Here is a 144179-nt window from a genome sequence, read left to right as displayed (position 1 = left end):
ACCCAATTAATCCTGAGCTTCACTCCGAGAGGGAAGCCTGGAACTGAGGACAGCAAATTTTTTTCACACACTCCTGCTTCAGCTTCCAGGTCTGACAATCAGATGTGCATCCTGGAGAACTCTACTAACCAGCAATCTTTTATCATTTCAGTAGCACACCTGACATTTTTTGCAGGTAACTCTTTCAGGTCTGTAACCCAGCTGCTTCACTAGTTTTTCTCTGAGAGGTGAATCCTGTCTCAGATGGTGGTGGCTCTAGTCAGTCACTGCTTTCTGCAGAAGGCAGGCAATTTGACTTTGAAGACTGCTCCAAACACACAAAAAATGTTGAACTGGAAATTTTAAAATTTCTGTTGGTGGTACACTGGATGGAGGCAGATAGTAATGTAAGTTTTGTTACTGATTAAGGCAGGTATTTGCATGAGAGTCTGATCTGTTATCACCAGGTTGTCCCCATGATGAACTTGCACACATTTGTTATTAAACTGGAACATGCTCCTGCCCCTTTTTAACTGCAAAGATAGTTTCCAGAACAGCTCTCTTACTGCCTGTGAGGGATTGTGTTGCCATGATATTTTCTGAAAAATCCCTTTGCCAGGACTTTTCTCCTGAGAAGCTGAGAAGCCTCAGAGGAAAAGAAAAACAATAATCATCTGCTGCTGTGGAATGCAACATGTGCATCTTTGATTGGTCCATGTGGTTGTTTTTAATTAATGGCCAATTACAGTCCAGCTGTCTTGGACTCTCTGGTCAGTCACAAGATTTTATTATCATTCCATTCTTTCCCTTTCAAGCCTTCTCATGAAATCCTTTCTTCTGTTCTTTTAGTATAGTTTTAATATATAATTTTCTTTTAATATAAAATATATCATAAAATAATAAATCAGCCTTCTGAAACATGGAGTCAAGATTCTTGTCTCTTCCCTAGTCCTGGGACCCCTACAAACACCATCACAGGATTGCTTTCTCTTTTTAGCAGGATCAGCTGGGCCTGAAGAAAGAGGCTGGGGAAGAGCAGAATGCCTGAGGATATGGGCTCCCAGAGTAACCTCTCCATGGTGAGGCTGGGGTGAGTAGTTCCTTCTTCTCCCTCTCAATCTTAGAGATCCCCACCATCCCCTCAGCAGTGTCACCACAGGTCCCAGTGGACCAGATGGACCAGGCAAATGATCAGCATTAAAATGGAACCTTTTCCTAGTGAGACCATTTCTGCCACACCAGCTCACAGTGTCCTACCTGAGAGCATGAGCAAGGCTGCCTTTACAGTCAGTGCACCTTCACAGATGCCTGCCCTGCTGTTCCCCCCAGTTGTGCCACCCTCCTCTGGCCCAGCCCTGCACCCTCACCCCTTCTCTCCCTTCTCTGGCAGCAGGGGAGCCACAGTGGGCTCTGGGCTGAGCCAGCCCTGCTGCCACCAATGGAAAGGAGCAGGCAAGGCCCATCCCCGACTTTCCATTCTTACAAAGAGGGATGGGAAGCCCTGAAGAGACCAAGAGTTAAATGAAGGTTATGCTGATGTTTGGTTTAGACCCCTCAAGTGAGCCAAATATTGCAGTTTTATGGCAGTTTAAGGTAAAAGGTGGGAGGGAAAAGATTTTCTTTTCCCCTTGCTCACTGCCAGTCCTGTGCTGCAGGTACCCACAGATCTGACAGGGGGAAATGGCTGTTTGGAGGTGGGAATTATGCAGAATATGTGTGACTGTGCAATAAATTACAGTTTTCTATCATAGATCAGTTCTGGATAACACACACAGCACAGTGAACTGTTTCTCAGATTTCTACTTTGCTGATTGTAGGAAATCAGAGATAACATATCAGGGCTCAATATATTCACTTGATCTTGTGTGGGTGAGGTCAAGCTACCACTGCTGATCAGGAGCAATTACTGTTGCAAAGGGAAAACCCTTTTCCACCTACAGAGCTGTGTGTTGTTGTAAGATTTGAGACCAAGATTTGAACTTAAATTGAACTACCAGTGAGAAATGTGTTAATATAAATCAGTCCTCATAAGCCAAATACAAATTGTAACAGCAATCATTAAAGCAACACAGAGTACAAAAATATTACAGCTATGAAACTGCATATTGTAATTACTGGTGTTATCTCAGTGCTTTATATTCAAAGTTCTCTGTTCTGAATACTATTAATGAATATTGATTTGGAGAACAGAAGAAGAACTTCTCAATATTGAAAATGGTTTAGCTGTATTTAAACTGAGACAGTTCCTTTTTTTTTTTTTCCTGCCTTGGCTGTATCTTTCAACCCCCATCTAACAGCAGCTGTGATTTATTTTTAGCTTCTTTTTTTGCATATTTAAAAGGGTGTTTCCGTATGGTGTGAAGCATAAGCTAGTGCAGCAATTAGCTGGCAAAGAGACTGAGCTTTACAATTGCAAGTAAGTCAGAAAATAATTTTTTGCTGTGAATCAAAGACATCTACACAAAGTGAACAGTATGCCTCGACTGTACACATATACTTCAGATCTCTTCATTCTATGGGCCCAGTGGAGTATACAAACTGAATTCAAAGGAGGACATCTAGCAGCAAGTTTAAATGCCTACAACACAAAAATATTGGCTGTGTTGCAGAGCTGCCTTTTAATTCATAATATGTAAATAAAATATTGCAGAAATCAGCAATATCCTCTCAGAAGTACTACCCTGTACATCTAATGGAACTTGATCCAAAGGCTCCATTTGCATCTAAACACAATGATCCATGCAGAAAATATCTGGCTTTTATTTATAAATTGCAATGAACATTTCTTTTTCAACTCAGAATGGTTCTCTTTAAAGAAAAGGAAGCTCTGTCTTCCAAGAGATGATGAACAACTGATTTCTTATTGTTTGGATAAGGTACAGTGATCCTGTCAGTCAAGACAAGTTACACATGAGGGGTTGTAAGTCTGTGACCATATAAATGGCTTTGCCCTGCCATCTTCAACTAGGGAAGCAGCCTCCAGAAAATAAATTATGTGGGTACAGAGCAAACTCTTTTTACACTGCATCTTAATTAAGAATTAATTAACAAGTCCTCATAAAGAAATAATTAATTTCTGGATCTTATTTGCTTTTTTGTTGTATAATTCTAAACAAAAGTCTAGAGTTTCAGCCCTAAAAGACAAAAAAAGCCTTTACAACCAGAGAGCATTTTGATCTCTTATTGGTGTGTGTTAGAATTTTAACAATCTAAATCAGTGTTTGGGTTGGTTTTTTTTTTCCATAGATATAAAACCCCCCAGACTTCTCTGTCTGGTATTTCTCTTTCAGGCAGTTAGTTTCTGACTTCAGTGGCCTCATCAGCAGGGATGGGGAGGAAGGGCTTTGCTTCCCTATTCTGTTTTGCTTATTTATGGTGGTTTATTGGTTTAACCCGGCAGGCAGCCAAACACCTCCCAGCTGCTCCCTCACTCCCCACCAGTGAGATGGGGGAGAGAAAAGGAAATAAAGGTAAAAGTCATGAGTTGAGATAAACAGTTTAATAGGACAGAAAAGCAAGGGAAAATAGTAACAATGATAAATGAATATAGAAAAGAAATTATGCATAATGCAATTGCTCACCACCCACTGAAACAATGCCCAGTGAGTCCCCAAGCAGGCCACCTCCAGCTGACTCCCTCCGGTTTTATCACTCAGCAAGATGCCATATGGTGTGGAATGTCCTTCTGGCCAGCTGGGGTCATGTGTCCCAGCTTCTTGTGCCCCCAGTCTCCTTCCTGTCAGGGCAGAATGAGAAGCTGTAAAGACCTTGACTTTAGGGTAAGCACTGCTCAGCAGCAGCCCAAACATCACTGTGCTATCAACATTATTCTCATCCTAAATTCGAAACACAGCACTCTACCAGCTACTAAGAAGAAAATTAACTCTATCCCAGCCTAAACCAGGATAACCAGCACTTCAAAGTAGTTGAGCTTCTTCTCAAGGCAGACCGAGATTATTCTAGATCGCCTTCAGCAGGACACCCTTTTACACAGTCAATTAATAAAACAGCAGTGGAGCCTGCAGAGACTCAGCCAGACCCAGAAAGCTGCCTTCCACTCAAGCTCCCTGAGCCCTCAGCTATCACTTCTGCTTGGCCCCTCTCCAGGCTGGATTAGATGCACCCAGCAGGGACACACACCCTGCCAGAGCCCCTCCACTGCTGTGTGGCTCAGACAGGGACAAAACAGCCAGCTGTCTTCAGTGTGTAAAAATGAGGAACATTTTGGGGAAACTCCTCAGAAAATACTGGGTGTTAAGCAATGAATTTCCTAGCATCATAGTAAATCTCTGGCATGTGGGATAGACTCAAACTCCTTCACTGTTTGCAGCCACTCCTCTTTTGCTGTTCTGAGTATGTCTGCATTGCAGTCACTGTTCACAGAAACATTGCCAGACTGGGTTAAGCTCACTCAACTCCTGCTAACTGCTGCTGCAGCAGCAAAAACCTCTGTTACAAATTCTGCTTCAGCAGATTTCTGCATGGCTTTGTGTGTTAAAGTATCCACAGTGCAATTAGTCAGAACTTTTAAAAGTGAAGGTCCATAACCCATCAGCTGGGCTGAGAACCCAGGAATTCAGATAATCAGTACTGAGATGCAGGTATTTTATTTGGGCATCTAATTAAAAGACCCAACCGAACACAAAAACTAAAACAACACCAGTACAATTTCATGGATTTCTGTCTTTGAAAAGGTAGCAATTATCTTTGGTAATTTCATTCCCATGGTACATGCTGCCTTTCTGCTTATCTCTGCTGAAACACATTTTTCTAAGCAAAACAAAGCTATTTTATACCTCATACTCAATATACTCAATAGTTTTCAGTCTTGATCTTCAAGGCTAAAGGTGAATTTGTACACAGTGCTCTCCAAGTCTCTATCTCTGTCATTACAACTCTGTTTATCCTGGGCTATTCTGGGACCTGTTCCCTATTTTACTCCCTGTGGTGCTTCTCTGACAGTGGCAGGAATGAGAGAAACTCAGGAGAAAGAACTGGGATTTTATACCCCAAATCCAGGACAAGTTTTGATTAAGTTTAGACAATCCAGGACCAAAGTTTCTGTCCTTCAGCTGCAACACTGACGGCCTCCCTTACTGCAGCGGGAGGACCCCTACACACTTGCCAGATTTCTTCAGAGGATCAGGTTCCTACACACTGCTTTGCATCTCTAGCAGATTTATTGCAGGCTGAAATTCCTCCCCCAGCACAGCACTGTGCTGCAGGTGTGCCACAGGACAGGCAGCACAACCTCCATCTCTGGCACATCAGTGTCCTGCCTTGTATGCATTAAACTTTAATGCATTTGCTGCCTTCCTGACATCAGCCCAAGGCACAAATGTGTTGATCCTGCAAGTGTGAACCTTCAAGGTTCCAGAAGTAGAGACCTGCTCTGCATTCAAATTCCAGTTTGAATATTTCACCCTGTCTTTCTCACACTGCATAGTCTTGAGAGAAGTCTTTTTATGGAGCAGGCACTGCACATAACAGTCAAAAAAAGGACCACTGCGTTCTTCATCTTTTTGTGAACACATGCAACATTCAGGGCCAGGTGAGGACACAGAGGAGGACACTGCTGCTACATTGCATGGGACAGGGGCTGGCAGGGGACACACCACCTTGTGAGTGGAGCCAAGTCAAGGGCACGTGCCTCTTCATATCAAGTGCATCCCAGTGGTACATCCGCCTCGGCACACCAGCTGATTCAGCCATTCATGTCATCAAAAACCAACGGCCTGGTGGATTGAACACTTGTCATCATGCATGTCTGGTAGCAGCTTGTGTTGCATGATGTAGCTCACCACTTTTGCTCCTTGATTCAGACAGCTGAGCAGAGGAACCTATAGCTGTTTTGAGGAAAAGGGGATCCATATTGTGCTCTGCTCCCAACCAACATCTCCCACATGATATCTGTGGCACTGGTACTGACCTACTGTTGTTATGTGCTGATGGGCTTGCTAAGGAAATGAATGCACTGTTGAGAAAGTTTTCCTCATTCATTCCTAGGTGATTCATTGTTTACATGGTCATTAAATTGCCCTCTGAGTGTGTGACAGGAAAATAAGTCCTGATGATAAAGTACACTGTCAAAACTGTCCTCATGTAATTTTAATTACTTTGGGTGTTACAGCAGACAATTATTCCATGTAGATTTTACTATGGATCAAGATGTACATATAAAATTAATTGATTCAAAATGGAATACGCTGCTTTTGTGAAGGAGTGTGCTTTTATCATTAAAGGAGGGAATAGAGCTGAAGTAATTTACTGATGACAGCTGGAATATAGTATTTAATAGCAATGTGTGGAGCATGCTAGATACTGAAAATTAGAAAAATATTTTGATCATCTCTTTGCATCTAGGTGGTGGCTCTGTCAGGAGATATTCTTTCATCATTGCAGTCACTTAATATGCAAAAACTGAATTAATGTCCTGTTATACAATTTCATCTGTGGGAGCGCCATGCCTACGCTAATATAATAAGAAAAGCATACACTTCATCATTTCTATCCATGACTTAGTCTGGGAAGGTAAAAATGGCACTAGTTCTCTGTGTACTATGCCACCCACAAAAAAGAATTCCTAGCACAGAGATCCCAAAAACTCCCACCCTTGTCAGAATAGACATAACATCTTACCAGCCACTAGGGCACAGCTTCTCCTCACTGGGCTGGACCCAAGCCACTTCTGTCTTTTTTGGGTTTTTTAATCTTTCAACCTCAAAAAGAAGGCTGAAATACTTTGAAGGTAGTGTCTCCCAAACCAACTTTGAAGGCAGTGCATCCCAAACATCTCTCTAGACTCAAGACATAAATTTCTGATGTCATTATATAATCATATCATAAACTATGTAAAAATACAACTTTACATGATATGGACACAGGATCTCCAGCCCCAGCTGCTTTGATGTACAAACCATTCTTACTGCCTGATATCACAGCCTGTAGCACATGGATAAGTAAGCAGCAAAACACTGAAATCTGCTGTGCTTGCATGTCTGAGAAGAGAAACAAATTTATAAGAAAGAACCCTTATCTTCAGAGTGAGAAAAACCACAAGCACCATGATCCATCCTCACCCCCATCTGCTACCAAGCCTGCTGAAACCTCCAGCACAGGCTGCTTCTGCTCCCTCACTGAAGGCGTTTGCTGATGGTTCTACCCCTCTGTGCCTCTGCTGTGAGAACCACACCAAAAGCATCAAAGGAAGGAAGACAGAAGTGACACTGCTTGAGTAGGGATTCTAGAAACAGGCCAGAAAATAGTGCTACAGTTAAATTTCACTGAAGGTATCTCAGGATGAGGTAACCTACAAGGACTAGCCCAGAAAACACAATGCTAAATGCATTTTGTTGTTATTATTAGATTTCTAAAGTCCATACCTCTTGGGTGTATTCTCATGGCTGCAGATCTTCACAGACTCCTTCTTCTGCACGCTGTTCTCTCTCGGGTCAGGGCTCCTCCAAGGCTCTCCCTGACTGGCTTACCCACCCCCTTTTATCCAAGTCATCTTCATTGGTTACAGCTGCAGCCCAATTAAGGACATCACAGCTGCAGCCCATCAAGGGCAACCGAGACCTCTGGGGCAAAGCCTCTATACAGAAATTCAAATACATTTCCTCTATTATATTTCCCCCTTTTCTTTTACTTAACAGTTATACAGATGTTCAATTACAATACATACATTTCCCCATGACTCACAGGCCATGTTCAACACACACATTTCTCCATGACTCACAGGCCATGTATAACCCACATAGCTCCTTGCTCAAAGGCCATACTCTTTCACAGCTCCCTGACCCAAAGGCTATGTTCCGTCACAGCTCTCGGCAGCCCTATCTTCTGCTAGCAACCACCACAGCTCTTGGCTGTTCTGTCACAGCTCTTGGCCGCCACAGCTCTCGGCTGTCTTATGTTGTCGCAGCTCTTAGCCACCACAGCTCTCAGCTGTCTTATCTTCTGCTAACTATCACGTCGGGATCACCACTTGTTCTTGTTATTAGATTTCTAAAGTCCATACCTCTTGGGTGTATTCTCATGGCTGCAGATCTTCACAGACTCCTTCTTCTGCACGCTGCTCTCTCTCAGGTCAGGGCTCCTTCAAGGCTCTCCCTGACTGGCTATCCCACCCCCTTTTATCCAAGTCATCTTCATTGGTTACAGCTGCAGCCCAATTAAGGACATCGCAGCTGCAGCCCATCAAGGGCAACCGGGACCTCTGGGGCAAAGCCTCTATACACATATTCAAATACATTTCCTCTACTATACATTTAGCTGTCAATCACTTACATGATGAAATTATTGGTATATTCCTCCTCATTGACCTGTTTTTTGATTATTATCATTTTGAATTCTTTTGTGCCTAAATTTGTAAGAGCAACTCAGAACACTAGGCCTTTCTTTAGGGATACAGTTAGGATATGATCTGCCTATAACCAGAGACATTCAGTTCCCTTGCTGTCTAGCCTCAGTTTTAAATGTTTGCAAAACTGCAGCCAGCTTAACTGCATTTTGAATTACACAGCTGTGTAATTCAACTACACAACACGTTAGCAAAAGGCACCTCTAAAATAGCTGAGTACATTTTAAAAATGTGTGCGTCTTCCCTCAAGATTTTCCTATTCCTCTCAAAAGTCCAACATGCCAGAGCCTCAGGAGAAAGAAGGCTTAATGGATTAAGTAGAACCATCTTGATTTCTACTAACTGGGTAGCCAAACTGGCAGCAGTGATGCTGAAACAGTGTCAACAGTGATGCTGCTCCCAGACAACTGCACGGGTTTCCTAAAAGTGTTGTGGGTGTCCCACCCCTGGAAGTGTTCAAGACTTGGCTGGACAAAGCTCTGAGCAACCTGGTCTATTGAAAGGTGTCCTTGTCCAAATCAGGGGAGTTTGAACTAGATGATCTTAAATCCTTTCCAGCCCAAACCATTTTACCATTCTATGCTGTGCATTTTACTATCTGCTGCCAGAAGACAATTGTGGTGTTTGGTGTGGCAGTACAGCTTCCCTATCCTGAATGCAAGGTTGCAACAGTTCCTTAGAGTAAATGCAGGGTAGATGAGGTTTAGCAAAGATGATTTACCGGTGATGCTGTGTAGGGCTTTACATTTGTAGACAGTGATCTGATGAAACTCAAAAAACAGGAAGATCTGATGAGCAGCCAGCTGTTATGGTGTAAAAGACTTTTTAAAACACACAGACAAGGTAAAGATCACCTCAATCCCCTTCCTGGCAACAAAGTCAAACTCTAGGTGTTGATGGTCACCCCAGTGTTTGCTAATTAGGAAGAATTGTGGAGAAAATCTGTGTGAAATATGTTTTGTCACTGAATTGCTGATCTCTGCTAATACACAGGGTTTCCTGCTTGATAACTGGAGTTAGAGGGATGAAAAAACAACAATGATAATATTCACACACATTTATCCACATGTTCAGGGCTTCATAAGACTCCTGTATTATAACCTAAAGCCACTGATGCTTCGTAACTGGTTGGATGCTTCTCCCGGGTGCTGCATCCACCAGCTGATGTTGTCCCTATTCATGTAAAATCCCTCCCATAACACAAAAAAACCCCATTGTCTGATGCTATTCATTCTGGTAACCATTCCCAGTCAATCAGACAGGTGTCAATCAAACTAATGCCTCTCAACATAAAGCCAATCTGTCTAGGGTTGCAGGGTTTGAGCCAATTTAATTTAATTTATTAGAGTTGAAAGGAACCTTTGCCTCTGTGACAATGGGTAAGACAGTTTGTAATCATTCTCATTTAATTGATGAATGTAAATTTGGCACTTGACAATTAACCAGACACATTAAGACACTAGAGATGAAATCCCAAGAGGATTTCACAAGCATCTACATGTTCTAAGGTTTACTTTCCTATAGCAAATTCATCTGCAGCCTTTCTCTGTTGGCAAAGCTGGAGCCATTCAGCTGTGTCTCACAGAAACCGACAGCCTCCACTCAAAGAAAAAATCCTGCTGTGAAGGAGAAGGACCCAAGTCTCAGCTCTGCTTTCAGTGTGTGACTGCTGAAAACATACAGCCTGATGGCAATTCTGTAACCCCATACAGGCCTGCACTCCATGGCTTTTTGCAATTGATGTACCTATGCACAAGTGAGGAACTTCTAAGTATGCATTAGCCACAAAAAGCCCACAATAAATTAATTATCTTACAGAGGGCTGGTTTGAAGGAGCAATATTTTTCACTGGAAACACTTTTCTTTCCCACATATTTTCTAATGCTGAAACTTTGCTTGTTTTTATAGTTTGTCCTTTATGGTTGCCTGATTTACCAACCCACTTTGATTAGTTTTCAGTGTGAATTAATACACATTTGCAACCCTTCTAATCACATATTGCTCAAGGGTGGGTATTCTAAAGTCACAGATTTTAAGTCCAGGGTGCATCATTGCAGGCTTCAGCATAACTTTCTAGAATTTTACCCTTTGCCATGGGAGCAGAGTGCTGAACAATTCTCTGCTGACTGAATGTGAGATTTTTTTTTAAGGAAGGAAATCTAATCCTGATTTAAAGATTTAATGCGAGAGAGAAGCTAACCACATCCTGTCAGGTGTTTCACTGGTCAAGATCTACATTTCATTTTTAGCTTGAACTTACACAGCTCCAGCTTCCACCCATAAAGGCATTGCTAGAACTTTGTTTTCTGAACAGTGTTATTTATAGCTTGTGACAGATCACTTCAGCTATCTCCTCATTTACAAGCTAATTCGATTTTTTATCGATATTTCTAGCTCCCTCACCCAAAGAAAAGCCCTGGAGGACAGCTTGGTCTTCTCACTCATGCCTCTACCTCTCGGCAGTGTCATCTGATCTGCACAGAAGCTGCTGCTCCCCAGTGCAGTCCCCTCTTGATGGGGACAAAACCTTTCAGGGCCATCAGACTGTCACAGGCTCAGCACAGCCCACTCTGCTGATCATCCCAGCAGCACCAGCAAGGGCTCTCTGGCCTTTTCCCACCACCCTCCTGATGTGCAGCCTTGGAAGTCTGGATGTTATTTGAGCAGAGGGTTGGTTACTGCTGCGTTTCTCCTGTCATCCCCTGCTCCTTGCAGCCTGCTGTTAGTCCTCTGAAGCCACACATCTCACCAGGAGCTTGTGTTTACCCACCACCTAAGAGGCCACCCAAATCCTCTGTATAATCCCTCATCTCCCCATCAGTCCCCATCTGAGGCAACCTATAGTTACTTGAATATTTCTATTTTATTTTAAGTTATTGACACATAATTTGCCTTTTTTCATCACGTTAGTCCTAGGGTTTTTAGCTCAATGGGAACTGTTCTGGATGGGACTCCATGCAGTATATGTGAGTTTAGTGTGCTTACCCCTCTCTGTTCTCTGGTGTCAGTTCAATCTAAAAAGGCTTTAACATTGTATTTAAAGTGTTTACATGTTCCATTATGTAATGTTTGCACTCATTCTGACATACTTCAGATCTGCTCTCCCTCCTTCCCTCCTTTTCCCTTCCCATTTCTCTGCCTGCATCCTACGCTTTCTGTCTGCCAGCTATAAAGAGATTTCAGAATTTTAAAAATAGCTATTTAAAAGCAACAAACCAAGGCTGAAATGAAATACAGCAGGCAAGAACTGCTCAAGGGAAACTCACTAAGTTAGAATACACCAGGGCTTTCCTGCAGGGTTTTAATGGTGACTTTGTGTAGCTGCTTAGACCTAAATCTACACCTTTAGCTGAACCATCATCATGAGAGGTTTGTCCTTTATCTAAATATAGCTAATTGCAAGTTTACTTTGGGAAGAGGAATTCCAAATATAAATTAATTTAAACCATGTTTTATTCTTCTTATTTATTACACGTTCTTCTTACCATGAAATTTTATTTTCCCCACATAAGAGTTTATGGGATAATCTGGATTTAGATTCCTCTGTTTGAACGAACAAGCTCAAGAGATTTGGCCCCATGGTATTTAATGAAAAAGAAAATGTCACGAGGCCCTCCCCTTTGGAAATAACCAGTTGAGTAAAGATTAATGAAGATATATTCATGTCCACACTGTCCCCTGCAGAGAGGTTAGGAGGGAAATTCATCATATACATCAGGATTAACTCAGTTTCTGCTGTGGCATTGCAATTCTCTTGAAACTGTATAGCTACTGACCTACTTTTCAGGTGGTTTGGTGGAAGTCACTACAAATCCTTCTGGCATTTCAGCACCAGCAGACTATAATGTTTTGCAGGGATAGAGCATCTTATGAAATGGCAACAAATACAAAACTGAGTCACAAAATAGAAATTGAACTCTCAATGCTGGGAAAAATAAGGATAATTTTCATAACAAGCACACACAAGTAATGAGCTGACATGGAAATGCCCTACAGGAATTTTTCTCAAAGGGCAGTCTCTGCAACCCCAGAAATGTTATAATCTTTGACGACCTTCTGGTGCTCTTCCTCTTTTTGCAACAAAGTTACTGGAAGATTCCTTTCCTTCCTTTCCTTTCCTTCCTTCCTTCCTTTCCTTTCCTTTCCTTCCTTCCTTTCCTTTCCTTCCTTCCTTCCTTCCTTCCTTCCTTCCTTCCTTCCTTCCTTCCTTCCTTCCTTCCTTCCTTCCTTCCTTCCTTCCTTCCTTCCTTCCTTCCTTCCTTCCTTCCTTCCTTCCTTCCTTCCTTCCTTCCTTCCTTCCTTCCTTCCTTCCTTCCTTCCTTCCTTCCTTCCTTCCTTCCTTCCTTCCTTCCTTCCTTCCTTCCTTCCTTCCTTCCTTCCTTCCTTCCTTCCTTCCTTCCTTCCTTCCTTCCTTCCTTCCTTCCTTCCTTCCTTCCTTCCTTCCTTCCTTCCTTCCTTCCTTCCTTCCTTCCTTCCTTCCTTCCTTCCTTCCTTCCTTCCTTCCTTCCTTCCTTCCTTCCTTCCTTCCTTCCTTCCTTCCTTCCTTCCTTCCTTCCTTCCTTCCTTCCTTCCTTCCTTCCTTCCTTCCTTCCTTCCTTCCTTCCTTCCTTCCTTCCTTCCTTCCTTCCTAGCAGCTCTACTAAACCCAGGCTTATGTGTATATAAAATTACACCAGCTAAATGTTGGACACCACAGTCTGTCTCAGTTGAATATACTAATTCTTGAGGTTGAAATAACACCAGCTTTCTCCATAGCCCTTGCTCCCAGCTAAGGCAGCTTCTCAGGAAGTCAGTGTTGGAATATTTACCAGCCCAAGAGGGAGGTGGGTGATAAAAGCCCAGGACAGACCCCTGTTTGGCACCTTCCAGCACTGTCTGCCCCTCAAGCTGTGCCCATGGTTGATGGATGCTGTCAAACAAGGTGGTGCAGGGCAGCAGGCCTGGAGACACTGCTTCTCACTCTGAAACAAAGATAAAGCAATGCCTGACTCTGATCCAGCAGACAGAGACATGTGAATTTATACAAAGCAAATCCTTAATCACTCACCTAAACACAAGAAAGACTTCTCATAAATTGAACCCAACCACATTATCATCTTAAGCTCTTTAAGGATTTGCTTCTGATTTCATAAAATCAGCCTCAAGAGGAAAGTGGAGCAACATTTTCTGTAGCTGCATTGGGAAGTCCTGAAGGATGTTATTTTACAGCAGAATCTTGAGCAGACATTGTAACTGCTCTATCACTACCACTGTAATGGCAAAATGATCTCCTGCATTGCTTTAGTCCTTTGAGGACTTGGTGGTTAGAGAGCTGTTTCTGCTCCCCTGCACTGGCTGTACAAGGGCTGCCCCAGAAAAGAGGGCATGAACAAAACACCCAGGCAGCTCAAAGCCCACATTGATTTGTCTTGGCCAGTAATTACATTAACATCTCTGTGGTATGGTTATACAGTGCAGCCAGTGGGGAAGGGAGGAAAAGGATCTAATGAAGAAGACAAGACACAACTCAGCAATTCAGCTGTAACACTGCAGTTTGACAGATACATAAAGAATTTGTTTCTTCATGAATGTTTCTTCATCATCTCTTAAGATCTGGTCACCAGTTTGAGGAATTGAGGACAATAAAATAATCCCAATTTTAAAAATTATTATTTGGGCTCATTGATATAAATGCTATGCTAATTCAAAAAGTGGTGGCACCAGCACAGCACCAAATAAGGGAGCAGAGTTGTTTCAGCACTGCTGAGGCTTGCTGCAACTAGAGGGAAAGCCTCTGTTGCTGTGTCCCCATTGCTGTGGATAAGACCACTGGCTAGGTGGAAGAAGGAAAATTTTGTCTCCCTCTGCCCCTCTTCCATTGTTTCCAGGCCATGTCCACACTATTGCTGCATGGAAATTGATCTGCTGGTGTAGGAGAGGTGTTAAGCAGAAAAGACAGAGGGGAACAACCACTGTATATGGCAACTGGATTACAGGGTTATAGGAGTTTCTCTATGTTTTTCTTGTTACTCTACCTTGTAGTTAGAGATGGGGAAACCAGATTTTACTGTAGTTGAAACACCCAGACAACAGCCCCCAAAAAGTATCCCAGAGGGTACCCCACGGAGCAGTAGGGGTGGCAAAGGCAGGAGCAGGCTAAGCAGTCTGAAAGAAAACAGTGCCTGAAGATGTCAAAAAAAGGGGTTGCACACCAGGATTGTTCCAGCCAACACAGGACAACTGATCCCCCTCTAACAGGTCCCTTGGAAGTGAGATAATATTAACCAAGAAAATAACTTGGCTTACTGTTTTTTATTTACCTTGTTACAAAAAGAAGAAAAAAAAAACACCACCAAAAAGAGGGTAGCAGACATTTTTAAGAGTGAATGTTGCATACTGGTATAGGGTAATATCTGACAGTAAAGACACTTCAGAAAATTGAGATTAAATATCTTTCCTAATATTAACACTGTACTAAATCAAAAGCTTTACTCCTCCTCCTGTTTAGCTTTAGCTATATTACTGACCAGATAGCCTTCAAGACAGAAAGACCCTTTTATCAAAAAGGAAATAAATCCAGAGTTTGCCTGAGGCATATGTCCTTCCACAAGATTTAGAAAGGTGGGAAAAGAAAGTAGAAAAATAATTTATCTAACTTATTTTAACATAAGATATATATTGCATTTTTGTATTTCAAATAAGGACTCATTTCAATTTTATTCTGTCTATGTAATGGATTTTGTTTGCTTGTCATTTTAAATACATCCCTGTCTTGGAGTACCTGAGGTATGCATTTAGTCCAAAATTAATTTCTGCAGTTTTAATTAATTATGGTTCTTGTATTAAAAATTAACTTCAAGGTTATTTTTTAAAATATATTTTTCTTATTTGTAGGACATCAACAGAGACAGGAGATATACATACCATAAAAATCATTCTTGATGTTCAAAAAATTTATTAATTTTTTTCAGGTCTTCCAGGCTTTACTTCTGATTGCTTGACAATTCAATGCCATTTGAGAAGTCCGAAAGAAAAAAAAAAAAACCCAAACTGTTTCAGACTTCAAAGGTAGAAAGACAGCATGGAGCTGGACTCCGTGGTATCACAGTCGTGGAGCAAGCCTGGCTCAGCCCAGTTCCCTGTGGCTGCAGCTGCTCTCCATGAGCTGCTGGCCCTGTGGCCACTGCCCCTCCTGCAGCCCTTTGGATGGTGCTCCCTGTCAGGTACAAGCCATGGGACCCACCCCAGCCCTGCTGTTTAGCTGCCATGGAACTCAGAACCTCTAATCTGACCTCCAGCTTCCTGGAAAGAGAGGTGGGAGAGGTCAACTGCTTCGGGCTGCAATCCCTCAAACCTCTTCCTAAATGCAGTCAGCCGTGAAAAGAAGTCACGGTGGTGAAGCATTTGTCATTCAAAGGGAGCATTTGCCTGAGCTCCTTTCACTAACGCCTCTTCCCCCGCCAGGACCTGAGCCCTTACTTGCCCAGACCTTGAACCACTTAGACAGACCCTGCCCTTTCCTATTTGGGGTGGGAAGGGATTGCATTTCTCCTCATTTCTGGTCTCAGAGCAGGGCAGTATTCTCCATGAGAAATGTAAATCTCTTCATGCACCACCACAGCTCTTGCTCTGGACTGAGACCTCAGCACTCCTTCCTGCTCTCCATAATTTTCTGGTGTCTTTGTGAGTAATAATTAATCATTCTTAGCCTAAAGACAAGGAATCTGTTCTGGCCTTTGCAAGAATCAACTTTTTACCTCAGTATGTGAGAGTAGCACTGGCATTGATTTGTCTTTCAACAATGTTTCAAGCTTGGTTTTGGGTTTTTTTTTTTGACAAAAGGCTAATTAGAGCATTAATGATCACAATATGTTCAGGTTTGTTACACTTAGCAGGTGGGCTATTAATTGAAATGAGTATTAGTGAGTTTGAAAAATCTTTTTTTCTACTCAGTTTTGATTTGCTTCCAAATACCTGCCCTGTGGTCAGACCACATATTTGTAATAGGCTCCTCTGTGGTAGTGAATTGCTTGACAGGGTTTTTTGTATGTTTTTAAAGATCACTTCAGCCTCTATACAGCAGCATCTTTGTTCATATTTAGCAATGGGAAATCAGTCCTTAATTTCCCAAGGCCAGCAGAATGTCCTGAACTTTGCTGCAGCAAACTAAAATTTATAGGTACATATACAAAGAGTGGGAGCTCAGACAAACTAAATAATTTGTAGATTCAAGCATGATGCTTGTGACTGTCATTAGAAACCAGTCTGCCATCCTAGTAATTACATTCAGATGGCTTTGGGTCAAACCCACTTACTGTATTGTTTCTTCTAGAAAATGAGCTCTATGAGCCTACACATTTCTGCCTAGCAGTTTAAAAATATTGATGGAGGATTATATTACAGCAGCCTTAAAGATTTTATTTAAGGTATGAAAAAAATGAAATAGTTTGTAACTGTGAATATAGATTGCAATTATTTTTAACACTAGCAACCAATTTTCTGACTGAATAATTTTTATGTATATTTCTAATACTTGTAGGGAAAAAAACCCCATGATTTTGATGTAATTTTCTGAACCAAAATATTTTCTCAACGTGGTACAGTCAGTAGTTTTAATTTCTTATTTTCATTCTCTTTCCCAGCTATCATCTACAATCAATACTACAGATGAATCAAACCACTTCTCCAGTTTCCTAGTGGAAGTCTGATAGATCAAAGTCCATTCAAGGGTGCAAATGTTTCCCTTTGTCTCATCCAGGCCATTCCTGAAGCTAAGAAGAGGTAAAATATTAAGAACAGGCATATTTTTCAGCAACAAATCAAGATACAAAGAACAACTAAATACTCCTGAATAGCAATTCTGCTGCAGTGTCAGCTAAAATGCTGCCATGGACACCTGCTCATTCCCTCTAAAAATACATTTCTGGATTGTGTCACTAGAATTAATGAGCCTAAAACATCTAATGTCTCATGACAATAGGATTCCTGAGTGGGAAGCTGTGTGTGGAAAAGTCCTGGGCAGATGTACTGCAGCCCTTGCTCTGCTGCCCTGCAGCTGTGCTGCTGAGCAGTAGCCACAGCCAAGGCAAGGCACTCCAAGGCTGGCAAGGTGATGGAAGCCACAGCTGGCTCCCAGGCTGGGAGCAGCATGATTTGCTAAGGTTGAACGTGGGTCCAGGTGCTGCTCAGCAGACACAGCAACTTCTCTCCTTCCTCCTTGCTGGAAAGCAGGGAAGTGAGCTACCCCCAGGGGTGGCATCACCAGCAATGGCTTTGTTCATTTGTCACTGTCATATTTTGTGAAAAATCCCTTTGCCGGGATTTCATCTCCTGGGAAGCTGAGAAGCCTCAGAGAAAAAATGAAAACAATAATTACCTGATTTGCTTCTCCTGTGTTTTGCTGCTTTGGAATGTGGTTTGGACATTGTTCACCAACTGGTCATTGTTTGATTGGTTTCATGTGAATTGTTTTGACTTAATGACCAATCACAGTCCAGCTGTGTCAGGACTCTGGAAGGAGTCATGAGTTTTTCATTATTATCTTGTAGCCTTCTGTAAGTATCCTTTCTCTATTCTTTAGTGTAGTTTAGTATAGCATTCTTTAATATAATATAGTAACATAAAATAATAAATTAGCCTTCTAAGTACATGGAGTCAGATTCATCTTTCATCCCTGAAAATACCACATCCATTTGATACATTTCTCTCCTTTGGAGGAAGCCTTGGTCCAACACTTCAGCCAGAACAGTTTCCTTGCCCTCAAGGCCTCAGCACTAACCAGGCAGCAGCACTAACAACGCCTGTCTCACTCAGTCAAATCGGCCACGCCAGGAGCCACTGCTTTGACAGAACTATTTTACACACCTCAACCATAATGTGACTTGTCATTGCTTTCAGAGATGTGGTGTGCAGCCATCCAGGCTTTCACGGAATGTTTTGGCCTGTAAGAAAGTTCTATTTGATTATTTACTCTCTCCCCTTGACTGTGGCAGCTTCTCCCTGATGTACTCCTTGAATGGAAGCAATGCTTTCCCACAAGCCCCCATGCCTTCCTTCACATCCCCTTCTTGTCCCTAATGGCTTGATTTCCAGAGGTGATGCTGTCCTTAGGCCCTTCTGCTCCTTGAAGAAGTAGGGCTGCCCAGGCCTCTTGAAAACCAGGCCAACAATACAGAGAGGAGTAATTGCAATCTTTGTGGGTAGCTCCAGGCCATGTCATAATACACTCTGTTAGGTGAGGACAAAGCCCATGCTGGAGGGATGAGCAGTTAGAAGTGATGCAGGCCTGGCATGAGGAAAGAAACACATCAGTCTATTTGAACTTTTTTACCAGTGTGTGGTGAGAGGGAGCTTAGCAAGGATGAACATCTTCCCTGTCTTAAGGCAGGTAGGGCACGCTTCATCCCAGCAACTGGCAGGGGTGAGGGACATTGAAAATGCTGATTTAAACCCATGGTACTGCTCTGCATTAGGAACTCACATGAAATTTACACTTGTGTGGTTTGAAGCTGCATTCTCTTTATAATGAGTTTTGCTTATACTATGTACAAATAATACTTAGGGGACATACCTCAATACATCTTCAAAAGGTACTTGTTTCCTCAAAGTACAGAAGCCTGCAGGCTGAGAACCAATTTTTCTCCAATTGTATTTACTAAAACTTCTTTATTGAGTATTTCTACATGAATAAGAGATGTGGAACTAGGATCATGTTTACGTAAAATAGGAGTGAATTGAGGGATTGCAGCAAACTGCAGCACTTCCAGTTCCTACAGTTTGTGTATTTCTGGTTTAACACGTGTAAATTGACCTCTCAACTGCATCTGTGAGCACCTAAGCATATCCAGTGGCTTGGTCTTGCCATAAGGGGGAAGTCTTGTTCCTTCTTTTCCTTCTCTAACTCAAACTTCTTCCCAGCCAAAGAGCCTGCCCCCTCATCTGTGGTGGCACTGGAGTTTATTTGATTTGCCTGTGAGTTGATACAACTCAATGACACAGCAGAAAACCAGGCAGCTGTTTCTTTCAGGGTCACTTTGTGCTTGGTTAGTGACCAACACTGGTGACTGAAGGGCTTCATTCATTCACAGGTAGCAGGGCTGACAAAAGAGAGATGATGGGATTGCATGTCTGGGAACAGGGTCTCCTCACTCTGGTGGAGGTGAACTGCTGGCTTAGTGATTGCCATCCTAGGAAAATGAAACCTAAGGTGTCCAGCTTGAATACCAAAATCCATTTTAGGCATCTGAAAATGCGGTTTAGTAAAACAACCTGCTTTGCACAAGCACAGCTAAGGCCAGTCCTGTGCCTCTGGAGCAGAACATCTCCAGCAGCTTCTCCAAACCCTGCTGCCCCCCTGCCTGCCCCTGACACTCTTCCCATGCTGGCTGGCAGAAATTTCTACGCCTTCTCTGGGAACTGGTCCAGCTGAAAAGTAACTTCTGTAGCCAGCTCAGTTGCAAAGAGCTGTGACAGTGCAATGCAGGGCAGAACAAGGAACAGAGATGGGCTGTTCCAGGCTGAGCCAGAGCAGAGCTTGTACGTGTCCAGCTACTCCTGACTGCTGCTCTCCCAGAATGCTGCAAGTCAAAGGCTGTGACCCCTAGCAGCACATGCTGTGCTTCAGCTGTGCCTGTGTTAGCCTTCCACCCTAACTACCAACAACAACAGGCCCTTGGACAAGAGGCTAAATGGGGTGCTTGGGATTTCCTCATTCTTGACTGGGAGAAAAAAAGACAGTGGAAAGGCCTGAGATGGAGGGTGGGTTGCTGCTATGTGTGTACATTACTTGTATGTTATTTACTTCTGATATAACTGTGACATTACATAATGTAAATGCAATGTAGGCTTCCAAGGCTCCAGTTGTCCTTCCTCTCCTGGTCTTGTACAATATTTTGTTGCACTCCTTTGCTGCATTTTGGGTCATGCTAAACTATAAGCTCCTTGTGGCAGAGTGTGTCATTGGTGTGAGGCACAATGCCTCAGATAATGGAGCTCTAGCAGCAGTGGGGGCCTTGGGGAGTGCCTGTCACAGAAATGACAGGAAGGAAGAGTTTCACTCTTGTTGAGTGCAGAATTAGTCATGTCTGAGATTGCTTGATTTTTGCCAGCCTTTTTGAAGGACTTCATCTTTGCCTGTTGCCTATGCAGCTCCTATCCCTCTATCTCCACCAGCTACCCATCACCTTTAGACCCCCCTCCTACTCCTCTGTTTTGATTCCATGCCTGATCCTTCCCTTTTGTCAAGAGATCACAAGCTCCTGTCCCTCATTCTCTGCATCTCTCCTTTCTGACCTCCCTGACCAGCCTGTCTGCTGAGTAGGGCTGCAAATAAAGGTTAGGTAATGAGCAAACTCCACTTCCCCAGATTTAAAAGAGAAACATCCAATATTGTCTTCTTCTAAATGCAGAGGCAGATAAATTAAACCAAAAAGTATTTGGAACTGGAGTGCAAAGGGGAGATGAGAGGTGGGAGAAAAGAAAGGAAGAGGTCAGCAAAAGCTACCCCTCTCCTTTGGAACTGTCTTTGGCTTTGTTTCCATTTTAGCAGGAGTAGAGGTTAAGGTGAGAGTCCAGATTGCTTTGGCAATACACTTTTATACCACATGTAGTGACTCTTGCTCAAAAGCAAGTATATGGACTTGATTAAGCTTATGATTTTTGAAAGGTTTTTTCCAACTAATTAAATCCAAATAAACTAACTCTCTGGAGGAGTCAGGAATGTCTACAGCAGGGTTAAAGAGATGGAGAGTTCCTCTGGGTTTCAGTGTACTGGCATGCTTTGTGCACCCCTTGTACAAGACTCAATGAAAACTGTATTTTGCTGATGACATCAAACTGTGCCAAAAGATACAGCTGAAGGGGAGTAGCTGCTAGAACATTTGTTTCCAGTCTTTTTGGACCTACAGCCTACTGTTAGCCTCCAAAATTTCCTACAAATCACAATTTCACAACTCATACTTTAAACTGAAAACACTACAGAGGCACCAAATGGCCATGACGGCCTACCACTCTTTATAGGACATCAACAAGGCTTGAGTAGAGCAGGAGAACCACTGGTCAAGAATGAAGGAATGCAAAGGTAGAACAAAAGTACTGATTTGAAACTCCACATGTGCACATCTTCACTGACTACAAAACCAGTTGGAGGTGCAAGAGTTAGTTATTCTCTGGGGTAGCTGGGTTCATTGCAGACTCACCATGTGGGATGTGGAAACAGGGTTTCACAAAGTCTTCTTGATTCTAACTAAATGATTTGATGGGAACCTTCTGCAAGAACTGCAGGTGAAAGAAACCAGGGAAAACAAAGTCTGAGAAAAACATCATTAGGTCAGCTACAGTGCCAGTATAGTGGCATGTCAGGAACGGAGAAGAAAGGCAACACCAGACTGGTAAAATGGCAACCATCAGCTGGATATTACAGGAACTGACAGGTTAGATGCTACAATAATATGCATTTTGTGGCAGGGGCCACGTGGACAAACTGGGATGGGATGGGCTGGACTCTGCTAATCATGTCACCCAGTGCAGACAGAAGTTGTTGGATAAAGAGCTCAAAGAAGGTTAAAAAAAAAATTAAAAAAAAAAAGGTTAACAAATCAACAGAGGAACCCAACAGCTGGCAATCATGAAAGGTGGGATGAGGAAAGGATCAGCTCTGAGGATTCATTGGGTAGATACACATGGAGATAATACATTGAGCTGTAATCTTGCCAAAGATTAGGTGAAAATGAAAATGCTGGCGGTACTGCTGTATTTGGATTTCAAAAAAACCCCCAAGCAACAAACCAGCACTTTCCTGGAAAGGCAAATCCTTGCTTGGAAAACACCAAGAGCAGATCTAGACTCAAACCTTGAACGCATCTGACAGCATTGCTACTGCAGAATGGCATATGGGGCTTAAACTTATTCTCAGGAAGAAAGAGCTCACCGGGTGTTAAGTCACTCCTTACATATGGGTGGAAACTCGTAGTAATTGTGCAATTTCCCTAAAAAAATCCCCAGAGATCTCAGTTCGGTATTTTGCTTTTGCAGCCTTTCCTGCCTTTGCTGTTACAGCGCTTTTCACTTGCAGTCCTTGCGCTTCCCTACATCATGTAAAAATACGATTATTTCTTTTGCTTAAAGACCTTGGTACAACATTAAAAACCCACCAGTAACTATACCGAGGTTCCTTTTGCCAAAATACCTGTCCTCTTTAGTCACGCTCGCTTAACGAGGAAAAAAAAAAAAAAAAAAAACAACCCCAAGACCAGGATGCTTCAATTCCTCCTTTTTTCCTCCTTTCCAGGCCGGCCACCGGAGCATCCTCCAGCCGCGCAGCCCCCGTGCAGCAATAGGGGCGGCGGCCGCAGCATCCTCCGCCGCAGCGCCGGCCCGGCCGCAGCTGCTCCCCGCTGCTCGGGGGCGGCCAAGGCCCCCGGGGCCGCGGCAGTGCCGCAAGGTGGGCAGCGGAGCGAGGCGCTGCGGCGGCAGCCGTGCCCCGCAGCCTCCGCAGGGCCGTGCCGTGCGGTGCCCCGCAGCCTCCGCAGGGCCGTGCTGTGCCGTGCCCCGCAGCCTCCGCAGGGCCGTGCCGCGCTGTGCCGTGCCCCGCAGCCTCCGCAGGGCCGTGCCGCGCTGTGCCGTGCCGCGCTCGCTGCCGGCCCGCGGCGCCGCCGCCGCCGCCTCCCTGGCTCCGCCGCCGGGCGCGGGGACATGCGCAGTGCCCGCGCCGCGCTCCGCGGCCGCGCTCCGGCCCCTCCGCCGCCTCCCCCGACCCTCCCGCCGGGCGGAGGAGGGGGAGGGAGAGAGGGGGAGGAGGAGGCGGGTAGGGAGAGAAAAGGAGAGGAGAGAAGAAGAGACGAGAGACGCGCCGCAACTTGCTGCCTCTCCTCCCTCGGCTCCCTGGCCGCGCCGCTGCGGGCTGCGCTCCGCGGGAGGCGGCAGCCAGGGACGCTCCGCTCCGCAGGGCCGGCGCCTCCCGGTGAGTTGGGGGCGGTGCGCGAAGTTGCGGTGTCCGTGTCCGTGTTTTGGGGGGTGCTGGTGCAGTCGCTGCGGGGCCGCTGCGGGGCTACCCCTGCTTGCCGCGCTCCGCGCTGCGGGCGCTGAGGACGCTGCGCACGGGCGGAGCTGCGCGCGGCAGGAGCGGACACAGGTGCGGGGCACGGCCCCGGCCCCGGCCGGGTCAGCTGCGCGGATCTCCGCGGCGCGGGGTTACCGCGCCTCCCCGCTGCTGCCAGCCAGCCCCGTTACCCTATTTCCATTGAAATCCTATTAGGCAGTGACAGGCTCCAGTTTGTGTCACTGTGGCATCTGCTCTTGGCTTGGAAAGTCTCGTGGAGGACGGGGTCGCTGGGGCGAGCGGGGTCTGCTCGTCCAGCGGAGCTGCGAGCGCAGATTGTCCCCAACGCCGAGTGCCGGGCGTGCTGCGCGGGGCTTTCGGCTCTCAGTGCTCCGGAGAGGGAAAAGAGAAACTGACCCACGGTCACAGCAGAAAGTTGTGCAGCTTGAAATGCTACGGACGCTAATGGAGCAATTAGCTAAATAAACAAACGTAGTGATTTATAGGTGTCTGAACTATAGCACTTTGAAGATAGAGCTCTTTAACCTTTCTTTCTAATCTATCCTTCAGAGATTTGGTTATAAGGAGAGTAACATATCGTGTGTGGTGCTGAATACACGAATTAAATGCATTTGTGAAAGGAACGGCCTTTGAAATAATACTAAGCCATTAAGCAATAAATGCAGAAAAGGAGTGAGACAGAGAAAGAGCAAAGAAAAAATCTTGGCAGAAAATATTTCCCCCCTTTCTAGCAGCCTAGGAAGCCTAGCAGCTGTGCTTGATTAACTTTTATCCAGGGTTCTTATTTAATGAAATTAAACTTCAAAAAAACAAGTGTGCTGTGTGAAACCAGAGGCAAATCCTCCTTAGTCCTCTCAAAGTCTGTCTGTGTTGCAGATAAATGATGATTGGAGCAGCATCTGTTAAGAGAATTTGTAGAAGCAAACACTGCTAAAGATACCAGTAGGTAAATGGAAGTACATTGTTATTGTATTTGTTTCTCTTAGGTGATGCAGAACAAGACATTTCAAATTCCAGGGAGTTTTATTTTACATCTTTAAAAATTTTTCAGGTGCATAGCTTCGTTATTGCAAAAGTGCCTCCCCTGATTGGAAAAGTGATTAATTCAGGTCTTAGTTTATTTAACAAAGGCCAAATTCTGCAGCCTGTGGGGCATCTCCTGTAAGGGGTGAGTGTCTTTTGCACTCATTGAAAAAGAAAATAGTACAGCATGTGTAACACCATGCAGGCCTGAAGTACTAGAGCAGTTTTATATTTAACCAGCATTTCAACACAGATTTTTATTAACATAAAATCAATATTCAGGATTGGGATCTGCAACTTCCAAATGAGAACCTGATCTGGAGGCAATGCATTGCTCAAATGAGTAAAAGTTGTGGGATATGACAGTCATCAAACTCACCCATCTTTTGTTTGGTTTCTTTTATGAGATGTCATTTAATGAGGAAAAGAAACAGGTAATCCATTGTGTTTTAAGACACAGTGCTCCTCATAGGCCTCATTGCCAGGCATTTGAAAGTGAATGTGGCTTTAGATCATGTATTGTGTACAAATGACTACTACAAGATAACTTAAGTTCTGAATTTATTCTACTATTACAGTTCTATTGATCAGAAAGTGGCAACTGGATTCCAAGTCCTAAACAAGGATGATCTGAGAGTTAATTTATATTTTAGGAAGCACTGAGGAGTGCACAAGAAAAGCCATCAAGTTTTTCTTGTTGGATGTGCAGTGGCATTTAGTTTAAGGAGCCTTCTTTCTTGGGGCACTGGGAACTTCATTGACACACAAAGGTGTTAAATGAGTTTATCAGCTCATTGATGCCCATGGTGAAGTGCTGCAGAGTTCAGTGGCTGGAACAGGACAGTTATTTTATTTCCAGTAAGGATGGGGATAGAGAACTGAAGGGCTTTTTCAAAGTAGTTCCAAACCCATATAGTTTAAAACTGTAAAATAAAACGCAAGAATAAGATTAATAGACCAAGAGGACTCAAAACCATGTGACAATTAAAACAAGAAATCATTCAATAACACTACCCATGCCCCTACAGCAATGCCTCTGCTTCAAGGTCTTGAGACGGGGGCAGGATTCAGGCAGAGGATGGGAGGGTGGCTCAGCCCTGGAGCAGCCGTGGGGAGGAGCAGCTGACCTGGGGTGTGGTGGTTGTGCTGGGGCTGGGAGGGAGCCCAGGCAGGGTGAAGGGGAGCAGAGGGCTGCCCCTCACCCTTATCCCCAGTTGCTAAGCTGAGATGGGGAGTGGCCCCCTCCCATGATTTAGGGTTTGCTGATTGTATGGTGACTGCTGGCCCTGGCCCTGCATGGAGCCAGCAGGGAGAGGTGCTGGATGAGGCTCAGGTTGCACAGCCTGTGGCTTGCAGGCAGGCTGCCCTGGCTGCTTACTGCCCATCCCAGCATCCCAAGGATGCCATCAGTACTGCTACTGCCTTATACTGTGTATAATAATGCCAAAAAGTTCTGGTGAGGGGAGAAGCTCAAGTTTCTTCCATGGGACCATGGGAAAATGGTCCATTTGTAAATGTTCATATGATAGGATACTGCTTGCATAGAGTGAAACGTGGAAAGGCAAGCAGTTTACACTCATTTGTGCAATACTACAAGAAGTAAACTCTAAATTTTGAAATCACTATGCAGTAATGTGGGCTCATGGAGGACCTGTGAAAGCTGCAACACAGATGAGGAAGCTGAATCCTGATTTGGCTGCCAATTTACTACAGGTAGTTGAGATGTCCTTGGTTGCGATTCCCCCATCTCCATCCTGGTACCCTTCATGCTCTGAATTGCTGTGCTGTGCCAGAGATTCTCCATCAGTCACTCCTTCCCCTGGTCCCTCACCTCCCAAAATCCCCATGTGCCATGCCAGCAGTGGTGCCCTGCTTGTGAACTGGCGTGAATGGCAGCCTGCAGGTGTTCAGTGACTCCTTCAAGGCCCCAAACTGCAAACCTCTCTGCAGTTTCATTCTGCTTCTCTTCTGTGGTGAAGCAGTTTTTTTGGCAACACTGTTCCCTCAGTTACCTGGGCAGGCTGCAGATGGTGGGACCTCCAAAGCTTGCTCTGAGAAGGTGCACCAAGCACAGCTGTGAGGTGCATGACGAGTGACAGGAGGTGTGCCTGTGCTTCATGGATGTGATATAACCCAGTTTTAATTAAAGCAGGCACAGCAGATTATTAGGGTAGATAAATACTGCCTTGTTACAGCCCTCTTGGGTCGTATGTAAGCAGTATTCGTTTAGAAAGGATGAATGAATAGTCAGTGTGAAGGATAAAGATCAGCATTGTTAATCACTCTGGAAGTCTTCCGTGGGAAAGTGTAAACTCATGAGGAAAGACAGTGCCCATAAATGTCATTTAAATATTTAAATAAATTGAGGATAAAATTTTGATAATAAAGGCATGCAAGTACCAAGTTATGTTTGGGTTCCTGTCCAAGATAACTGAGACTTGTACAGTTGGCTTCCATCATTGATAGGCTGTGCTTCTGCTTCATACTTTGCTAGCAGTAATGAAGAGCTCATCTTCAATGCCACCTGGGGGGGAAAAAAACCCTAATTTTTCTTGTCATAGTGCAGAGAAAAACTTCAGAAACTTGGGGGGGGCTATGTTTGCTTAAGATCTTGAGCTTCAGGAGGGGTTAATGCTTCCCTTGTGGTGTTTGTGCCAGGTGCCTTTATGGGGGCTTGAGTCAGGGGCACTGAGCATCCAGCTGCAGCTTGTTGCTGTTGATATATCTGCAGGGTGGGAAGAATGACTCTAGGTGGGAAAGAGTGGGTTTCCACCTCCATTAATAAGCAGAAATTGCGCATCTACGGTTCCTTGATTTTGTAATTCTCACTAAAGTTTCTTTTGCCCTTTCATACCTCTCAGAATGCCTTACAACTGTTGGGAAAAAAAAATCTGTGTGCTTTCATGTAAATGCAATGAGGAAGAGCCTTTGAAAATATATCTAGCTGATGTTGATGAATAAACAAACGTGGCCAGGGTAAATCTTTTCATCTAACTTCAAGAGTCACGCTGTAATGAAGTAAATATAGATGTACTTAATGGGCTTCTTTCATCCAAATATATAGCAAGCCCTTTAAATTAATGCAAACAAATCTAAAATGGATTTCTAAGTGGCTTTTTATTTTTTGTTTTCTCAATATTGGAGCAGTTTAGTCTACCCAGGCTAGGCCAGGAGGGGACCTTGCTCCTGGGGCTGTGCAGATGCTGAGGTGAATGCTGGCCCAAAGGGGACAGGGCAGTAGGAATGTGAGAGACCCAGCTCTTCTGCTGGGGTGTTGTGCAGTAAAGGCAGGAAGTGCTCATTCCATGTGGAGTTTCAAATGTCTTATGTGATGAGTCTCCCCAGATATTTCCCTCTGGAAGGCAGCTTGCAGACCTGGCTCCAAGAGGCAGGGACCCTGCAGGGCTGCTGTCTGCTCCCCCTTGGCTGTGCTCATGGCAGGCAGCACCAAGAGCTCCCCAAGCTCAGGAGGTCTGCCTGCTTCCCCTGGGGCCACCTGGGCATGGCAGGCCTCTGCTTGGCCAGGCACAAACCTGGCTGTGGGGTTGCTCTGCAGGACACATCCTGGAGTCCCCAGGTGGGGTCCTGGCTCAGAGCACCTGAGCTGGGTGTGAAAGGTGGCCTTGGGGCCATCAGGACACTGCCACAGACGGTCATTGAAGTGTGAATGCAGTGGTGGTGGTGACTTTGGCAGCATCCTGTTGTTGGAAGCTGTGGGAAGCTGGAGCTCAAAGCTTAGTTCTGCAGATCTGGGCATTCACTGCCTGCCAGTGGATTGGGTTTCATTTCAAGTCTTGCAGGATGACTGTTTCCAATGACAGCATTTGTAAACAGATTACTGACCTTTTGTGCAAAGCATTTCTTGCACATACAACTGTTTGGTTTCACTGCCCTTGCTTGTAAAGAGTGTGTAATGTTTGCCTTTCCCATATCATGGGACGAGATTTCAGATCTTCTCTATAAAAAGCACAATTCTAAAACAATTTTACTTTAGAAGGAAGTCTTTGTTTTAAAAAAGATTAAACCCTGCTCTGGAGAAGAAGACCTTTACTTGGTCTTACCTTTTCTTAATAAGAAAACTTCAGATCCATTTAGTCCCATTGTTGAGTAAAATCCCATTCACAGCTGGGCAATGTTAGAATTTGAGTATTAGACTATTTAGACGACTGCATCAGCATAATTACAGAAATTCTTCAGGATGAGATTTTTCTTTGCTGAGATCTTGATGAATGGGAAATACTATAAAGAATAATTTCTATGAGTCTTAGAGGACTTTTGTGAAAGATATTTACATCTAGAAGACCACTGTACTTTGAAAAACATAATGGTGATTTACTAATGTCCCGACTGAACTCGCTGTTTGACACCTCAAATAATCAGACCAGTCCAGTTTAGCTCGCATCTCATTGTGTTGGGCAGTGTGTACAGAAGTGAAATGTATTAAAAAGTGCTCAGCTTCGGATGTGTTCATCTGGGGATTTGCTCATAAATAATTGATAACCCTCTGAAACAAAATCTCTTCATTACCCCGTGGATTGCTCACCTCTTCCCTCCCGCGCTCATTGTTCTCGCAGGCGGGGGAAGGAGGAGGCGCTGCTTTAATGAAGGTGCACGTCAGCCTCTGCTGCTCCTTCCAAAGGTCATCCAGCTGAACAGGGGCAGTGAAATGCCTGACAAAGATAAACATTTTATGGAGATATGTGGCATTCCAGTGTTTTAGAGGAGCCACCAAGCTGCTGTATTTAAGAATTCTTTGCATCCTAGCATAGTAGCAGCGCGTACGTTGAATTACTGAGGCAATGAAATGTTTGCATCTCATGTGCTGCAGGACAGGACATCAAAGTAAGAACATCAATTATAGCTGTAATATTTGGGCTTGATCTTTCATGATTTTACTGCTAAGGATACCATCAAGTATCCTTGCTCAGACTGTTTGCTGCAAATGGGACAAGTCTTGGTGAGCAGTGCTTTCTCATTGGAGCCAGAGGGAGTTCCTATTTATCAGACATTGATGCATAGTGATGAATTTCCTTTTCTGCAAAAAGAGAGCCATTCTGTGTCCACTGACCTAAAGCCTGAGTTGATCTAACAAAATCTTGTTTTAATGGAAAAAGTGTCTTTAATGTAAGTTCAGTTCATCTTTTTGATGACTTGATTGCTTCAGAGGTATTAGCCAGATTCTGTAAGTCCTTAAAGGTGCTAATACTTGCTTGCATTTAATAGCCCTAACTATTGCTAATGTACAGGAAATGATCAAATCACATCATTAAGAGAGAGCCCTGACAAATCTTAAAGCCATTTTAATGTGAGGTTTCAGATGTTACTCTTTTTAATTGAAAGGTGAATGCTGTAAAGGCTTTGTCAGACTGCTGTTTCTAGATGACAGCACTTTCTATGGACTAACTGGAAGTCCTAGGGTGCTGATCCCAGCTTTCAGCTTCAGGATTCATAGCTTAAACTCTTCCTTTTTTACTTGGTAGAAGCATGCATCTGTGGTGGTGTCTGGATTTATGTCTTCCAAGGAAATATTGGATCAATCAAAGAAAATTAAAATGATTTTCTGAAATGGTAATCACATTCTGGCTGGTACTGGAAAGAACAGAGCCTTTGCTCCTTGTCTAAACCACAAGATTAGCTTGCCTATAAAGGATTAACAGAGCTCTCTTCTGTTAATTCGTAGTGGTGTAGTCGAAGTGCTCGATTCTACATCAGTGGAAAATCCATTATCAATCAATGGGAGTTTTGCAGCTGAAGCCAAAGGGATTAGAGGCTCATGGTTCTGAAGTGACTGAGGGAGAGAAAGCCCTGGATATGCTTGTTGCCACACAGCTGTGAGCCACTGCTGGGGTGTGCCCACGAAAAATGGCAAAGCAAGCGTTCAGCTGCCTCAGGTGGGCTCTTTCCAGGTGTGAAGGGGCTCCTGCCACGGGGCAGGGCTGCAGAGGGACCTTACCTGGGCTGCTGCTGACAGTGGGCTGTTCCTCATGTCCAAGCAAGGGGGTTTCCAACTGGAAAAGGCAGAGAAGGGTGGCCTGAAGCCTTCTTCTAGGGCTCATGCTGTGGTTGGGGGAGAGTTAATGAGGATGTCAGTGAGAGCAGGAGTTAAGAGCCATGGTAGAGGGGTTCAGGTTTGGGCATAAGGGGTGCAGAGGAGCACTGGTGCCTGCCTCATGCTCTGACACCTGCACTGCTCAGGGTGCCCCCCAGGCATGCTGCTTTAGGAGACTGCAGTGTGAGGGAGAGACAGGAACACATAGCTGAAGAGGTTGTAAAGAATTTCCACTGGTGGTGTTGTGGGTGATTTCCTAACAAACTGCACTGTCTCCAGAAGTTTGTTCCTTCAATGAATAACAGCTATTTTTCCTTCCAGCAGAGTGCATAGGCCAGCATTCAGACTGTCAGAGCCTGCAAACTAGAATGCCTGTGGTTGCAGACTTACTTTAGTTTGGAATATTCACCAAGCACATTCCAAAATATAGTTTTACTTTCTTTTGAAATGCTGTCAGAGAGCTTAGCCTAAAGATAGCTCTGATCCCAAGCCTAGCTGTGTGGAATAGCACAGTCTCCATGGCCTCTACTGCAACTTTTGGTAGTTACTTTTCCACAAATGGAAGCTAATGCTTAAAAAAAAAAGCTATTCAGAATAAAAATTACAGAGTAAAAAATTAGTTTTTACAACAACTTTGTAAATTTACATATATTGTATTGATCTGTTATAATGGGCAAGGTTGTGTCATTTAGTTTGGCAATTACAGAGATTAAATTAGTTTTCCTTTACTCTTGTTAAATGCAAAATAATTGAACACACGCCATGGAAGGTTGGGGCTCTCATGTTTGTAGCTTCATCATTTATTAATCTAAGACATTAAATGAGAGGCTTTATAGATTTGCTTGCCTAAGGAAAAAGAAGAAGAAAATACAGAAAGGCCAAAGTGGATGTGTATGTGTTCTGTCCCACACTTTGATGTGCTGTCAAATATTGCCTGATTTTTAGTACACTTTGTAAGCAAGGACACTGCTTTGCCTCCAGAAAGGTAAATTGTGACCTCATGTTTAAATAGTCTGAGTAAGCTCATATTGGTGTAGGCAAAGTCACTTGTGCAGTTCCCTTCACACTCTACATATAGGAATGTAATGTTGTAATCAGAGCAGCAAAATAAACTACAAATGAGAACCCTGTAAAAAGGTGTATTTTGGAACTATCTTGGCCATCTTAATTGACTCCTCTGTAGTTATAGGAGGGGCTGTCCCTTCCCCTAGCTCAGCCTTTTCAGGGGATGGTGTTGGCAGCAGTGCAATAACAGCTCTGTGGGGGCAGATGTGCTCTTCTTTCTTACCTTCATGTAGCTGGAGGGGATTTGAAAATTGGTTATTTCCCTCTGTCTCTGCAGCTCCAAGCCCTGACACTGCCAGCTGTGGATTAGTGAAATAAATCCCTCATGTTTGTACTGAAGTGGAAAGCATAAAGAACATTTCCTGCCTTTTTCCCCCCTTTTTAATGTGTCATTTGCTGGCTGGCACAGTGACCTCCATTTCGTGCCTTGTGAAGGGACTGGTCACAGAGATTTCTCTGTGGGTGAATTAATCACTCAAGGGAGCAGCAGCATGTGGCATCATGCATGGGGACCTGAGGTAAACAGTTACCTGTGGACTACCTACACTGAATGTGTATTCAAATATTATCTGCTAATGCACTTTGACTTTTCTAATATGATTTTCTTTCCCTTCTGTTTTATCTGTTTTCTTAACTATGTCCTTGGTAATCAAAAGGGATGCAAATGTCTAGTCACCTTTTGGTGTTTCTAAGTATGACTGAATTTGGAAGAAAATATTCCTGGCAATTTAGTACATGAAATTTGCCAGTTCATTGGGGAATGGTTTTATGCTAGTAATGTAGAGGTACAACAGTTTGGTTTTCCAGGGTATCTTGGACAGTTTGTCAAGTCTTTTGAATTATTCCAGTCAATGATATTGACTGAAGTGCAAGAAATAATTAATTTCTTTTTTTTCAATTCTTGATGATTAAATCTCATATTCTTGATTTACATTTTGGTATCAATTGTATATTTTAATTTGTGTGAGTGAACCCTGAAGCTCTTACTCACTTGTGATTCCATCTTTAATTTTGCTTGACAAGTCCATCTCGTTCCTAGAAATCTAATACACAGGAATTGATTAGCATTAACAGTCAGGTGAATGACAGGGGAGGAGGTGATATCTGGGTCTGGTGTGGGGCCTGACCAGTTATGCTGATTAATGGATGCTGGTTTCCAGGTGATCCTGTTATCATTCTCCTCAGCAGGTTTGGCTAAAACAACCCCTGAAGAAGAGCTGGGGAAAGCAAACTAGAAGCAGAGGATTGGTTTCCCACCAAAACAGGAAGCCATTATTATGAGGCATAATTAGCTATATAATTTACTTGGCAAAGCAGGCAGGCATCAAATAACTCAGCATTTCTGTGTTTCATGTTTACTCAGCACTCAGGCACAGCATGTACCAGTAACATGGTGCTGCTGGTTCTCAACAGGCACATCAACATCTGGTCTGGGAAGAGAAGCCCAGGCTGTGAAATGGGTGATGGAACTTCCAAACTCCTGCAGGGATGGCCCCAGGAGCTGCATGTAGCTACCCTGGCACATCAAAACCCTGGAGGTTGGGACCTCAGGTTGGCAATCTGGGAACCTGAAAACCCTTGGTTGATTTTTGTCACCTTTTGCTTCTCCCAGCTGTGGGAATTACTGAAATATTAGTTCTTGGATAGTGGTGAAATGAGCACAAGTTGTTAGTTTTAATCAGTAGTAAATGTTTTATTCAAGAAACACAGTAAACAAGAAAACTTGTTTTCCTTTGGTTTTCTGAGCTAGGCAGAACTTATACATCACAGTGGTGTGATTCCCTGAGAAAGAAGAATTTCAAAGTCTTGGCAGTTTCCATGTTCCAGCCAGCATGATATGTGCCTTGCTCCACAGAGCATTTTATTTTCTATATGAAGTGTTAGCTTGTATAATTAATTACACTGGTGCTTAAAAACAATCAACCACTTTAAACACCAAAGGCTTTCTTTCATTAGATTCTAGAGAAATGAGAGAAAAACCCCAACCAATCAAAAAAAAGAAAAAAAAAATCCAAACCCCCAAAACCAACCAAAAAAAACCCCTTGGGAATTTCTGGGCTTTAACTATCTGTCCATAGGCAATAGGAAATTGATTTTATGAAGTATAATGCTAATGTTTTAGGGATCATCATTTAATAAAAATGATGCTCCCTGCAGTTCATCAGCAGCTGGCACTTAAAAAGACTGAATTCAGAAAAAATAAGTGTGAAGATTGCTGTGGGTAAATGCTCAGGACAAGAGCTGTGAGATTGATACTTTTTCAACACCTGGCTACCTGGTTTTATTAACACTCCAGTACCTGTGGTGTGTGTCTGCACCAGGCTGATTGTGTGCAGAGAGGAGCAAGCACTTGCAAATAAATGAGTCAGTTGTATGGTAAAGAGAGGTTTTGGTGTCAGGGAGAAGAGCAGTGCTGCTTTCTCTTCCTTCCTGTATCTGATGTTTCAGTTTAGCAGAAGAGGAGTGCTGGGGTTGAGATTTAAACTTGCGTTTTCTCACCCTCCTGCTTGATCTTCTCCAAAGGATTGTTGTCCCTCAGCTCTGGGAGTGGTGGTGTTTGGTACAGGAAAGGGTTAACTTCCAAAAGCACGGCCTGGCAATTCGGTGCCTCTGGAGCTTTAAATGAGGAAACGCTGACATAGTGCGGGCTGTAGAGCGGGCCCTGCTGGGGCATACCCGGAGCAAGGCTCCCAGGCCATGAGCAGAGTTCTGAGCAGGGCCTGCCTTCCTGCCGTGCCTGGCCCCAGCTGAGCAGTGCTGCCTCCAGGGCATGGCACCTTCTGCTCTGCTGCACAGAGAGAGCTTGGAGTTATCCCACATGCACAGCTGAACAACTGAGTGGTGGGTGCTGGGAGCAGGGGAAGTGCTGAGTCCTTCCCATGGCAGGAACACCCCCAGGCACCAATATGTGCAGGGGGTGACTGTTGGGAAGGCAGAAAAGGTGCAGGGCTTCTGGTGGGCACCAAGTAGAACATGAGCCAGCAAATGAGCCCTTGTGGCAAAGAAGATAAAGTGTGTCCTGGGCTGCATTAGACAAAATCTTGGCAGCTAGTGGAGGGAGTTAATCCTGCCCCTCTCCTAGGCACTCGTGAGGCCACACCAGTTCTGAGATCCCCAGTAGTGGAGAGAAATGTACATATTGGGGGGAGTGCCACAAAGGGCCATGAAGATGATTAAGTGACTGGAGATCTCTCATAAGAGGAGAGGCTGGGACTGTTCAGCCTGGAGAAGAGAAGGATCAGGGGAGAATATTGTCAATTTGTAGAAATACCTGAAGGATGGGCACTAACAGGACAGAGCCAGGCTGTTTTCAGTGGTGCTCAGTGACAAGACAGGGGCAATGGGCAAAACCAGAAATACAGGAGGTTCCTTCTGAACACCCAGAAACACTTTTTCTGACTGTGGGGGTGGCTGAGTACTGGCACAGGTTTTCCTGGGAGGCTGTGGAGTCTCCATCCTTGGAGATATTCAAAATCCACCTGGACATAGTCCTGGGCAACCAGCTCTGGGAGGCCCTGGTTGAGCAGGGATGTTGGACCAAGTGACCTCCAAAGGTCCCTTCCCATCTCACACTGATTCTGTGACAGCACAAACTGCACTCTTTAGCAGTTGGGCTGGATGAGTAGTAGGGACTTCCTCCTATACCTCATTCTTTGCAGACACAGGTTTTTTTAAGAGAGCCTGTTCTAAAGTAATAGTTCTCTTGTTTCTTTTTTAAAAATTTGAAAAAGGTTCTCCATTCTCACTGAAAAAAAGAATAGTGATACACTTCTCAGTTTGCTCCTAATTCTTCACCTTTCATTTTTAAAGTGTAAAATCTTTCATATGTTCCCTGGATTGTAAAGCAGAGGAGCAGTATCTGCTGTCTCCTGTTCCTGTTGCAGGATGTGTGCAAAAGAGCAGTTACTTATCACTGGCTTGAATATGCAGGTGAAAAATAAGAGAAAATCTCATTCTTTGCAGAGACTTGAGCCTGTAAATGTTGGACAAATAATGCTTATTGTGCAAACCCCTTGTCTTGCTTTTTTGAAGCATATCCTTTCCTTTAAAGCCTGTAGCTTACTAACTGTTTTCAAGCAATTTGTAGCTGGCATTATGTTCTGTGTGCCTCCACAGCACAGCAGCTGAGATGCTGAGGTTAGCTGTCATTAATAGGCCCTTTAGCAGTGTCATACCCAGGACTCAAGGCAGGAGACTTTTATCAACACAAGCCTTTTGTAAACCACAGTGGTTAGGTGTGCCACTGCTTGTTCCCTCCTCGTGGTGAGTTAACACCCCTGGAAAGGAACCCCACCAAATGTGCTGCTTTTGATGCACATGGGAGGAGTGGAGCTCTTATCAGTGACCTCAGCCTCCTCTCCTTGCCTTGCAAGCTGATTTTGTATCAATTACAGGCATAGCTTTAATCTTCATCAACAGGATAGCAACTGCAGTGTTACCCTCGGACTGGTGATGTTCAAATTGTCTTTATCTCCTGATTCTCTGTTTGAAAAACTGGGACTGAAGTATTTTGCATATAAATTTACTTTGTATCCATGGTTTTTAAAATTTGCCCAGAGGCTGATCTTAGACATACATGTGCTGCCTTCTCAGTGTAAATATTATTGCCCTAATGCAATCCTTGGAGACCGTGGTGGCCTTTCCAGCTCAGGAATAGTTTTTTGAGGCAAAAGAGGAGCAGTCTTATGATAAGCCATGTGGTTCTCCCAAAGGAGAAGGAGCCTTAGTATCTTAGGATAGTATGAAATCCCAGCCTTTACATAGGTCTTCCTCAATTAAAGGCATTCTCAAGAGCTTATGTACTATTTAGGGTTTGAATACACTTGCAATAGCAAAGACTTCAAAAGAGAAACAGCTGCATGAGTGACAGAGTGGCTGAGATCTCAGTGAGCTGCAAATGTGTGACAACTTCTTCTTTTTACATCTGAACCTAGGAAGTGGATGTAGACTTAGGTAGGAACAAGTTTAGCCAAGAGAAATATCCCTTCCTCCAGAAAGGAGATTTTGTTCTTTGGCTTTGGTACCTAAAGTGTGTCATATGGGGAGAAAAGTGCTTGGGAGCATTGGAGTTCATACCAGGTATTTCAGTTGATTTAAAAATACTTAGGAATGTTCAGAAACAGACTTTTTTGTTAACCACAAGGTTGCAAATGTTGACAGGCATAGGTGTATATGAGCAGTAACTACTGAGTAGATTTCCATGATAACTGAAAATGTAGATTTCATGTTACTTTTTAATTTGCATTTTATGCCCTGTGGTGGCTTTGGGGGGAATATATATATATATATATATATGAACCTGTGGTGCAGAGAGATAGCTGCATGGATGAAGTGACACTTGGTGCTACATTTGCTCTTTATTATACAAGAGGTACATTTGTTTTTAGTTTTGGTCATGTAAAAATGTTGCAGTCCTAAAGCTGAGAAGAAATATTTTGGTATTTGTGTCTTTTTATTGCAACCAATTGATACAAGTAAGACCTGCTAATATATGTAGCTAGTAAGAAAATAAATTGGGGTTTTTTCCTCTGTTGTATATTTTATTTGCCTTATGTGGCTGCACATGTGACTCAAGCAGTGAACCCAAGAATAACACTGCTGTTGCATTTAGGCAAACCTGTAATACAAAGAAAATGCACTTCAAGACTTTGAAGAGTTTCAGAAAAATTCTGAATTAGTGTGTAAAAATGTATCTTTTAACCTCAAGAGCTTTTTATACACTGAAGTACTTGTCCCACACACAAGTAACAGCAGATCAGTTGAAAACAGGAGAAAGTCAGAAGAGAGAAAATTAGTATCCTCAGGCTCAGCATGGGAAGCTGCTTAAACACATTGTAAAAGTCACTTAAGGCATGTGTATGTAAGCAAGCAGAAGCAGTGGTCTGCTGAAAGCACAAATGTTAGGAGTTACTTGGACTGCAGAAATATCCTCGAGCAGATGGGTATCTGCCCCTAATGATTCCAACAAAAAAAACCCAGCCAGACTGTGCTGAATTGGATGCAAGCTGAGCATGAAGATCTGAAAAAGGCTTTGAAGAGTAAAGAGTTAGCAACATAAAAGAAAATGATGAACTCTGTATAAATCTATGAAAAGGTTGATATCTGTAAGAGCACTGGAAGGCAAGCAGGGTCACCAGGCAGGACATCAGAAAAAATAACTCAGTTGAATTGGTCATTGCAGGAGAATTTGGGCAGGTGTTGTGTTGGGTAACAAAGATTAGAAGGTGTCAAACTGCTGAGGTGTCACAACAGAAATGCTGAAGAAAGCTGGAGAATTGAAAATTGAATACAGAGGTGTGACCATGTGTTGTTCAGAGCAAGGCCAATCCTCTGAAGAGGCATCACTGCTGGCAGAAAACACACCACACATGTGGATGCTGCAGCTGTGATTTGTGAATATGAGCAATGGATTTCATTTTTAAAACCCTGAAATATTTGATTAGGTTGTGATTTTGAACAGGCTGGCAGTCGCAGTCCTGGGAGGCTGTGGGTAACCAGGTGGACAATTCCTTTCCTCAGCCCACTCCAGCTCCCTCCTTTTGACTTCTGATGCTTCCCTTCCGGGCAGGTGAGCACAGCAGCCCTGCTGCCTTCTGTTGTTGTCCTGCCTGCAAGCCCCTGACTAACTCCACACTCTAAGTCCATCCTCCCCCAAACCTAGCTCATTCTTGATAAGATATTCATCTTCAGTTTCTCTGTGATTTGTGGAAGTGCAGAAAAATAATATGAAAAATAGGTGCTTGGCCTTCTGGATATTTCATGAGAAGGCTGTATTATTTGTAAATAATTTATGACTTTGAAGCCACACACTTTCTCCCCAGGTTATATGTCTTGTATAACTGAACTGTGTGATTTACCTTAAATTGCCTATCTGCCATGCATTCTGAATCTCTGTACAGTGCTGTTTCTCCTCTCCTGTACAGCCTTCACCCATGGATGAGAGATTTGCATAAAGTGATTTCTTCATGTAAATGTGATCAGGCTGCAGCTCCAGCATCTTCCTGTAATGGATGTACCAATCCCCTTGAACTGGGCCAGTGTCTATCTTGGTAATTGAATGTATTTGTTTGTTGTTGTAGTTTTGGGAATGCACGTACTGACACACTTTTGCTGCAGCCTTCGTAGCCTTTCCTGATCATGAGGCTTCTTTGCAAAAAACAAGAAGCAAGCATTGGGATGGGGGTTGGTGATGCTGCAGCTCAGGCAGGGGCTGGGACAAGAGCTGGGGGGCTCCCTGGGGACACCCTGTTATCTGTGCTGGTCCTGAGCCAGGAAGCTGCCCCCCCCTGCCCTGCCCTGTGGGGACAGCCTGCCCAGGGCTGGGACAAGCAGTGTGATTGGAATGGTGCATAAGCCAGGGAGATAAGGAGCTCTGCTGCTTTGGTTGGTGTCATTCAGGCTGTGACATGGGCTTGCTGCAGCCTCTGAGGTGCCAGACTGTGTGAAGCCTCTGCCTGAGAATAAAGCAACCAAAGCATCTCACAGATTTTTCCTGCAGTCCTCTGCTCCCTGTGCGGACTGTCCCCCATTTGTTTGGTGTTTTCTACCCCTAATCACTGGTTTGGCTGACTCTCTTCATTCATGGTCTCATGGTCTTGTTTCCCTTGCCTCACTTTCCTTGCTTTGATTCCTTTCTGTTCTTCCAGCTCCTTCTGTACCAATCTTGTCCCAGCTGATGTATTCTTCCTGGCACCCCCTCTTTCCCCTCTACCTGAAGCATGAATAACTGAGATAATGAGACACAGCACTTCCCCAATTACTTTGTATATGTATGCATATGTATGGCCTCACCCACTGCCTTGTCTCTCATCCTTCTGCCCTTTTCTACAGCAGTCTCTCGAGGATGGGATTATCTTTGAGTGTGTATTTAGCATATTTTCACTGCCACAGTGTGAATAGCATGGAGTAATGGTATAGATGGTTTGGAAACCTAGAGCTGTGCTGTAGTGTTCATAATGCCTGACAAGTGACCAGGTAGCCTACCTTGCCATCACCTTCAGTAAGGTGTTTTGCATTCAGGTTGTCATTGCATAGTTTTATATTTTTGAAATTGGAAGGGAGGGTAAATTAATAGTCTGTATGGCCTCTAATAATTTTTTTCATGCTTTTTAATATTAATGTGTTCTGAATAATTGTTTAAGGGAAGTATCTGTTAATTTAGGTAATGGGGATGGTATTTTGATCAGGTGTGTGGTAAATGCAGAAGTTGGAGGGTATTTTTTGAAGGCTTCTCCATCTTTCTGTAATTACCAGATAGATAATAGGAACTTGCCAGATTCAACGTGCTAATGATTGCCTTCCAGCTTTGAGAGAGACAGAAATTATATGCTAGCAGTATCTGAACGAGATTCTGCTGTGGCAGTGTAATAAAACATAGAATACTGTGCTCTCCTGCCATTGTGAAAACATCCATGAATATGTCCTCGGTCTTTCAATACAGAAAGTAATGAAGATGAAGCTAAATTTACTTTGGGAGTACTCAAATGGCTATTGATGGCTTAGGAATGCTGGGTTATCAATAGTAGATGAACTGCTTTGTTGTTGTCTGTCACTTTGCAGGGCAGCCTCATGAATCATGTTTAGATAAAAGGTAAATGCTCTTACTGTCCCATTTTGCTGTTTTAAATTGCTACCTTTGCAGCCTTGTCCACAGATCCCCTGAAGCCAGGGAGAGCTTGCTGCATCTCTGGGCCTGAGATGCAGGGTATTTTCTTACTGGTGCCTTTTTTCCACTGGCTCTGGACTGTGCTGCCTGATTAAAGGCAAGTCTCCTAAGATCCCAGCATGTGACAGTGATCTGCTGTGCTGTCTGTTCCACAGGCAGCTTAGCACTGCTCTGTGCTGGGCCTTTAGGAGCACAGGAAAGAAAACTGTGTGTGGGCACTATTCTTAAATATATCACATACCCTTGGTGCCTTGCAGCTGGGTCTAGAGTGATGGGGAAGGGAGCACTTTGGGTGTTTTGCCACCAGCTGCTCTATTAGTTGCCTCTTGCTGTATCTCACTTTCAAAGGAATGATTTGCAGCACACGAATCACTCTGGGATAAAGAGAGTTCTGTCCAGTATTTTCTTCTAAAATTCAGTCAGCATGGTGGATTATTACAGAAGAACATGGAGACCTTTAGTCTTTCATATTTTTTATATTGCATTGGGAGTGTGTAAGCAAAGGAGCAGTCTGAGGTAGCAGATAACCTTTGGGCAAAGGAAAAAATAACAGTAAATGGTATAAGAGGCAGCAACAGTATTTCTAAATCTGCAGGAAATAATCTAATCCTCAGTTAATATAAAACATGTCTAAATCACTGGCTCTTTTGAAGTTGGTGTCTTTGTTTCAGAAGTAAGCTGTGCAGCCCCAGGTGGTGTGAATTTACTGGGATGTTGCTACAGAAAGGTTTCTGGAGATACAGGACAGGAACCTTGCCTATTTGCTCAGGGGCTGTGAACCAGATCACATGATGGTGTGTGGAGCTGATGTGTACTCTGCAGGAAAAGGGGAGAAATTCTGGGAGAAAGCTTTTGTAAGCTTATCCTGATTTATTCTGAATAACCCATCAGTTAGATACTGCTGATAATGGTGTGTTATACTGGCCAGTGCTAGGAGTAAGAGGCAAGGCTCTTTCAATAAAGAAATAAATGTCACCATCATTTTTTCCAGAGCTCTACACATCAGTTCTGTGTATTAAAAAGGACAAAGACTACAGCACAAGGGGGTGGTTGTGTGCCTACCAGTTGTAATAATTAAGGGCACACTTAGACTACTGGGCCAGTAGCAGATCAGTGAAACTGAGGAAATGTCCAGCACTCCTTGTCTCTCCATCCATTGCATCATGGTTTCTGCAGGAATAGTGCCTGGGTGAGGGTTTCCAAGGGAGCCCCCCTACACCTCTGATCTGTAGTGACAACAGCACCTCAGTATTTCTGGCAAGTTTTGGGCATTTGTTTACTTAGGTGGGTGTCTTTTTCCTTCCATCACAAGCACTAAAAAGATCCTGGACTCATCTCATGCAGTTTGCCAGCTGTGTCCCTGTCCTGTCTAGCAGGAGCTAAGGGCCTTTTTTTTTCCAACCCTGTGGTAGTACTTGGAAAGCATTAGCTATGCTGGAGGCACTTCAGAGGATGGGAGGTGTCAGTGCCCTGCTGAGCTGTAGCTGGCTCCTCACAGCCTCCTGCTGACCCTGGGTATGGGACATCACAGGGCAGGCCAGTCTGGTTTTCCAAGGACAGTCAGGGCCCTGTGGCAGACCCTTGAGCCATTGGCATGTTTGAAGAAGTCAGTTTGAACCAAATCCATAACTCATGTAGAATGGTGTCACATCTTTAACAGGGACAGAGTGTTACCATTTCACATTTTAAAGAACTATCCTGTAATGTCAGTTTCTTTTATTGCTCTACTGCTTTGTGCCATTGGTACCAGCAGAGATGAGAAATTAGGTAAAGAAAAAAATTGTTCTAGCCTGGTTGTCCCTAAAATGAATGTGTTACTGTGGCTGGATTGCTGCACTCAGTCATGGTCCTGGCTCTGGAGAGGAATCTGCTTTTGTGTTACAGACTCTTTTGTCTAGCTCTGCCTAAAGATGTTCTCCTCTGACCTCCTGCTTTTGACTTAGACCTGTTTGCTTTCTACTTCTGTGTTGCTTTTGTGTTTGCTTTCTACTTCTGTGTTGCTTCTGTGTCTTTTATTGTCTTTTATTCTTATTCTCGAATGTTTTCCTCACACTTACAGCTCTCCTAAGTGTATTTCTCCTTGCAGCCACTGTTCCCATCTTAACAATCTGTTGTAAATTTTTCTTTTTGTCCCAAAGGACTTCAGTTACTTTCCTGCCATTCACTTGATGCCCCATTGCTGCCAGTCTCCCATCCAGGCTCCCAGGTCTGTGCTGCTGCCTCCCTACCCCTGTGTCCTGTCTCTGCCCAGCCAGTGCCAGCCTCCCCTTGCACCAGCTGCGTGTTGGACGGGTCTCAGCTCACCCTGTTCTCCTCCAAGTAACTCCTGATTTCACTCTCCTTTTTCACCCATTTTTTCCTCCTTGGATTTTGCCTAGATTGACTGACTCTCACCATCTTTCTTCCTTACTCCCGTGCCTTCTTTCTTCCTGCTTTTCTCCCAGACTCCCCAGCCAAACTTCCTTGCCTGTTCTTATCCATCATCTTGCCAACACATCTCTCAATCCCAGTTTTTCCCCTTTTTCCTTACTTTTCTCCAATTTCCTCACTCTTGTTCCTGTTCTCACAGGAGTGCATCTATCTCAGAAGGCAGTAAAAAACATCTCTCTGACATAAAGCTTTTTCCTGGGTCTTCTCAAGTCCTTTCTTCAGAGTAGAGATACTTGACCTTCTCAAACAAAAAGACCTTTTAACTTGTGCAGGAAAAAGTGCTGTTCTTTGGCTTTTTTTTTTCAGAAACATAGGCATTGTTTTAGTGGAGATACCCAAAACTTCATTTAGCATGAAGCCACGTTTTTTAACAATTGAAAATTATCAAGAAAGGGGAAAGTGGCCAACAGCTGTAACAGGCAGCACCACTGCTAGCCTCACCTCCTATAGTTATCATCACAAAATGCCAGTTGGAGTTTGAATGTCTTCAAAGTCCTTTTCACAATATATTGGCAAATACAGAGTCTTGGAAAGAGTTAATATGATGCTGCAAATTTTCCAAGGCTCCCAGTAGAGTGAGTTGCCCAAGGAGGAGGCAGCACATGAGCAGTAACTGCTGCCTGCCTTGCAGGTTTGGAAGTGTGAGAGTGAGTGCCCCTCTTAGGAGTTGGGCATGGTCTGTGAGTCCCTTGATGCTAGAATTGCATGTCTGTGTGTATCTCCTAATCATCCTTCCAATTACAGCAGCCTGTATCAGCACAGTCTCACTGGTTTATAGAAGGGCTAGACTGGGATGCTGATATCTGGAAGAGGATTAGTGATATGACAGAAAATACACAGCTGTTGAAACAGATATTTGAATTTTTAATAGATAAACTTGTAGAGCAGCTCTACCAGCCTTATATTGTTCAAGGTCTGTCTCTGTCTATCATGTGCTTTTTCACAGGAGAGTGAAGACATGATCCCCAGGGAGTTAATAATAATTCTTTCATCCCAGGGAAAAAAAGTGAAAGAAAAAATGCGCTACATAAGATTTGCCTGTGACATTTAAAGTCCAAATTGGAGTTTGTCTGAGTAATTTATCTTTGGGTATTTGTAGGAGGGAGTGTAGGAGAATATGAATGAGGAAATCTTAGTTATGTCTGAGCTTTCTGATCGTTGAAGAGAATTTTTGGGTACTCTGTGTGGCTGGAAGGTCTGTCTGTGTGATCTCTTCTCCAGCAGATGGAAGATAACATTAGGAGGAGTACTTTAATTATCAAAGCATGGGAATTACTCCAGTTCAGTATCACCCTGAGACACCCTTTTCTTTCAGAGTGACAGGTGATGTGTTTCTGGAATGTTAGAGCTCATTTCCTGCTGCTGCACTGAACATGTGTACACCACATTTTCTCTGGCAGTATTAAACCTGTATCTATTGCTGGTGAGGAAAGAAATAAAAATACAGCATATCCTTGTAGAGAACATAACAAGTACAAAGACACTGAAGGAAGAGGGTGTGTTTTTCACTTTGACTTCTTTCACAATCTGCTTAGATTCCTTGAGTTCCTATGAATTACATGTAAAATATGATTAGACTGACACAAATTGAAATCTTCCTGCACAGAGAGATTCTTTCTCAAAGCATGTAGCAATTTCTATTTCCCACTGCTGTTAGATTTCTGCTTGCACAGGTGTTTGTGCAACTTCATGTTTCTGTCAAGACTTCTCTTCGCAATGTGTTGTATGTGAACCTGCCAACAGTCCTGCATCCAGACCTCCCTTTAACTTCTAGGAATAGCATTCAACATATTCTGGTGGGTATCAGCTGTTAACTAACAGAGGCACAGACAGACTTCTGTGAATTGCCTCCAACTTGGGCAAGACTGGAGCGCTGTGTTTATTCTTGAGCCTCTGCTTGGTTCTCAGCTGCTTTTCCCCACAGTTGCATATCACAGAGTCACTTGAAATACAGCTTTCAATGTCCAGTGAGGAGCAGCTAAGGACTTTGGGTTTGTCTAGTTTGGGAGAAAAGGAGGCTTTGGGGCAACCTCACTGCTCCCTACAACTTCCTGAGCAGGGGAAGTGGAAAAGGAGTTGTGGTTCCTTCTACCTGGTATTCAGTTATGGGGTGCATGGGAAATGGCTCAAAGCTGTGTCAAGGGAGGATCAGAGTAGAAAATAGGAAGCATTTCTTTACCAGGAGGGTGGTCAAAGACTGGAACAGGCTTCCTAGAGAGGTGGTTGAGATTCTGAATGTCAAACCTCAAGATCCTGTTACAAAGAATTTAAGACAACAGATGGGTTATTCTGCAGGATATTATTAAATGAACATGCTTATTACTTCCAAGGTGTTTTTGCTGTTTTATTTTAATATTTATGAAGCTTTTCCTGAATTAAGTAACTTTTCTATTAATACCTGAATGTGGCTGTGTGTAATTGGCATTGATTAATACATCTAATAGAGTTTCAGTCTTGAATGTGACTCCTTTTGACATGCTTTCTGACTTTTTTCTGTTTGCTATTCATGTTGGCCACCTGAGACACTTGTTGGGTTTGGGTGGGGGTTTTTTTGGCATAACATTAATTTTTGTTTCATAGTTGATAGCATTATTATTTTATCAAATAAGCTGATAAATTGGTACAGCAAGACTGCAGCAGCAGCAGTCAAAGCACTGATGCTCTCTAATGGTGCACTTTACCTCTGCTCTATTATTGCTGCCCATTTCATTATTTGTGAGTTGATTACAGCTGCATTTCTCAGGGGCTATGAAATATTCAGCAGCCTGGACTAGCCATGGGAGAATTGCAGTCCTTGCAGCTGAACAGCTGCCCTCAAAGGCAAAGAAAAACCAAAAAGTTCTTGTGTTTACAAGTGATGGGGAAAATCCTTCTTTTCTTTAGCTTTCCCACAGCACCGACTCTAGGTACAGGCTAATTAAAAATTGCCACTTTACTTATCCTTGTTTTTGGATGGGGGGGAAGAATAAGAATAAATATACAATATAGATCTACTGCATTTCTGCCATATTTGCCTGGGCACAGCAGAGAAGGAAAACAAATGTTGGTGTAATTGGTTGCCTGTGTGTCAGTGTGAGGTAGTTGATGTTCAGGGTGGGGTTGGGGAGAGAAAAAAACCCCTCTCTCTTAGGGGCTAACATGAACACTACCAGTTTTGTTTTCACACTGTGTCTTTCTGGGGGACTTGCCAGCAATGACTGACTGAAATGTGCAATATTTTACCAAGTAGGAAACAGATAAGATTTTTTATAAACAGGATACTTCATCATTAAAGTAAAGAAACAATTGCTTTGACCTTGTCACTGAATGGGTAAGGCCAGCATTGTGATAATTGAGAATGTAGCTAAGCAACAGTTCTCCAGGAGCATGCACTGCTTTATTTTTAGTTGAGCACACTAGTGCAGTGGGGGGATGTGGGACACACACACATGGGTATGAATGAGCAAAACAACCGGGTAATTATTACTAAAAAGAAAAAAAAAATCTTTTTGCACAAAATTTGAGTTGTAATATGTTCTTATACCGATTTTAATTTGGATTTACATCAAAAGAAAGTAATTGAATCAATATATCCTTCTGTGGTCTGAACAAGCAGATAGCCTGACAGTATCTCTGGTTTCTTAAGCTGCTTTAGTAACTTGAGTCTCCTCTGAAAATTAACGGTGTAGAAGAAATGGCATATTTCTTCAGAGATAGTCTATTTTGTATCTATTTCCCTTTACTTTGGTGTTAATTATATTTCCTAATCTTACAGGTTACTATTTCAGAGCTTAATTTATTTATTGCTCTAATTTTGGTTTAAACCTGTCTTAAATACTCTAGTGAGCTAACCTGCTACAAAGTAAACAGTATAAGATCCTTTAAATCTGAAATTAATGTCCAGGGAGGACATTTAACATTCCTCTAGCTAAGTCAATTTACAAACCAAGTTAGTTAATTTTTCATGTAAGCAATGGGGAAAAAACAAAGTGCAAAGTTAGTCATTTTTGTTATGTAGGCATTGCAGGACAAATTGCCACCATATGGCCCCTCTGTTATCCCATAAACAAAAGTATGTGCTCCAAGGCTGGTGCCAAAGGCAAATTTGCAGCCTCTTTACCTTTTTCTGCTTCTGGTAAATCTCTCATCACTGACCTGGATGCTTTTTCTTTAGCTACTAAAGCAGTACAATTGCTAAATAACAGTGAGTTTCTACATATCAAACCCAAGCAGTTACAGAAATCTCTCTGAAGATATTGTCACTGCACAAGTACAAACCACCCTAGCTTTACATATGGGAGCCTTTAATTCTGATTTGTTCTATGAAATTTGTGTTATTGGCAACATTGCATAGGTGGAAGAATAAAAATGTCCTAATTCTCAGCCTAATTTTATCAGATCTTTAAAAGCCAAAAGATAGTTTACAGATAAAAATAAGAAAAAGGAATTTAAAGATTGTATTAGTTACTCTTGGGTACTTTTAGAATAGTAAGAAAACCTTTTCATAAAGTGCTTTTCTCTGGATGTGATTTTAAACTCGATGAACCAGAGAATGTAATGTATATTTTCATATTCTTAAAGTGTGTCATAATTGAATTTGGATGTGTGAATTTTTATATTTTTTTTCTGCCTAGGAGGAATCATTTTTCAATACTGTATCTCACTTGAACATCAAGCCCTACAGAGCCTACAAGGTAATTGTTTATACAACTGCTTTCTGTTTCCTGTGGTGGTCAGCTTGGCTTTAACTCATTTTCTGAAGACTCCTGTAATTTATGATGGTGCCAGTGCTAAGTCACTAAAATGTTTAGCAGCAATGTTACAAGTAGCTTTTACAGAAACTGTTGCTTACAGCTTCACCGTCCGTGGTGAGCTGGGTGGGATTTCCAGTGTGTGTGTATAAAACAAAGATGTGATGCATTTTCAAAATGCCCTTCTAGTATTTGTGTCTTAAGAAGGAGCAGTGCTGAAAGGTAAAATCTGCTGAATGTGGATTTGTGTGTGGTCATTCAGAAAGTTGTTCCTCACCCCTCAGCATCCCAGCCTTTCAGCTGGTTTTTCTCCTGGAGCTGCGTGAGAGGCAGCTGAGAGGCAGCATGTCCTGGCACAGGCTTTCCTGCCCAGGAAGGTGGCTTTGGTCAGTGTAAATGGTTTGGTCAAGCAAAGCCATGACCATCTCATGGAAATCACAGTCCTGGCTCACTTTGCCAAGCTGATAAAAGCTGTTTCTGCTGTTGCAGTTGTGGTAGATGCTGCAGATCTGCACATCAACCTGCCTTTGGGAGCATAGCTCGTGAGGTCACCATGGGTGTGGACAGCAGCTGAAGCAAACAGACTGCTGGGGGTTCATATTTCATGGTCAAGTCACAAAGCTCCCCCCCTGTGCTGGGTGCAGAAGAGGATATTGTGGTTAGGGAGTTGGTGTGGGTGTGCAGTCTGCAGAGCAGAGCTGGAACCTCCACATGGAGCCCAACAACATCCAGCCTTCAGCTGGTGCTGCTTGCCTCATTTACTGGAGGAATGATGAGATTTGAGCCATACCAAATTTATGTTGGGCTGCCTCTTCAATAATGTCTCCCAGCACCTGGCAAAAGGTAAATTTCAAGGACTGAAGTTAATTTTAATTCCAAGTGTCCCAGCCTTTGCTGGGGGGCTGTTACTAGTAAGTGATATGGTACCAGACTGGACTGGACTTGGTTGCGTGTAATGCACACAATTTGTGGCTGAGTTGAGAAATACTGGGAAGATTTGAAGTCTCTTTCTTAATGCAGTAAGAACCTTGAAACTTTCTGAGGAATCAGTCCTTTGCTACTGTACACCAGGCAGGTGGTCTTCACTTGATAGTATTGCAAACAAAATCTTTCAGGGTAACCCCACAGTGCTAACTGACCTGCTGTGCATGTTCCTAGCTTTCCCTAAAGGAAAGGTGGATTGTTCAGACAAACTTAACTTTTTTAACAATAGACAGGTTTAACTTTTCCTTTGCAAAATGGAGTGCACTTCTCTGGTAACATGTTTGGTTACCACAACTTGTCTGACCAGGTGCCTTCTAAGCTACAGTGACTGGTTGTATGAGTTTGTGTGAATACTCTGAGTCCTCTCTGTCTCCTTTTGTTATCTCTATGTAGGACAGAGATGCTTTTGAGCTCCTGAGAGGGGCATAAATAAATACAACATAAATATGGTTTATAAAATTATTGCTTCTTGGGAATAGTTGTCTTTAAAATGAATATAGAAATCCATGAGCTTGTACAGATACCTTAGAGATAAAATTAATGTAAAATCAATTTATTACCACTCATGCTTCTAGTGTCTTACCTTGTGGAAGCTAGAGGTCTATGACAGTTGCCTTTAAATCTGTCAAAGATTAAGCATTTTACTTCTGAACTCTCATTTTCTAATGGAAGAGAGAAATTTTCTGTGAAAGATACTCAGATCAGGAAATGAAACACATCTGAAAGCTGAGGGGTTTCTCTCTCTTCTCTGTGTGTTATTGCAAATTCTGTTTGCAATAAAAATGTGTTGATGACTGAAGCATGTCTGATGGACCTGCATAATCTGAACTCTTGCAGAGGAAATCAGAACTTGTGAACAGATATTATCAGGACATGTAATCCTCCATCAGCATTAGACAGCAACACAGTGCCATCTGAGGGCAACTGTAGGTCCAGAGCACTGTCATTTCAGTTAAAAGCTGAGAACCTTAGAGCTGAGGAAAAAAAAAAAAAAGTTTTCTTTGGGTTCTAGGGTCTTTCAGAAATCTGGGTGTGCTGCTCTGATGCACAGTACAGCCCAGAAACAGCTGTTTGGCTGGAAGGTGAGACAGGATCCTCTCTCAACCAGCTGTGGGGTGGTGAAACAGTGTCAGTCTTTAGCCTGGCAGATTTTGGGCTGTGTAAAAAAACCAGGTGACCCCTCCATGGGTCACTTGATGGGTGTGATCTGGAGTACCTTCAGATGGAGGTGGAGAGGGCAAGTGTGACAGGTGATAAAGGAGGTGGCTGAGCCGAGGAGTTCGTTCAGCCAGTCAGGAACCACATCTGCAGGCACTGCAAGCACAGACAGCTCTGGTGTTTCACTGAGAGGTTCCTCCCTGAGGTTCCTGTGGCCTTCAAAGGCAACATTGAGAGGTTACAGCCAGTGTCAGTTTGAGGAAGCTTAATTATTTATTTAAATTGCATCAGAAGGGTAAGAATGTGCGAGTTGAGTGGTCATGAGTCAAGTGTCCAAGCCCAGCTGGTCCTGTCTCCTGGGGGCTGGCAGAAATACCTGTTGTACAGTCATTTTTCTAGAAGCACAGCAGTGGCTTTTAACACACATACACTGTGGTGGGGGGTGAGGGACGTGTGAGGGGTGAAGAGCAGGGTGGGGTCTCTTGGGTAGGTCTCTACAGCAGGACAGCAGAGCTGTTGGCAGTCATCCCCTGTGACTTAGGTCCTGCAGAGAACGTGCAGGACTGGTTTGTTCCATGTTTGTGGTGGGCATCACACTGCTCTGCCCATGTTCAGTCTCTGCTCTGGGCTGTCTGGCCTGGTGTTGGCCTGGCAGAGGTGCCAGGTCAGTGGCTGAAGGACAATGTGTGAGCCAGGTGCCAGCTGGAGAGGGCTTGCTGACATGGGAGCGCTGCCAGGGACCTGGAAATGGCCCTGGACAGAAAGGCAGTGAGAAGGGAAGAAAGGGCTGCTTCCATCAGAGTGATTTTGCACAGGATACGTGGTTTGCTGCTTACAGCTGACAGCTTGCCTGTGGTGGAAGTTACTATTCTGCTTTCAGTTTCCTTTCTGGCTGTTTTGCACCAAGCACATGGGGATTGGGGTTTGTAGGTATTTGGAATCAACAGAAATCCATACAAGCATCAGCCTCAGGCTTCTCCTTTTTGCCTGTGTGACTTTTGAGGAGTGGGTGTGGGACTTTTTTGTTTGTTACTGAGGTTTTTTTAGGTTGAATTTGTTGGGGGGCTTTTATTTGCTCCCTTCTGGTCTGATTGTTCTTAGAAGTTCCCTCTTGTCTTTATCATTTCACTTTCTTCGAGTTGGCAAAAGCATTTTCTATCAGTGTTGCTGTTATTGGGCTCCACCATGTTGGCTGGTGTGAGCCTCAGGATACCTTGGTACCCCTGCCACTATCACTGGTAGCTTCTGCATGTCTGCAGCTTTCTTTGGCTGACATGTCAGGTTTTGCCTCTGCTTCCTTTAGGTTGCCCTTCCAGATGGCTGGCTCTCCTGCAGGAGTGAGCACCCCCAGGCAAGGGCACTCAGCTGCAGCTCCTCAGCCTGAAAGGGTCATAAATACATGAAATTTGTGCTTTTCATTATACTGAGCATAGCAGGAGGAGCCGCCTTGTCAGCAAGCTCCCATGGGGAGGATCTGCACTAAAAGGTTTGCATAACAGCAGGGGGGTGAAAAAACCCCCTTGGAGAGCAATGTCCATGAGCTGAATGTTGGTGACTTGGAGTCAGGGATCTCAGAGGTCATCCATGGTCTGCCTGCAGCTTGCTAGCTTGTCTTTACCTCTCTGGTTCTGCTGTTTGTCTGGCCATGCTGCTGAACCTGGGGTGCCTGTGGCTCTCATGAGGGCTCCTAGGAGCACTGGCAGCTTGTCCCAAAATCACCTATCCATCTCCTCATTTTCCAGCATGAGATCTATGTTTTCAAGGAACATGGTAGGAAGGTAACATTTTTGAGGAGGTGAGGCTGGGTGAGCCTCAGCCCCCCTGGCCATCAGTGAGCTGGGAGGGGAGAGATGTGCTGTCCCCTCAGCAGGGGCTGTGTGCTGCTGCCTGGCACTGCCCAAGCTTTCCTGGTGAGGAGGGGCACATGGAAGGAAGGAAGGAGTGTAGGAGTCAAGCTTGGCCACCTTCACTAAGGGTTCTGTCTCTGTGGGAGAGCAGTGGGCAGCGGTTCCTACAGTGCTGCTTCCTGCATGGTACAATTAACATACCCAGCCCTTCTCGGGCATAATGCAAAGGAATTTAAGAACTGCCCCATCACAGGAGTTAAGCCTGTTTATTTAGGCAGTGGAGGGATTCAAATATTCCTGTGGCAGGTTGGCATCTGGGCATGGTGGGGGACTGAACCAGGAACTGCACTGACTGCAAAAATAGGCTTGTTGCAGGAATGACTAAGACCATTACAGAGCTGCATGAATGATTAATTTACCCTGCTTTTGTTTCACTTTTGATCCTGGGTCCTCTGGAAAGGAAAAAAAAGGTGATTTTGGAAGACGTTTTTGAAATAACAAACAAGTCAGTTGTAACAACAGCTTTACTACACAGATGTGCACCAGCACCACTCCAAGAGGAACAGAATAAAAAATCGCTCGCTAACATTTTTCTGTAGTGTGTATATTTGAAAGTTGTAGACAAATAATCACCAAATACTTTGCAATCAGAACATTTATTCACATTTCCAGAGAACAGTATTATTAATCTTCAAATAGCATACAGAGTGATATAGAAGTAGTGCTTTCTTAATAGCCTTCTTTTAAGCTCAGTGTAGAAGGAATTTGTTTTGTTATTAAAATTACTCCACGTATTTGAGACAGACTTCAGCTGAACAACTGCCTAATATGTGCTGGACACATATTGATTTTTTTGTCTTAGCCCAACGTTTCCCCTGGGCATCATATTATTTATTCATAAAGCAGAAATGATGTCTGACAGGCAGTTAGAGGGGTGTAGAGCTGTAGGCCAGAAACAATGTGAAAAGCTTTGCAAGGACCCCAAGAAATCAATGTGCTGATGCTAAAGAGCAGCCTTTTAATTCTGAGCACACATTCTTGCAATCATTTAGTGTGGAGCAGGAAATTTAAATAACAAATAGTTACTATTAAAACTGCAGGCCTAAATTTTCATTCATCTTTATTCCAATTATCCGAGCCAAGGTGGAAGCAGGCACTGAAGGCAGCTAGCCAAGCCCAGCCACCTCTTAGCCATAACACAGGCTTGCTGCTCTAGCCCTGATTTGCACATTTGTATGTAAATTTCTGCTGGAAGGAAGATATTTCTATCAATAAAGATTTAGAACCCAAACATTGTTCAGAGAGCCAAGACATTCCTAAATGTGCATGATTCATCACCACTTACTCTGATTGAGCGTTAGACTGATGTCTGTACAGCAGAGTAAGATAATAAATAGCTGGTATTTTTAGAATGCAATTTGAAATATTTTGATGAGTTAGTCATTGTGATAGACCTGTTTGAAAAAAAAAAATCAGGCCAAATGAGATTTGTTCTGGTTTTGTTCATTCAAAATTAGATCACAGCATACTATCAAGCAATATTTGCTGGTGGAAGATATATTTCCAATAATGTTTTGTCCACTGGAAAAAAAAAAAAACAAACTATCAGGTAATCTTAGGAAAATTTTAATCTGAACTTATACCTCTCTCAATAAGATAAATAATTAGAGTATTAGATTTGAAATGCAATGAACATCTAAACATCTGGTCCAATCAGGCCACTATGGAATTTGTTTCTTGTTCTTTAAAGCACAGATAATGCAGTCAAAAAATAGCATGTCATCATGTAATTAAATATTTCATCTTGATGTATAAGCACAAGGGAGCTGAACTAAATTTGTTCTGGCATTTCTTGACTTTCTAGGATTTGACTTTGAACCTTTTTCTTCTTTGATATATATTGAATTGGGAATTTCAAAATTTGCTTTGCATATTTTGAGGAGGGAGGGAAAATGTAGGAAAATAATTCATTTCTACTCAATAGACATGAAAATTATTGTCTTTCTTGTGGTTAATAAGAAGGTTGTGTTACTTACAGTGAAACCAAGACACACATTAACCTTGTGAAGCTAAGAAGTTCACATGTACTGGTCTGCAGAACATCTTATAGTTGTTTTCCCTGGGGAAGGCTTTGACCTCTTCAATCATGAAGAATCACAATAAATCCAATTTTAAGTCACTCAACTGGGACAGCATAATCTGAGTCCATCCACAACAAGTAAGACTGTCTGAAACATGCACATTTTGTATTTTTTCCCCAGGAAATGGTATGGTTTTGACAAGGAGGGAAAAGCGGTATCTGCTAGGAAATCAAATATATGAACTTTCACATGTAGTGTTCTGACATATGATGGCATTGGGAAAGCATTGCAGTGTTTGACTCTGCCTGTCTTTCATGGATTTGAAAACTTCATTTTAGCTGACTAAATCTGAAGAAAGTGTAGCAAAGCCAGCATTTTTCTGGGCTATTGTACACATTGCAATGGGCATATTTTTAATGCTTGCTCTCTGATGAGGACATGAAGTCATAAGAATACCTAATTTCTCCAAAATGGATGCATTTTTATTTGCTCTTGCCAGTACTTTTGAATGCTGCCAATAACTTGCAAGACTCGCTGTGTATTTACAAGTAGGTTTTAAATAACAAATTTACAGCATAGCATTACAGATGACAGTGTTGTGTAGTGACTTTTAAATGTCACTTTTCCAAACTGGAAAACTACAGCTGTAATAATAATTCTTTTAATCTATTTGGATAGCTGATAGCCAGTCAGTTAATGAGGTTTGTTCATCAAAAGCTCATCTGAATTTCTCTGCCTCTCTGAATTTTTTTCTTGATTTTGTCCTGTCCTTACTGTTGTCAGGAACATAACTCCTGGCTTTTGACAGCAGGGAGTACCCACCCCAGATAAGGCACTAAAACATGAATGAATGCACACATTTTCTGCTTCACCAGCCTGGAGAGCTCTTCAGGACACCCAGGCAGAGGATTTGTGCACCAGAGCTGTTTGCCCAAGGTCCAGCTCTAGTCAGTGCAGGCAAGTGGCTGCTCTTAGGACATGGTTCTTTAAGATGTTTTGCAGGCTTATTTTATTGCATGGTGAGTTGTGTCCTATAAAAACCTTACAGGATGCAGCAGTCTGAGTAAGGACCCAGTTGTGGGGTGGAGTTCAGTTTCAGGCTGACACAGACACATACACTGAGTTCCTCTCTGAGCAGCTGTGTGTCCCTGTGAGCACAGCACCTCCCTTGGAGTCAGTGGGAACGTCCTCCCTGTGTCCAGCAGAGCCTGGAAAGCACTGCTGGTCTCCCTGAGCCAGGCTCTGCTTGGTGTAATCCCTCACAAAGGGTGAAAGACTGGGCTGGACCCAGCCTTGGTGTTAGCAGGGTGCTGGGACCCCAACTGGTGTGCTTTTCCAATCCATTTGTGACAGTGACAGTGAGACATAGCTGGCTGCTATGTTACCTCCTGGCTTTTTTTCTGGTGCTGATTGCTAGTTTTTAAAGGACACGGTAAAGAGCACTAAGCAAAATGATCAAAGATAGTCCACATTTTTAACAGGCCTTTTGTTGTTAAGGTTTGCATGAGTACAGTGCAGCACAGCAGAAAGTATTTTTTTAACTTTGTGATATCGTTGTGTTCCTAAAATTCCTTTCTTCTGATGCTTTGCTGGAACCTTTGATGAAAGGTGGTTCATCTGTAAACCACTGTTAAAAAGGCCTGGTGTGGGAAGATGTCTGCTGCCATTTTCTATCTTTTACCTTCTTGTTTCAGTAATTTACCTAATGTGACAATAATTTACCTAACAGCATATCTTTGGTACAGCACCTAGCCTTACCAAACAAACAGGTGTTTTCAGAGGCGTGCTAAGAGGATGGCAAACACCAGTCCATCTCATGGTCACTTGGATAAAAGGCTGCCCTGCTGTTGAGAGTACCATCTGCTGAGAGGCAAATGTGTTTTAAGACCAAGGTTTGCTGCTGAGCTCAAATGGCCCCTTAGCCACTGCTCTTTTGACTTGGGAAGCGGCTGAGCTAAGGAGGTGACAAAAAAATATACTACCTTCAATATTTTCTAACAGAATTAAATAGCAAGTACATTAGTAAATCAGTTTATAATAAAGACCAAATTAGTTATGGAATGCAGAAGTTTCCAGCTATTACATATAGATATTTTAGGAGTCATTAGAAGGTAGTAACTCCTTGTAACAACCAACATAGTTAGACATGTTTGGGAGCCAGCCCTAGGGATGCTGGTGGCCATGGAGCAATGCCATCCTTCAGTCCAGCATGGTTCATATGCAGTTTATGTAACTTTTACCTTGTTCAAATCTGCTGTTAAAAGAAATTTGTTTTCTTGTGAGTGTTTCTGTAGTGTTCATGTGTTTCTTTCATAATAATAATGGTAGAAAGAGGCAGTCTGATTTCATATCCAAAGCTCTTCTGGCCACACAGCCCCCCAGTTCATTTGCAATACCAGCTTTGTCACTGACCTGCTGTGTATTCAAAACAGCATCTGCAGGCTTTATTCACTGCTACACTGAAGTTAAGGATGAGCTGTGGACAGACATCAACACACTTAACCTCATTTTCTCCTTTTAAATCCCTTCTTAAGAGTCTCTTCTGCCATAATCCCTGGAAAAAAAAAAAAAAAAGAGAAGTAGGTTAGTGAGGTGTTATAGCCACTGCCTCTTGTGTTGACTGATGTAGTCTCTTTGTTTTCTCCTACTTCCTTGTCAACAATCCATATCCTCTTACTGGATCTTTTTTTTTTTAATGTTTAAATGTGGCTTTCCAGGCAAGAATTATCTTTTTTTATTCTCACTGAGAACAGCCCTCAGTGTGCTTCTACCCTGCCTGGGACTGCTAGATGAGGTCCCCAGCACAAGGGCCACCAAGTTGATGAGGGAGATGAAGCACCTTTCCTGGGAGGAGAAGCTGAGAGAATTGGGATTGTTCAGCCTGGAAAAAAGAGGGCTTCAGGGTGACTTAATTGTGGCCTTCCAGTACCTTAAGGGAGCCTGCAAAAAAGATGCAGAGGGATTTTTTTACAAGAGCATGTAGTGGCAGGACAAAGGGGAATGACTGCAACCTGGAAAAGAGTAGGTTTAGATTAGATATCAAGAAAAAATCTGTTGCTGTGGGTGTGAGACACTGAAACAGGTTGCCCAGAGAAACTGTGGATGCCCCATCCCTGGAAGTGTCCAAGGCCATTTTGGATGGGGCTCTGAACAGCCTGGTGGAGTGAAAGGGTCCCTGCCCATTGCAGAGGGTTGGAACTAGATAATCTTTAAGGTCCCCTCCAACCCAGGCCATTCTATCATTCCATGATTCCAAGTGACCGTAACACAGTGAAGAGAATGTAACTGTGATGGCTCAGTGCCTCACAACTGCCACAAAGTTTTTTATAGCACTGTGTGAGGAAAACAAATATCACATGGTAAAGGTGAAAACTGATGTCCTTAATAAGGGATGATCTTAAAGATGTCTAATAATTATAAAATACCTGAGCTGAAATACAAACCCCATTTTTTTTAGGAAAAGAAGGGCTTGTGGCATTCCTTAGTATTTCAGATCTCTTGGAGCTTCCATTTGCAGGTATATGTTCAGCACTGCTGCACATCAGGAGCTTGGGAAATGGAGGTTTGAGTATGGATGGGACTTTTAGTCACTATTTTCCCAGGCATCCATGGGAGCTCTTTGCCAGAACCTATGTTACAAGTTTAATCCTCACACTTGCCCAGGTCTCCTGTGGTGATGACTTTTTGCCTTACAGATTATGGAAGAAAGGGGGCACAGTCCTATGGGCTGGCAATACTCAGAAAATTAGTAATATAGAGCCTTCCCCTGCACCACTGTGTAGAGCAGCAGCTTTCCTGTGAGGGCAGGGTGTGTGCCTGGGCTGAGGCATATTGCAGGCACCAGGAGCTGTGTTTTCAGGGCAATATGAGCTTTGCCACATTCAATCACATGTTTGGCAGAGTCATGGGCTCTGTGTGTTACCCCACCTTTTGGGAGAGCATCAGCCCGTACAGATTTTGGTGGTTTTGCTCTGGAATCACAAAAAGTTCCTCCTCACGTGCAACATTTACAGAGGATTTTACACCAGTGGTATTGAATTATAAGTAGAAATATATAAATACTTTTTTTTTTACATAAAAACCCTTACAGCTGCTACTACTCAGTAGTTTTCTTAAAATTTAGTTAAATTTTGATATCCTTTTTGATTTCAATAAAGGTTATGTTAATTGAAATAGTATATTTAGTCAGCAAATATTTATTGAGGTTATAATAGCCTTCCTGTAGCCTTCCTGTGTACTGTGTAGTGTGCTGTTAAAAGCATTTGCTTCCTTTTATTGAAATGTAAGGCCTACACACAATACATGCCAGTGTAGGGTGGGATAAAGTTTTAGCTGCCATTTGGGATAGGAATATTGTAATTGCCATTGAATCAATTTTTTTAACGTCTCTGTTAGCAAATCTGGGATTTGTGCTTCTATTATAGAGGGCTCCCTTCCTGAAATCATCCTAAATCTCAATATATGGCTTTTTTATGTGTATACAAGCATCATGATACAAGTACACCCAGGAGAAACTAAAGTAAATCCTCTTTGTAATATTTCTGGGTGAGGCTTTATTCTCTCTCAGTGAAGCAGGTACTCTTGGAAGCTTGTGTCTTTGGCATGGAGAGTATCTCCATTTTGCATGACAGACAAGAGGAATGTATCCATGGTGAGTGTCTTGGTTTGAAAGGACAAGTGTCTGCTAAGGAAGGCAGGAGCCTTCCTTGAAATGGAAAATGTAAACCTCCTCCCTCTGAATTATAATAATTTTTAAATTAAGGGGCTCTCAGGCAAAGATATAGGAATAGGAATACCAGTTCTTTATTAGGAAAATTAAAAATACAAATGGAATAGTACAAAAAAAGAAAACAAATCACTGACAGGGTCAGAATACGTCCTGACACCCTGTGGGTCAGGGTGTTAGCAGCTGTCCCTCTGAATGGTGGCTGCAGCCCTCCGGGTGGGCAGGTGTGGTTGTGTTGAAGCAGTGATCCTGGAGAAGGGTGCAGTTCTCCTCTGCAGGTCCAGTGGTGGTGTAGATGTGTCTGATCTTCCTCTGGGAATCCAGTGGAGGACACAGCTGCTCCTCTGGCAATCCAGTGGAAAAGGCTGCTCTGGTGTTCCAAATACCAGATTGTATCCAGGTAGGAATGCTTGGCTCCTCCCCCTGGGTAGAGCATCTCCCAGTGGATGATGTAATTTCATCAGTCATGCAGTGACTCAATGGCCCATTCACAGAAGATATCCACCCAGAGGGAGGATTAGTTGTGGAAGAGATAAAGAAAACTGCCCCATTAACAGAAGGTAACTGCCCCACCTCTAACAGATGGCAAATAGAATACACAGCCCAGCTACACCTTTCAGCCTGAGACAGTGAGTTGACTCATTTGATGATGGTGGATTGAGGTTGCTGGCTTATGCTGCCAGGAAAGCTAGTGAATGGAAGGAGTGCATAAACATTATTTTCATGTCTTTATGGGGCGTTTGTCAATATGTGCACCCATACTGCATTTCCAATTGGTGCTTGAAAAAGCATGGAACAGGCTACCCTATGATACTTTGTACTAGTGTGAAAGAGGATGTAGAATGAAAAGTTAAAATACACAAAGCTCAGTCTTTAAAAGTGGATTAAATAATATATTTCTTGTTTATTGAGGAAGTCATATAATTGGTCTGGAAATGGAAATAATTTCAACCCACAAAATGAGAAGAGGTCAAGCTTTCCCAAACTGAATTAAAACATATTTGAAAGGAAGATCTCTAAGATGCAACAAATTTCATTTATTTTTGTTTCTCTGGAGAGTTGGAACTGGGCATCCATGTTCAGGGTTGAAGAGGAGTTCAGTACGTGTGGGGCTCCAGCTGCAGAGGCTCACTTCCCTGCAGACACTGCCAGCAGGGCAGCCCATCACGATGGCACTTTCTGTAGTGCTCACACTGGGCACTCTCTGCCCTGCTCAGAGCCTCTGTTCCATTCAAGCAAACATCAAGTCACAGCAGCTTGGGTCAGCAGTGATTTGACCCCTCAGTTGTGTTCAGTGCTATGACTAAAGCCTACTGTATTCTCTTTGGGCTATTTTATACATGGCATCACTGCCACTTGGGAATCTAGAGTGACTGTTGTTTATCAGTTTAATCAGTGAAATATCCACATGATATTTACCTAGTGCTTCTAAATAAAGTATTGAGCACTCTGTCTCTGCCTTGGTAGCACCAGGAATGGGTGTGAGCTTCAGCTCTCAGCCTTACCTCTGCATGTTCTTATGTCTGCATATTAAGAGACTATCATGTCTGAAGCCATAAAAACCTTTTAATTTTTTAACTGTATGACCCTCCATTGAACAGAGAAAGTTGCCAACATCCATTGAATGTAAACTTTCTTCAGATCTAACAATGGACTTTTTTCAGAGCTACTGAAGCTGCAGTCTGCAACTTGCTTTGAGCTAACAGAAAAAGAGAATAGTAAGAAGTAGAGCTATCAATATGCCATTGCTGTATTTCTATTGAGAGGCCTTGTGAGTATGCCTTTGCAAATGATTGCCTTAAAGCTTTTAATGTTCTTGCACTGCAAGAAGCTAAGCAACATTTTCAGTGCTTATTCACAGTATATACTCCTGCAGTCCACAACGGGCAGAAATCCCCCTCAAATTAAATGGGCTTTTTGCCCAATACAGTCTCTCATTCTAACTGAATTAGCAGTAACAGACTTAACTATAAATTATTTTTTACTCTGGGCACATTCTCTAATAATTACCCTCCACTAGTAAATACTTCACCGTATCAGGGAGATAGAAAAGCTTTTAATTTTTTTAATTCAGCAACTGTCTTTAACTTCAGAGCTGGTTCTGTTGGAAGAGGACTTATGTTTGTTTTTATGGTGAGAAAGATCACTTTAAAAACAAGCCTAAGGGTATAATTAGGACACTGCTTTATGAAATTACTACCTTATAATATGTGAAATTTGAAGTTCTTCCCCACTGAACACCTTCTGCTTTAGAGATTGGGGTCCAGAAGGGCTACATTTGTGGTGGTTTTTTTATGCTTTTTTTTTTCCAGGTATGCATTAGTATTGAGAAGAGGCTGATTCATGCTAGATTTCATTTTCAGTATGGGTTTAATTCCTCCTGGAATCAGAGTAGTGAAACGTGCTGCATGGCAGCTGGCACAACAACATTTTTAATCAAATAATAGATTCCAGCTGGTGGGGAGTCACCTGAGTTTTAAGCAGACATGACTTAATGCAGATCTTCCTTATTTCTGTAATAAAATGCATTACCTTTGCATATGAAATAAGTGGAAGAGGAGAAGTGAAGGAAAGCAGGTTTGTAGGTTTGCTAGAAACAAAAGTAGCCATTATAACCTTGTAAGTTGACTTAAACAAGGGATAGTCTGAGGTTCTGAGGTCAGAGTGGGAAATTAACTTGGACTCTTCTCGCATACCATGAAATGATTTCTGGTTTGCAAGTGAGCTTGCAACTGCAAGGGTCATTTTCTGGGCTCTGTCCTTGAATATTGTGGCATTTTGTGGCTTTAGCTACCTACTCTTGTCACTGTCATGAGGAGTCATCCTCACGTTAGTTGTCAGCCTCTTCCCCTTCTTACCTGCCCAGGTTACAGTGCAGTGGTGTGAACAGTCAACCCCAGCAGCTGAGTTGGGGTCTTTTTGATGTCACTGAACTGAATATTGTTTCAGACAGACATTTTTCTCTGCTCTCTCAAGAATTTAAAGATTTTGATAGAATTCAGATAATGAGGATCTTATCGATACGTGGAACTGAAACTGTAATTGTGCTGCAAAGCCGAGTGTAATGGTACTGGAAAGGTCAGTGCATGCTGGAAAATGTCAACAGATGCTGCATTTTCAATGATTTTTCTTGTTAGTTTCTATCCCACTATCTAAGCTTAGTGGTTAGCCAGGACAAGCAACTCATTCTTTACTTGATGCTTACTGGGTCTTAGTTCATGCTATTGAAAGAAAAGTCAAAATCCCCATATATTGGCCAAGGCTTTTTCTGCTGGTTTTCTCCCTGGCTGAAAGCTGAGAGTGATCCATGCTGGCTAGCTGGCTTTCTGTTATTTCAGTGGTGGGTGTTCTGCAGAGAGCCAAGGTGAAGCTGAGCAGCACCCCACCAACTCAGCAGGTCTCACAGGGAGCAGGTGTCCTGCTGTCCTATCCCCAGCTGAGAATTGTGAACCTTTGAGGAGCTGGTAACTCCCATCCCATCAGCTGGAGCTGCAGAGATTTGATGCTTCATGCAGTCCAGCCTGGAAGTAAACAGAGTATGAAAAGCATGTCTGATGTGAGGAGACTGTTTCTAAGATGAGTGATGCCCGTTCCCTCAGAGCCTCCCCAAGGTCACTTGGTTCAGTCAGGAGCTGCTGTGTGATAGCAAGATCAAAGCCTTTGGAAGCAATCAGACCTTTTTGTGACATTTGCTGAAAATGTGCTACAAGGTAAGTTTTCCTTTTAAAAAAAAAAGTAAAAAATTTCTTTTTACTTTATTTGTGTGGTCAGAATTTCATCCTCAGTAAAAGTCCTATAGAAGAGGAGTACTAAGAGGTGTTTTTATGTAGATGTCTGCAATTAACATAAATCTACTAATCCAGGCTAGCAAGAGAGAATATCGACTGCAGTGTTTTTGCACTTCCTTCTGACAAGTCTGAAAAGTGATGAGAGAAAAACAAGGCCAAATTGATCTCATAATTTCAGTTGTCTTGAAAATAAAAGTAAATATTCACATAGCTTCAATTTATTGCCTGTATTATTTCCATGATGTTTCTGTAGTTACTGTCTGTTGATGACAACATTACAATATATTTTAGAGACTTTTTGTGTTACATTTTGGTTTTGTCTGTCTCATTCCTCATGTAGCTTATTGATGCCATAAAAAACCCTAAAATCCTAAAAATGTTTCTGTATGTGGAAAATGCGCAGAAAAAGCAAAAATAATCTATGTATGGCAGATACTAATCAGAGTTTGGAGGAGATATTTCGGTAAGTTTTTTTATTAAATGTTATGAAAAGTTCATATTAAGTTTCTGTTGTGCACTGATAGTTCAGGGGATGCACTGGAAGTCTGGTTGTCTGTGCTGTGACCAGTCAAACCCCACAGTTTATTTTGGTGCAAGGTGAGGGTTGGGTTTTTTTTCATACAAAAGCAAAACTGGACCGTTTGGAAACATTAACAAAACAATATGGAGAGAAACTCTTGCTAGAGCAGCCAAGTGTATTTTGGCCAGGCATTTTCCTGTAGCAACAGGAACCCAGCCTCAGGTCTCTTGTCTGACACATCCTGGGCAAATGCTGTTTAATGTGGACTGTCAGTGCCTCTTGGTCAGGAGCCCACATCTCCCTGCTCGTTCTATTCATCTGGAAATCTTAACCCACAGCTGGGAAATATTTCTACATCAGCTTTCTTAGGAAGTGACATAGTAGTGCAAAACATTCCAGTCACTTTCAGTTTCAAACTGTATTTGATAAATTTAGAGCCAGCTTTTAAACGAAGCAGTATGAGCAGTGGATGTGTTCACATTTTCAGAAGGACCCTACGAGTTAACAGGCTTTTCATTTCCTAAGGTGTGTGCTGATGCACATCACACAGCTGAGGTTGTGATGACCAAGATAGAGGTACTAGTTTGCTCTCAGCCTTTTTGTCAGCATTGGACTGGTTTTCATTTGGATATGTTGAGTTCCATGTGCAAAGATTTGTGTGACATTTGTTGGTTTTAATGAAGTAGGGTCAGATTCGTAGGATGCATTTAAATGAAAACTGGTAAATGGAGCTTACCAGATTGCATATCAGCCATGTAGTTTAAGAAAGCAGCTATTTCAGAAGTAATCAGCCTACTTATGAAATAAACTAATAATATTGAATGAATTGTTTGATTCTTACAAATAGTATTTGTGCTTGTAGATGATAATTGCATGAGTAGACCTCTGTACTTTGCAGGGGCAGAGTTATGTTTTTGTTGAGGTGTTTGTTGTATTCATGCCAAAAAAACAGCCAGAAAACGTCATTAGGTTCTGATCCTTCAAACGTGCCTGCGCTTAACACAGCTGCTCAAATGATGTTGCTTTGGCAGGGTTGATTTCAATACTTTGATCATGAAATAGCTCATGTAAGGTGGTGGTGGTGGTGGGGAATTTATCCAGCAGAAGTGTTGATCTGAATAAACAGTCATTAATGAGTACACGTTGCACCCTTTCCTGGAGGCAGAAAACCATGTTTCTGCTGAGTTGATGAGTAAAATTAATTTGCTTACTAAAGATACTTACTGTCTTGAGATTCAGTTTGCTGCTGCTATCTCAGCCCAAACTCAGACAGCAGAGTGACTGTTTCTGTTCTTTGCTGGGCAGAGATTTCTCTGGGTGTTCAGGCATTTACTCCTGCCTGCTGTATGTCAGCTGCACCACCTTTGCTCAGTTCCCTGGGCTGGACTGGGGATAGCACAAAGACATTTATAAAGGTAAACAAAGGGTATTGTTTGAGTGTCTTTACAAACAACAGAAGATAATTTGTTTGCCCACTGGAAGGGGAATGTTTACTCTTTAGCAAGGAAGGAAAAGTACTATCCCTTCAGGCTTTACAGAGCAGAAAAAATTACTGCAGCTTAAAGATGACTGGAGCCCCTGTACCTCTAATGTTAGATACCAGCAAGTCCCCAGCTGAGATTTTGGGTTACCAAAGAAAAACCCAGGGATCTAGCAGGGAATGAGCTCAGGTAAGACTAAGAGAGAAATATGGGAGTAAAACTAAAAAGCCACATAAAATGCATAAAAGAAGCGTGGGGAACCAGATCAACAAGGAGATAACAAAGGTAGATTTCTCTGGTTGCTGCTTGGAAGAGTGGCTGGCAAATATTCCACCTGACAGCATTTCATGCAGATTTTGCATGGCCAAAATTTCATTTATAATTATAACTAGATATTTGAATTTCTTTACTACTCCTGTGTGAAGTTGTTCCTGCATTGTTTTTCATATATTTTCTCAAAGGAGAAAAAAATTTGCAGGCTCCCCAAATATTCTGAGAAGAAAAGCCAGCTGTTTATTTAAGCTGGCTCTCAATACACAGAAAGTTGCCTCTAGAAGAAAATGCTAATATTTAGCTTTGGACTTGCCTGGGAACACAAATAAACTGTTGTTTATTTTTTGTCTTTGGAGGTTTTGTAGGTGTTTTTATTTCTTCCTTGTTCTTTTAAGTCTTTCTACTTATCTAGCATCTTGCATAACTTTGATATTTATCTTTGCAGTACAGTAATTTACATGAAGATATGCAGGATTTCGAGATTTTTTTTTTACCGGTAGACAGAATAGGAGGCTAAAAATCATCTGTTTTCCATTCAGTATCTATTTTGCAGTACATGTTGAAAGAGACATATGCTGCTGCATGTCTGATGAGGCTAATTCTGTCTTTGCCTTGGTGGAGTTGTTCACACTGCACTTGCATTCGGATGCATTGAATGAGAAATTCAGTGTTTAGGTTCACAGTGGGCTCTCAGGAGGTTGCTTTGTTAGAGCAGTGACTTGGCTCAAAGCTCTGCAAAACTCACCCAGTCTCAGGTCCCCCCCAGCCTTCTGCTGCCACTGTGTTCTCTTTCCTGAGGGCCATCCAAGGGAACCTAGGGGTGGTTGAAGGCTTCAAGAGGCTCCAGCATGGCTTTGGGCAAGGCCTTGCTGTGAAATTAAAATTGAGTCATGTTAAAGTGACAAGTTCTCTCGTAGGCAAGACTATCATAGCACTCTGTGCATCAGAGACTCATGAAACTAAAACAACTGTAAAGGTGAGAGGTTTTGAGTGGGAAGTTCCTCCTTGACTCCAGAGCATTTACAGATTTTCAAAGTCGGGGATACTGCTGAGGGTGGGCTGTGGCCATGACCACATGGTCATTTGACTCCCTGCATCTGAGCCTCAGTGAATGGCATTGAAGGATTTCCTTTTAATGGGCATGTTAAACATGGGACAAATTCAATTTTAGCATTGTCATTTAAAGTAATTTCTGATACAGATGATTTGCTGGCAAATGAGACATTAGGTCTGCCATAATTTGGGGCTCATCCAAGTTTCTGTTCCTCTAAATGCAAGTGATCTAAGTGATGGCTCAGCTGTGCACAGTGCTCTTCAGAACTTCAATGCAGATGAGCTGTTCTGACCATGATGATGAGTGCAATAGCTAAAACTCCTATACAGTAATAACAGAATATGCCTACCATGACCTCCTTAAAAAAAAACCTTAAATCCCAGCGTGGTTGGCTGTTACTTTCATCCACTGCGAGCGGAAACTGCTTAAAACAGACACACATCTCAGAGTTTCCCATGGGCATTTCTAATGCAGCATAGAGTATTGAATATCTGAAAATACACCAAAAATTTATTTGAAAGAATAATGAAAAAATCACAAAAAATCTAAGTTGTTATCAAACAACTAAGGCTTGAATAAACCCTGCTATAGTGAGGCATATAATATTTTATACAGTAATCAAAGTGTATCAAATATTCTGACAAAATTTTCCAGTTCACTGTGGGCTGGTATGTTAACAAAGATACTCGTCCCAGCTTTAGTAAAGTAGGGATAGTAAAATTCTTGTAGAACCTGTATGTGTTGTGCATGTAGAGTAGAAATGTCTATCATGAGACTACACTGCACTTAGGTTCATGATGACCTGTCTTTTCTCTTTACTTTGATTTTCCCCTGACTTGTAGCTACTGAAGTCCCCAAGGATTACAGGGGCAGAATGCCTAAAAGTGCTCTTTAATGCTTGACAGCATGGCTCTGACAGTGTTAGACACACATTTTAAGCACACTAACAATTGAAGGATAATGCTGTACATAGTGTAGCGGGTCTACAGAAAAGGCAAATAGGGATTTTGCAGCTTATAATAGAGAGAGTCTTTGATATAACTGTTTCAAATATTAGATTAGGGTGTATATAATTTAAAACTCCTTTCCAGTTGTGCTGTAAATTTAATGGCAGGATTTGGTTGAAATGAGCTCTTTTGGTCTGCAAGGAAGAAAATCAATCAGGATGCACCTTATCATTTTGCCATATCGTTGGTAGGGATGCAATTAAATTCAGTCTGAAAGGTCACAGTGTGGGGTGTGCATTAACCTTACCCTAACCTGGTGCATGATGCTGCCACTGAGAAGGAGTTAATAATGATAGCAGTTGGAGCTGCACATTTGTTCTCTCTTTTTTCAAATGTATCTGTGTTCACACACACTTCTAATTACATCTTTGTGCATAATATTAGCAGATATCTGGAATATTTGCAGGGCTGTTAATTAGGTTGTAGACTAGTGTACAGTGGAATGTACAGCAGAGTTCCACAGCTGGTGGCCAAACCCACTTAAACTCACTCATTGGAGTTCATGTTAATGCAGGAATATGTCAGTGAGACAGGGCTTTGTTTTGTTTCCAGACTCTGATGATATTTAAAGCAGCAGCTGCAAAAAGTGGGTTCAGTTTCAAAGTGCAGTAGAGTTTCTGAATGGCATTTGCATTATACACATTTGCTCCAGATGACAGAAATTAAATTTCCTATTGAGAATTGGACAAGTACTTTGGTGGTGAAGAGACTCTTGACCTTTTTAACCTAATAAATTAAGTTATGGGGAGGTATTTGATTTTAGGTTTGATTTGGGAGGCCTCTTTAAAAGGAATCAGGTTTCCCATATTAGCCATCGAAGAAAACCAGTGTAGTGCAACATTAAAACCGCAGTGGAGTTTCAGGGACAAGGTAGAGAAACAATATCCATCACTTCTTTTCCAGAGGCTTGCACTGAGAGGTCATCAGATTTTTACTTCTAAAAAGCATTTTTGCTCCTCCCTGGAAAGCCATTTTTTGTTACATGGGATTACAGACTTTTTTTATTGAATATATTGAAGACTGGGGCATGAGAATGAGAAATATAAAATGTAAACTTCAGATTTTGAAATGGTTCCAGGGGAAGTGGATTTGGCAAAATAACAGCCTGTTAAGCCAACCTCTAAAATACATAATATTTTAGAATGAATGTTGAACAACATAATAAAGTCAGAGAAGCTAATGGAAAATGGGATAAAATAAAAAAATTATTAATAAATATTTTTGTGCCAAGGTTAGCTGTTTCATATTTTTCAGTTCTGTTGCTAAATAAAAGCAATAGATGCGATTCATCTCAGTCTTGATAAAGAATTTGAATGTGGTACCCACATGGAGATCTATCAATATGGCAAGAGAAAAAGAAGATTCATAGAAGAAATATTAAATATGTAGAGAATTGAATAAAGAGGAGAGGTCAATATTATTTTAAATGGTGGGAGTGTTGGGCCAAAGGGAATCTGCTAATTAAATTCCTCAAAGGAGATGAAACATGTTTCATATTTTCCTATCCTTGTCATAAATAAGCAGCAGTATGCTTATGAAGTTGACAGGTGACAGAATTCTTATGAATTTATAGGTGACTCAAAGGTAAGAGTCACTGGCATTTCAGAAGAGGATCATAGCATCGTACAAGGATTATGTTTTCTTCTGAGCTGGTGTGATAGATATGGCATAAAATATAATGGTGGAAGCCCATGCTTTTTACTCTGGGTAAAGTGAGGCCAGGCAATAAAAACCAGTCCCTGATTATCTCTGAGGTTTGTTAACTGACTTTTCCAGGTGCAGCAGAGGTAAAAATAAAGAGCAGCTTTAGGATGGAGCATCATGGAGTTCATAGAAGGGACTTGTGAGTTTCCTTGCAGTCCTGTGCTCCCGTATTTATTCGAGGTGTTTCTCTTGAGGAATGGGATGTGCATGTGCCTCTGTGTGTGTGGATGTTTTAATTAAATTGCTAGCTGCTTCCATGTGTCTGAAGCATTCCCCAGTGGTGTCTGTGTCTGTGCACTGTGAGCAGTGGGAAGGATGATGTGTTCTTGTGCACGCAGCTGCAGCCCAGCAGGAAAGGGGGAGACTTCAGAGAGAGCAAACTCTGCAGCTCCTGGAGGGATGCTTGTCTGTCACTTCTGCCTATCCCAGGCCCTTTGCTGCTGGGGGAACGTGCTGAGTTTCTGCTCCTCTTTGGATCATCAGCCATCACTGCTCATAAGCACAACCTAAATATTGGCCTGCCTGCAGAGAAATAGAAAAAATCCCTTTTTATAGCATGTAAGTTTTGCTCTTGGAAGACGAGAGAGAGCTGTGTCCTGATGGTGAGGTAAGTGCCACGTCCCACATTTTGCAGTTCCCAGAGGCAGGCTGGAACAGTTAAATTGATTGTTTGGTTGAACTGACTCTCTGTGCAAGGCACACTATGGGTAAGTAAGGGCAGGCATGTACAGGTACCCTTCACTGGGTACCGTCACTGTGCTCTGGCCAAAGCCTGGTTTCTCTGCTGCTTGGATACTGCCATGGGAAGGGGACCTTGGTGCACTGAGGAGGGACCTTGACTGTCAGAGGACATGGTGAGTGGTTTGCTGGGCCCCAGAACCAGCCTGTGGCTGAGCCTGTGATGCTTGTGTTGGGTCGGAGCAGGTGCCGCTTCTTCCCCACTCTTGTGGCTGCTCCTCGTCCCTCCTTGCATGCGATCCTTTGAGGTTTGTTGGGCTCTATGCATTTCAGGAGGAAGCATGTGTCACTACTTCTGTTATCACTAATCTTGAAAAAGCAGAATTTAGGGTTTCACCAAAAATCCAGCCATTAGCTTCATTTATTTGGATGCTAATGCTCATTTTGCCTTAACTATCACAGAGTGGAGATGATCATTTACTCCACTTAGGGCATACTGGTTTTTGGTTTAGCCATGACAATGGTTATCAATGGTGGGATTGTATCCTGCAGCATCTGCTTCTTTTTTTTTTTCCCTTTTCATATTATTCTCACCCATTTTCCATGCTTGCATTGTTTACCCTTAACATGAATGATTATTTCTTCCAAATGTATTAAACACATTAATCAAGTTTTCATGGCTGAAGCAGATTTAATATGCATTTTTAGGAAAGTATTGGACAGATTTCAGTGTTGTTATTCCAAGAATTTTACTTGCTGATTTACTGTGCTTTGAGAGTAAGATTGTCTTTTGTGTCAGACGAGCATGGCAAGCCAACAAACATGAGAACCAAGAGTGACTCGATGCTACAGACAAGAATGTGTGATTCTCTTTCTGTCATCTAGTTCTGTTTAATACTAACAGAAATGGCACATCTCCCACTTCCCTGTGAGTACAGCTTCTGCATTTCTGCAGTGAATCCAGAAAAGTTTGATCAGGGCTTCCTGTCCCCCAAGGGCACAGAGGAAGCTGTGGTACTGCCCACTGTCCACCACTTCTCTGAGAAAAAGCTGCTAAAAGTCCAAATGAGTGAAAGGGTTTTATTTTTCATGGCATAAAGACCTATGAATTTGCTCAGGGGCCACACATTTCACTCTATAATTTTCTACTTGATTATGCTTTTAAATTGCAGAGCAGTTGTATTATTTTTATATAGCAGTATCATGAGGGTTCAAGAATACTTCTTAACTGGTGTTGAACTTTAACCTGAACACTGAGATTCATGGGTTTATTCTCTTAATATCCCTTGATAATCACTCCCTGCCTTATCACTGTCTCTCCTTGAGGAAGGCAGAAAAAAATACCAGTTTGTTCAAATTCATGAGATGTAGTGATGAAGGTCCTTATAACCTTAATGCTTGAAAGGAAGAAAACTGGACCAGAAGTTCACATCCTAATTATTGCTGCAGTTATAATATAGTGTGGGAACTGTTCTGTTCTAGGCAATAAGGGAACACACGCTCTTTCAGTCAGAGGCATTATTATTTTTGCATTATTTCTATCAGCATCACAATTCTGCCAAATGAAAATACATATCCAGACATTACATGGTCTTCTTGCTTTTCACAGTTCATTTTTTCTGTCTGTTGATGCGTGCAAGTTCTTTCACCGTGATTTGAAACTTCTTAATGGTGTCGACAAACAATTCTGTATTCCCACACTGTCAAACAAGAAATTTGTGGTTCTTCTTACCCTTGGGGTAGGCAAGGACCCAAGAAGATTACATTACAGAAGATTGATTTCTGTTCTTCATGTAAAAAGAAAATCTATTTCTAATCTAGTTTGGGATGAGAATTCGTAGTGACCATCTGTGTGAATATTTTACCCATAGTAATTTAATTTTAAAAAATAATCTGGCTCAAAAAATCAGTGCTTTTTTTTGCTTTTATTTTTCTCTCCCTGAGTAAGGTTTCCTAGTCTGGCATCTCAGGGAAGAGCATCTGCTTCAAAGGATGTCTTTGGAGGTTCTGAGTTCAAAGATGTCTTTGGAGATTCTCCTTACCTTTTTAACAAATATTTCCATCATGCTGCCTCATACAGACAGTAAGAAGTCTTCAGCTGTTATGGGCAAGGTCTATAGTATAAACATTCATCTCACTTCATCAGAGATACAATCATGCTTCACTCCTTAATATGAATGTCTTGTTCATCTTATTCCTTAAAAAAATTAATTTGGCATCATGATTTACATTAATAATTCACAATTTCGACAGAATCTTTTTATTAAAAAAGATCATGCCACACATTTCAGCCTATTAAAAACAAAATTACAATGGATTTAGACAGAAGGCTAATAATACTTAGGAAGTCCAGTCTGCACATGCATTTTTCATTATGATTGACAACCTGTTTAGAAATTCTATGTTTGTAAGTTCCAGCCCAGATTTTCACTAGGTCTCAGTGAATATTTATTGGAATTCGCAAATACTTGATAGTTAGGCTGCATTCTGTCCCCACGGGAACATTTTTCCACTGGACATTCAGATAATTATCCTTTATTCACATAAAGAGTTCAACAAATATTCAACATTCACATTGCATGAAATAATGTACTTACATTCATGTAATATATTGACATTAATCTCAATATGAATGTAAAATATTGATTGTTTGTGCTTGGACATTCTCACTGCAGCACTCTATTAGGTTAAGGATGCTACTGGGTATCAGAGGGGAATGCTGCTCCCAAAATTCTTTTACTGGTTCACTGCAAGAAAGCAGTTAAAAGCCAACATGGAGATGAAAATATCTTTCACAGCTGTGACAGCACAACATGTGTTAGTACTTTGTGTGAAAATGAGCAGAGACAATTTAAACTCTGCATTTGGCCGATTAGTCTTACGCTGTCTTTTCTTTGACAATAAAGATGCCGTTGGCAAAGCCTAGCCAGAAAGGACAGAGTGGGTATTCCTGCAGAGACTGCCTAGAAGATTGGGATGCTTCTGGCATACAGATACTTGTAGCAGATGTTTCCAATTAACTGTAATAATTCTGAAAAATAAATGAATTTTCTTCAGGATCTCCTTGATGAATATTGATGTGGTGGCAGTCTCCTCAGCCTGGAAGTGCTCATGGTGGCAGTGCTTGGGGTGGAAAGGATTAAAAATTGAAAGGTGATGATTTGCCATAAAAGCTGAAGATGCAGATCCTTGCACAGGGTAGAATTAGGAAAGGGCTTTTGTCTTAGTTTCTCTCTCTGTTCTGGCATTTCCCCTCCAGCCAGCCCTCCCAGGCAGTCAGCCCCATGAGGCAGGCCTGTCCATGAGACTCCACGCCATGGGGTCACACCCAAGGGCACATCTGAGTGGATGGTTTTACTGAGGCCCGAGGTGAGCTTAGTGCCAAAAGGATTTGTTCCTGGAATGCTGGGATTTGTGAGGAGCACGATGCTGGTGGAGACGTGCCAGCTCTTCAGGGACCCCAGGGTGCTCCATGTGGAGCCACTGGGTTTGCCTGGAAACACTTCCAATGTACGGAGAGCTGAACTTGGTATGGCTGTGCTGTGGGATACCAGAGTGAGCATGAAGGCTTCTGGTACAGACTTTTTCAGCACTTCAGGACTCTTGTTGTGTGCTGTCCCCTAACAGATGGCGAGCTCTACTGTTTAATAAAAAAAAAAAAAAAAAAAAAAAAAAGAAAGGCAAAGAATCTTTCACAACTTGCTGAGAATTTAATATGGCTTTATTTCAGCTCATTTCTTGTTAAGTCCATTTTGCTTTATTTTCTTCCTTGTAGATGTATTTCTTTTCATACCTATGGCTAGTCGAAGTAGTTTTAATTTGAATTTGATGATTTATATAGTTTTATTTTTTTGAATGTACCAGTATTTTTACCAGTCCTATTTGTTACTCTCTTCATAACTTCGTTGCAAGACGCATTTTTGTGGCGATTTCATGTAATTCTTTCTACACTCCTAAACTCTTTCTTTCTACACTCCTAAACTCTTGTATTTATAGTTTCTCAGATTATATAGTACCTTCCATGTCTTGAGAGTGATGGCAGGCATTGCTAGTGTCACATCTTTGCATTTATTTTTTGTTTGTTTCAAAAGCTAAAGCTGTGAATTGGGTTATTTGAATGAGGCATGCTGTGTTGTATGTTTTCCACATTACCTCTCCGAAGCCTCCTCATCTGTAGCACTCACAGGGTGTCCTGCTTGTCATGTCATGGAGTCAAAGTCTGGTTTGGGGTGGTGACCAAACTAGCCATCAGGATCAAAACTTTCTGGCTGGTGCTGCTGCCCCAAATATGTGCCTCTTAGCTGTAAAACCCACTGGGAATTAATCTTTCCTTTAATTCCTATGTATTCCTCCTACTCTTTTATGCAGCAATGGTATTAGTGTGTTTGCAATGGAGACCCATTGTGTGGGGTCCTGCCTGCTGCTGTCCTTTGACACAAGCCTTCAGTTACTCAATGCTGCTTCTTTTGGCTTCTAGAAACTCAGGCTGTAAAGGGTCTGTGTAGTGTTTCTTTAGAAAAAGCCCAACTGACTGTGTATAATCCTAAGCCACTTCATTTTCCAGTACTTTACTTAACATTATCTGCTTTCTGTAGAGAATTGCATGTTTAAGAGACAAAAACTTAAACACTATCAAATAGTCCCTTGCAAGGTTTTTTTAAAGGGAATTGTTTGCAAAGCAAATTTCCTTGCCCATTGTCACCATTTGGGAGTGTCTCTAGTTTACTGCCAAGTCAGGAAAGTGCAGAAGATGGGCTCTTAGCTGTGATAGGAACCCTTCCTTTCTCACATGTGCAGCTCTGTTTTGTTTTCACACATTTATCCACCCTTCAGACACTATTAGTGAGAAAATAAAATTATATGGAGGGGTAGGGCTGTTTCTTTTGTCTTTTTTATGTTAAGGCAAATTGAGGATAGGAGGATGATGCTGAGTCAAAATGATCATCTCTGTAACTCTTGTAGGGCTAGCACTAAAATAAGAATTAGATGGGACAAGAGGTCTTGAGCAAATGGAAATTGTAAAGCTGAAAACACAAATGTGAAAGAAAAATGGTTCCTCTGAACTCCCATCTGTATTGAAAAAGACTGTCAAGAGCAGGGTTTAAACTTTTTTGGCTGCATGCTTGCATGGGACAGAATGTATTTAAAACAATTCCTGTCAAGTTTTCCTAAGCAGGAGTGTCTGGAGAAATAAAGGACTGATGGAGCACCACAGGCTCACGGTAGGTGAAGAGGTGTTGCTCCTGCATACAGGATCAGGTTCTGGCCTTTTTCACCTGCAGGAAGCCAGAGAAAGCTTAATGATTTCAACAGAGCAACTGCACAAAGACTTTATAGGAAAAAATAGGATTGGAAGTGGCAAACATGATGGGAATACATCTTTCAGATTATTTGCTGTGATTTTTCACCTTTGTTTTAACCACCTCCTGGCTAGAGTGCTGCAAGAACAAAACCATGGTCTTCTAAAACAATTTTGTAGGCATTTTAAGAGATGCTCTTGCAGCATAGGTGAAGCATTAATGTAGCAGTGCTTTGGTGTGCCTGGGGGATTTATGTTGTGTTGGTTCAGTGATGAATCAAGAAGGCAGTGTGCAGGGCTGAGAGGTGTACTGCTAATGCCGTTAGGGGAGAGGGGCTGCAGCAGTAGGCAGGGAAGGACAGGGATGCAGCTGCAGCAAAGGGGTGGCTGAGGAACAGGAGCACAGAGCAGAATTCAGAGAAGGTAGGTCACAGGTAGCAGCAGACCTTGACTGGTCTTGTCTTTGTACCCATGAACAGTGCTTTTGCACATAGTTCATAGTGGGTGGTAAATATGAACTTTGTCTGGAGGCGTGACTTCAGGCCCCTATCCTTTTATGTTCTCCCCTTTGTTAAATATTGTTATAAAACCTCCAAACGGCATAGTGAGTGCTTTTTTTTTGTTGTGTTTTTCTTTTTTTGTAAAGGATCTATTGGCAATTATTATTATATCAGTAAGGAGCAACATAAAAGCCAAAGCATTTGATGCCTCCCGTGCTTGCTTGACAACATTAAATTACTGTAGAGTGCCCCTTGTTTAAATGAGCAAATATGTAAATTTTATGTAAACTGCTTAACTTATTCACATTTTTGCATTAAGCTCTTCTTGTGTTTTATGAGCTTATGATCAAGCAACAAAAGTTTTATTTTATCAGGATTTGGAATTAATGGAAGACCGAAGTTAAAAAAACAACTAACCAAACAGTAAAAGCTGCTTGATGGAGAGAGGCAAGGAGATTTCTTTGTGTGTACAAGACTTGTAATTTTTGAAAGTGTATCTGCCAGCCCACTTATATCTCTGTCCTAATAGGATCACTTGGAGAATATCTGAATGTCTGGTATTTCACATTCTTAACATCTGAGTTTTAGTTTTGAAGTGGCTGGACATCTGAAATAGCAGACATGCACATGTGAAATACCCTTATTTGACTGTACATTCTTTGTGTAAAGTAAAACAGTGGAGACATCCACATTAGTTGGGATTATTGGCTGAGATGCTTCCCATGTCAGGAAGAACTGATTTGTTTCCCAGGGCATGCTTTCCAGGCTGATGTTCCTAGGAGATTTGCCCAAGCAAAGATATTCAGGCTTTGACTCATGGTGAATTCTGGTATCTAATGCAGAGAGGATGCTAACAGCCACCCAAAAATTGGACTTTAAAAATGATGGAGAAAGAGAATGAATGTTTTGTTTTTCGCTTCCTCAGTTATTAAAAGCAAAGGTGGGGAGGGTACAATTACCATTTGCTGAACATTATTCCTGAAACATTTCAGAGGGTGTGAGGCTTTCCTAAACATTCTGCATGATGAATTTGTTTCTTCTGCCCCACAGAATTCAAAAGAGTGCTTCCCCTTGTTGCAGTGTGTAGGGCACCCTCATGTTGTCCCTGCCTGGAACACGAGCAGCGCTTTGCTGCCCGCATTCCCACGGCAGCAGCAAGCAATCTTGTCTGCAGTTAAGATCTCTCCATCACCATGGGACTGTCACTGCTGTCTCAGAGGCAGCACTCAGGGTCCCATGGGGAAGCTCACAGCTGGCTGCAGCTGCTCCCATGCTTTCTTCATGGAGCGAGGAATGTACGTGAAAAAGGAGGAAAACTGTAATGAAATCCATTAACAACTGCTAGGAAGGAAGCAAGCTCGTGCAGATGAATTTTAGTGGAACAAAAGCTATTGACACAAAGCCACCTTATGTGTTGCAATAACTGATGGCTATGCCACAGGGTGAGGGTGACCCCTCTTCCCAGGGCCTTGCTGGATGGTGGGGTGGAGGTGGGGACCCCCAGACTCCTTCCTGCTCTGCCCCAGCACAGAGCACCCCAGGTGCAGTTCCCAGCTGTGGCTGAGGTGCTGGCAGGAGCACTGCCCTGGCTGCCAGGCCACTGCTTTCTCCATGGCCAAAGGAAGGGATCTCTGTGAAAAGAAGGCTCACAGGATGGGGGGGGTGGGATGTATGCACTGGACTTGGGGAGAAGCACGTGGGGGCTTCTTTTCTTGTTCATCTCCCCTCAGGCTTAGCAGAAAATATTTTTCTCACATCCCTGGCTGTCCATCTGGCTGCTTTGGTGTGGGAGAAAACACATGCTGAAGCCCATACAATTTGCATGGATTTCATGCAAATATCAAAGCAGAATTTCAGGAGTTGGTTAAGTGTGGGTTTTTTTCTAAAAGGCTAATGTAATCTTCTGTGGTGTGTGATTGCATCTTCTGGCAAAGCTCACTTGATTAATCAAATCCCATTTCTGGGATTTAGAGTTTTATGCTAGCATCTCTCCCAGTTCAATGAGTTGGCATAGGAAATTCTGTTTACTGTCTTCTCTGGTGCATTTGGTCCAGTGTGGAGTCTGGAGGTGGTGAATATGCACACTAACACTCTGGCTGTCTCAGCCACACTCATGTAAAAGAAAAAGTCACATTCAAAGAGTTAAAAATAAATAAAAATCTTCTCATCCACAAGTTACTGCAGGTTTCCTTTAAACATCATAATCAGTTCTTGCTGGCAGAGTGATTTTAAAGGTCATTTTCAAAAGAGGGAGAAACATACAAATGTTCAGGAGAGTCCTCCTTGTTAGGGCACTGGTCAGAGCAGCGATGCTCTGCACTCTCCAGCCACCAGTCCCCTGCACTTGCCACCTCCCAGGAGGTGCCCAGGAGGAGGGTGGTGGGTGGTGGCACCCAAAAGATGGCTATCTGCAAAACTCCCCTGCTGAAATGGAGGGAAAGGCTGCCCAGTGGTGCTCTGCCTCAGCTCCTTCCTTGTGGCAGCTCCTGCTTTATTGAGCCATGCTCCTCTAGAGCCTGCATGTTCCGGGGTCAAGTCTCCCTTGCAGGTGGCTTTTGTGTGCCAAAGGCTGGTGGAGTAGGGACAATGCAAAGGCTGGGCCTCTGCCTGCTAGCTGGAATGTATTCCCCATGCCCAAGATAGCTTTCTTTATGTTGATTTAGTTATTTAAAAAACCAAAGCCAATCAGCTTCTGTCACAGCCTTGCTGTGTGACCAGGGCAAAGCCTTTATTAGCAGATACTTTGAGAGCCTTTGTGGAACTCCCCTGGTGGACAGACACCTCTGACTTACTGGGCCACTCCACTCCCAGCAGTGATTGTTTAAAGTAAACTTTAAAGTCAGGGGAGGGCCCAGTTTCTCAGCACCCTTGCGTAAGACTCGCTATATCAGACACTTGAAAGATTTGCTCTTTTAAATTCCTTTTTAATTAGTCTATAAATTCTTTCACTTCAATCTTGTGAACCAAGCTTGGGTAAGGCTTTCAGGTATGTGTCAATGTATCCATGACACGTATCTCCAAGGGAGAACAAAGTATTGAAGGGCAATATTAGATACTAAACCAGGTCTGATCTCTCACAGGTAGTGTAGAGTGCAGGCAAAAAGCATAAAATCCCACAACAACAATAGCAGAGAGAAGGTGGAAACACCATCTCTTACTGATCTGTTGTTCACCTGCTTCAAAAGCTGTTTGAATCTGAGGGGTCAGCAGATCCTTTAGGATTTTTTTGTTCTTTTATACCAGGAACATGGGTCAGCCTTTGGGCAGCATTAATAGATTTCAGTCCAGTGTCACATGAAGCAGGTGCAGGGGCAGCCAGCTCACTGTTCTGACCTGTGGGTACTTGGGAGGACAGCACAAAGAGCTTTAGTTGCATTAAAAAATGTTTGATGCAATTAACCAGCTTTTTGTTTGGGTTGGGTCTAAGGTTGTCTATCTTGTTTTTCCTGATTTTTAAACCAGTTTTCACTCTGAAAGATATAGTGATAATCAAAGAGAACAAGAATGGTTAGCTGACAGTCTACATCCCATCCTGCTTTTCCTGAAGTTAAACTTTGAGTATTAACACTATCTCAATTCATTGTAGTTAAAGAAAGATTTCTAAGAATGGGGGAATTTTTTTTTTGTTTCTTTGTTTTTGTGGTTTTGGGGTGGTATTTTTGGTTTTTATGTTCCCTGTTTTATGAATAAATAATTGCCGTGGACACTTCTGTTGCTGATGCAATACTTAAATGTGATTCCACAGTTTTTATGTGGCAGTGGCTGTGGTAAGAGGACTTGTACAGTTTGTGCAAATGACTGCACAGAGAAAATCACATCTTAATAATTACTTTTAATATAATGCAATTTCCTGAGCACAAACAGTTTTATGTGATATGCTTTTGCTGAGTAAGATGCCAGCATTCATGGCAGAAAAACAGGGATAATTCAAACAGGTCTGAAGGGATCAGGACTCAGAAATGCAAGGCAGCCATTGGAGGTGAGATGCAGAGCAGTCATGGATGGTGATGAAGTACTGACAAAGCTTCCCTCTATCACAGCCTGTCAACAAATGACAGGAGGATGACATTTTTTCTCTCTTGCACTTGTAATATCAAAGTTAAGCCCTCATAAATAGATACATATCCTCTCATGGCTGTTGTCCTGATTAGAGTGGTGTGACTTCCATTTCCAGAACCTCTGCCCACTAGTATCTTACAGTCTGATCAATTATTTTGAGCATACTCTAATCATATTTTACATTTCTAAAAATAATTATATTCCCTTGTGCATTTGAGTTAGCAATTTGATTTAAATAATCAGATCTTGTCCATATATTCAAATAATTAATGAGAGTTTCTCCTTGTTGGAAATGATGATATAGGATAATGGATTTGCACAATTTTTTAGCCAAATCTGAAAACATTTGGACACCTTGAGTCAGAAAGATCTTTGACCTGGAATTTAATTAAGGAATGGAAAATAGGAAAAGTGGGTGGATGCAGGAGAGGATTAAACAAACAAAAAAAAATCTCTGTTCCTTCAAGATTTTGGTTCTGTTAAATGGTGTAAAAAAGTTTTTTTCATAGAATAGTTGAGGCTTATAAATGGCATAAATTTGAAAATTAGGAAGAGTGGAAAATGGAAACTTAGTCATTTGATTCCTTTCTTCATTTTTAACAAAAATGAGTGAGCTGCAGGGGAGAATAAAAGACAGCTGAAGTTGAAGGAAGCACATTTGTAGCATCTACGTCCTAATGAGTAACATTAGGAAGCCATATGTAAGTATTTAGTCTTGACTGTAATGGATTGAATACATTTGGTCTTGTCTGAAGGAAACAAGCCCAAATCTATCAAGTACATGGATGAAAAAACAGTTGGAAATTCTGGTTACTACAAATGGAAACCAAAGAGCTATGCTCAAATTCTTTCACCTCAGATGAGGTGAAAATTTCATTTCCACTATCAGTGCTTATCAGACAGGTGAGAAATAAATTTTTTAATTACATCAATTATTCTTAAATAGTTTACTGGATGTGTAGTAGTTCATAAGTACTGTAATGTTGCAAACCAGATTCCATAAGAAAAAATATTTAAGAAAGTTATTTGCATTCTTTTAGTACAGAAGATTAGGCTTATTATTATATTGGTAGATGTCAGATCTTTGTACGGCTTTGACTTGACAGCTCTGAGAAGGGGCTTTGGCCACATGCAAGTTATGCCAAGCAAAAAATCCACATGACCTGAGTTAGTCAAGAGTTAAAGAGCTTTTAACAGAGATCACATTGTAGGCCCAAATGAACTGTGCCCAAGTGAAATACTTCAGTTTGATCAATAGCTCAAAATGAAATACAGACCTTTCAGCAGTGGGGGCAGTCTGCTGTGTATTTGTCTTCAGCATGTGTAGGAGATTTGCACTTCCCAGCTCTGCCAGCTCCCAGCCAGAGGCAGAGGTGATGCTTGAGTAAGTGTAATTTTGTGTTTGGTCTCCCATAGATGGAGAGGACCTGCTATGATCCAGCATTTGTCTCAGGCTAGTAGAAGGACCTGATGAGGTGCAGGTACCAATGCCATGTAACGCTACAAATAAAACTGTCACAAAAGTAATGCTCTTGGAAAGAAGGAATAGCAGTGACAAATTTGACTGGAATAACTGTAATTGAGGCAAGTCTAGAATAAGCAGTGTTATCAAGTTGGTTTTCATCAACAGCTAATCCAAATTTAACTAGGATCTCTAGGGTTCAGGCTTCATTATCACCTAATGCAGGCTGAACACATCTATCTGGACTCATTGGAGATTTGATATAACACCTATTTAGAGAAGTAATTTACAAGTGTTAGTCTTATCTGTATGGCCAGAGATGTTCATAATTTGTTTAAAGATGTTTGCTTTGTATTTGTAAAGATTGAATTTGCTATCAGGGAATTAGAGTGGCAGTGACTAAGTCTTGGCATATGTCTTCAGAGAAAGAATCTCTTGTCCTTGTGTTTTCAGAAAACTGAATGTTGAGTCCCTCTTTCTCTTAGTTGTAGATGTAAAGTGGCAGTCTAAACATGTGTGTGTTTTAAAATCCTGTAAGCAAACCAGATTTTTTAGAATAGCATCATACTAAGAAATCTCATGGTTTTTCTACATCTCCAAAGACACAGATGGCACCTTCCTGTCCTTGCCAGAGGATGTGTGCAGTGCTCCTTCCTTTGCATGATTTTATGGAGAAGTTCTTCTCTGAAACTTTTATTCTGTGGTTCCTTAATCCATCCCTCCATTGAATGACAGAAGTCTAATGCCACCTAGGCTGCCCTGAGTAATATCCTTGTGGTTTTATACACCTGGAGAGCTAAAATGGTGTGAGATCGAGGTGAGGGCTATCTCAGATTGATGGTGTACATCCAAAGATACTGCAAGTTAATGGAATTGCTGGGAAATTGCACCAGTGAAACTGAGCTCTTCTTCTGTACTTCTGCAATACTTGTGAGAATAGTCTGAAAGTATTCATTTTTTTATGGGGCCCTGGCAAATAATATCTGCATCTTTACTTGCCATAGATGTGGGAAAAAAAAGACAGTAAGGTCTTTTTAAAATGAAAATCAAGTAGGATCACAAAGATTCAGAAGGAGAAGTATCTCCAAAGAAATATGTCATATAAATGACATGTCATTTATGTCATATTATGTCATATAATATGTCTCTATGTCATATAAACAACTTACATGTAAGTGATAAATCTCTCTACATCTGTTGACCAGTGTAAAGACTGAGTTTTGGCTTTCACATTTGACTTTATGTTCCCTGAGTACATGATCCCTCGAGTAAAATCTAAAGGTACAACCTGTTAGACATGAAGTGAGATGGCACAGGCAGGCTCCTCCACTCCAGACTCAAGATTTCCAAGAGAAATAACCATCTTCAGTGTTCTTAACTACCTCCAAGCCAAAATACACCATTTTTAGGCACCTATTTATGTTATGTTGTGGTTTCTAAGTGTTGTGCAGTAAAAGACAAAAGTGATATGAGAAGAGTAACACCGAGGACCACTGATTTATGTGGCCTGGAAACTTAGGAGAAGCAGAAAAAGTGGAAGCAGAAAAAGGAGAAGGAACAAAGCTGGCCTGGTGCTCTTGATTATACTTGACCAGTTCTGCTTGCCTCTGGCCACAAGCATTTCCTAATGTATTTTACCATTAGATGTTGCAGCCTTTACTAGATCTTGAGTGGTGTTTGTAGGCTGACCCCTGCACAGTTCTCTTTTCAGACATCCTTTTGACTCTGAATAACCATCACAGCACGAGTTTTTAAAGTTTTGAGATTACTTATGTCATTCTGAAAAAAGAGATTCATACTGTGAAAATGCCCCTGGAAGCTACTCTGAAATTTGTTCTAGATGTTCACAACGTTCAGTCAAAGAACATCGGATTTTGTTTATTGCCATGGAGTTGTGGGGCTCTGCTGAAATAAAGCACTCCTGAACCTGCTTAAGTCCATTTGACAAGATGTTTAACTCCATTTGACAAGATGCTTAAGACAAATTTTATCTTACTAATAGATAAAAGGAAATCCTTAAGAATTGTTATTAAATAATAAAATTAGAAGAGATGATTGCTCATTCACATCTGTCCTGTATCAGCTTAATTTTGAATGCAAGATGCAGAGTTTTACAGGTCTGTTTCTATCCAGACACTGAACTGAGCACTGCTGCTCAGTTCTCCTGAAAATTATTTTGGAGTTTAGCTTCAGTGAAATGCTTTGAAAGAACATATTTTTTAAAAGTGCTTATAAATTCCCTCTAGAAGTCACCCTCTTACTTTGCTGTCTCATGTTACAAACTTGAATATATTAATTTGGAAGAAGTGTGTCTTTGATTGTTCGTTACTCAAGAGAACCCTTGCCAGAGTCCCCAAAAATACAAGAGCAAGAAAGAGCCCTGAGAAGTGGGGCAGCAGGATGGCTGCCTAGCCCTGATGATCATCTCAGGGCTGATCTGGTAGGACTGGCTAAAAGGGTGAGATAGGCCCCTGGGAGCTTGCCAGCAAGTCACCAATTAATACTAATTGCATGGGAAAATACTGTAAGGGTGGTTCATCAGGGACTGGAATGAGTTCATAGCTGTGCTGCACCCAAGGGCTGTGTGTCCCTCGGTATTTACTTCAAGAAGAAAACACAATGTTGCTTGTTGCTCTATTCACTTGTAATGTTTTTAGATCTGGACTACAATTCATGTGGAGAGGCATGAAACATCTCACATCTATCATAGAGCTTGGCTTGTGAATACTTGAGTTAAAGTGTAATATTCTAATTGGTTTCAGCAGGAATCATCACTGTTGCATCTTGAGCCAGACATTGCTTCTCATTTTCTCATAGGAAGGAAAACAAAGCTGACGTTGCATGAACTATATGCACATGATAGTCCTTTCAAAACAAGAAAACTATGGCCATCTGATTTTAAAAGGGCTTTTGGCTTTGCCTCTCTGATTTCCAAGGAAAGCTTTGTAGAAAACTGGGATTTAAGCTGCTGCTGAATCCTCCTCTGCCTCGTGACAGCTGTAAACATCTGCTGAAGATGTCATTTATTGTCTCATCCTCTAGTTGCTCATGAAGATCATGAAGCATCGTGCCTCCTTGAAAATGAAGCTGGTGATGCTGTGGGGCAGGAGTGAGCAGGCAGCGTGCTCAGGGGCTCTGGAGTGTGGTTACCGGGGCCGAGAGCAGCTGCTGTGCCTGCGCTGCCCCGGGATCAGCCCAGGCAGGGAGAGCCGCTCTCCCGGCAGGTTTGGAGAGGCAGGTGGCAGCAGGGGGCTGGGAAGGGCTCATCGCTCTGTCGGGGCACTGCGATTTCGCCTCTTCGTCCTCCTCTCGAAAAGGCAGACAAGGCTTCCAAATCCTAAATTGCATTTTGTCTAACTCCTCCCCTATTCCGGCTGCTTGCTCATGCAACCACCCACGGATCCGAAACAAAAATGTGTGAAGCGAGGCAGGGAGGGCTCTTGCCAGCGCAGATCCCAGCTCCTCTCTGGGCGCCCGTCGTGCGCTGCCACTGTCTCACTCCTGGGCACAGCGGAGCTGTGGCTGATCATAAACACATCGGCATTTCTCTCCCGTTCCTTCTCATCACCCTGTGCTCCAAGAAGAAGAAGAAGAAGAAGCAAAGAGAGGTGCGGGGCCGCGGATGAGCGTGTCTTTGTGGCACCGCTCGCCGGGCGGGCTGACAGAGGCGGCATTGTTCGCGGGCTGTGCCCGCCTGGCAGCCCAAGGTGGGATCCGAGCCCTGCACACGGGATCGGTGAGGCTCTGTCCGAAGGTGGGATCCGAGCCCTGCACACGGGATCGGTGAGGCTCTGTCCGAAGGTGGGATCCGAGCCCTGCACACGGGATCGGTGAGGCTGTGCCCGCCTGGCCGCCAGGAGAGGTGGGATCGGTGAGGCTGTGCCCGCCTGGCAGCCAGGAGAGGTGGGATCGGTGAGGCTGTGCCCGCCTGGCAGCCGGGGAAAGTGGGATCGGTGAGGCTGTGCCTGCCTGGCCGCCAGGAGAGGTGGGATCGGTGAGGCTGTGCCCGCCTGGCAGCCGGGGAAGGTGGGATCGGTGAGGCTGTGCCCGCCTGGCAGCCAGGGAAGGTGGGATCGGTGAGGCTGTGCCCGCCTGGCAGCCAGGAGAGGTGGGATCCACGCCCTGCATCCGGGATCGCTGAGCGGCCGGGACAGGGCGAGCAGCTCGAGAGCTGCGTTAATGCCCGGAGGGAGTTTTAGGGCTCAAACAGCTTCTCCTGGTATCTTCCTCTGCACAATGCAAAGAGGGTCTAGGGTGAGGAGTCCTTGTTAACCAAAGGTAATATTTTTGTCTTTAGAGTAGCATAAGTTAGCAGCCATTGCTGCTGTTTGGTTGTTTATTAAAATAAGAGTGATACAACAGGGAGGAAAGTTACGAAGTGCTCTGTGCTCCGCAGGAGAGTAAAGCTTTGTGGGGGCATCATGCTGAGGGTTATTGAAATTTGGCTGTTCCCTTTTATGTGGGCTTAGTTTGTGTTACCAGTAATAAGATCTGTATGTGTTCCCATCAGAGGAAGAAAAGACTATTTAGTTTCCTTCTCCATCTTACTTTTAAAGCCAAAAGTTACTATTTATATGCAATATTAAATTAATTATGCTAATAGAAATACATTTATATATAGGCAAGGTAAATACTTCTGATTACCAGAGACAGTTCCTCACCCCTCAAGGTACTCCCTGGAGTACAATCCATCCTGTACAGTCATAAAAACATTAACATTTGTTGCACATACCTCAGCAGAAAGAAAAATCATTGTTGCATTTATTTTTCCAGCCACCTTGCAATAACTATGATTACACAGACTGTGCCAAACAGATTTTTCATTGTTGTGCCAGTGTTTCTCATATGCTCTTAGTACATCAGTCCTATTTTAGTGGTTTTTAAATGACTATTTTTTAGTTTCTAAGATCTATTTTGTCCAAGTGTTTGTTCTTCATATTGCTGTTTGTTCTTTGTGGTTGATAAGTTTGTTTTTGAGAGTGTGTACTGCTATTTGGGATGATAACAAGTATGGTCTTAAAAGCACAAACCTTGTGGCTGTTGCTCATCTTTTGTGCCCAGGCTGACATGCTTTTGGGGTGAACAGGCTCAGCTGCATTGAAGGCTCCCCACACAACTTAAATCTGGAGCTCTTAACAACACAAGTGGTGTTTGAAAGGTTTTTTCCTAAGAAGGGGTTAAAATGAGGAGAGTGTGGTTTGTGCACTGAGGAACGTGACTTGGTTCTGCCAGTGCAGCACCGTTTGTTCTGTGTAATTTGGGAGAACACAGCTTGTACCTCCTGTTTGCCTGATGGCACATAGCAGCCCCAGAGGACACACGCTGCTTTTGTGCTTCTGCTCAGTTTTAATCTTTAGGGAGCAACTGTTTCAAAGAATAAACACATTGCCTTGTAGGAGAAACTCCAGAAAACATCCTGCTAGTGACAGCGGCAGCCGCTGCCCATCATCCCGGGCATTGCTCTGCCAAAAGCGGCGGGGCTTTGGGAGCTGGCCTGCCAAAGGCTGGGAGCTGCAAACTCTGTATTCCCGAGGATGGCCAAAGGAAAGCAGCTTTCAAAGAGCTGAATTAAAACTGTGAGGCTGCTAGCTGCTGGCTCAAAATGCAGAATCTGTGTTTATCCTGGCCCCCTCAGCCCAGGGATTTCTGGCATGCCCTTTCTGCAGGAGTGTCCTGCCCACTAATCTCTACACACCCGTCAGGCTGCTTGGTGGTGGGGCTGCTTGGGCACCAGGCAGGCAGGTAATGAGCCTGCTCACTCCCTCCATGCAGGCTTTAAGGTTAAATCAAAATTAGTTGTTTATTATTTTGAATACACTGCCTCATACTGGTGTAGAGCCTGTTACTTTTCTTCTACTGATTGGTTTTAACTGGCAAACAAAGTTTCATTTGCTGTTAGTTTAAAAAAGTGGAGTAAATACATGTCCCACACAAAATAATCCTACTAAATAATATTTGTTTGCTAGATGGTGCATGCCTCACTTATACAGAGACTTTAATAACCCATTTCCTTCAGAGTATATGACACTAAGTGGGCAGGGTCAATTTAAAATAAATAGCTTTTGCTTACGAAGTCGACTTCAGTCTATTGTATATGTTTCTGTAAACAAAAGATGCAGCAGAGTTTGGGATGGATATAAGCACAGGCAGGGGTTTTGAGATAATGTCTTAACCAGTGTTTCATTGTTTTTTCAGCCCAGAAGCTTTTGCTTCCTCGCTGGGAGAGCCTGTATGAAGACCTGTGTGGATGATGTTATAAGGTAAGGAATACACCTTAGGTGTGTTGGTTAACTTCCTAATTTTGCATTGCTACAGAGTTTCTCTGTGAGAAGTTGCTGCACTCCATCTAATTTCTTCTCAGAGAGACTCTGTTGTTTGGTAGTAACAAATAAATGAGCAAGACTACCTGTTTACAGTGTAGATGATGATATGTCTTAAATGATGTTGATTTTCAGTTTCTCTGCTATGAGCCTCAAACTGTCCCTGTGGGGAGAGGCTCTTGCTGTGTGTCTGTCTGGAGGACCTCTTGGTGCAGCATCTCGGTGTTTTATCCAACTTAGTAATGTTGCTTTACAGGAGTGTGCAGTGTGTTTTCTGATTCCCAGAAATATTGTCACTTGGTGGCATTCCCCTGACAGCTTTAATGTCACCTTTCCTTCTACACTGGTCTCTGTCTGGGTAGCAGTCCCCATCACCTCTATTCCCCTGCAGACATGGTGCACTCCAGGCTTTTATCCACAGGCAGACTGATGATATCAGTGAACAGCACCATTCTCACCTCCTCTCTCAGGGCCTCATGCACTGAGTCACCAAATCATTTGTCAATTAATGAAGAATCTATTTGAAATAAATTGATGAGGAAATGTGGAACTCTTCTGTTCTGGGGTCCTAAAAGGCAGGCTTTCCTGCTAGGCAGTTCACAAGCCTGCATGCATATTACAAAGTCTAGCAGTGTTAGTATAGTACAGCTGTGCTGCATATTTCCTTAATCTGCTTGTTTAGAGACACCCAGAATATTCATCTTAATCATTTCCGCTGCATAGTAGGTACAGGAGGAAATACCAGGGAGAGCCCTGTCACTGGGAAAATGCATCATTTGAATGTGTAATGTAAATATTTTAGCTAACCAAATGTAAACACTGTTTTGCCTTTAGGATGGGAAAAGACTGTTGCAGTCAGAAACGAGCTGACATAAGAGTGACCCTGTATAGATGAGATACAAAATTGTGTTCACACATTTTGGTAATCAAAACAGAGCCCTTAATGAATTGCCTAGTGTGAAAGGAATTACAAACACAAATGTGCCTGACACAAGGCATTAGGAAGTTGCTGCTGTATTAATGCTAGAATGAAGGACTTTTCAGTATTCATGGGGATCCAAGGTCTATGGGGAGGATGATGGGAGATAAGAGAGATAAGATGATGAGAGATGTCCTATGGTGAGGGCTAAACAAAGGCTGGAGACTCTCTGGAGGGAAACCCAAACTTGTGAGTATGCTCTGAATGTCCATGCTTCTGCATGCCACTGACTGTGAGTTGTTGAGTGAGTTGTGCTCATCATGCCAGTAAATTCAGAAGTTTTCAAGGGTCAGAAGATGGTAGAAGCAACAAATATACTTGATTCAGTAAGAAGCACCTTATTGCACTCACAGCCGCGCTGTGGTTTTTCAGCCAGTGGATTCAAAGGAAAGCAGAGTTCTTGGGGAGTTCAGAGTGGTTGCTCATCACTTCTGCCTGAACTGGCTTCCTAAGTGTCTGAAGACTTATGTTCAAGTGGTGGTGCTTGATAGAAACCAAACACGTGGTTTAACTTTTGGTACTGAAATTGATCCTGAAAAACAGCATGGGATTCAGAATCCTCCCAGAGTCCACTTGACTTCATTGTGCAGTAAATGGTCTTTGGGCATTCATCAGATCGCTAAGCAGAAGAAACATCTGGAGATGATTTGGTTGGCTGTATGTTCTAGCCCTTGGATTGTTAATGCCAGAGGAGGAGGAAACGACACAGAGGATTTGTCTAGACTCCATAGATTGCAAGAAACTAGTTAGATCTTATTTCTGAAGGCACAGGTTCATGTAAACACCCAAGTGAGTGAGCTTTCATTACTGGAATAGCTGGGGGATTTTTTAAGGTTGATTTTTGCTTGTATTAACAACAATGGACAATATATTAACGTCTGCCTCACATTTGCTATTCCTTTGTTGTAACAGCTGGAAATTTACATTTACACATAGGCCTCAGAGCTAAAAATGTCATTCCCTAGGTTGAAAACCCATAATGATTTTTGTTGTTCTCCTTGATAGGAAGGGAGAACTGAAAACACAAGGAAAAGACAAACAGGAAGGGTAGCCCCAGATGATAAAGGCTCTCAGTTGGAGCAAAGATTAATCATGTATAGTGTAGCCTTGAAAGTGTCATTGTCTGCCACTACTACAGCAATTTAGCTATAGCCAAATGAGCAAATCTATCTATTTAATTATCTAAAGAAAGTAGAAGAAATCAAATAATAAACGTCATCAGTGAAAATACAATGGCTTTTTTTTCAGTACAGAGAAAATTAAAAGCCCCTCTTGTGTGGATGAAGAGTGCTCTGCATCGATGAGAATAATGTCAACATTATCACAGAATCAAACTTGTGTTGCTAGAAAATCTAATAATTTTGTGCAATAACTTCTTTTAATTATTCTCTTGAATACAGATAATCCAAATCTCCTTTTTCTCCCAGACATATGTATCAATTTTCATGGGAAAGCATTAATACAGTCAAGAGTAAGAACTTCATTTTTTTCCTTTATGGGCAGGAAGTTCATATACGTTTGCTAAAGGGCTGTATTGTGCCTTTTTAAAAAATAATTTAAAAAAAGGATTTAAAATTAGATGCTGTATTTTAGCACAGGGAAAAAGATAGGAACAGATTGGTCTGTAGTGCTGAATTCACAGTATCATTTTTCTAAAATAAAGTTATATTATTTGAAAGCTGATGAAAGAGAGGGAATTTAAGAGATGGGAACTGCAGTTGAAAAATTTTTGGAAGGAGATTGTAAACTTCAGGGCGGAAGGGAGTTAGATAAAAGAATCTATGAGAGTGGGAATAATAATGTGAAGAGGAACAGACTGTGCTGGTGATATCCTTTGGCCAAGGTTTTGAAAGAATTCAGAATATGATCTGCAATCTCTGTCTTTGAGGGGGGGAATGGGAATTTTTCCATTTACAGTAAAGTTGAGTGAGAATGTCATTGCTCCAGCTGTTAAAATATTTTGAATTCTACTTCAAACTGATTATTTATTGCAGTGTTGAAGTATAGACTGTTGTGGACAAAAGAAAAAGAGAAATTGGAATCAATCCCAAAACGTGGGTTGAAAGTATAATTTATGCTTCCCTGAGAGGGAATGGGACTGCTTGTCCAGTTCAGCTCATTCCAACCTAGTTCTCTGAGAGACTGCTTTTTAGGAAGCCTCTTTGGATGGATACAGCTGGAGGTGAACAAATCTCAAGGTTCAAATCTGCATGGGAAACTTGGAAGCCTCTGTCAAAGCCAGGAGTAAATAGGATGCATATTTTGAGGCTGGAAGTGCCATCTGAGTGTGACTTTACAAAGCATGTGAGGACCACGGCATCCCAGGCATCTCTGGCACACACTTGAGAGCAGAGTTGTGTAAGGCAGAGTTTCTGCAGAAGGTGGATGGGCTACTTGGGCTGCTCCGGTGCCTGCAGCCTTTTCAGCAGCCTCTCTCTTTCCTCATGGTACAGAGCAATACACCATCTTTGCCTGTTCAGTCATTTCTATGTAACACAGTCTTCACATTCATATCTACATAGAACCAGCTCCAGATGAATAGCAGTAACTTCCAGCATTAGGTAAATATGTCTGTGAAATGAATTTATCCTTCTGCTGTTTGGACTGTCAGTAGCCTTGGACAATCTGCTGTCATCAGACTGACTTGGGTTCTTAGTTCTGCTTTTGTGGCACAGCCAATTCCATTTCAGTGAATGTGAATTAAAGAGAGTATGCTCTAATAATATTTTATATTTACATGGCACATTTCATCCCAGAGGACTTTATAAATCATGTATATTCAGCACCTCTGACCTTTCACAGTCCCTTCAGAGCTGGAGAACAGGCATTTTACAAAAGCAATAAAACCATAGGAATTTTTTCTCTGTAATACTGGGGGGAACTCATTAATTACAGAATGAATTTTATGTTCCCTAAGCTACAGCTTCAGTTTGTAAAGACCTTTATTGAAAATTTCTTCAAGATAAGATGTATGATCCTGCGTTTTGTGTACACCACGAACAAAGGGCTAATCCATCCTTTTAAAACTGGACCCCTGGAAATATTTCACTCTTGCATCTAAATGAACATAAAAGTGTCACTACCTCTATACCTTGGCTGTCGTTTAACCAGTAAATAGTCACCTCTTCCTGAAGGATCTGCCCAAAATGCCATAGTCTGCCTTCCCCCTCAGCTGCTACGCATCCTCCCATCGCAGTGTGAGAAATACAGCAAAATAGATGCATCAGAAGAACTATTTACTTGCTTTTGAGGAAGTCAAACGTGACTGGTCCTCTGAGGTATCAAGCTGAAGAAATTCAGCATGTCTGTGCATTTGGTCAGCATATGCAGAGGAGGAGGGATGAGCAAGGCCAAAGGAACAGGGCAGACGAGGAGGAGGATGGCAATGAATTCATTGTCCTGGCATTCGGTGCCTGTTCCTGTAACATTAGGAGGATGACCCAAAGCCTGCGGGTATCAGTGTCTGTCCCTGCAGCACTGGGTCAGTGAGGCACAGTGTGAGGCCCTTTGTCTTCCCAGAGCATCCTCCTTGTGGTGCACTGAGGCTCAGCTTATGTGCAGGACTACCTCAGTTGGATTGGATTCCCTCTACTTTGAGAAAAAACTCCAGAGGAGCTGCTTTCCTGAATTTTAAAGAAGGAAATGGACATACAGCCTGTCTACATACAGTTTTTGCTTGGCCATTTTGTGGGTTGATTTGGGCCTTATTTAGTCTGTTGTTTTAAACAGAAGGACAACTACATTTCTATTCTAGTTATACAATTCAGCAAATGGATTACAAAACCACAGTGAACTGTGACTCCCATGGATGGTAACTCAGTTAATAATAGATTAAAGAATCTTTAACGTTTTCTGTGTATTGTTTTGCCATTTGTCTCTCTTTGTAGCTTGTCTGGGCTTAATATAGTTTATTCCATTTAGGAGCATTACTGAGACAAACCCCATTAAAGCAGGCATTATAGTCCTTGTTTTGATTAGCACTCAAGGCCACTAGATAATGATGCTTTAAAAAAAAAAAATCTCGTATTTCTCCCATGGTCATTAGCACTGTGATCATTGCCAACCTTCATACAACAGTGTAAGTTGGTTTTTTTTCCTAAATCTCAGAGCCAATTGTGAATGTCTGTAATATAGTCTGTGACATTTGAACTGTAACATTTCTCTCAAAAATAACAGTTCTTGCTCTTTCAGTGCTCATACTTGCAAGAAATTGGATCTTTATATGTAAGACAGTCAAAAAACATCATTAACTAGCTAATATTTTTCAAAGCTATTTTATTGGGGTAGTTTTTTGGTTTTTTAGTTTCATGTTGTAGTGAGGCTTTCTAGATATTCAGGTATGTACATGTTCTTCTCAAACAACACTCTGACCAGAGGAAGACATTTGCACCACTCCTAACAATACCACACCATTTCAGCCCTGGACTAATATGGGCAATTAAAATAATTTCCACACATCATGTTTAAACCAGTGACATGTAATTCTAGGACAAAGCCTCTCAGCACCTCTTTCCAATATTCATCTGCACTCAGAGGATAAGCAGCTGCTATTACATGCTAATGTCTTTTGAGGGTGAATGGCCATTTTAGGGCATGTTATTAACTCTGTGCAAATCAGTGCATTTTCCATCTTAGTGTACAGAGTTGACTTCACACACTGTTCCCTTTGCAGGTTTTAGTTCTGTTAACCAAAAAGAAAAATGAGAAAAATTAGGCATTTGATGAGTTTGGGTTGGCATCTTGAAAGATGGGGCAGGTCCATCCGCAATTACATGTTCAGGCTGTGGGGACCAGACCTCTCACCTTACAGACTTGTGAAGTTGCAGGTCTTAGGGCAAAAGGCCAGCCAGAACAACTATAATTTTTAATAACACAGGTGACTTATTTTACTTTATTGCTGTGTTTTACCTACCCGGTGTAGATGTACACTGGGTACCTGGAAAGAGGCACTCACTCTAGTGTTTGCTTTTTATCCTTACAAACCCAAATCACCCTGTGTTCCCACTAACTGGCCAGATCCAGGTGCAGGAGCCCAGCAGACTCATGAGATCCTTTGAGCTGCTCGTTGAATCCTCAGAGCAAGCTGAATGCTTCTTTGCATGAGCATACTTCTTCATTGAGATAAAAATTCTTGCTTTTTCCCCCATTTTCTTCCCCCTGAAAAGGAAAAAAAATGAGTGCACGCACACACACACACACACACACACACACAAAAAAAAAAAGTGGTATAGCATACAGAGCTTTAGCATAGACTTGCTTTGGCTTAAGACTGGCTTGTTACTACAAAGAGTTTGTTTCTTGCTGTGGCCATGATCCCCCAGCCTCTGCTCCAGCATTCAGGGGACTCATGTGGGATGAGTGGCAAGGAGTGCCAAATGTATAAGATATTCATTTTTGTTGAACTGTTCCACGATTCTCCAAACCTTCTGAGCACATAAACCCTTTTTATGGTATTGCAGCCCAAGCCTCCTAATCTGTACTCTTCTAGTTTGAGCATTTAAATGAATTTTGCTCACTAAGGCATCCAGTTCTGTTCTATTCCTACTATTTGTTTTGTCTAGCCTTGCTCAGAGTACATAATTAATGCAGTAGTTAAAATACCATCATCTTAATGCTCTTTACCATGGATGAAAACCTGCTTGTCTCAGAAGCTGTTAAGCATGAACCATGTAGAAGAATTAGCTTCAGAGTGGAATAACCCTGGATTTATTATTCAACCAGTCACCACACTAACCTGTTTTTTTCTTGTTATTATTCTTACCTAAGTAGTTGCTATAGTTGAACGGCATCTCCCAGTTTCTAAAACAGAGGACAGAAGCAGATCATTAGAAGATCTTTTAAAAAATCCATTTTTAAAAAGTGTAAATCCTAGCTTGTGAATTCCTGATAAATGCTGAATAAATTCCCACAGTTCATAATTTCTCATTATTTATTTAATTTATACACCATTATAACTGTGAATGAGGCTTTACAAAACCACAGGGACACAATCTTTGCCCTAAAGAGATTGTAGCTGAAATTAGACACAACATATGACCAATTATTTCAATAGACAAAGCAGGATTACACCAAATAAAAATGGTTCTTGTTGCATATCTTGTGTACATTGTAAGCTTATAATAATACAGTTATTTGGAAAGACCTGTTTCTGCTTCTGAATGTGGTGATTTGCAACAAAGCTCTAGAATAAAGCCATCATTAGTGTTTGCTGGTTTAAACGAGAAAACCTGAGACAGTAATGGTTGCTTTCCTACAGGCAATTTAATTAAAGAGCTGGATTTAATAGAGGCTGTATTCAGTATTCATTTCTAGCTGCTGTGGCCTCCAAGGACCTTCATTTTTAGACTCATCTTGAAGATATTGTTTGCCTGGTGCATTTTATTGCATGGTGAAGGCAGAGCCTCTTGGAGGCTCTAACAGGACTCCACACTTTCTTCAGCCTAATCTTGGGCACACAGTAAATAATAAGATTTCTCTGAATTTTAAGTAAAGAAGTCTTATTCCATACATGTAGAGCTCTTTTCCTACTATTTAGTTTCAAGTACCAGTGTAATATTTTATTTCCAGGAATAAGCCATAATTGTGCAGTACATCATTGTTGAAGTGTTCCTCAGCAGAAGAGGCTACCATCCCCATATAAATACTGCATGTACTTGTATCAAATCCTCAGGCTTTATTTTGACATTTGAGTATCCAGACCTTTTACTTGACAGGACTTTAGCTAATGAACTGAGGTTTGACCACTATTTCCAGAGCTCTGCCAATATAGAGCTCATCTGATCCCCTCTCTAGATGAGGACAAGTGTCCATGGTGGGAGCAGGGTGGGCTGGGCGAAGGGAATGGGGCTGGAAACCTCCCCACCTTCTCCTCCCCTGCAGCAGGTCAGGGTTGGGGTTTTATTCCCCAGCAATTCACTCAGATAAAAAGAGGATTAGGGTACCTGCTTGCCTACCCCACAGGATTCTGGTGTGGCTAATTAGTCAGTATTTGCACAACTCTGAGAAAATGCTTTAAAGTGCCAATTATGAATAATAATTATCTTCTGAAGATGATTGGGAGTCCATGTTTGCATGTTGATTCAGGCCACAGGAGGCAGTCTTTCAAATAACAGCTCTTATTTAAATGCCTTGCTGCTTCCTTATCTCATGTTGTGTGTTGTTTTTTTAAGGATGATGAGAAACATTAGTTTACCCTCAGGAAAGGCCAGGTCTGACTGTTTTTAATAATGAGTTATGTACTTAGTCACAGTAGGTAAATTTACAAACCAAGCAGGACACACTCGGAGATCGATTCTGTCTGTTGGGCAGATGGTTTTACACAAAACCTTCAGCAGGACAAGCCTGCTGAGACTTTAAAACAAATACTGCTAAGTAACATTGCCATAAGCCTCTTAATATGGTGACAATGCCTGATTTACACTCTGCAGAGCTACTTTATTTATACCTCATCTATTTACTGGTGTGTAATAGATTTACTCTGGGAAGAGCTCGATCTGGGCAGATTTACTTTGAAGGCTGACATTTTCAGTTGGACCTTCCAGAAAACAGTAACTAGTCCTCAGCACTAACTGCAGGACACTGAGCTATTTTAGTAGTAACAGCACACCAGTATTAAAGACAAAGCAAAAACAGCCTACAAAAGAAGGCCATGACTGAACTTCAAATTTTTGAGATTCCTGGAAACTTTCTGTTGCAACAGAAATATTTTTTTATTTTTCTAAACATCTCTGCATTTTCTTGTAGTTTTAGAAATGTTGCTGGTCTCTTTAACTAGATAGTAAGAGGCTTAATTATTTATTCTACTTTTATATGAGCTAATTGGAGAAGTGTTGCCTGAAATTTAGTTTTAATATTTGAATCTGTATATCTGTATGTTAATGTTGCATTAAATAAAAGGAAATCTACAGTTGTACTTAATTCTACAGAGAGAACAAAATTTTGCCTCCAGTTACTATACAAGAGCAATTGGGAACAAAATTGGGCCAGAAGTTCCCTGCCTTCTATCTCTTTGCAGTAAAATAAAATTTTAATGGAGAAAAATTACACAAAAAAAGAACACTTTGTTTTAAAATGTTCATAAAGGGAAAAGAATTTTTTTTTTGCCTGAATAGAGGTCTTTTGATAGTTGTTTGCTAATTTTTTGCTTATACATGTGTTCAGTAGCTGCATAGGGACATTAAACACAATGTTGATATGAGCCCACACATTGATGCTCCAGCAGAGGGGTCTTAAATATTCATATGATGACTAGATTTGTGTTGTTTTATTTGCTTCTTTCCTTTTCTACCCAAAGTCCTAAGCACCATCAGATAATTAAACATTACAGGGTCTGTGACAGTGAACATTTCTGAAAGTTTGGATATTAATTTTGTGTCCTGCCAGCTGGAAGGAGTGTGATGCTCTGGCATTGTTCTACTAGGAGAAAAATGTTTTTCTGATATTAGACTAAAATGTTTCATCCCTGAATAAATCCTTATGGCTTTCTGAGAAGGATTTAAGTGCTAAGAGCATTCAGCTTTGTGTAGGCAATGATTTTAGAGGAAGATGTTTGTGCCTGTGCAATAGTAAAGCATAGCATTACTGGTGTAGATTCAAGTGCAACTGAAAATTCCTAAATTTAGGCAATTATCTGCAGGGCAACTTCAGGCCTGTTATAGTCAGTGGCAACCAGAGCCCCCTTCAGCTGCTCTTGCCGAAGCAGCTGGTGCCATTTGAGGTGCCCCGGTACATTTTTCATAGTTTCTTAATAGCTGTTTGAGAAGTGTGAGAATTGGCCCTGTGCCATGTCTGCTGACCTCATCCAGGTGCAGATTTCATCTGCCTAAGAGAGGGCAGTGAATGGTGGTGGAAATGCCATAAACTGTGTCCTTTGGCCTCCATCTGCCACTCCAGGACACACATCTCCTGCAGTTCATGCATCAAGTTGTTCTGATGCCTTGAGAAAGCTGACCTAGAAGAGAGGCTAGATGGAGTTAAAGAATAAAGCAGGTATTTATTAGGAGGCCTCAATGGATCCACCTTGGGCAGCACAAGACCCCAGCCAGTGCTGCACCCAGGATGAATCCAAAATGGTCACAAAATGGACAACAGGTCACAGGGTCTCACACTTTTATAAGTTCTGGTCCATTTGCATATTGGAGTTAATTGTCCAGTTATAGCTTTAGGTTATGAAGTCCCATCCTTCTTGTTTTTCTCAGTACACCATTGTTTATGCTTTTGGGCCTGAAATTTGGATCATTTGTCCTTGGTCCCGAGTGAGAGAAGCTCTGTGAAGAGAGCTTACTATCCCCTAATATGAAGCTCAGAACTACACACTAAAGCAGTGCAGAATCTGAAAAATATAAAAGCTAAAACCTGAGGCATCAGTTCATCTCTGTGGACACGTCTGCATGAACATCCAGACATCCTGGATGCCTTTAGGCAGCTCAGGCTGTTCTAGCTGCCAGTGTTTAGGCAAATAAATGGCCCCCTGGGCTGCATCCTGCATCTTTTGTGAGGCTCCATTGCCTGGTATGCCTGGAAACCCAGGAAGGAAGGAAGGAAGGAAGGAAGGAAGGAAGGAAGGAAGGAAGGAAGGAAGGAAGGAAGGAAGGAAGGAAGGAAGGAAGGAAGGAAGGAAGGAAGGAAGGAAGGAAGGAAGGAAGGAAGGAAGGAAGGAAGGAAGGAAGGAAGGAAGGAAGGAAGGAAGGAAGGAAGGAAGGAAGGAAGGAAGGAAGGAAGGAAGGAAGGAAGGAAGGAAGGAAGGAAGGAAGGAAGGAAGGAAGGAAGGAAGGAAGGAAGGAAGGAAGGAAGGAAGGAAGGAAGGAAGGAAGGAAGGAAGGAAGGAAGGAAGGAAGGAAGGAAGGAAGGAAGGAAGGAAGGAAGGAAGGAAGGAAGGAAGGAAGGAAGGAAGGAAGGAAGGAAGGAAGGAAGGAAGGAAGGAAGGAAGGAAGGAAGGAAGGAAGGAAGGAAGGAAGGAAGGAAGGAAGGAAGGAAGGAAGGAAGGAAGGAAGGAAGGAAGGAAGGAAGGAAGGAAGGAAGGAAGGAAGGAAGGAAGGAAGGAAGGAAGGAAGGAAGGAAGGAAGGAAGGAAGGAAGGAAGGAAGGAAGGAAGGAAGGAAGGAAGGAAGGAAGGAAGGAAGGAAGGAAGGAAGGAAGGAAGGAAGGAAGGAAGGAAGGAAGGAAGGAAGGAAGGAAGGAAGGAAGGAAGGAAGGAAGGAAGGAAGGAAGGAAGGAAGGAAGGAAGGAAGGAAGGAAGGAAGGAAGGAAGGAAGGAAGGAAGGAAGGAAGGAAGGAAGGAAGGAAGGAAGGAAGGAAGGAAGGAAGGAAGGAAGGAAGGAAGGAAGGAAGGAAGGAAGGAAGGAAGGAAGGAAGGAAGGAAGGAAGGAAGGAAGGAAGGAAGGAAGGAAGGAAGGAAGGAAGGAAGGAAGGAAGGAAGGAAGGAAGGAAGGAAGGAAGGAAGGAAGGAAGGAAGGAAGGAAGGAAGGAAGGAAGGAAGGAAGGAAGGAAGGAAGGAAGGAAGGAAGGAAGGAAGGAAGGAAGGAAGGAACTGTAGTTCTGCACGTGTTACCGCTGTGCTCTGTAACTCAGCACTGTGGGTTTGATCTGTGGTCTCCCAGTTGTCCTGCCTTATCTGCATAGCCACAAAACAGCCACTGGGCAACCAAGCCAAGTCAGAAAGCTGCACCAGAGGGACGTCAGTGGCCCTGAGGCTTGATCATTGGGCAGCACTAGCCCAGTGGAATAAATTGTGCATCCTGAAATGGCTGAAATGCCTGTCCTTCTGAGACAGCAGTAGGTACCAGGTGCCCTATGGTGACTGGCTTGTTTTCTCCACCTCTTTGGGCTGCCATCATTTCCCACCATCATTTTGCCTTTTCCTTTCCTCGCTTCACCTGCGTTTGCCAGCAGTGCTGTCTTTGCCTATTAGCAGTTGTGTACCAGCTGCTGTGCTTTTCCTTTTTTTGGCAGTTTCCGTGCAGATTGTGCTTGCTTCTTTTTGCCCCAAACCTTTTTGGTGCGTGTCAGCATTTTATCTGTTCACATGCACTAGGGAATGATAGGAGCCATGATCTATTTGGGTCAGTGCATGCCTGTAACAATTCCAAAAGGAGGGGTTTTCTAAGAATAAACTCTCCAATGCCAATCTAGTTCTCATTCTTACCCACATAATATCTGTTAGCACCTTCTGCTATTTTTATACTTGTGAAACTGGGGTAGCGTGATGAGTCTGTTGTTTTTGCTTTCTTCCAGATGAACTAAGTCTTGCAATTCTTCTGTTGATTGAATAACTCATGGAAATACATAGCAAAGTATGTAGTTTAGCAGCTGCCCCAAACTAATGTCCACAATTGTATGTTTCAAGTCAGCTGAAAATCCAAAAAGGACTCTCTAAAAGGATGGCATGGTTGTTTTTTTCTGAAAGTAGCACATAAATTTGGTATTGAATCAAAGTAAAAGCAGAGCTAGATGACCTTTGTTCGTCAGGCAGTTTGCCAGGTGTTCATTGCAGTCAAGAAAAATTTTCAACAAAAGGAAAAATTAATTTACTGTCACTGCCATCAAATCAACCTGTAAATGTTTCAGCTTTCAATAACTAATGTCACCCTCTTGACTTACAGGTGGTTTCTTTGAAAATTGTTTCCTTCTGCAAAATTGGATTGCTTTACAATAAAACGATGTCCCAAAGTGATGAAAAGGGATGAAAAAGCTTTTTTCACCATATAGCATTAGGTTGTCCTTTGAAATGAACCTTGTTCAGGATGTATTACAAGAGGCCTGAGCATGGCATATTTCTCAAAGAATAAAGCAGATAAAATCCAGATTCCTCAGTTCAGGAAAATGGAACCTGAAGAGGGTGTTATAACAGTGATGTAATGATAAATTGTAAAAAATAAGTAGTTGTTGAAATTCCTGGGTGGGATGTGGTGTATTGTAGCTTATGTTCTTCAGATGACTACTCATTATTGTGTATGTTTGTGTCTGGTATAGTGCTTAAGGCCATTTAACACATTTTAGGTGAGCTCTTCTACTGCCTAATTCCTATAATTCCATTCTCTCTCTGAGAAAATGTTTTCTCAGCATCTGCTCTTTGTATTTTTGACATGCCCTTTCTTCACCACTTGGGCATCCTGATACTAACAGGCCATAACCAAAGTAATCAATACATGTTGTTATCAGTATTGGTAATTTTAAAAAGAGTTTGAGTGGGTGTTTGATCAGCACATTATTACAGAAGAATAATCCAAAGGAGAAGTGATAAACCAAAAAGGCTACCCAGGGTGGGAAGTACTCAGTGAATAGTCAGGGTGGCTGCGCTCTCTGCTAGAAGCACCAAGCTCGTGGAGCTGTGGCACTGTGGCAACAATGGTGTGGCCTTTGGAAAGGAGGAGGGGGCACTTGTGGAAGGAAGAACAAGGTTTGGTGGGCTGCAGAGGGTGGGTGAAGGTGCCAAGAAGAGGCAGGATAACAGAGATGGAGGCTTCCTGGCCATGCAGGAGCAGAGGCAGGACCTGCTTTTGTGGGCCCAGGCCTCCAGTGCCTGCTGCGGTCACACCCACACAGCTGGAGAATTCTCAGCTGCTGGGGGAATGGCACCTGCTTACTGTGATCAGTCCTACAAAGGTTTTGAGCTTGTTATCTGCTCTTCCCTCATACATCACTGGTGAAAGACTCTTCTTACCTGGTCTGTCTTGACTGTCTCTCCTGTCTCTGGAGAGCAGTTATCCTGTATCCTGACAGGCTTTCATCAAATCTCAGGCTTCTCTTTCAAAACCTTAACAGGACTACCTTCTGTGGGGGAAAAGTAATGATTTGGGTCAGCACAGCAGAGAAACCTGAGAGAAGCAAAGCCCAGCTGGTTATTGATTGCATGAAGTGATGCAATGCTCTGCTTATCCTGCCTGCCAGCCACTGCTTCTCTGTCATCGTGCTTTGGCAGCTCGTAACTCAAGGTAGCAGCAAAACTTTTTGCAGGAGGCTTGATGTATTTCTCCTTCTCTCTGCAGTGCTGCCCATGTTGTAGAGCCTCCTGTGAAAGTACTGCTAATGATCACACAGGAAAGCACAGAGGCAGGGGAAGTCTTGAAGCAATAGTGATGCTTAAACTGCAGAAAAACCAATGCCAACAGGCAACAAGAAGAACACACTGGAGGAAAGGGGGAGAAGGGATTTTCTTTAGTCATTTGTTATTCAACAAATTTGAGTTTACAAGCTATAGGCCAAATTCTGTCTTCTGATTCTTGCTTTAATGCAGGAGGAGGGTATTTTTACTAGGGATCATGATTTATTCATGTTAAGGAAATGCTTCTTTATGCCAAGTTCAGGCTACAAAGTGGTAGTTAGTAGATGACATTCAAACTGAAGATTTCCCTTGAAACAACGTGAGAAAGTATTTATTTTCTGAAGTCCACTTCCCTTCCCAGACAGTTTCCTACCATGTAATATCCAATAGCCAGGAAAAAGAGCCCAATACTGTGACAGGCTGGATATGCAAATGCCATATTCATACAAAGCTTTATGGAGGGTTTCTTTTCCACGGTGTGTGAACAACCAAACATCTCAATTAAATCAGGAAGGGAAAGACCTGGTTTTCGTTAGCTGTGAAGACTTTCAGAATTACATTAGTTGCAGTTGATTAGATCTCATAATTGCATTTGCTGTGTGTCAGGATGAAGCAGTAAGGGGTTTGGGTGTGTTGAGGGGGGTGGAAACCAGCTCGTAGATCACTCCTGCAGGACTCATGATTAGTTTCTGCTGCCTAGGTCTGTTGGGGTCAAGCCCAGGGTTTTATATTTCACTCTCCAGAGCAGGAGAGAAGGTGGAAAAAATGCACCATGTGTCACAACGTTGGTGTGGGGGGCAGGACAGGATGTTGCCTCCCTGCTCCGTGCTGCTGCAGGTGCCAAGCAGGACACTGCCTGTGGCTCAGTGGGGAGGTGAATCCACAGGATATTCTGGACTGTCAAAAGCAAGTGATGTTTTCATTTACCCCAGCTCTGCTTCCAATTGAAAGGGCAGAACAATGTCATGCTGGTCTTGGGGAGAAATTGCAATGAAATTGTGCCATAGCATGAGGCTGTGAAAAGGTGTGGTCTGTCAGGGCTGCTCCTGCTGCCCGAAGGTTTAGTTATCCTCATTGTCTGGTCTGATGGGTCAGCCAGGGAGGCCAGCTCAGAGGAGTGCATCTGAGGCCCTTCCCAGTGGGTCAGCACACATTAACCTCCCTTGGTTTTGTCCATGATTTATAGATATCTCCTCTCCTAATTCTAGGTGTCTGAAAGGTCACTGGTCTGTCAGAGATGAGGGATGACCTTCACAGCTCACTTTGAAGGTATTCCTCTCTCCACAGGAAGAAGTGAGTCTTTACTGATCATGCAGAGCATAGAGGCAGCCAGTTTAGATTATTTTTACAAGACTGAATTAAGGTGGCACCTTCCCTCAGGGAACACACAGCTCTGTTTCCAACTCAGAGAAAACAAAGATCATGGAGAGGCAGCACTGAGTGGGGACACCAGGTATCTGGATAAGTTGCAAGAACTCTTCAAAACTCACCAAATCCTTCTTTGTCTTGGACATTTTTTCATGAAAATGAGGTTATTTAGACAGGGATTCTCTCATGTGCTGTCTTGGTTTTATCTTGACAAAAAGTAAACTCTTCAAGACAGAGACCGTCTCCAGCAATGAAGAAGGCTCTGCATATATGTACCAAATGCTTAAGAAAAGCTGACATTCCTAATGAGATACAAATGCTAAAAAGTTAAAAATTATTTTATTGAATCAATTAAAGTGAAATGAAATTTGGCCTTGAAACAACTCTACACCTACACAAAGCACATTGTAAGGTGAACTCTGTTTTCTTCAAATTGATTTGTCACCAAGTTAAGTCACAGCTGCTTCTCTTGCTGTGGGATATCACAAAGCTCAATTCTCACTAATTCCTTTTGTTTCAAGATTACTTAATCTTAAATATAACAGGTCCTTCTGATCTAATTTGTATTCTACCTCCAAGGACCATCATTTAACTTCCCTGGAAGACTCCTGTCTTCCAGACATTTATATCCACAGATTTTATGATAGCATTGGCACTCAGCAATCTGGGCTGTTTGAATTTAAAATTATTTTGAATAATTTTTTAAAAAATTGGGATGATCTTCATGTGCTTCATTTTGGGGGTGCATCTCACTCAAGGCACATCAAAAGGCTGTAATGTCCTGACAGTTGGATACATATTTTTAATTTCCCATTTTAGGTAGAGTTATTCTCACTATAAGTAATACCAATTGAGCAATCTGAAAGTTTGGTATTAGTAGAAGTCATTTAGTCTTCTCCTGTGATGGGAACAGAGGTGAGATCTCACAGGTAGGACTCTGTAGATTGCATCTGAGTAAACCAAAGCCTGGGTTTAGAAATGTAAATGTACAGAAGCGTAATCTCATTCCAAGTAGGAGTCTCTTTTTTTTTTCTTTTTTTTTTTGGAGAGGAGGGGGGGGGAAGAAAAAGAGCAATATTTCATTGGGGACAATCAAAGCATTGTGTTTTGCTGCTGCATATTTTGCAATCTTTTGTAATTTTATACAGTTTGGGTCCTTTGGAAACTGGAAGTAGCATCTGGAAAAGTACCATCTACTTGTTGTATTGTTTCGCGGGCCTGATTCAAACAGCAGTTTGAGAACAAGTACAATTGCCATGGATTTTAGAGGTCTTTTAGGTCAGATGACTGAGACAAACTCTGTGTGTGCCTACTTCCCAAGCTAGGGGGAATTTCTTAGTTTCCATTATTATTACCTGAAAAGGATTGCTTGAAATGTGGTTGCACTGCAAAAACTGAAAGGGGATTTGGCATGGTAGAATTACATAAACAGCAAAGTGAAATTATAAACAGGCCTTGTTTAATATGAAAGAGCATCTAGTTCCAGGAAAAGCAAAGCTATCAGGAGTAGTTGTGTCAGAGCTAGAAAATACAAAGACAGCTTTCATTTCTATATGCTCTAAAGTATGCAGTAATCGTGGTCTAATTGCCTCACTGCAGCCAGAAAGCAATATGGGATATTGTGGGGGTGTGGGAAAGAGCACAATAATGCTACAATTAAGCTGTAATCTTTGGCATGGTCACTCAGCAGATAAAGCTTTTCTGCTGTCCCATTTGAGACAGTCATTATTTGGCTGCTAAAGCCTGAAGAAAATATGTGGTGCTGTTCCTAGGAGCTGTTGCACAGAGGCTTCATTATGGGTTTCTTCCTCAGCAGCTGGCCAAGCCCAGCCAGTGCTCTGCATGTGAGAGCTGTGGCCTCAGCACTCCCCTTCTCCCTGTTTGTGCTTGGGGAGGTTTGTACTGCTGGTAGTGGAATGGGGAGAGCCTTATTAGCCATTGTGGAATAAATTTGTGAGCTTTAAGATTTGTTACAAACCTCTTTGCTTAGGGCCTGACTTATAATGGAAGCTGCATTTGGCAGAGATTTGTGAGTGTATGGTTTATACACAGAAAAACCTTGTGAATATGGGAAATAAATGTGATAGCTCTGTGACAGGTTAGGTGCATAATTGTGCATGTGTATTAACCCCAGGATGCAGACTGTGTTTCACGGGGACATAATCACATTCATATGCAATTATGCTCACCTTCCTTTGAAAATTTCGTTTTACAGCCTGCTATGAAACCTTGTTAGTGACATCTCTTATTTTCTGAAATTCTCCATCATTTTAGGAAATCTATTCCACTGTCTTGAAGCAAGCCCTTGAATTCACACACTTAATTGTTCATGCAACTTTCCTGACTCTTTCCACTTTCCCAAATTTCTTTCTTTCTGAGGAGAGGCTGGCTGCACTGCAGGCTTGTGTTCACTTACTAGAATTCTAGTAGGAATAGAAAGGAAAGAGTGGCAGGAGAAGTCAGGTCAACTTTGAATACATTAACCTTGAGGTGATGTGGTCTGACAAGGCATGAATGAGTTGCTTGGAGTATGAATGCAAATTCTGGCATAGATCAGCCTTTACTGCTGCAAGAGGCTTTTTAATTTTTCTGCAGTGCCACAGATAGATGGGTTCAGGGAGACTTGGTTTCTCTCTAGAAGATGTTAGGGTTTAGAAGGGGTTAAAAGTGACCAGTGGTTTGGGACTGTTCTGTTTTGTCTTCGATCTGGTTTTGCATTATAGAGCACATACATCCTTTGATAAACCAGCCTTGATTTCTGAAGAAGTAGGTACAGGTAGACTAGATCAGAACCTCATTATTCTGCTGCTTTGCAAAACAGAATCGTGAACTGTTTTGAAGGCTTATGGCATGCACAGTCTCTGCAAGGCTCATCTGACAGCCTGCAAGAGCAGCTCATTCCATGTCAGTAATTCCTTCCAGCATCAGGCTTTCAGGACCAGGCCTTAATTATGTGCACATCTGGTCTTCACAGCTTGGAATAAGATGTGTCTGTCTTGAACTGTTCTCATAAATGGGTGCTGCCAAGCTCAAAACACAACTGCACCACGAGAAGAGCTTTAACCTGTTGTAGGAAAGTATTTGTCCTGATTTAATACATAGGAACCCTAAAGCAAAATGCACTAGCTGCTGCATGAGAAAGGGGATCTTAGTCTTAAGGTTTGTGTAGCTCAGCACTGGATCTACATTAAGAACACTAGAAGCCAAAAGAAGCCATTGCAGATGCAGAAACAGCAATTTGACAAATTACAAATATGTTTTACGATGTTTTTTAAGTGCCTGGGAAGAAACTTCACTATCTTAACTCCAGTAACACTGTGGTGTTAGGAAATGTTCTGCAGGCAGCATCTCAGTCCAAACAGCAATCCTGTCACCTGCTGTCTCCAGAAGCATTTAATTGCAATTGCTCTTATTCACTTACTACCAATGTAAAGCAAGGAACACATTTGTGTATTCAAGCTGTTCCATAGTATCATCTATTTTGATTTGGCAATGCCTGAGAGTTATATGAAATGCCTCTTTTTGATAAAATTTTGATATCTTTGTATTTATTTTATTAGGCTGTCATGCACACTTATTCCTATTTTGATATCTTAATTAGTCTTTGTAACCTGTGGCAGAGGTGGCTGCTTCAGGCAGCAAACAGGACTGGGAACTGAGAGGAAGAGGAGCTGGAGTGGATAGAGACCTGGATATGTCCTGTGTGGAGAAGTACTGAGAGAAGAGAAGGATCTCTAGTACAGGGGGATTAAGGTCCAAAGGACCCCCTGTTATCAGATGCTCAGAATGAAACACAGAAGATGTGGGTTTACCAAGTTAGAACAGCCTGAAGCATAATTCTGGCTGCAGTCAAAAGGCTCTTTCCCAAAGCCAATCCCATGCATAACTCAGGAGTTAGCTCTGGTCAGGGACCACTCCTGGAAGATAATACAACCCCCCATTCTGTGGAGAATAGGAGAGTATGAGATTGTGGGCTTGGGCTGTACAAGACAGTTATCTCCAACATGCTTCATTTACTGCAATGGACCCAACCTTAATGTTCATTAAAGCACAACTCCCACCAGCTTCTGCAGACAGGCTCCAAAGCAGGACTTGCAGTAGGAGATACCCATGAAGAGTTTGACCCAGGTATTTTGCCCACACAAGAAGAAATTCAGCCCTGATGATGTCATCAAGCATGTGTGTAATGTCTTATTGGGTTATGCTGTGAGGAATCCACCAACTGTGGCAGGTCACAGAAAGGAGACACTCCAGCTGCCTCCAGCTACTCTGCAGTTAAAGCCTGGTTAGGCCACATAGTGGAAAAGGTTAGAAAACACATTCAATTTAAAATCAAGAGGTTTAAAGGAAGGTTGTTTGGGTGAAGGAATTTTGATTTCATTTTAACACAGGTCAGCACAGTGCTACTCTTAAGGGCTGTTTCAGGAGCACAAATGGCATTTTCCTGCCAGCACCATGGTATTTGCATGCAGAGAACAGTCCTGACATGCAAATGGTCATGGACTGAGCAAAGTGCATTGCCATGTCCTCCCCCTTCTCCAAATGAGGTGTGTAGTTTGATGTGAGCTGTTGTGGGTACAGGAGATGGGGATTGCCTGCCTTCAGATGTTTTCTTTAGGGTGGCCTTGAGGGTGTCACATACAAGGGGTGTGCTCAGTCTTTGGGCCCTTGGAGACATACTCTGCCTGCTGGTGCCTGAGCTGGGTCGGAAGTTGCAGAGAGAATTTTCTAGAGTGGGAGTAAGGAAAATCCCCTGGTCTCCTGTAGGATGCTATCTTCATAGAGAAAATGTATTTTCAGGATTTGGAGGAACAGAAGATGAAAGGCTCTTACATTGAGAGGTGTTAGTCACATGTGCAGGACAATTTCTACTGTTGCCTCTTTGTTGCAGCCCAGGTTTCTGGTCTGGTTTTGTGGTTGAATGACAGCATTTGCAGCTGGATGTCGGCAAGACATTGCTTCATACTTCTCAACTCCTGTCTCGGTTTGTGGGTCCACATATCTTGCACTTCCCCATTTTCTGGTTTAATACAGCTCTCTGGGGTATTGCTACCAGAGTAATAAAAATCTCAGATAAAAATTCCAACCTTCTTTCCCACTCTCCCTGCTCCCTTCCAGGCCTGCTGCTGCGGGGTGGAGGGGATCTTCCAAACTGTCTCATCTCCCTGATCTCTTTTGCAGTTTAACAGTGGATAACTGAGAGCACTGGGAGCCAGAGGGGTGGCAGGGCAAAGAGAGCAATAGGAGACTGAGCAGTTCCCAAGGGAGTCCCTAAAAGAGCTTGGGGGTGAGCACATGAGGCACCTGGGCAGTGCCCCCGTTAGCTGAGCACAGCCTGGCAGCCCCAGCCCGGGAGCCGCAATCCCACAGCCTCCGTGAATCCCTCCTGTCCTCTCGCGTTTGGCTTCTCCTGGCCAAAGTCGCTCACTTGTCAGAACAATTTAGTCTCTTGCCTGTGCTCCATCTATAATGCATTAAGAAACCCAGAGAGGTGAAGCTGTTGACATTTCCCACTCTTTTCCCTTTGGAAGGCATGGGCTGAGTGTTCTTTGCAGCAGGACGTGAATGAAGCTGCTCTAAACCCAGAAGCCAAGGGAGAGGGACACGCTGCCATCTCCTGCTGGGACACCAAAGCATGGCATCTGCCTATCACAACCACATCCTTTGCATGTGCCACCATCAACTCAGGCAGGACTTTGCTCAGAAAATCCTGGCCAGATCCTGGACCTGAAGTGCCCTGGGTCTTTTGGATGCACCTGTTTTTGAAGGAACACCTTCGGAGGTGTTCGGGTCTCACCCCAGACTTTTGGGGAGCAGCAGCTTCCCCACCAGTTAAAACTGATGCTTCATGTGCTCCCTAGAGTTGCAGCCTGTCTATCTGCTTCACTGCAGATACAGGTTTTTTGGAACCAAAATTGCATTCTCTTCATCATCACATCATCCTGAACTGCCTCAGCTCTGCGTTATCCCTGCAACAGCCGCAAGCAAAAATAACACATTATTCACCATAAAAGTGTGGCTTATGCAACAAAATATCTGTCATTTTGAAACCACAAATATAATAGGGCATTTAAGTGCAATTTTGAGGAATGGCTACAGGCATCATTTATCATAGGGATTTCAGTAATGGCAAATATTGATGTCTAAAAAGCAAGAAGTTCCCTCAAGAAGAAAAAATTTTATACAATATAGTGTAAAGATTAGTTTTCTGAACTGGTAGTGACTTTGGCATGTAAATGCAGACTATTGTTTAGATTTTGCCATAGATTAAATAACCAGGTTTCTTAGCCTCATGTTCCAGGCCTTTCTCTGTTATTCTCTTTGAGTTCAGCATCCCCAACAACTTGTGTGCAGAGTTCTGTGGAAAGGGTACAGTGGAAGAAATCTTCATCTTTAAAGGGTTGTCACACAGGAAAATAATTTTTAAAACCCCAAACAGTTCCACTGACCACTGTTCTGTCTCAGCAGTGTCTGTCTGCAAGGTTGAACTATTTGAGTCTGACAGACTTCCAGGGGTGGAGGTAGGACTCAGGTTTTGAGGCTGACAAATGGAGGGCCCTACTGAGCTCCAGAGTTTGCACCGAGCTCTGAAGCACCTCGTAAGAGCCACAAATCCCAGACCCCGAACAGAGACATTCACCAGAGGGCAGCACAATATCACTTTCTATTGTAGGAGCAGGAGTGAATCGTTTCAGCCGTCAGAAAGCTCTTAAAAATTAATTAGCTGCTTGTTGTTCCATCGTTATGATTTCAAATAAGCTTCTCTTTAAAGCTAGCCTCAGGAACATCTCCTAAATCCAAGGTATTGATGTTTTAGTGTCCAGACTTTCACGTAGGGAAGCAGAGGGAGTTCAGGCAGTTGTGTTTTCAATCTATGTCTTTGCCAGGTTTCTGTCCAGAGCTGGTTGGGGCAGCTGATGGGTGCTGGTCCAGCTTCAAGCATTCCAGGAGCTCTCCTGGAATATTCCCCAGCCTGGGTGAATATTATTTCAACCTCATTTTTTGGGAGGCATTAAACAGAAGGAGTAAGCCCTCTGATGTCATTACATGATAAGGGTTCACAGAGGGTTAATCTAGAACCACAGAATCATAGAATGGCCTGGGTTGGAAGGGACATTAAAGGTCATCCAGTTCCAACTCACCTGCCAGGGCAGGGACACTTTTCACTAGACCAGGTTGCTCAGAGCTCCATCCAAGCTGGTGTTTAACACTTCTAGGGATGGGGCATCCTCAACTTCTCTGGGCAACCTGTTCCAGTGCCTCACCATCCTCACTGTAAAAAAATTTCCTTTGAGATCTAGTCTAAATCTACTCTCAGTTTAAAGCCACTCCCCCTTGTTCCATCACTACATGCCCTTTAAAAAAAGTCCCTCACTAGTTTTCTTCTGAGTCCCCTTTAGGTATGGCAGGCTGAGGTGTTTTTATGTTATAATTGTATTTACTTCTGGTTGTCATGTGTGCAGAGCAGATTCTAGGTCCTTTAGCACTTATGCTAAACTCCTGCTGTTCAAGGAGCTGAGAGGAATCACTTGTCACGTTTTGCCTGGTCGGCTTCCTTCATTCAGGGCTTCACCTGTCATCAGTCTGTTCCTGTTATTTCTCTGTTCTGCTTGCACAGGTGTCTGCAGCAGTCGCCTCCTCTGGTTCAAGTGCCACTGTGCTTTTCTGTCCTGCTCTGACCTCTTTCTCTCAGCATACAGTCAAAGCATTTTGTGCTTCTTTCTTGTAAATTAACTACATCATCTGGCCTTGGTCATTCCCTTTGCTGCTTTGACTTCTGCCTGGTGGGATGCCTCATGTCTTGTGCTTCACTCCTGACATCACTCATAGAGGTCTTCCTTGACTGACTCCTTCTGATCTCACTCCTTTTGAAGTTCAGTCTGAGCTCCATCTGCTCTGGCTCAGACCAACATTTCCTAACTCTGTACTGAAGCCTTCAAAGACAGAGCTTTTCCATGGGGCTGCTCCCCATGTAGCCTTAGCTTTCCTTAGCTTAAATATTATCTTTATTTAAAGTCATGGAAACTTCAGAATATATATTTAGAATTTTAAAAACCCACTTTCCTTACAGTATTAGCTTAAATTACATTACTTAGTCTTTTGAGAGTAGAGTATCCTTCTTCAGAGTAGATACAAAATTATAAACTTAGTAGTAGAAATAATTTAAGTATCTTTCAAGACAGGTCTGTGTCTGCTCTAAAAGAAAATAAAAATGTGCTTCTGTTTTAAGAAAAGTACTTTAAATCCCTATTCTCTTTCTTCTTTCTTTCTTTCTTTCTTTCTTTCTTTCTTTCTTTCTTTCTTTCTTTCTTTCTTTCTTTCTTTCTTTCTCTCCTTCTTTCTCTCCTTCTTTCCTTCTTCCTTCTTTATTTCAATATTTTAAAAAATAGTTTCTTGTTTTCATTTGCATTCTTTTTATTTCTTGGGAAAACTAGGGAAAAAAGATAACAAAAATGCTGAAAAATTATTTTGCTCAGTTTCCTTTGTCTTTACATTCCATTTTCATTTCTTTTTTTTTTTCCCAAGGAAAAAAGAAAATTAGGGGATTTTGAAGGCAAAAGGATTGGACAAAAGAAACAAAAAGATTTTTCATGAATTTTAAGTTTTAGCAGGGCAGAAAATGTCTTTGAAAATTCACAAAAAAGTAAAGCTTAAAAGGGAAGTACTTTCTATTCAACCATCTTAACAACGGTTTGGGGCTAGTTAAAGCAGCCAGCACAGTGTGCTTTGTAATGCTTTCTGGATGAGGACAGTCCATCACCTTTACAGGAATCCATTCCAGTGCACAGTGCCCTTGCATGACATCACAGAGGTATTTGTGGGCATTACACCAAGTTTTCTCCTGACTAAACCTGATTCAGTTTCCCTTAAGGTCTCTCCATTTCACAGTCAGTGCTATGACTGTGACTCACGGTAGAAATTAACCCAACCTGGGCTTTAAAATAAGGATGAGGCAGAGCTGTGTCATCTGCTGCATACACAACTTTTAGAGTGATCTGCCTCTGCTTTTAAATGTTTGCTTTTCCAGGCTCTGCCAGGATAAGCAGAGAGGCACATTGCCTGGCAGTGGTCATTGCTGAGGAGTGGTGGCTCTTGGCTGTCAGTGCTCAAAACTACCAGTGAGATGTTTGTGCTTTGCCAAGGTGTGTGGCACCTGTTCTTCCTGTGTATTTAGGGATTTGGAGAAGTTACACAATGTCTGGCTTTCTTCTTTCTTGCCCAAACTAAAAATATTTAACTACACCTTGAAATTGGTCATTTTCAGGATCAGCAACTTTTCCCATCTTTTTTTTGTTTCTTCCCATTTCAATTTATATCCAATGCCATTATTACCTAAAGGGAATTTTTTTTTAAAAAAAGCATTTATCCACTGTGGATAAATTAGTAAAGTTCTTCTTGGAAGGCGTTCAGAAGTCTGATCCTGCATGGTTGAAATTAATGAGTTCATTTTATGCAGGAACAGAAATGTTACTTGTAAGAGCTACCCAAACTACCCAGTCACCTAACTTAGTTGTTATGTGTAGCTAATATCTTCTCTGATTCACCAGATTTACTTTGATCTGAGTGGCCTTTTTCTGGGGATAAATCTTCTTTTCTTGTAAGATTTTAATAAGAAAATGGTGATATGTTTTTATGTACAAGTATGATATTAGTACCTAGTTGAATTTGTTTTTACAAAGGATGCTTCTGCTGCACAGAAATAAATATATCTACATACAAATTTCCTATACCAAAAAAGAAATTCTATGAAAATGTATGCATTAAAGTAAGTCATTAGTGGCTTTAGACATTGTCAATCTTATATTTGTGCTACTTTTTCATTCCCAAAATATATCTGCTCATTTCTTAGCAATTGTATTCTATTTCAGTTTTTATCAATCAAGTCAGGCTGAAAGCCTGTAAATAGGCTTTGCATAACCTGTTCCCAAATTATGGAGGAATTGATACCTTCAGCAGTGAAGAATTAATAACTTCTTTTTAGAATGTATTGCATTAAATGTATGTACAGAATTTTAGAATATATTGTATACCAAAACTTTTATGTCACAAGTAAGGTTTACCCAGGAGTCTTCCCCATGGGCTGCTGTGCTGTAGCAAAAGTTGGATTTATTCAAGTTCTTAAAAAACACCCTGTTTACTTTGCTCTGTTGTTTTGTCAGACTCAGGTGGGGAGAAGCTAAAAAAGAAAGTTCAGTATTGTTACTCTCCAGACACACTATTATGAAAATAAGGATGTCACACAGAAATAAGACGGGATCTTATCTGCTGTGAGAAAGGTGTTTGTGGTATTCCTTTCAAAGACTTACCTGGTTTATTTGTCACTGCACTTTAAGTCTCCAATCACATGCAGGCAGGAGAGACTGAGAGAGAAGGAGGTGAATGTTTGCTGCAGCTCTTTGGCTTGTTAACTTTGCAGAAGTTGTAGATGTTTTTGAAAGCTCACTTTTCAATGAAATTTGCAAATATAACCACAAAATAGATTAGTCTGGCCCTCAAAGCAGATTTATAAATCTTTTCCTGAAGATACAAGTACAGAGATGCTGTACTACCTTTTATTCACATTGAGATTGTAGATAGGTAACAGCTTGTGTTAATATTTGACAGATCTGTTCTATGTTACTGTCAGAAATGTAGCTGAAAATCTCTTTGGCTGGCTGGCTTGTACTTGAAACTGGTTTTCATAAGATCTGGATTTGAAAATCTCTCCTGCCAGACTTGTAGCTGTCAGATTCATTATCTTCAAAATTTCTCTTAACCTCTGATGGTGTTTTTCTTTCCTTCTGCAGAAACAGAAGGTGCATGCAGCACAGATGTCAGTCTTCTTCAAGGAGTAACTTCTTCAACCCCAAGTGATCCCAGCTCCTGCTAGTACCATGGGGCTAGAGGGTGTTTTTTTAGGCACTGGACAGATCCACGTAATCCTGTGGGGAAGTTTGGCAGCCATGACAACACTCTTGTTCCTCACCTTCCTCATCTTCCTTTGCTCCAGCTGCAATGGGTAAGGCTCCAGGGCTTAATGGTTCACTTTGGACACAGCTTCATGTATAAATAGTTAGCAGGAAATACTGAGGACTGAGCTACAGAAATTAAAAAAGAAAGGTACCTTTCTCAGAGCAAACTTCAGTTTGAACAGTTCTATTAATTCTAGAATCTAATTGTATTTTTCTTTTGCTGTGAAGGAAGTACACGATTGTGTTTATTTGGTGGTTTCCCCTAAGCAGAAGCCTGAAGCACAGCCCAGGTAGACACTGAGTGTTAGCAGGTCACACCCCTAAGCTGAAACTGAGAACATTTTGTGGGCTAAACAGGACCAAAAAAAAGTCTAGGTAAAAAGGAAAGGGAAGTGATTATGTATTTCAGCTTTGCTGTGGCCATTCCTGATGTATTGGGAATATATATAGTATTGATCCTGCCTTTCATGCAAAAACGAGTAAGGATCAAACAGTGGTATTAATTAATGCCTTATGCCTTATCCTTATTTTCTTCTCCATAAGGGGATTCAATTTGACCAATACAGGCACTTCTACTGACTTTGTTTATGCATGTTTCAAGGCTCTGAGCCCTGCTGGCTGCACAGGGAGAGGGGCAGCCTGCAGTCTGTCCATGGTGCCCTTCCACAGGCCAGAGCAGGCAGACCCTTCACTGTGAGGAGTGGCACTGCTGTGGCCCATACTGTTATATTTTGTAAGCACAGCTGAATCAGCCAAGTCTATGGGGAGAAAAATCCAGTACAGCAGCAAAATCTGCAGTTTGGATGCATGTGCCTATAAGGAGCATGTGCTTTCATTCCTTGAGAACATTGAGGAAATTATGCAGCCATAAAATGCCCTGTATTGGCATAAGATGTGTCTACAGTGGAAGGCTTTGTTTTTCAGCAGGATTTATCTAATGCCCACCATGCAAAAAACAGCTGTGAGCAAAGATAGGTCCCAAAGTTGATTGAAACCCTAAAAAGCCTAAGTTAGAACATGTAATTTCCTGTGATTCAGGAGAAACACTTTTGTAAACTGTGAGTTGACACTTCAGTATCTTCTTATTGTCACAGTTTCCTGTGATATCTGTGTAAAAAATAGTAGAATTTTTTTTAAAATTATTTAAAAGTAGAAACCCTATTTTAAATATTCTTCAGCCCACAGACATTGCATTTAGGTAATGTGTATCATCTTTAAGGCCTTTCCAACCCAAATGATTTTATAATTCTGTGTTTTGTTTTGTAACACACCGATCCTTGAAACATCTCTAGAAAGATGTGTCAAACCACTGAGTGATCTTTGCAGTTACAGAGATACATTGCCTGAAATATTCTGGTGATGTTTTTTAATAAATTCTTGTGTTGCTAGTTTGGACATAATATCTGTTGTTTCAGGTCATTCTGTAGGGCAGGTTGTTTATGCATAAATGCAATTGTGCAGAATTTCTTCCTGACTTCGTCTTCAGAAATGGATGAGGACATAGAAAACTGAATAAAATTTGTTCTTTCTAAAATATCAGAGTCAGAAAAATTTCCAGAGAGGAAATTCAGCTTTTAACTTTCTCTGCTCTGCATTGGTGCATGCTCACTTGCTGTTTTGGTATTTCCCAATTAGGTAGAATTTTAACAGTTGCTAATGTGGAAGTACAGTTCACTGCAGACTTCAGAAGAAGCAAAAGTTTCATCTTGTCAATATTTTCTCACATTTTTATATGACTTTTCATCTAGGGGAAGGACTAACATTATTTTAAACTCATACTTTATTGCAGTATTTCTGAATAAGGGCTATATTTCCCAAATGGTAAAAATGGAAATGTTATCCATACTTAGACTCCTTTGAAGGACCCAGGGAAGCAGGATTCCTTTAAAAATGTAGGCCCCTGCTGCTATGAAATTTGTACACCTTTTTGAACTGCTCATGCCTATTATCGATTTGACTGGCATTTTTAGTTATCTGGATTTTGTTGGCCTTTTCTAATTCCTCATAGGATACACACTTTTTTTCTGACACAGTTTAAGGGACTTCCTAAGTAGTCTGTAACCAGAATGTACATCTGAGAATTTCAGATATGATTAAATTAAAGAATTATATTTTTATTATCATAGAATCATAGAATGGCCTGGGTTGGAAGGGACTTTAAAGATCATCTAGTTCCCTGTCACAGGGAACTAGACCAGATTGCTCAGAGCCCCATCCAGCCTGGCCTTGAACACTGCCAGGGATGGGGCATCCACCAGTAGTTACTTCTTGGAGCAATTTGTTCCAGTGTCTCACCACCCTCACAGTAAAGAATGTTTTCCTAATATTTAATCTAAACTTACTCCCTTTCAGTTTGAAGCCATTCCCCCATGTCCTGTCTCTACATCATTATTTATATTATATTGTAATAACCATCAGTCACTTCTCACTGTGATCTTACATTGAGTGAGAAGAAAGGTTTTGTGTGTTTGTTGTACCTCTTCAGTTATGTTTATCACCATTCTGCCTCAATGGTGTTTTTACACAGAGGTCATACCAATTGCTGTAATAATTTTCAGTTATTCCATGTTCAATATTATTGTGAATCATAGTTCTGTTCCCTGCAGGAGTGTAAGGTCTATGAATGATTGGTATTTGTATATTAGCATAATTTGTAGTAAAAATTCATGTGTCTTTTTCATTAAGGGAAAAGAAGGCAAAAAGTCAGAATGGAGATCATGAAAATCTGATGAATGTGGTAAGTATTTATTTCTGGCAGCTTTTGTCTGTCTTGTGGTTGGTTTGTACCAAGCTCCTTGCAAAATACAACAGATTAGAAAATAGCTCAGGAATTTTGAGATGGTTGAGCATGGGAAACTTTAAAAGTTGCAGAATGGGAAGAGGAGGAAAACTCGTGTAGATCCTGATAATCTGCACTTTCTCAGTGCCCTTTCTGCCACCACTGTACTCCAGCCTTCCCTTCACTCCATTTGCAGCCCAAGGCAGTGTACCCTTTGTCAGTTGCTGTCTTCTCATGGGTGAAGCCATAGCAATGTCTAGTACCATAAAAAAGCTTGAAAAGGGCATCACTCTGGACATCTTGGCATTTATTTCTTTTTAACAGCACTTAAATCTTTGAATCTAGCTGGCATGGTTTGCTTCTCCTGCCAGTAATACCTGTGGGTCAGAGCCCCAGAGATGGGAATGCAATTCGTTGTGTGTGCATTCATGTGAATGTTGGTTGTGATCTGGGGGTCTCTGATCTGTGTTGCAGCCTTCTGAGAAGGAGGTGTTCAGCCATTCCATCACCAGCTCTGTAACGGAGCCTCCCCCAAACAGCGAACAGAACGGAGCCCTCAGCAACGGAGAGGGTGAGTCCGGGCAGCCCCTGCGGGTGGGATGAGCCAGGGGCCCAAGCTCCCTCCTCAGCTGAACGCTGCTGATCCCTCAGGTCTCGGGTTTTCAGCCAGCAGCTTTCCAAGCACACAGGCAAGCCATTTGTCAGAATACTCTGCACACCTCTGCTGGCTGACAGCAGATCACACAGAACTTACAGCCAAGTTCAAAAATGCCATGGAGTCGTTTGCCTTGCTTGGAGGTCAGTGGAGGTGATCATCTCATGGAGGTTTGGGTTGTTTAAGCTGCATCTCCACTCCTGTTACTCTTGTGTTGAGAATGACACAGGAGCAGGTGAGAGGCAGTATTGCAGAAAGAGCAAAGAAGGCTTTATTCTAAAGAACCACGTGGTTTTTATAGAGTGATAATAAACAATAATAACATAGCGTGATAATAAACGGTAATAATATAGAGTGATAATAAACGATAATAAAATGATAAAAAACTATATTAAAATGATAATAAATGATACACTCTGTTTGATTGGCTAGTTAACAAAAACACCTTTCTCATACACCATCTTTGAGAAGAACAGAAAGACAAAGTAGAAAAACACCACCTGCAGATTGTTTATACTAACAAGTTATTACATTCTTACAACTCCCTGAAAATTCTCACAAGCTGCTGTGGGAAACACTTGTGTTTCTGTCTCTCTGTCCCATGGCATCCACACACTCCTGGGCGTGCTCTGGCACAGCCCCACACTGCTGCTCCCAGCCCTCCATGCCAGCCAGCACTGGGAGCTGCTGAGGTCCTCTCCTGGGCCACCAGGTCTGGGTCACCAAGCCATACCTGCAGATTGACCAGGTCATCAGGCAGAGAATGGGACCTTCCCTAACCTTGGTAAGCTATGGAACTGGCATAAAACCAGAAGATGAAGCTGCACCCACCTTAGAGTTTCAAAAGTGCTCCAGGAACCTAGGGACATATTTCATGTCCTCCTCCAGGGATTACAGCTTTGGATCACAGTCCTGTGCTGTGCTGTCACTTACATTTTTATATTTTAGAAAACAGGCAACATAAATAGGCTTCCTTTTTTTTCCTTAGTCTTTGCTTTGCTGAACACTCAAAATGATTCACCCTGAAGTATCACTGGAAAATATTTTACTCAGCTGCACCTAAAAATAAACTCACTCTCAGCTCAGAGCCACTGGGAGCCAACTGTTGTCTTCACACTAACACCAACACCAGGGGCTGCACTCCAACTTACAGCTCTCTCCTCATCTCCTGCAACCAGAGGCTAAACTATTCAGACTTTACCCCTTAGAGACAAGCAACCAAAGTAATTTTTAAACTTTGTTTTTGCAGCTAATTGCTGCTCCCATCCATTGGCTTGTTGTATATGTAGGTGTGTGCTTCCCTGAGGGACTTGATGTGCAGAGCAAGGCCCTTCAGAATGGAAGTATTTCTCTCTGCCATGAGTCACCACATGTGCAGCTGTCAGAGCTGCTACTAAAAGGTGTGCTATCAACCAGCAGACAGTTTTCAGACTGTCTGATATTATACTCAGCTTACACTCTGCATAACAGCCCTTCTGAATAACCCAAACCCCTGTGCTTCCATTTCTTACTTCTAATTTATGCACTTTTTGTTAATAGTTCTTTTTATTATTGTTTCTGCTAGCTTTTTGAGCAGGGGCAGGGCTATGGAAGAAGAACCATCAAATGCTATGTTTTTTTCCTTTACCCAACCTGCCAGCATTGTCTTATCTATGCCAACCCTTCAGCTACACCAGCCCCTTCTGTGCTACCACCCATTCCCACAAAAATACAGAAACTTAAGCTTTCATTGCTTTTGATTATCCCCTCTAGCCTGAATGGAGCATGTGCTTTCTGGGTTCTGTAAGGGTGCTCAGCACAGCATAGAAATCCCTAGAATCAAGGAGCAGAAAGGCAAAATCCTATCTCCCATTCAGACAGTGATTATCATCTCACACCTCCAGTTCTGTCCTGAGTTTTGCAGTCAGGGTATGGCTCCCTGCAGGTGCTGACTGTGTCTGCATGCCCTGAACACAAGAGAAAGCAATGTCCATGGCAACCACCAAATCAGGGGCATCGATTGCTTTGGCAATGCTTCTGTCACCATGTCAAACACACTGAAGGAGATGGAGAATGGGTTGTTTTTGTTGAGATAGTGCCTTAGGAACTGTACTAGGAAAAGTAAAGCTGTTCAGAAGTGATTTTTTAAAGAAATAGTGTGAGGTAAAGTTACCTACCGTGCTTGAAACATGCTTGTATATGCCCATGAATGCATGCAAATGTCACACGTGTGCTGTGAGATGAGAAGCCCCATACATTTCAGTCCTCATTCCTCTAGCGACAGTGACATGTGGCCCACTTCTGGGACCTGAAACAACATGTTCTGCCTGCCACTACCTCCTGAAGTCTAGTCTTGTCTCTTGTGCATATGGCCAGCTCGTTAGTAGGTTGTCAACCAGCATTATGTGCTGCGAGACTAAGAGAAGGATGGCTCAGCCCTCGGTGGGGAGCTCCTGCTGGAGCCTGCAGGGAGGGCTGAGCAAAGTGCAGCTCCAACCAGAACTGGGCCAGCATGTTAAACAAGCTGGAGGATGGTGGGGAGGAAGAAGGAACACTTTCCTTTTGATTCCAAAGGATGGGGAAATGCAAAGAGGAAAATCTGACAAGGATTTTTTTAAGGCGCTTGATTTGAGGCCTCCCACCTGTTTCCCATCTGAGACTATTGAGCACTCTGTAATCATTCAGTGAAACTGAGTACAAGGCAGCTGAATATCCCACCCCCTGTTCTGACAGTGAATGCTGTTGCCATATAATGTGACTTGGGGGTGTACAGACTATTTTAGATGTTGTGAGAAAGACATTTTACCAGTAGAGTGCAGAAATGTCTGTAACTGAAACCTTCTGATAAGCAAAATGCATGCTAATCACTAGGCATTTCCAGGCATTAGCATCATTTATCCTTTCCAGCATGTCACAAAAACAAAGTGATGTAGAGAGTACCAAATCACACCTTTTAGTTATGCCTTTGTTTGTAATACTTCTCTGTAATTTTCTTTAGTTCTTTCTGAGGACAGTACAGCTGCCTGTATCCAGCCTTATGAAGAAGTACAGACATCTGATCTACTAGATCAACAGGATACCCTTGGAAAGTCTATAAAATGTCACCAGAGCCGGGAGCTACCCAGTATTCCCCCTAACAACCCCATGGAAACTATAATCTCATCTAGAAATGCAGAAAATGATCAAGGTCTTGGAATGGAAGGGCCTTATGAAGTCTTGAAAGACAGCTCCTCTCAGGAGAACATAGTTGAAGACTGCTTGTATGAAACTGTGAAGGAAATTAAAGATGTTGGAGCAGTAGTCAGCATGGAAGGGAGCTCTAGCAGCAAATCAAAGGCTTCACTGACGGTTTCTGAAGGTCAGAGCCAGATTCCTGAGTGCAGAATTGAGTCAGCAGAATATGCATCTGTTGACCGAAATAAGAAGAGTCGCCAAAGTGCAAATTCAGAAAGTCCTCTTGACAACATACCAGATGTAGAGGATGAGCTTCCCCCTCCAGTACCCATGAAACTTCTTGATGAAAATGAAAATGTGCAAGAAAAAGAAGTGGAAGAAGAAGTGACAGAAGGAGCAAGTAAACCAGAAAAGGTAAATACTACAAATATTTGTCCTCATCAAACAGCCAAATAATGATTGAGAACATATGGGTGGGAGAGGATTTTATTTTTCAGTAATAAATAACAACAAGAAAGAAACCCCACTCAAGATGAAGCAAGACTGTAAATGGAAATATGATAATGTATAGTAGAATCTTTGTGTTAGAGGTATATGCTCATTCTATTGCTGCCTGTATTTTTGATTGTTGCAGCTATGCACTACAAAAGCCTTTTCCCAAATATTATCCAGGAATTGCATAGGAGGCTTCTGCTTCTTTGTTTGATGGTATTATACTTGTGGAAGCTATTACAAAGGGCATCCAGCATCTCTGTCACCATCTATATATTGTCCTTTTTTCCTAATGAAACTGCAACTTACAAAAAGGAGAGGGGAGCATCCTTGTTGGATGTCCTTACTTTAGATGTGCCTCTTTCCTTGGGCCACTTTGACTTAGCTGTGCAAGTGTTATGCACTCACTTTGTCTTTTGCTGTAGGAGAGAGGGATAGAAAGAGAGAGAGATTGCAGCTGTATGCTTTTATATTTGTCAAATTCTGCATGTCGCATATAAACAGAGTGTCAGGAATTTCTAAGTGCTGAAATCACAGCCAAAAGTTAAGTTTTCTCAGCAGCTTATGCTTCCTCCCTAGGAACAAGTTGTGGTGAATTCATTGAAATATAAATTTATGACATTTTCAACAGTTTCTTTTCCCATTTATAGTTTTTTTATCGGAAGTCATTTTAAGGATGTTTTCATATCATAGCAGAGACTTTTCGTAAACTGTTGAGTTTGCATTTTTCAGAATATTTCGATATCTTCTTATTGATTGTGAATGAAAGAACTGTAGGTTTAGCAGATTTTTGGTGTCTGAGTCATCAAATAATATTAGGTATTTATATATATATATACATATATATATAAATAAATATACATATATATGTATAAATATATAATATTTAATATTGATGAAAATTTCAAAAAAATTCTTAAGATGCAATGTGACTTTTTAATGTAAACATTTATGTGAAAAATCACAGCAGAGCTGAGGCACTGTTACTTGGTTTTGGTTGTTCTCTTATTTGAAGAATTTCAGTAATCCAGGAAGAAGGCAGAAGAGTATCTTGTTAAATAAATAACTAAGCATGTAACTTGTAAAGCACAATATAGTCTAAATGAATAAGCTGAAGACTTCTTGCAGTATAAAAATTGCATAGCTAGACTCTTCAGTGCACATTTTTACAACAATGAGCTCATTAAGCAAAAAATTAAGATGTGACTGTCAACAATAATCCAGAAACATTCTCCCCTCCCACATTCCAGCCATAAGTAATTTCTAATTAAACTTTTAGATAAACAGCTTAGTGTAAAAGTGATATTTTCCCTACCAGGTGTGAAAAGACTAGCAGAAAGTAATTGTATTTCCCAGGCACCAATACAAAGGAAAAGCCTTTGCTGCTCTGTAGCTCCCCAGCACACCGTGTATGCCGTGTCAGTAACTGCCAGGAGTGGGAATTGATTAAAATGGTTCAGGTTTTGAAGGATTAATCAAGAGATGACACATGCAGTCCCCTAAGTGCCAGAAAAAAAGGTGTTTGTCTAATTAAAATTTATTCAGAGCTGAAGGCACCCTGAGTTAAATCTTGGGCAGCATCAGATCATTGCTGTGCACGCTGCTGGGTACATGCATTATGCATCGGGGTGTGCCTGTCCTGTCCTTGAGAGCTACAGCTGCAGCAGAGCTGGAGATGGTAATTGATGGAATATATAAATGTCATTATTGTTGGCATTGTGTGGGGAGGGGGCTGGGGGATTGTTTTTCTGTTGTGATGATGATAGCTTTTCCCTGTATTTTGCTGCCTCAAGCAATGCAGAGCAATGCCTGGTTTTTCGATGTGGCAACCAGAATGAAGATGTTCATGGAAATGTATGTTACACTGATAACTCTTTTAGTTAGACTCATAGGTGTTCCTGGTTTTGCTTCCTTTCCATGAGTCTACTTAGCTGCTTTGTTTAGCATGGCATCTGTATCCCAAACTCTTCAACCTTCTGCCCTGGCCCTGATGAAGACAGAGGTTGTGCGTACGTCCTGCAAGTCTCCCTCACTATGATGAGGGCACACAGAAGGGACAGGCAGGGAGACACCTGTGTAACCAAGGCTTGTACCTGCCAGCAGAGAGAACAGACTGTGTCCAAGCTGTCTCAGTCTCACTGTCTAAAAGAGGGCAGCCAGGGTGATGCCCAGCCCATGCCAGTCCCTGAAGCACTCCAGTCTGGGAGAGAACTAGGTGGACCAAGCCAGAGACCATTCCTGTATATAACAGCATGAAAACTACAAAGCACCCTTTTAAGAGCCAGCTGTGCAATAACGGATGAAAATTTACCTAAAGAGGTTTTTGGCTGTGACCCAGCCAAATCCTTTGGAAAGACTTGGGAAGAAAGACACTTTTAACAGCACAAGGCCCTCTTACAGGCCTCTGTCACCTGCAAAACCTTGAACATCATTCTTCTAATAAAACTGAAAAAGCAGAATAGATTTCTTTAGTTCTTTCTTTTATTTAAAAAAGAATTATGAATCTCCTTTTTCACCCAGGTCTTTCCAGAGTGAGCAGTGGTAGAAGTGCTATCTCTGTGTCCATTCAGCTGCTGCCATCTGATTTCAGCCTTGCACAGTCTGAGGATGAGCAAAGCATCTCTCACAAATGCATCAGAGGAGAATGTTTTTGTTCTTGTGCCCAAGTCAGGAGCAGCAGCTGAGCCAAAGAGCAAAATATCAAGTGCTGTTGAGGAACAAAAAGAAAGCAGAAGGCAAATAAGGACACACGTTGTTTGTGTTGCTACTGTTGAGGTTTAACCTTAGTTTAAAATGTTGCTAGGTACAAAATGTTGAGGGGCAAGCCGGATTTAAGTTTCCAAGATAACAATATCCTCCAAAATGGATGTGTCACAAGCTTCACATTTAGAAGAAAGAATGCTGTGTCAGGGGAACAGCACAGGATGGCAAACACCCTGGTGTATTTGTCATACTTGAGTGGGAAACTGTAGAAGGGGTCCTGACACATGGTGCTTATAGACACACTGATGACAGAAAAATCACTGAAGAATTTTATGCGCACATGCTTGTTCTAATGTGTGAGGATGAAATTAGTAGCTTACTCCCCAGCAGATTTGGATGCAGATAGGAAAGACTAAACTAAGTTGCTGTAGTGAAGCAGATTTAATACAAGGCCAAAATATATTTGAACTTTTCCTTTTTCTTTTGGTTTTTTGGTTTTTTTTTTTTTCAGTTGGTTGGTTAGTTGGTTGGTTGGTTGGTTTTTTTAAGAGTAAACAAACCACAGATTACAGCGCACTGTTCTCCAGTCAGTGAGAAATAAGTGAGGGAGCTTGTCAGTGTGAGGGAAACTCTTTGGGTGCAGCCGGCAGAACTTCAGTGTACTTTGGGCCAGGGTCTGTCAGAAGTGCCCAGGAACCTGGAGTTTGGTATTTACCAGAAGTAAAAACAACAAGAAAATGGAAGGAGGAAAGAATCTATCACAATGAGCCTCTGAGAAAAAAAAAAAAAAAAAGAAAAGAAAAAAAAAAGAAAACAAGTTGTGTGCCTGGAAGTAGTATTTTATTAACTATGCTGAAAATAGCTCTAGTCCTCCATGTCTCCATGTTGGCTTGCACTGGAGGTGGTATGAAGTTTTTTAGTTGGAGAAGTTGTGTGAAAGTCCAAAATACAGCCTTTTACAGTGCTGGAGGCTCCCTCTGAATCACTGTGGAGCAGGAGTCCAGCAGAGCCTTCTTGGCCCAGGGAGGAGGCATCCCACAGCTGCTGTGCAGCAGCAGGGCTTTGTTGTTGTGAAGGTCTGAAGATGATTTTCATAAGAGCAAAATGCATTTCCCCTGATGTTTCATGACCTGTTTTACACAGAATACTTTAAATGCTTGAAATTAGACTTGATACCAAACCAAGCCCTCCATCCTTCAGTGACTCTGCTGTGTGACCTGGCTCCAGCTCAGGGTGGGCTGCAGCAGCTCTGAGTGGTTGTGAGGCCGGGCTGCTGCTGAGCACCTCTGCACAGGAACTGCATTCCAGGGGTGGAGGACACAGCTCTCCCATGCAGCACGACCAGGATCTACAGAATGAAGGGTAACAATCATCCAGAAGGTGTCAGCTGAGTATTGTTCTTCTGTCATCTAAAAGTGTATCTGAAAATCCCGTGAAAGGACAACTGGTGTATCACAACAGCTGACTTCTAATTGTTCAGAAGCCTCTGCAGATACTTCATAAGAGGTGTAAAGGCAGGGATGCAGTGGTGCAGTGATTTTTTTTAACCATTACATTATTTTTACCCTTTTCAGGTCAGGATAACAGCAGATACATTAAAAAAGCTTTACCAACCTCAGGGCTGTAATCTCCAGAGAAGTACTCTGAATAGTGGGGGTATTAGCTATGTATAATGGAGGTTGAGAGCAAATGACCATAAAGTATAATGTATTGATTATAATGGGAGGGTTTTGTTATAGATTTCACACTGTTGATGGGTAATGAGCCTTTCATTTTCTTTCTTTCTTCCTTTTTTACAGAGGCTTAGTTCAGTGTCTTACAAGTCTCGAGAGGAAGATCCATCTCTTACAGAAGATGAGGTAGGTTTCTTGCATGAAATTCAGTAACTAACTAGAGACCAATTTTTAGGCACAAATTAGCATAAGCTCTGGGTGATTAAGCAGAATCCAAGAAAGGTGAAACTTGTGTGAAAGGAAAATGAAAGCCCAAGGTTCTCTGCACAGAGAACCATTCCTAAAATCAGAGGTATTCTAACGTATGGTTGTTTCAGGCCCATAGGTTAAAGGTAGTTTCAGAAAACAATAGGAAGCCACAATTAGTTGATTGTTAGGGTAGTTTCTTGATTTGGATGGCAAGACCTTCTCAAGAAGAATAACCAGCAGCCATTTGAAACATATGCTCCACCTTCCCCATGCAAAGTGTTTGGGGCTCTGGGAAGTAAGCTGAAGCACAATAAAAGCACTGGAACATAAACTGTTCTTTATGGCCAACTGTCTGTTGGTCAGATAAATGGAGGAGAGTTAAACAAAGAGAAAAGTTAAACATAAATAAGGCTGTTTGTGATCATCTCCAGTACACCCATGCCATTTATAAATATGTTTTCTGGACATAAAACTAAACACAAACTTGGCAATGAGCTAGGTGAGCTAATGCCTTCTGCTGGGAGAAGCACTCCCAGCCATTAATGAATAACCTGACCTTGAAGTGGGTTAATGTAATCTAATACTGAGAAGAGTTGAAGTACAGATGAGCAGAAAAACCATTTTTTGTTAGCTGAAATCAGTAAAGAGTAAGAAGTATTGCCATCTTCAAGATGATTTCCCTCTAAAACAAACAAACAAAAACCAACCAGCCCCAAAAACCCCAAACCAAACCAAAACCAAAATAACCCCAACCAACCAATCAACCAGCCAAACCCAGCCCCACACAAACACACACACACAAAAATCCCAGAATTATCAGAAGTGGTCTGGTTTGTCTGCTTCAGTCTGTGTTGCCTATTGGTAATGGACATTTTTATGCTAATCTACTCTTTTAACTGGATTGATGCAAACCCAGAATGGCTTTGCATGCTTGGGAAAGACTTCAAGTGTAATGGAAGAGCTATGTTGCATTGTGATATTGGGTACCAGAGAAGCTGTGCAGGGAATTTCAGCCGTCTGTCTTGTGCAAGGGCTAGTATCCATTTGGCCTGGGAGAGGAAATTAAGACTGATTCCTGTGCTTGGCAACAGCCCAGGTAATCCCTGACCAGAGGGACATGTGTTGGTGTGGGCTTCTCACCTTTTCATGAAGGGCCACTTTCATGCACTTGTTGAATTGTACCACCTCACCAGAGGAAACTTTTAATCAGGAATGAAATGCTGGCTCTCTTTCTGCTGTTCACAGCTGAGAGGATTCAGTCTCCAGTCTAAAGTTCACATACTCAGTGCCTGAGAAGCAGCTCTTCTTTGTAGGCAAAGTGTAGTCAACAGAGCAGACCTGGCATATCAGTATTGGCACTACTTGCTATTATCTGGTCTGAGTAATTTATCTACAGATTTTTAATGTTGTCTTCACACTTTAATGTTGTCTTCATGGTGCCTATTTAGTCCTGCCTACAAAAACAATTAACTATTAATTATTAATTAACTATTCTTCTATTGCAGTGTCTCTAAAAGCAAAAAAGTAGCCACTGCCATTAAAAATAGTAACAATAATAATTTTTAAAGCCCTAAGGAACAGACAGCATCCTTCATTACAGCAGTTCAATCTGATCCTCCCTTTGATGCCTCTCTCCCTGTTGAATCTAAATTGACTCCACGACCATAATAAAACTTGCAAGAGCTCCTGCTTACAAAGCCATTCCTTTTTGCCCAGTTCTAAATTTCTTGCCAGGGTTTTATATTCAAGGAAGTTTTACATTTATAAACTTACTTTATAAAGCATTCTTTTTTTTTAAAGAAAACCATCTGTAAATGCATGCCAAAAAAGGAAGGATTTGTAAGAAATAGTTGGGGTTTTTTTTCCACAGAAAAAATCATATCTTTTTAGAATGGATATCTTTTTATCAGAAGATCCTGTCTTTTCTTAAAAACCAACATCCTTGTAGTACAAGGGTACAGACTGGTGCACAAGCTCTATGCCATGCTCCATACTCAGCAGATGTCTCCTTTTCCTAGATCTCAGCCATGTACTCATCGGTGAGTAAGCCGGGACAGGCCATCAAGGCACTGGATTCTCCTTACACCTGCATTCAAGAAATTGCATCTCAGAGGTCCCCCTCCATTTGCAGTGGCCTCTATGCAAGTGTGAAGGACTTTGAAAACACCCTCAATTCCACCACTGTGCCTCAGTCAGCGGACAGACCAAACGGGGAGCTGGAGCCGGACTATGAAGCTATCCAGGCAGTGAGCCAAGAGGAAGAGAGGACCTTGGTGGTGCCCAACACAAACCACACTGCTCTCTCAGGAGAGAGCGACTACGAGAGCATAGGGGACTTGCAGCACCACAGGGAATTCACCAGACTTTAACCGCTCCTGCAGCGGATTCCCACGCTGTAATTTTCGAAGGACAATGAAACATGGAGAGGGAAGTGCTTTTCCTGTGGAACACAAGTTGTGAAGAAGCAATGTACGTTTCGGCCAGGGTGTGATACCTGCTGGTTTTTCTGGGTGGTGGATCAAGGCTCATGGGAAAGGGTACATCAGGTCAGAAAGATGACCAGGAAATTGTAAAGGTTTCTTTATTGCTATTAGCTCCAAGGCAAGCATAATTTGGGAAGGAGTGCCATGCTTGTTGTCCTGATAGGATTACATACCAAAAAGACTACCTTTACACAAAACTAGCTTCTCATTTTAAGAGATTATTTTATGTAAATTTCTTCAAAGTTTTTCAAGCATAATTTTTCATTCAAGTTTTGGCATTTGCAATGTTGAGCAAACCACGGATAATTGTACCTCAACTCAGACTTACTCTGTGGGGCTGGGGAAGATGCATTCACTTCTATGTCTTTTGGGGAGCTCTGGCCACCTTCACTGCAACTAAAGTGCAAACAACAGTAGTTCACAAGGGACTGACTCCAAATGTACTTGAATTAATTCTGCTGGCTTTTTCTTTTTTCTTTTTTCTTTTTTCTTTTTTTATGTCAAGGGCTGTAGAATGTGACTTTCAGTATTTGAGATGTGTACTGGTATTTGTAGGGGTTTTGTTTGATTATTTGCGAAATATTCCTTTAAAATGGCAATGGTCACCCTTAGCATTCTTGCACTGTTTCCCTCAAATGGGCATAAACATGTACATACACACACCCCAGACCATTGTCATGTTGCAAAAATTGTGCAATTGAATGCATTGGCATAATGTGTATAATCTAACCTTAGTAGTGTTGAGTAATTTTTTTTGCAGAATTTTGCCCTTTTTAAAGACTTAACTATTTTAATGTTTGTCTAGTTTCTTATATAGGAAAAATTCTGTACTGTGTTCAGTGGGTAATACATTTTTTTTACAACATATTTTTCATCTTCAAAGTTTTTATAGATTAACTTACTAGGGTTTGTAACAGGAGGAATCCCATTCTTTATTTGGGTATGATTTTTGGTTTGGTTTTTTTTTTTTTCCCTATTTCAAAAGTAGATAAATGAAAATTGCTTTGGGGTTGTTTTGTTGACTTTTTCTGTCTCCTTGAGCAGGGAAATGGAACATGCCTTGCTGTTTTTAAGCTAAAATTATGGAGTCTATGTAAAAGAACACTGCCAAAGGGCAAAAAAGAGGCAAAAGGGACAGTGGGATTTAGTCAGGCATAGCCACTGGTCCTCCTTGTTCTTCTGCTAAAAGGAGCAGGAGGGCAACCAAGACCTACTTGGGCCTCTGAAAAACAGTTTGAAAGCCACTGGCTTTTCAAAAATGCTGAATTATTCTGTTACTGTGAAAAACAAAGTGCAATGCTTGGATGAAATAAGCAGGTACTGGATTGGTACCTTTTTTCTTCAAGAATAATACAATAAATAGTACCATGGTACAAGAATAGTCCAAGGGTAAAGAACTAGCATTGTGTGACATGCATGTGCACATATCCCCATGTATATAAGCATACACTTGTAATTTGGACACAAGTATAAGTTATAGTCCAAGCTGGCAACATTCACATACGTAATATCTGGCATGTGCTTGAAGAGCAGTTTATTTTTAATTCAAAATAAACAGTACATAAACTGAGGTTGGCTTATTCTGTAGTAAACAAAACAGGTTTACTTTCAGCTCAATTGGTACTGGGTTTTGAAGGTTGAACCCTTCTCGGGTCCTTGGTCAGTTCTCAACATGACTTGGTACTATAGATCTGGTTACACACATTTATTAGAAATAGCTTCATAACTGAAAGAAGTGTGCTGATTTACAGGCTGTGCCTGCAAGTTTGCTCTGAGGAGCAGTGCAGTTGTGCAGTCAGCCTCTGCCCACTGGGTGGTTCAAACTTTGTGGATCCTGACCTTGTGCAACAGTGCAGCACACTCTGATCTCTAACTCTTCCTTGAAGGAGAAGCAGTTCAGACCACTCCATCCTGTTCTTGACCATGCTGCCATGTTTTGACAGCTGCAGCAAACCCTTTGCTTCCACTTCAGTGTTTTTTAAGGATGACTGTGGTTCTGCTTTCTGGAGGTTTTCCCTTTATAAAACTTTTGTTTCTGTTTCCTTGAATGTGAATTCATGAAGTTCCCCTTTGAATGTTCTCTCCTTCTTCACACTGTTTAAGGCCAAAGATAAGATGCACCATTTTTCAGAAGATTTGTCATGCTAAGTCTGAAGAATTTCTCTAGTCTTTAACTATGTGTTTGCTGTCTGTTCCTTGCTCAGGGGTACCAGTTTATATATGTAGTCCTCAGTCTGACTCCTGCAGTCTAGTGGCAGGCATACTTCAACTCCTGATATTCCCAAATGCATCTCAAGGTGTAGTTATCCTTTTACATGGATGACTGCTTTTGGAGAAACAGTAGGAACATGAGGTTTGCCAGGTTCACTAGATTCAATTTCAAGATATCTTGAGATAATGTCAGTTGATAGCAAAGAATAGCCCTGAATTCTTGATTGTAAAATTTTAAGGTGCAAAAGAAGAAAAGCAAACATCACTCTAGAAATACTCCCATTGAGACCAGCAGGTCAAAGGATGGTGGAGGACTGTCCAGTCATTCTGTTGTCTTTCACAGCCAGATCAGAAATGTTGCTTTGTAGGAAGGGACACGAGTCCTTCCGTCCTTTCTTTCCTCTGTTCTGACAACTGCTCCTGAGGCCCCCTAGGCTTCCCTTTTACACAGTGAAAGAAAAATTTTCCTCCCCCTCTCTTCTTTCTTTGGTTTCTGTCTTTAACCTGTCTCCTACAGCCTTGCACTGGGAGCTGGTACCATGTTTGCTGTGCTGTGGCAGTGGCACATTCCTTCCTCTTTCAATTACTTTCAGACTGGTCACAACCTTTTAATGGTTCATCAGACCCCAGTCTCATGGAGAAGCAATTCACATTTTGGATTGCTGCTTTTGGGACGTGTACCTGCCCTCAGCCTTGAGACCCACACACACTGGACTTAAAAGCTGCAAAAAATAATTACCCTCCTGAACAAGGATGTATGGGGGAGTCCATAACTCCTCTGCAATCACCATTATGTAGTTTAATGATAAATGAAAATGTTTTAGAATTCAGACCAAGGTTGGTAAGTGAGTATTTACATTTCTTGACAATGAATCAATGTTCTGGTTTAGTTCCCTCTTCCCAGAAGTAATACGTGTTCCTTTATGGCTGCTGTCAATGCCTCTTTTTCGTTAATATATTTGATAGAAAGATTTTTCCAGCAGTAATCCCCAAAGAGATTCATCTGACTGTAAAGAAAAGGGAGTTTCTTCTACTTGTCTCTTTACTGCTCTTTTTAATTCTTTCACCACATCCCTAAATAAAATTTCAACATCCAAAATGAAGTGTTTGTTACCTGGTGATGTTTTCTGGGAAGATTCACAGTCTATTTCTTTGCTTCCTTTTTTTGGCACAACTGTACAATAAGATCTCACAGCAAATTGCCACAGTAAGGCCAACAGAAGCTGTAATGTGTATATAACTGTACTAGTGAAAAGGTCATTTTGATTTCCCTCTGGGAACTGGTAGAAAATAGGAAATGCAGTTCAGACATCTCTTCCATGCATCTGTGTCTTCCGTGAAAGTTGTTCTTACCACATACCTAGCCAGTGCTAATCCAATATGTAAACCAGTCATCCTGTTCTACCATAAGTGTAGAATAACTTTCTCTGTCACAGAGAGAAATAAATTCTTTGCAGATACCTGTAGCATGGGCATGTACCTAATTACCACAGTTAGATCAGTTATAGTGCCTTTTCTACAAAGTAGCTAGTACTTCCATACTCTTTTCCATACTGTATGTGTTTAATTCAAAAGTATAAAGGGACAACCCCAATGTTTACTTGTCCCAACTTGGAAACATCTTTATAGAGACACATTTAATGTTAACTCAGTTAACTAGACCTCAGTTAGCCCTACAATAGCAATAGTCACTCACAAACATTCACAAAAAAGCCCAGTAATGTAGCTATGATGACCAAGCTTTGCAATAAGAATTATCAGTCTTCTTTTGAAGAACCTAGCTTTTACAATAGTGAGCATTCAGGGAGGTGGTGTTCATGTCAACTGTGAAAAATTTGTTGCTTCAGTCTTTCTATTCATATAAATTGCAGGCTTGCTTACATGTAGCAGGATCCATGGGGTGAGGGATGAGTAGGTGTGGGGATTCATATTCATGAGTAACCCAGAGCTGGCTCATCTCCATAGTTTCAGCTGGCTGGTGACCAGCTGCCTTTTCTCCAAGCCCTCATCCATTGTGCCTTCAAGGAATCCATCCTGAGGGGCTGCATGCTTCTCCATGGCTCCCTGAACAGCTCCTGTCCTCTGGTTTGAACACAATCCTGTGTACGCGGTGCTCTCAGTTCAACCTCTCAATGGTGCTTCTATAAGATGCTGGATAAATGGTTTGCATGTGTAAAGCTGTGACCCAGAGTGCTCTCTCTGGTATTGTCTGCTTTCCAGACCTTCATGTTAACTGTGCTACTCTTGACTACAAAAGCTGCCAGTGCTGCCCTGTCTCTTGCTCATCTCTCTGCAGCCAGTGTGGAGTCACCCCATGTGACAGCCCTGCCCAGGCTGGGACACGGGTGTTTAAAAGCAGCCATTCAGGCCAGGTGACTTGGCTTGGAAGCAGCCAGAGACAGGACTCTCATCTGTGCACTCTGGGACTGGAAACATCATACCCCAGCTCAAGGACTTTATTTCTGTCTCCTATTGTGCATATACATTTGTTTGCCACATGACTGTAAGAAATCTGTTTCTGTATCAAACATTTTAATTTGGACCACACTCCAGTGAGGGGCTCTTGCTCTTAGGCAAATAACCAGTTATTTCAGATGAGTTTTATTTTTTGAGGTTGAAGTATGCCTGAATAAGGCTTTTACATCCCTCACAAGTAATTTGGTGTGGTAGTCTGCTGCAAAACAGAAGAATGCAGAAGATGCTTAGCCTGACAGATGCTCCTTTGGTGGTGTGCTGAAGACTTTCAAGGGCAGGTCTCTTCCTGGGAGCAGGGAACATAATTACTGTTAATACAATTTCATGTCCTGGTGCTGAAGTTGATTTGTAGCATCTCTTTTGGGAGGGTGGTGGCTGAAGTCATTGCCAGAGCAGATCTCAGCCTCCAGCCTTAGAAAAGAAAATATATATATATAATATATATCCCTTGCTGCTGGCAAGCAACATGTGTTCAGGATTATGTTAAAGATAAATGCTGCAAACATCACAGAACTAAAAATATAGGGTTCCCTTTTTTCAAGGAGAGACAACCCCCTTGGCTGGTCAGCATAAAATATCCCAGGCTTACAAAACTTATTAAACAAATTAATTGCCTATGTGATGATTTTCCAGGAGTGCATTAGGATTTCACATACAGTAGGCACTGTTCTTTTCTCCTGAAGAGAGAAAAATGACAACTTATTTGTAATACAAGGTTCCCATTGATTAATTGATAAAATTTAATTTACATATAATCCAAAGGTCAGCAAGAGTGTCTACACAATGTAGATATATTTTAGTTCTGGCACCCCAATTTCCATAGAAATGCACAGATTATCTTTACATTACAAACCCACTGGTCTGTGCCCAGTCTATGGGAAATATAAATCTTACAGTTCTGTTTTTACAAACTGTGAGGTTTTGTTTCTGGAGGCCTTCAGTTTTAAGCTGGCCAGAAGGACAGTCACTACAAATATGATAGCAAAGTGCCTAAAAATATGGATATTTCTGTAAAGATGTTCACTGTTATTGCACAGCCACTTGACTACTGTATGTGGTGCTCTCTTGCTATACACATTCCTAAATATTGGCTTTCATTTGTGGTGTTCATTTATTGTAATAATAGCACAGTCTGACAAGGGTTTTGTCTCTGCAAATTCATTGGCTAATTTTAGCTAGCATGTGTTTGTACAGAAAATACAATTTTTTTTTCTTTTGTTTAGAAAGCAGGTATGTTATTTCCTATAGTTTATGATAATGCAACAATTGGCTTAGATTATTTATAAGGTATGTAAGTAACTTGACTTCAGAATGCTTCATTTGAGATTTCAGAATGCCTCCTGTTCACTACAAGACAATATAACCAACTCTTGTCCTTTTAATCATGGTATATTAAGGAGGGGGGCTTAAACATTACAACTCTTATTACTGTATTAAAAAAAATGGGACAGTTCTGGTGTTTTCAGTTCCTAATGTCTAAAAAGAGAACAGTTTTAACTCATATTTTAACTTTCAGCATAGGTGGGATTTGGACTACCCTCACTCACATTTATGGAACTGCTCTTCCCCACTATGTTCATCTGTCACCACCTGAGTATCTCTTTTGTCCTTAGTGAAATATGACAGTTGTACAGAGGGCACAGAAACTGCATCACATTAACACTCCTGAATGGGACCTTTCCAATGTGCCTGTGAGATTCAGAAACCTGGACTTCAGTTTGATCATCTCATCCTGTCTGGAGGCATCTGTGGAGGTCTTCACTTTCTTTCTAGGCAAGAAATTCTGTTGCTTGCAAGCACTCACATGACAGTCAAGGACACATATGAGATGTGAATTGTCACAATGTTTAAGTGCATTATTAAAGAGACATCTAAGAGCACAAGAACCTGCTTTCTCACATGTCTGAGGATACTGGAAATTGCTCTTTGTATCTGAGACTGAGAAAGGTCACATAACCAGTCTCCTCAGAACATCCTACCAGCAGACAGAGCTTTGAAATGAGCCACTGTGCTGGCTCCTGAGTTTCTGAGTTTCTGCATGTATGTACCAACTTGATGGTTTCCAGCAGGGTTCATCTCATCTCATAATCTCATCTCATCTCATCTCATCTCATAATCTCATCTCATCTCATCTCATCTCACCCTATCTCTGTGGCATGACTACTTAGGAATGGCCCTTTGCTTCACAGTCCCAACCCCTGTAACTTGGGGAAAGGGATGTGAGCTGCTTCTCCTCAGTCTGACCAGTCTTTCTAGATGAAAGTGTGCTGAGAGCCCACCTTCAGAACCACAAAAGAGCATTCACTGTCAGGGTAATACAGGTACAGCCCACAGCAGCAGCTAGGAAGAAAGGTAAAGTAACAATAGCTAAGTTTCATTTGCACTTCCCCTATCCCACAGACAAGCTGTTTTGAAAGATTTTTAAGGTAGAAAAGGTTATAGTGAAGGGAAGAGTTGCTGAGAGTCTCACAAGAGACAGATAACATTGTTTATTCTTCTCAGTATTCCCTATACAGAGAGAGGCAGGATCAAGTCATCACCACCCAGCCATGATGCAGCTGGATGATCTTTTATCAAGCCTCCATATCAACAGAATGGAAATTAATAAATTCTAAATACATGTTTTTGTTCTATTAGAAACTCAACATGGACAAATGTAAATGCACTAAAGTAAGCACCATGTGTAGATCTGGACTTGCATCATATGGGGTTTTCAGCAAAAAACAAAACCCAAATGAACAGAAAACCCAACTCTAACTGGATTACTTTATTTTAATAGAATTCTTTGCATGAGCCAAGGCTGCAGGATTGGGCCCTAAGAGTTTAGAAGTTTGGTTTAGTGATAGGTACTTTTGTTTGTATTTTCAGCGAAATGTATTTTCTTTTTTATATTAGTGAATTGATATGACTTCCATAAAAAAACAACAAAAAATAGTCAGGTATAGGGATAATTATGTCTAATAGCTAATTATTAAAATTGTGCCTCAGTAAGAGTCACTTAAAATTGGGTGCTATATGACCTTCAGCATAAAATTGCTTTATATATGGAACACTGCATACTAAGAACATAGTGAATAAGAATTTGTAAATACAGACACTTGTTTATTTTATCCATTGTTTTATAATGGAAAAAATACATGTTACTGGAATATCTCCAAGCAAAGTTCTTTTACATAGTGTTCTAGCAACAAAAAGTGTTTTCTGGACAGCTATTTGAGTCTCTGATCACTGACACAGAACAGCAAAACATCCTCAGAACACTATGAGCTTGTGCAAAGAGAGGCTTAGGACTGTGCTGGCTATCTTAGAGTGGATATCGTTGAATATCCTGCAAAGTTCAGCTCTGTGGGCACAGAGAGCAACTCAGTGATTCAATGACTGTGCCCATATACACAATGCATGGAGTCAATGCATGCAGACTTCTGAGATGGCATTAGCTAAGGCTTGTTTGCTACATGAAGAGTTATTTGGCTTGCTACCTGTTTGAAATCAAAAATTTTTAATCAACATCACTGCAAACACTGAAATACTGTAGTTTTGCAGAATGTATGTTCCATAAGTTGTAGTTTAACTGTAATTGCAGGGCTTATCCTACTGTTAGAGAAGTTCAGATCCAACACTAAATTGCATTTTGTAAATTAACAAATGCCATTAAATTCCTCTCAATATTTTGTAATAGTATACACAAGTTGATGTCATTTAATCATACCTTTGTTCCAAGAATCTTCATCAGATATTTCTATAGCAAATTCAGCTTTTGGCTGCTGAAAGCACAGTAGGCAATTATGGTTATTTACTGTAAATGGAGAAAGTTTTATGTAAATATTTCTGGGGGGAAAATGCTACATGAACATATGAAGCAGTTATCTAAAAGTAAGAACATAGGCCAATAATAAAAAATGCAGGTTTTATTTATGTACAGTAGCATCCTAATATTTACTTGTTTATATGCAGAAGAAAAATCATATGATTCTGTACTGTATTCTCTGAAAGCATTTAAAAGAGGCTCTGCCATTTTCTCTGGTTATTATATTTGCAAATAACTCAAATTTATTGGAAATCCATGTAAATGATGTCAAATGGGAAGCATGTTACATTTCAATGAAGTTAATTTAATTCAAAAATCCTGGCAAAATTCATTGGATTAAAATCTATATATAAATTCAATAGCCAGACAGAATAAACCACAATAAATAAGCTTTGTCCTTTGTTTTAGTGGTTGGTTGGTTGGTTGGGTGGTTGGTTTTCACCTGTGCTTCTTTTAGTGGTTTTCTTAACAAATATATTATTCAGTCCTTGCAGTCACTTCATTCTGCAGGTCTTAAAACCTGCATTATTTTATAGAATTCTGTTTGTTCTAGGAATTTTGTGCTGATTTCATTATCTGACAAGAACTACTAAGACTTCTTTGTGACATATAGCACCTTACTCCTCCCAAAGCCACAGTCCTGTCAAGATTCAAGCATGCACACAACAGTACCAACTTTAAGTTGTCTCTGACTAAAGCAGTGCCATGAATAGTGGCACTGTGCTCTCTAATGCAGGTAAGAATATTGGGTTTGAGCCTTTCAAAGTTGTGCAGCTTTCAGCATTTTTAAAGTTGCAATTACCAGCCCTATGGATTATCCTCTGAAATTGCTGTGGCATTTGATTCCTTTTCCTTTGTAATAGATGTTTTCCAGGTGATGTTCCCCATCCATTTGCTGCACCTCTCTGTCAGTAGCAAGACTCATTTGTGTAGAAATACTTTTAAGAGCATCCTGAAGCATTTCAGAGGCAGGTGACTTAGGACCACTGCTGAATATGTAACACAGATTCTGCTTGTAAGTCAAACACAAAGAAATGCCATTTTTAAGCATGTCACTGGAACAAGGTCCCTTTTTACACTAGAGCATGAGGCTAATTTTAGGTTTTACCTAACCTTTTGGGGCTTGCACTGTCCATGACTTGCACCTTCCTCCTCATTATCTTTAATTACAGATAGTAAAAGCTTTACCCACTTAATATTAAGTAGTTACTGATGAACAGGTTCCTGGAAAATTCACAGTGCAGACAGGGATTAGTTACACCAAGCTAGGAGACTGAAGAAATTAGACAGACAAGTATCTGTTCATTGTCAAAGTGATGGCTTTTTAATGTTTAATCTGTGTGAGTATATTTTAATAGTCAAAAGATACAAGGTTATAGGTCAAATAGAGAATTTGTGAAAATAAGGAATATTTCATGTGCAAAATCATTCAGGATCTAATAAGTGTAAAAGAAGATTGCTTTTTCCTGAACATTTGTTCATGGGCTAAGAAGCTGCAAATTATGCAATTTGATATAAATTTTGTATTAAGTAACTGTTGGATATTATCCAATATGAGCTGTTCTTCAGAAAAAAAAAAGTGCATGCAGCATTATTATCAAGAGAACTGTTTCACATTTTTTTTTTATTCTTCATTCTGAACAGTTGCTATCAGCCATAAAATTGCTCTATTACTATGGTTAGCTTCATGTTTCAGGCCAACCACATAGAACTATAGATGTGGCTGGTTGAAATATTGAACAATTTTCCCAGATTCTGGCTAATCATATAGCTGTGTGGAGACACTTGGGAACAGAAAGTACCAGGATCTTTGTTCTCCATAAGCTTTGACATCACTTAAAAGTAAAGCTTTAACCTGATGGGAGCTTGGTGTGGAGTCAAGAGTATACTGCAGTGACACCTGGTGTTTAAAGTAGAATTAGTCCCTGTGAAGTGTGGCTGACAATTTACTTTTAATTGGGTACATAGTCACTGAAAGACTCCCAGTTCATCCTGTGTTCATGGAGCATAGCATTATGTTGAACTACAAAGCACTGGAGCTAAAGAGTGCCTTGACATTGCTTCGTAGAAAATGTGTCTGACAGATTTGTTTCAAAAGCCCAAAACTACAGTGGCATGATCTTCCTTGCACTGTAGCTGGCAAGATACTTCAGCACTACTTCTTCTCAGTTGGCTATTACATAAATGAGATTGACCTTTCATATAACTCACACGACTGGAATTTCTGTGCAGCCTTTGTGGAAGGACTGATAGGCAAGAACAGAGAACTGTCAGTTCAGGCAGAAAACAGGGATCCTGTGTGTGTCATGGTGCTAGAAAGCAAATTAGAGCTAAAACAGATTCTTCTGAAACAGCTCCGGCTAAAGAGCTTATTGACCAAAGTAGTCAAGATCTGCATATTTACAGATGTGATTGAAATGGCATGTAAATCCCATTATCAGTGAATGTAATTAAGGATTATTAGGATAATGTAAGATAATAATAACGAGGATCATTATTATTCAGGATTTCAGTTTGCCACAAGATGAAATAAAAAATAAGATCTGGTTGCAATCTCTAATTTGGGCTGATGAAGTATTTCTATTATGCAAAAGGTTTGTGTTACCTATTTTGAAAACCACAAAAATGCTCCACATTTATGTAGTTAATCCTTGAAATTTGGCAAGGATAAAATCTAAGGCCAGCATTCTGGTTTTCCTTTATGCCACAAAATTCTGTTAAGGGGTTGGCTGAGCTACAAAAGTCAGATTATCCTAAAAGTCACTGGTTTTTTTTCTTTCCTTTATTTTTCTGGAAAATTATGGGAGCCTGTAAAAACAAACAAATAAACACGAACCTGAACTTTCTAAGGCTGTACTGAAGCTCCAAGTCAACCAGCAGATAGCCAAGCCTTGTCCAGCAGATACTTGAAGGTTGGCACTCAAACTAGCATTCAGAGGTCCTCCTAATTTCTCACCTGCAGCTTATTTTCAGCAGCAAAGTACAAAGATAAAAAAGGGTCTGGGCAAAAGGAACTCTGGATGTGTTCTAAAGGAAGCAAAGAGCTGCTGCTCCAAGTAATGTAATGAATCTTGCAACCCAGCAGCAGAGCCACCACTGTGCTGTTTCTAGGTTAGAGGGCTGAGGCTGTCCCAGACTGGAGGAGAGTTATCAGTAGCTTGTCTTTAAAACACATAGTTCCTTGAGTACTCCTCCTATTTTGGAAGATAGAAGGGACACTTGCTTTCCCCCAGTTTTTATGCACCTCTCCAAGTCATCATGATGATCCAAAGATAATCAAAATGCAATGACATAAGCCAGCTCCCTCAGCATTTTTGGGTGCATCCCACTGGGGTCCATGTCCATTTTGTAACCTGATCCTCTTCCACCTCACTTACATGTTCCTTGCATCAAACTTTCCCTCTGTCTCCAGGTCCTTGGATTGCTGAAGGTAGGTTTTTCTAGTAGAGACTGAGGTGAAGAAGGCATTCAGTATCTCAGCCTTTTCTGTGTTCAGTGTCACCAGGCCCATGCCACCTTCAGCAGCAACAGGCTCACATTTTCCCTAGTCCTCCTTTTTTTACTGATTTAATTACAGAAAGCCTTCTTGTTGCCTTTGATACCCCTCACCAGATTTAATTCTGGCTGGTCTTGGCTTTCCTGTGTCTTGCCTGCTTGGACAGCATCTCTATATCCTTCACAGGTCTCCTGTCCCTGCTTTCACCTTCTATATACTTCATTTCTGTGGTTTAATCTTGCCAGAAGCTCCTTGTTCATCCATGCAGGTCTCCTGGCATTTTTGCCTGACTTCCTGCTCCTTAAGATGGACCCCTGTTGACCTTGGAGGAAGTGAAGCTTGAGTATCAATCAGCTTTCTTGGATCCCTCCAAAGCCTTATCCCTTTGGACTCTTTCAAGCAGATCCCATACAGCCACCTCATTCACCAAATAAAAGGATTTTTGGGAAAAGTAGTATTGTGACCTTATTTACAATGACTTTAGTTGCTCAATCAGGTGTGGGGTTTTTGCCCACAGAAACTGTCTCAGTAGTTCTAAGCATAAAAAATAGCACAAAACTGTATGAAGTATGTGAAATTATTTGTAAATCTGAGGTTTCTTTCCGTCCAGATTTTGCAGCTTAGGTAACACTTGACGGTTTGGTACATGATTGAAAGATGCTGATTGCCACTTGTCTGTGACATGTCTGCAGCTGGCACTATAAAGACTTATAAGTGGAAGGATAAGATGACAAGTATCCTGTCCTTTATAATTTACAGCTAAAATACTCATTGGGCAGATGAGTGCAAAGAGATGAGTGGGAGCAAAGTCCATTCTCTGCTGTTCATTGTAATAGGTTTTTTATAATACTTTTTTCCATGGCTCCCAAATTCCCACTAGGCCCTCCTGGGTTTATCTACAGTGTTCTCCAATACACACGGTGTCTGGCAAGCCTCCTAGCCCAGGCACAGCCTGCTTCTGCAGCCCATGTTACCAGAATATACTGTCAGCTCTGGGATAACATCTCCTAAGCTGCCTTAGCACAGCTCCAGCCTTGGTCCTGGCAGGCCCAGCTCCAAGCCTCAGCTAAGGAGCCTGCACAGAACCACACAAGCCCTTGGAACTCTTATGTCTCTGCACCAGCACTGCAGTTTGGCCACAACCTAGGTAATTACCCCACAAAAGGGAGATAAATAGGTGGGTGTATTTCTTTAACTATGTGTATGCATGGCTGTCAAGGGGAGAGGAGAAGAAAGAGCAGCATCACAGGTTTGAGATCGTGTAACTTCCCTTGTCAAAGCTCTTCTTATGCACATTTCTACTTGGAATTGTCTGAGCAATGGCCTATAGTGAAAATTGGCCTGAAACTCAAGACAGAAAGATTTCAGGTTGTATGTGATCATTTGTGTGGTTCACAGAGCAAGAGAGTTTGGAAGTGAGAACTCTCCCACTGGAAATGTGTGAGCTGGAGGCAATACCACCATGAAGTGCTACAGCAAGAGGAACCCTTCCACAAAGAGAACATGGCCTGGGGGTTATCCTGCGCTTTTCAGCCACATATATGACAAAATTAAAACCAAAATTACTGTCTTGGTGCCTGGGGTGGCTGTACAAGCATGTTCTTAATAAATTAAGTAATTTTAGGTTAAGCTAAAAAGACCCCTTCAAAAAACAAACTATTCCTTTTTGGACCCAAGCTGAGCAGTTTTCTGTTGCTTTAAAAAAAAAAACAAACCCAAAACACTTTAACATGTATGGAGGATACTCGTGAGGCTATTATAGCCCTAGATGGTTACCACAAAGTGAAAGCTGAGTGTTTGGGTCCCCTGCAGCACTAAGGGAGTTAGGTAACTTCAAAGGAGCTCAACAGGCAATGTACTGAGAACAAACTGCTTGAGGTAGTCACTGAGGAGCACAGAGATGATATTAAGGGTTTGCTCACCCAATGCAGGATAGGCAGGTACTTGCTGGCAGTCATCTTTCACAGACACAAACCATTCCAGTATGTTCTGACAGCTTGTGTCTTGAAACCTCTGTGTTGGGTGAGATGATGACAACTACTATTTGTAGCATGAAAAAATTAGCCTGAAGAAATAGTTAGCACATGTTCTCTTCTGGAGAAGTGCAATATGAACTCATTCAGAGCCTAAGCAACCATGACCGCATCCGTATGGGGAGCACATGTCCTTTCAGTTAAACACAGCTCTATTTGTGCACCATTGCCCTCTTGGCAAATCTGCATCAATCCAACACTTTAAAGCATGTGTCATCTCCATTATAGTATGGTGGGAAATAGAAAGTGCTGGGTACACTTTAGGCTGCATTCAGAACTGATTTAGAGGAGTGCTTGAACTCATTTGAGATTACTATCTGGTCAGGCCAGGTCATCTCTCATGGATAACATGGATGTCCAGATTTCCTTTTGGTATTTTAGAAATAACAACAGAAACTGCATTTGGAGGGATTTGTCTCCAGTCATGCACATGCAATTTTCATACTCCAGGAAGAAGAAAGTTTCAGCACTGACAGCCACACGGTGCCATTTGAAATGTAGTTAATTCATGATTAAGCTAATTCATTTGCTCCTCTATAAAGTAGATTTGCAACAAAGGAAAATAATAAGAATGCCATCACATCACAAAGGATTCTTGCTACTTATTCTTCACAGACACAGAGATAGTTTAAGGTAGGCGAAAAAATTACAGGAATTTTCACCAGACAGACTTTGCCAACATCTGCCATGTTACTACACCCAGCTTGTAGATTTGACACCAAAGGCCTATCAAGTAAGTGCTCTTGCATGTTTGCTTTTCCTCACCATACAGAATATGTTCTCTTTTTCCTAGAAAGCTGCAAGCCCTTGGCATGATTGGCTCTGAATCCATCAGTGATCTCCACAGAATCCAGAACTTCAAATGCTCTTCTTCCTTGCATGCAGGTTTTGGGGCCCTCTCCTAGCTTTTCTCAGGGCTGTTTAATTTATGGGTTGTACTCCCTGTTAGGGCAGAAATAAAAACTTTGCCATTAAGCTGCCTAATTCCCTAACTCATTTCTGTCTCTGATGAACAGATTCAGTAGAAAAAGGATGTGAAGAGAGGCAATCCCCAGAACCCCTGGGCTTGGACAGCTTTAGCATGCTTACTGTTTATACAACATGCATCCACTTGTAGGAACAGCCACTAGTGAACAACTTCTGTTCCTGCTCATTTTACTGAGTAATATTTGTTCTGCAAGGGACACACCCCTCACTCCAGTGACCACGAAAGAAGGCATGTGTCCCAGAGACAATTTTGGACCAGCATGGGTATCCAGGAAGATTGCCAAGTTCTGTTCCTAATGGGAAGAAGGTGGGTACTGCAGGGTACAAGAAACTCTATTCTTTGTGCCTGACAGGGTGGAAGAGCCAGAAGAGGAAGCGAAACTATGGGAGACAGAATGCAGTTGGGATAATTTTCATTTCTAAGACTGCAAAGCTGAATTTTAGTCTTGGGTCCTGGCTGATATGCAGGGCAGCAAGCACCCCTCCATACAGATGTCTCAGAGTTCCAGGAGGTTTTAAGTTCAAAACAGTGACTTCAGCATTCAACAGCTCTGGCAAGCATTAAGAGAAAAAAATTGGCATGTGTTAAGGATCTCAAAGAGAGGGGGAGGGAGACTGCTGCCAAAAGCTCTCCATTTTGAACTTAGTTTTTCTCAGAAACTCAGTTTCTACTGCTGTTCATTAAAGCTGCAATTTCTATATCTGAGGGAAAAAAAAAGAGGCAAAGGATAGGGAGAGAAAGAGGCTCTTAATTTTGAACAACTGTTCACTTCTTGCATTCCCACCCTCAGGTTTTGATGGTACATTCTTAACTGAAATAATTATTGACCATACTTCCCAACTTGAGTTTGGTTTAGGCAGTAACAAAGGGATTTTTGGCAATTAGGCTTAATCTAGAAACTGAAAACAAAGCTCAGTGTTTCTTAAAAACAAACAATGTTCTTATTGTCTGTTAAGGGAGGTTGTTTTTTTTCCTCTGGTGCTATTTTGAGTTCTAACATGTCTATTGTACACAGGCTGGAGCATTCACTCTGATTGTTTACAACAATTTTTCTGGTGTTGCCAGGCTTTTCTTCTATGAAGCATAATTTTGTAGGCAATGTACAAAACAAGCTGCAGTGTAAATAAACGAAATATGTGTGCAAAGTGTTGGCTCAACACCCCTCAAATTTGTCTCTAGCCCTAAAACTGTCATGAGGTCATTAAACACTCATGACAAGTTGAAAGCACAGTAGGTACCTCCTTGGATTAAATTTTAAAGGATTGCTTCACTTGTGCAAATTTGGAACTGAAAATGTTTCTCTAATTTCCCTGTCTTTAGGGTAGGTTTTGGTGGCTGCCCAGATTTCATTTTGGGTCTGCTGAGCTCACTTGAAAAAATTCAACAGCTGTTGTTGCTACCAGCATGTCTGAGACCACTGATTTCAGCACTGGAAGGAGACTTTTTTGGTGTGGTAGCTGGAAACTGTTTTTCTGGGGCAACCACATGTGGCTGACCACATCTGGGAGCTAACAGGGGATAGAAGGACTTTGTGCCATTACATCTTCATGTTCCACACTAAAGGCCTATCTCCTGTACTGGATGCACATCTAAGAGAGCCACACGGTCATGGGACAAAACCAATGGGTTTTTGACTCATTAAACTTTTGTGGGAATGGGTTAAACACTACATCTTACTGATGTTGGTACTGTGGAGAAACAAGCAAAAAGTGAAGTAATGGGGAGTGCTCTTATTGTCAGTACCCTCACCCTCAAAGATGGCTTGGTATGAGGCTACAGCACAGCATCCCCTGCAGCCATGTAATCCATCACACAGACATCAGACAATTTGCCATGTGCATGCAAGTTTATATGAATAACACAAGGAAGACTCAACAGAAAAACTTTGCAAAAAATACTGAAAAAAAAAAAAAAACTTGAATCACTGAATCATACAGTTGTATTGCAAATTCTCCCTACTAACTTCATGGTCAAAATCAGAGGTCAATAGAGAGGAGCTTGTGCCACCCTGTGCTGTGCCCCTTTTTGCAATTGTCACATGCTCATTCCTGCAAGCCTGGGAACAGCCACTGCAATCCTTGATGATAGCTATGGTGCAGACACATTTTCATTTCTTGTCATAACCAGACTGGTGTAAAAGTTAGCTAAGAAACACAGCTCTTGTGAATGGGTGTCTCATCTTCTCCACATGCTAACGCACACCTTCCCAGCATCAGTGAAAAATCTGACTCAAATGTGCCACCACAAGCAGACAAGAACTCTGTCACATATTTAAGAGCTGGGAAATTTGTTACAAATCATTATTAAAACAGAAAAAAAAAGGTATATTAACAAGGCTTATAAATTTCTCACTAGTATGG

General features: G+C 41.9%; 1 protein-coding gene and 1 long non-coding RNA gene across 8 annotated transcripts in view; one reads left to right on the top strand and one right to left on the bottom strand.

Annotated features, from left to right (window-relative positions):
- Window positions 1–23140: 23140 nt before the first annotated feature.
- PAG1 (phosphoprotein membrane anchor with glycosphingolipid microdomains 1) lies at window positions 23141–135691 on the top strand. Of its 7 annotated transcripts, none has more exons than XM_077186727.1 (9): window positions 23141–23279; window positions 47224–47283; window positions 86157–86221; window positions 112457–112668; window positions 115307–115358; window positions 115875–115971; window positions 119033–119622; window positions 124203–124262; window positions 126344–135691. In XM_077186727.1, the coding sequence occupies exons 4-9, from the start codon at window positions 112544–112546 to the stop codon at window positions 126692–126694; spliced, it is 1275 nt and encodes a 424-aa protein (XP_077042842.1). In that variant the 5' UTR covers window positions 23141–23279; window positions 47224–47283; window positions 86157–86221; window positions 112457–112543; the 3' UTR covers window positions 126695–135691. The 7 variants fall into 7 exon arrangements, with proteins under 7 accessions (XP_077042842.1, XP_077042866.1, XP_077042848.1 ...); XM_077186733.1 differs by lacking the exon at window positions 23141–23279 and adding an exon at window positions 38465–38564; XM_077186751.1 differs by lacking the exon at window positions 47224–47283 and having other exon boundaries at window positions 23143–23279.
- An 8100-nt stretch (window positions 135692–143791) lies between these two features.
- The window catches only part of LOC143695338 (uncharacterized), a 5621-nt gene continuing 5233 nt past the window's right edge, over window positions 143792–144179 (bottom strand). Inside the window, exon 3 of the long non-coding RNA XR_013184445.1 lies at window positions 143792–144179. This exon is cut by the window's right edge and continues 2044 nt beyond it. This is a non-coding gene — a long non-coding RNA (uncharacterized LOC143695338).

The sequence above is a fragment of the Agelaius phoeniceus genome, chromosome 1 (assembly GCF_051311805.1).
Source record: "Agelaius phoeniceus isolate bAgePho1 chromosome 1, bAgePho1.hap1, whole genome shotgun sequence".
In the NCBI taxonomy this organism is placed as follows: Eukaryota; Metazoa; Chordata; class Aves; order Passeriformes; family Icteridae; genus Agelaius; species Agelaius phoeniceus.
Note: the sequence above shows the minus strand (reverse complement) of the source record. Positions and strands in the feature narration are given on the sequence as shown.

Excerpts from the sequence above, each read along its gene's own strand:
- PAG1 (XM_077186727.1), top strand. The coding sequence starts at position 112,544 with ATGGGGCTAGAGGGTGTTTTTTTAGGCACTGGACAGATCCACGTAATC. Across the intron at positions 112,669-115,306 it reads CTTTGCTCCAGCTGCAATGG|GGAAAAGAAGGCAAAAAGTC; the intron begins GTAAGGCTCCAG and ends TTTTTCATTAAG. Across the intron at positions 115,359-115,874 it reads ATGAAAATCTGATGAATGTG|CCTTCTGAGAAGGAGGTGTT; the intron begins GTAAGTATTTAT and ends TCTGTGTTGCAG.